This window comes from Chaetodon trifascialis, chromosome 8 (genome assembly GCF_039877785.1).
Source record: "Chaetodon trifascialis isolate fChaTrf1 chromosome 8, fChaTrf1.hap1, whole genome shotgun sequence".
In the NCBI taxonomy this organism is placed as follows: Eukaryota; Metazoa; Chordata; class Actinopteri; order Chaetodontiformes; family Chaetodontidae; genus Chaetodon; species Chaetodon trifascialis.
The window spans coordinates 22,045,379-22,187,862 of record NC_092063.1 but is presented as its reverse complement, the minus strand read 5'-3'; the positions used below and the strand labels follow the sequence as shown (position 1 = coordinate 22,187,862).

Here is a 142,484-nt window from a genome sequence, read left to right as displayed (position 1 = left end):
TGCGCAGATCATGAACACATTAGGTACTGATTTTAATGTTTGTTGCTTTCCTTTAAATCTAGAATGGTGGATTTAAAGGAAATATCCATCCCTGCAAATGAAGACGAATGTGAAGATTTCAAAGCACAGGAAACATGAATTGTACATAAGGTGGTACCACTCAATAATAAGAAGGTGTTGCTGTGACACTGCACACTCGCTGTATAGCTAGCAGGTCTATATGAATGCAGGCTGTGTGGGTGGTGATGCACTGTGGTCGATAGGATTCACACTGGGCCTCCAATATCACAGCATCACACACTCTCTCCAGCTCAAAACTCCATCTTAACAGAGGTAATCATTTATCCTCCATGGATCCACTGAAATGCTACGCACACACCCACACACACACATGCACGCACACAAACATATTAGTCAATCCCCGCTCTCTCTGCTGACACCATCACAGATAGAGTGATGAAATGATTTTCTCCTCCAGTGCTTTTCAATTCGCATTAGTGGGAATATTGTGCTCCCCTTTTAAAACGACTGCAGGTAAATCAAACTATATTGGGTCCACTGAAGGCCAACCCTTGTCTCTTTATCATTGTAATCTAGAGAGGGCCATATATGTGATTGCATATCTAGCTTCTTTAAAGTGCAGAGCAAGTTTTATTATATAAGTGCAGTGAGATTTTTATGTGAAGCCTAAATTTGAATCATTTTGCAAGCCTGACTTCTCTTTTTTGGGCGGGTTTTTATGGCAGAATAATAGAAATGCTTTTGAATATAACTGAGTATGAATGTGGCTGAGAGTCAAACTACATTTGCTACATATAAACTATATATCTAAACCACTATTAAGTCTTACTGGATGCTGGATATTAAGAAAGAAATCTGCAGCCAGTCATGATTTTCTTTCTTTGCCCAGACCTGGAACTGGTACAACTTTGTTAGCAACAACAACTTACATAAACCCCCATCGAGAAACTCACACACGCTCACACACACACACACACACACACACACACGTACGCAAGCTCAAAGAAAACAGAGATTTCTGTTAAAAGTGGCTGCAGAGAAGCTGATGAACAAACAGTTCTCTGAACAAGAACAAAGCACGACAAAGCAAATCAAGACTCGTTGCAAGCATAATGACATCAGGGAATTAAATCACTTTAGAGAGCTTCAGTCAGGTATTACCATCCCAACTCCAAAAAACACACCAGCAAGCTCTGCAATTCAAATTGACGACACAGAGTCAAAAACCTTCTTTCTTTTTCTCTTTCCACCTGACACAGAATTGATGTCATGACAGCTGTTTTTGGTTCTATCATTAGGCAGAAATTTGTTTTATCGTCTCACAGTTTCTAAATGTAACACTGATTGCAAAAAAGTTGGGGCCCTGCTTGAAACATAAAAAAACAGAATGTGATAATTCGCTAATCCTTTTTGACATTTACTCAATTGAAAACAGTACAAAGACAATATATTTAATGTTTTACCTCATCAGCTTCAGTGATTTTTGTAAATATATTTATTCTGATTTGATGCAGCAACATGTTTCAAACACGTTGGGCCAGGAGCAACAAAAGACTTGGAAAGATGTGGAACGCTCCAAAAACACCTGATTGGATCATTCCACAGATAAACAGGTGGTAGTATCATGATTGGATATGAAAGGAGCATCCTGGAAAGGCTCGTTCACATAAAGGATGGAGGAGGTTCACCACTCTGTGAACACGCAATTGTATGGAGGAGATTATTACATGTGCTTAGGAACTTTTTTCCAACTTTTTTTGGATTCTGGGTTTGCATTGACACGCATATGTCGCATACGATAGGCTAAAGTCAGCAGCAAGTGGAGTTTACCTGCCGTTTGAATGATGACAAATCTTACTCAGGTGGTACCTTGGAGGAAGTGGCAACATTTATTGATGATATGGAACAGTGCATATGCACGTTACACAGAACTTGCAAACAGTTTCCAAGCTAAATATGCAAATTTCTTAACATTAAAACCTGGAGACCAACGCATTCATAACAGATAGCCTGCATTATAAACTGGGAGCATGGAGTTTTAAAAACACTGGCTTTTACCAAGCCTGATAAAAAATGCTGTTGAGCTGTATTAAAGACAATAGAGGATCCAGTGTTTTGGGTGATTTTGACGCATAAAATGCATTACTAAAAAGACAGAGAACCTGTTTGACTTCTTCCCTGTGACCCAAAATTCTCAGAATGGTCTAAAAAAGCATGTGGAAGCATACTTAGTATACTAGTTAAGGCAAAGGGGATACTCCACCAATTCCACACATCAAAGTTTGTTTACAGGTCTTGGGGAATACCACTGCACATGTCAAAGAAAAGTTGTATAAAGCCTTTGAGCCTTCCAGAGGGAGCTGCACAGAATTTGATGAGGCTGAAGACTACAAGTTTGAAAACGAAGAAAGCCTGGGGGTTAGGAGTTAGAAAGACGTGAGCTCATCAGACCTTTGTAGCCCGCTCCTCATCTCTGCCTGAGTTGAGCAGCTCAAGGCTACGTTAGCCACTACTAGCATGACACCCCAATCTCCAACTCACCTGACAGCAATTGAGTCGGATTGTGGGTAATGTAGCCATCAGGTTTTGAGAAATGTGTGGAATAAAGAAGGGTATATAAGGGTATATCTCTGGGTCTGCATCAATTTTGATTTTTTAAAAAATGTTCTGTGGTCAGAGGCATGGAAGCAGCTCTGGTTGCATAGAATATTACTCTAATTCATTTGTTGTGATAAAAATATGGATTAATCAGTCCTCTAAATCTCCCATGACACTGCGTGATTATAAATGGACCCCAAATTTGACAAATCGTCTCTTAGCTACAAAAATGTGAATGTACATTTTTATTTTCCTGCCATTCATTTGTGAAGTTTGGCACTAATATTTCTCAAAAGATCTGAGATCTGCTATCTACTGTTTGTAACTGCACTGCAAAAAAAAAGAAGCGATTTTAATATGGTTACCCTCAGATGGGATGGAGCAGAGCTTTGTCAACACTGTCAAAATACCAACCACAGTGGTCCTGCAACATTCCCAAGACAGCTTTTTATTAACAGGAGTTGACAAGGAATCTTAAAACCTAGCCACACCCTCTGCTGTTGTATTACAAATGAATTTGTCACCCACCCTAACTGCTGCAGCACTGACGCTCACCAGGACATACATGACAGTCAGTGATCATCGCTGGAAGAGAGTCACGCTTCAAAACCAACACCTGATCATAGAAATCCCATCAATAATATATTGATAAGTCTGATTAGTTTCACCCCAAACATTAGCAGAACAAGCCATTTTCTCCTGCTCTTTTACTCTAATTTTGGTTCCTTTGTCATCCCAGCTGTTCATCACAGACTGCATCTGCTTGAGCAGCTGACAAAGGAGACGAATCTTCAGTTAATACCGTCAAATCACACTTAGGTTATTATTTGGATTGATTCATGTGTCATAATAAGAGACATTTTCCCAATCCCTCATCGTCCTTTTCATACACAAAAATGGTGTGATAGGAATGATGGGAGTTGTGGGCCCAGCGTAATTACCCATAGTTCTCTGAGGGGCATCTGTTTGTCTGATAAGACTTGGGTTCATCTATCTCTCTTAAAAATCAGTTGGCTCTGAGAAATCGCCTTGGACCTCTGGCATGAAGTGACCTGCTGTGGTCTATGGGGTGAGGTTTGTAAATCTCTTTATTCTATTCTGTTCTCATTTCTCAAGTTTCTATCTGTCTAAAAAGATGTCCGCCTTCACCAAACCCACCAAGTAAAATTAGTGTAGTATTTGCATGTGGAGTCCTCTTCAGGCTGTGAAAATAGCTCAATATCCTAGAAACAAGTCTAAGAATCTATACAGGCATGCCAGCAGCTCTGTGAGGCTCTATTTAGGTACAGTGGTGTTTGGAGCTAATGCTAACATCAGCATACTATGTTTACGATAACAATGCTACAATGCTAATGTCATCATCAATTGAAGTAACTGAAACTGGCGCTAAAACCCAGCAAACTACTGTGTCTCTAGGTTAAAAGACCAGTGTGGTGAAACCAACTGAATAACCCTCCCCTAACCCCTGGCTTTCCAAGGGGTAGCTCTGCCAGTGGTGGCAGCTATATATATTTATACTGTATATACTGGATATATCTCCATTAATGCCATTAGATCCCCCAAATCCTACATGCTGGACTTTTAAGTAACACTGAAAATATTGTTGAAAGAAAATTTTCAAATGGGCATACAGAAGGAGGGGAAAACACTTTCAGAGCCAGTGGCCCTTTCCACATCCTCACATACTACAGCTGAGGCAGATGAGGATGTCATTAGTTTTGTGAGTATTTAGTCGAACAAATCCCCCACAAAACAACAAAATCATTTGTCTGTAACTGCCCACAGAAGCATTTTGGGTTGGGCTAAAACTACTGCTTCATTAAGGTTAGGAGACCTATGGGAAACAAACATTGGTCCCTGTGTAAAAGTCTGTCGTCTTGTTCGACACTTGAAGCTGTAATAAACCCAAATTGTATGTGTTCACAGCTTGTTCTGCCTTTCCCAAGAAGCTGAAACGAAAAGCAATTAAATCAGCACAGATAAAAAATAAATTACATGCGAAAAATCTTAAAATGTTTGATATAAAACTCTGGAGTTCTATACTACTACTACTACTACCACTACTACCACTACTGTGAGTTGAGAATTGAGTCAATGGCCACAGAAACAGGCCTGAAAGAAGCGCTGTGTCTCTGTTTGTTTTAAATATAGGCGCCCACACGCTCCTCATCACAGGGCTTGTTCAGGGCAAATCCAGCACTGCAGTTGCCTGTCTGAAGGCCTGCTGTGTGAGCAGATCAACGTGCTTTGGGTTCTTAATTTTCCTCCAAGTTATGCAAACATACTGAGTCTGTGCGAACACACAGACAACAAAGAGCTGAGAGACTTCAGAAGAAATGGCAGAAATCACATTTCTGCTTCTCAGAACAACACTGAAAAGTAAAACAAAGCCTTCTGGAGAATTTACTCATTTACTTACTGCAGTGAATTTAGTTGTAAAACGACCGTCCTCTGATGTACAATATATGGAGAGTATGTATCCAAAGCGGCATGAACAGTAAATAATTTTATGCTGCAGTATTTTGAGCTGCGGAGTTCATGTGGGAAGAGATTCATCTGCATTTAATGATTCTCTTAAGCATTTTCAAAACAAACTAATTCATATGAACACATCTGTTTTCCATCCAGGGCAGAGGGCTGTGAGTTATGAAGGTGGCGAGAGAATAAAGTGTGAAGAAAAGACAAGGCAAGTTAACAAAAAGAGAAATTGCCACATTCAATTCTCTGCTCGGGGATAAAGAGATCGCTACCCTCCATTTCACAAGTCTGTCCCTGATGAGCTGGTTTAGTCAGTTCTGCTTAGACGTGGGCCAGCCACAATTACTGGCAATCCACTTAACTTGTGACAGCTTCCCTAAACGTGATAAATTACACTGGTAGGGTAGAAATAACATTCTAAACTTTTGTTTGATGAATTTGGTCTCTGTTTTGCTCTGAAACTTTGTAAGGTAATGAGCGAAGTCCCACAACTCCCAAGGTTTTAATTGCTGTGTTTCATCGTGATTGGTTTTTCTGAGGAGTGTTGGGGAGTACTGACACTGATTTCTATCTATCTATCTATCTATCTATCTATCTATCTATCTATCTATCTATCTATCTATCTATCTATCTATCTATCTATCTATCTATCTATCTATCTAATGATAGCTGGGGACATTATTCCATCTGAGAACAGAATGCTTTGGATTCTTCTTTGGGGAAAAAAAGTGAGTAAATATCAGACAGTCTAATCTATCAGTCAACCTAATCAGATCCAAGAATGCCACATTAATATTTGTGCCATTGTGGGAGTGTAATCAAACTGAGTTTATCTCAGAAAGAGCATGTCTACAGTCGCAGTTGGGATGTCATAGTGGCAGTTTAGATGTGTGCGGTTGCAGGGTCTGTATGTGATGCGTCACTTCACATTGAATTGACATTTGTTTTTCTCAGCCAAGTCACCATCCAGTGCTTCAGTTGACGAGGGAACTCCTGGGATCACTCATCCTCCTTGTTCCCTATCATTAGCTTTGGAATCGTGTTTCTGCCATCATGTTGGGCTCAAAATGCACAAGAAACCATTAGTTTGTTGAGTAGAGCGCGAGGGTTAAGCACAATGTGACTGTGACACAACACTGGTATGGTTTCTTTTCTTTTCCTTCCTTTTTTTGCGTACTTTGGTCCGCAAACATTCAATGTATTCCTGATGATTTCAGCGTTTACGATCGCAATTAAAATGTAGGGGAAAAAAGCCAGACCAGTGCTGCTTCATACGATCATGTCCAAACCACACAACACGTCCTTCCATCGTCTAATTCCACAGATGTTCAAATCCTTCTGAAGCTTAACAGCAGGGCAGTCATTGCCACAACTTCCTCGACTGGCTTTGAAAGCTAATGCCAGTCTTGGCTCCTCAGGCTCAGGCACAATGACACGGCAACATGCCAGCTAACATGTTCATGACAGGAGCGAGGAACCAAGAAATGCTTGGAAATATCAGTGAAAAAGCTTTGGTTACAGGGGCCTAGCAAAATGAAAGAGTGTATGCCTTGTTGTTTATGCAGCAGCAGGAGCGGATTTCTCTCTCTGAATCCTAAAGACTCAATACAAGGTTACATCACCAGCAATGGATATGAAATCTGAAATATAGATATCGGTATGAAAGCATTACACACAGTGCTGTATAATATCGGATGTCATTATCTTTCTCTTGCTGTCTGTCTGTCTTCTTCTCTGGGACAATAGATTGGTTCCCATTCATGTTTTCATTCATCCATCCATCTGGCACTGGCACACAGAAACACTGCTGATCAGATTTTGATGTCGCGAGGGAAATGATGCACAGCACCACTGCACTCCACTATTTTCAAAACTGGGTTAGAAATACAGTAGTTCAACATTTTCATGCATCAAAAATGCGCCAATTTGTTTTCTTTACAAAAGTGAGATAAAAAGCTTGATAGTGATCTCATGTCTGTGTGTCAGATAAGGTCTGGAGATGTTTAGCCTAGCTTAGCATAAAAACTGGCATAAAGGGAAAACAGCATGGGTACGCACAAAGTCAAAAACATGTGCAGCAGCATCTTTAATGCCAAACGGACTGAAATGTAAAAACAGCAGTTTGTGATATGGGAAGTACTCTTGATGTTTTCAATCTTTGGAGAAAGACAAGTCAGGTGTTCCTGTTTCCACTCTTTATGCTAAGCTATGCTAACCATGCCCTGATTTCCGACAAGAGACTGATATCAATCTTCTCATCACACACGTGGAAAAAAAGATTTGAAAAAACATTCTCACTGATTGACCCAAAGGAGGATTTGTTCATTAATGGGGTACAACACCATTATCATGCCAAAGAAATTACCAATGCCTTATTTGCCTGTGCTTTGTTTCTTTATGAATGTGTTTCTGCTTCGTTCTCTCAGGCATGCTCAGCTTCTGACTCACCACACACACACACACACACACACACACACACACACACACACACACACACACACACACACAATTGCTTTCATTCTTCACCGTTATTCTTTCTTTTTCTTGCACCCTCCTGTGCATATCTCCTTTCTGACATGCACAGAATCACTGACATTTTCACCCTCCTTTCTCCCTCTCTCTTTCACTCTCTCTCTTCCTCCCTGCACCTTAACGCAGCCTCTCTCAACCCTCCTCTCCCCATCTCATTCTGATGCATGGCTGTATATTTGGCCTTTGTAGAGACAGCCTCGCTCCTGGAGGATTCTCTTGGAATCAATTTACCCTGCCTGTGCCAAGCCACTGATCAACAATTTACAGGCCATCAACTGCTGGGGCTGCTGGGAGGCTGTTTAACCGGTATATTAGGTGTCTGACATGACAGAGCATTTACAGCTGCTATAGTCCCTGCTTTAAACACAAAGAGAGCAACATATCAGGAATGCTTTGGATATTGAATTGTACTGTGTTTGCACAATTGCATATTATCTACAACAGTTTTATTTAACCTGCAGTCCCTCTCCTACCTGCTGACATGCTGCCTTTTGGGACCTGAGTAGATTTAAATCGATGAAGGTTTCGTGTGTTACACAAATGTGCTGCCACAAAGTGCGTTCAGAGCTCTAAGCCTGGATCTTGTAATTCAAATATTTGGAAATGAAGCCGATCAGCCAAGGTCTTTGGCTGCAAGTCAGAATTCCATTTGCAACTTTGAACTGTATTTGTGAAGAAAGCATCACACGGAGGCAGAGTGATCAAGGCAAAATGGCGCGTCGTTTCGAGTAAGAATGTAAAACACGCAACACCAACTCAGCAGCGTAATGAAGAAGCACGTTCCATTGGAGAGAATCACACTGAACACATTTCAGTGTGACGGCAGCGTTGGAGTTGAAGTCTAGATGGATATATTTGCAGCAGACCTGCATGTAAGACCAATTCAGACATGTAAACCCCATTACAAGCCCTCACCGCTTTCTTTTGTTGAGCTGTGCAAAATAACACCATATAATTTAAAAACCCAGCTCTCTAGTGCTGTATCCATGGAGATTAATTAGATTCATTGGGGCTCCCTCGTTCTCTCGCTAGACCCTCTATGCGTGCACAGAAAGGAAAAGAGAAAGAACGAGAGCGAGAAAGAGCATGAACAAACAAGAGAGGAAGTGAGATACAGTCAGGCAGTTCAAACGACAGAAAGGCAGATAGGAACGTAGTGGTTGCCATGCGACGGCCATAGAGTGGTGATGGCCGTTGTAATGCTACCTGGCGTTCTGCTCGGTGATTTAATCAGCTCACCCGGCCAGCCATAAATCATCATCAGGCTGAGTTAAAAAAACTTAAAGGAGAAACACTGACAAACACTCCACTGTGACAAGAAGGACTAAAAACACTAATTGCCATGAGTCAACGCTTTACATGCACAAGTCCACTTTCCTGAGAAAAGGATTTTTAGCATTTATCGGCACTGCATAAGATACACAAGAACACCATGTAGTTGTGTTACAGTGTCAGCACTATAGTAAATATCAAAGTTGGGGGGCATGAGGCTTATAGCAGGTGGGCACCACGTTTCTGGCAAGTGGTAATGAAGTGACAGTGAAACCATTCGCTGGAATGTTCCCGAAAAGTGAAAAGTGTAACAAAATCTGACAAATATAGTTAATTCTCGTTGCTTTCCTAATAATCTGACTAAAACTCAAGGAGAAAACATTCAGGTGTAAATGTAAGGACATGCAAGTTTACATAAACCGAAATGTTTCATGTATGCTGAGGGGGGCTGCAGTGCCCCCTACTGCCCCTCATGGAGATAACACAGCAGCATTGTAATAAATTGTTTTTAACACTTAAATGTCCCAAAGCATTTATTAACTCTTTGTACACTGCATATAAATTCTTACTTGGGGAAGCTAAATAAAGATGTTACCATTTTTCTTCTTCTTCTTTTTTTTTTTGCAAGCTATCAAAAAAAAATGTTTTTGAATCTCACTTTTTTTGCAACCACTCAAGAATATGTTTTAGAAATGTTATTTTTAAAAGCCATTACAAAGTCTTCTCCACACTTCCCTGTGGCAATTATATCCCAAAGATCCCTCCTCTCGATCTATAGGCAATCAGTTCAGCCTGGTGGACCTTTGACTGCACATGCCTGCAATACCCAAGATCTCATCAGCCCTGCGGAGATGCTTGAAATCCCTTGACCAATCATTCAACAGGCAAACAGCATGCAAGCCACCTCTGCCTGTGACACTCAACCACCAAGTCCTCAAATTTGGCACTTTGCATTTCAGTGGCCTCTCCAGTCCTCATGAGGAAGAGTCTGCTACTGTATGCTCAAATGCTTTCGAATTTACAATATTCTACAACAGAAATCTTGTGCTTTTGATAAATGCATTCTGTTCTGTTTGACTGGGTCATATTGGTGAATTTGGCATTGAACGCACTGAAATCCTAAACTATGTCTATAAAGTGGCGCCCTCCAACTCCCCTTTAAGTACAGGACAGATGGCTCCTGTGTCAAGAAAGCTGTTTCAAGTAAGAAGGCAACACACACAAACACCCGCATGCACACAAACACACATGCAGGTCGACTTGAACCGTAGGTCTTATCATGCTGCCCCAGCTGTGTTGCTAGATGCTGGCCTCCACTCTCCGTCTGTCTGCCGGAGTTAAACTGGGGGTGTTTAAAATTAGATTTAACATCGATCATTTCCCCAGCCTCAATGGGGCCCAATGTCAGAGGCTGGCAGGGGCAATCCCTCACCCACCGTCCGTCTGCCTCACCTCAACACACCATCATTCAGACCTGGGAGAGACAGAGGGAGGAAAGGAGAGAAAAAAAGGGAAGGGGAATGAAGAGGTGGAGTAGGTGAATGGGAAGGAAGGAAGAGAGAAAAGGAAAGAGGGAAGAAGGAGTAAGGGGGACAGGAAGAGGCGATGGAGATGAGGGAGAGAGGGGGAATCGATGAGAGAGACAAAGACTAGAGAGGTGAAGGGAGGAGAGATGAGGAAAGGGTGGGAGGAATATGAAGACATATTTACAAATGGTGTTCATGCTTTTATTCTACCCACCAGGTCTGTCAACGCTCTATATTTCATAAAAACAACTTTTATGCATAGAAAAACCCAACACTTTAAGTAAGTGTACTTTCAGACAGAGTTTAAAAGACTTCCTTTAATTTATTACATCATCCCTGCCCCTGAATGGATGGCAGAGATTGGACAGCAGCGATCAGAGACTGCAGCTTCCTACAGTGGTGTCATTTACATGACTTATTTGCATGGTAATTGTATTTTCATGCTACGTTTCCCTTTATGCAGTGTCACCACAGAGCAAGAGGAGGAAGGTGATCTGCATATTAACAGGTTACATGGTGGGTAATGGTGGCACAATGTTAGATAATAGAATGAGTATATAATCTAACTGTTCCTGGATTATTGTCCCAGTGGTGTAGCTGTGTTTAAAGGAGAATTTGAAGTGTTTCAGTTGAGCAGGAGGGGGGAAATGTGGTTAAACACATGTTCAATAACAGTTTACAGGGGGACTATTTTGACCTGTTTCTCATGATGCATCTCCATCCCTGAATCCAAAGACTGCAATTGTAAGGGATAGCTGCTTGTTTGATGGTTGCCATGTTTGTTTAAATTAGTTAAGATTGCTTAACAGTGCAAATAAGGGGAGCCTTCTTTCACTAACATTTTGAAACAGGGTCTCCAAATTAGGGATGTTTGTGTTAAACGGCCTGCTGCATTTCTCAAAGGTTTACTTCTCTTTAGACATGCATTGTGGGACTTTTACATATAAATGAATGTCTGATCCATTCAAGCTCTTGCCAAATGAATTCACACGGTGCTGGTGAAGCCTATCGATACCAGGTAATTCTCTGTATTTTGCAGTATACCAGATTTTTTAAATCTGATGTCAATGGCAACTTTCCTGCACTAGTGATGTGTTTTCCATCAACCAGCAATGATTGGTTTGCCAGAGCTGAAGTGAGGAGGGACCACAGAGACAGTGTATGGTGGAGCCTACAGTGTCATCAGCAAATCCACACAGTTTGTGTAATCGCTGTCACTGCCAGAAGGGGAGCGCGTGAGTTCCACACGACAGGTTTAAATAAGATCATTTTCTGGGACTCAAATGTGGTCTCAAATGAACTCTCAAATATAAAAACAACAATTCCATTAAAGTCATTATGGCTGGGGGATGTTGTCTTTGTATATTTTTTGGCTAGGAGTTGCAGGGACATGCAATCAAAAGCTAAAACACGACTACAAGACTACTTTGCTAACTTCACAGTTAAACTGGTTCAGCAGATATTTGGTTTGGTTTGCCAACCATTCACTAGCTCATTTGATTTGAATTCGATATAGATACAGAATAGTCACAAGGCAGGTCTTTGGCTATTTACACCAGGTGATGTTGTATAAAGAGCGACAATGTCTACATAGGGTGGAGGTCCTGGTGGAGGAATGGGCCAAACACATGACCTTCAGCGTGGAGAGGGGCCAGAACCATGGCTCGACATACATGCTGATGTTGCACTGTGTCAGCATATAACCATATAGCCACTAATTGCAAACAAGTCTGCCATACTAACATCATAAGGTGATAATATGTCAGTAGCTGTTTAGCTTGTTTCCCTGCCCCTGAGTTGTCATTTGTTTTAAAAATCAAATCAAGTCAACTAGAGCTCACAGCCTTCAATAAATTGTGTATAATAACTCTCCACTCTTTCTAACTCTCTCCACTTGATGCATGTAAAATTATTTCTATCCTCGATGTGTACTTTGTGCCTCTGCCATATATTTAGTATTTCATTTATTATTACCCCGAAAATGGTGTCTAGAATAGCAAAATACACAAAGAAATTAAAGGGCTTTGTAGAAAAAATAAGCAGTCAAAAAGAAAGGTTTGTATGGGGCCATTTCAGTCACATCTGTGCTGTAAAAACCTGCCTGATCCTTTGCCAGTCAAGCAGTACATCCTTTTAGGAAACACACAATAAAGTCTCTCCAAGCATGACATTCTCTCTGTAATGTCATCCATCCAACACAGCCCAGTTGAGGCCTTGCAGCTATAATGTCCACTCATTGGACTGTCACTACTACCATCAACATCCTTGTTATGTTTGTGAGGCATGGCCTTACCAAATGTGAGGAACATTGATTTTTATATCCCTGCTCCCCACAAGGTTTGGAGCACCTTTAGTCTTGCAATCTGGCCTTGCTTCTGTGCAGAGACAATATTTTTGAGTGAATACGGTAATTAAGCAGTGAAGGTCTTTCTGATAAACATTTGATGAGCAGTATGATAAATCCCTTCATAGAATAAATCCCCAACTCTGTTCTGTTCAGTTATTTCCTGAAAGTGGCTTTCTTATTACAGTCTTAATGGTTGTTCAATTAGAATTTCCATCACTTTGAATTGAAAGTGAATTAGCCCAATGCTGTAGTCTATGAACTGCAGTCAACTCTTTGTACAAAGGGGCCATTTGGGATGTGAAAATGGGTTTTACCTCAGGGATGAAATCATGAGGCTGTTACAATAATAATAAGAGGCTCGACAGTTTCATCCATGCATGAAGTAAAAGCTGAGGGACTAATGTATATGTGCACCTCTCAATGCTTTACCAGTCAAGAATTTCTACTATCAAGAAGCCTCTCAGTTGATGTGTCGTCACTCTCAAACTCTTCAGGATTAATGGAGATGATTATCTAATTTTGGAACAAAATTCAATCATACAGTTTGCTATTTTAGAAAAATAATGGTTACTGCTTTTACTTAATGTACACTTTTCTTTCTTTACAGTACTATGTAGTGTGAATCTATGGGCTCTCAGTGTGTCTCCACTTTAACAGCACGAAGACAAAGAAACGTTACTGCACTTTCCCCGCAGCTGGATATGATTGAAACCATGATGTGATTGTATTTGCAATTACAATTGTGATTTTGTTATACAGGAGAAAACGTGTCTAATGATGCCAGCAGGAGTCTGAAGCACAGAACAGACCAGAAATTCATTGCTTCTCTCTTTGTCATTTGTTGAATGTTCCATTTCTGGGACACTTTGTTGTTTTGTGTATATTTTATTCCTATTGTCAGCTATTACTGATGGAGAGAGCGTGTTGATGAGAGGGCAGGATTGCTGAAGAATTTGAGAGTATTTCACTAGATATGATAGAATAGATATTAATATGTATATTGGGTTTCACCCACTACTGCAGCATGAGGCCACCACAGAATATGTTCAGTTTTTTTTTAAGTTCAAGTACCCATTTCAAAGTTTACTGTGCAAATACTTCTGTCCAAAGAGTCACCGCTTTACAATGACATTCAACAAACATGGAGAAATCTCTCATGGAGGAGGTACACAGAGCATTTTAACTGTGGCCTCAATGGGCCTGAATGCAACTTTCATCTCTGAGGATCTATCACTGGCAGCGTATGTGGGACACAACATCCTTTTGAGTGGTTTTTGTTGTCATTTCAACAACCAGGCATGTTAACCTTGACACTGCCATCTTTCTTTCTATTCTTTGCAGATCAGACACATCCAACTTGCCTCCTCGCTCACTCCTACCCTTGATTCATACGAACATTTCTCGACAGTGTCCAAACTTCACCTGGTACCATTCCAAATATGGCATCAATGTTAGTGAAATGGAGCTGTCCTGTGTGTTGTTATTTATGCTGGTGATCGGTGTATTTTTAGCCATGTTTGCAGCATGCCTGTAAGTAGGGCAATGTCAGTGAATCAGGCTGTACACCACTTTTGTCCCAGAGAATGAAGCCTATTGACATTGGTGACCCCCTGACTTTTCTCTGCAGCACCATCACGAGCTTGACATTTTAGACTTTTCGTAAAATGTCCTGACAACTATTGTGTGGATAGCCATGAAATTTGTGGTACCCAGAGGAATTATGCAAAGGACTTTGGTAAACCCTTGTTTTTCCATCAGTTCCACCAGCGAGTCAAATTTTCACTTAGCCTGTCAAAATATTTCAACAAACTTTGGTACATTCATGGCGCCCTGACTTTTCCTCTAGCACCTTCATCAGGTTAGAATGTTAGCATGCTAATATAACACTCCAAACTAAGATGAACAAACCTGCTCACAGAGCCTCTAGCATGGCTGTCGACTCTCATCTTGTTATTTAAAATTTTGTCTAGAGCAGGTTTTGGATAAAAGCTCTGTGCTGACAAAAATAACTCAAAGATAAAGCGACAAGAATCATGGCACATCATGCACAGCACTGTACGTCAGAGTACACCCCTGTTTAATCATTAGTAAGGAGTATGAGCTGTCTCTTACAATATCTTTCCTTCACTTCCAAACTATGTTAATTTTCCTTTATCCCCCCCCCATCACTGTCTTCTTCCCTCTCGACCCCTCTGTGATATCCATCAATCCTTAACTGTTGAGGGACACACTCATTTCACAGGTCAATTAATTTTAATCAGAGTGTGTCAATTTAATCTGAGTTCAAACCGCTAGACGGACACTTTGCGAAAATCTCATTAACCTTCCCATTTCCAATCTGCTCACTTCATCAGCAGGGCAGAGCAGTGACTCAGTCATTTTCAAACCTACGCTTTTTTCTGTTAGTCAACAAACTCCTGAATTTGGATAATGTCATGGGAAAGGAGGCGCCTGGGAGGGGAAACACACAACATCCTCTCACACTGAGGCTGACACTGACATTGACTTAGTCTCCTCACGTAGCTGTTTTAATAGCAATAACACTAGCAAGAAAATCAATGTGATCTCAAGATAAGGTTAAGGTTAAATGATTGCCACGAAGATAAGGGATGACTGCAGCAGGAAGACAGTGGAATATAGAAAGCTCAACAAAGAGGACATATAATGTAAGATAATGCAAAAGATGGTGCAGGAGATTAAACAGCCAGAATGGAAGAATAAAGAGTATCTTTTCAATCTGACTTGACACACATCTGATGTCTTTTTTGCTGCTGTGGTGTTTATGTTTATGTTTATGTTTATGTTTATGTTTATTTATTTGGATCCTCCATTAGATAGCACAAATATGCAGTAGCTATTCTTCCTGGGGGTCCTCAGGAATGTTCTCTGATTTCTGAATCTCTGTGTCTATTTGGCAAGAAAAACATGGAGGACAACAAGTCAGTTAGCCAGCAGACAGCATGCTCACAGTTATAATTAGTATTCGTGGAGATGTTTACATTCAACCTAAATTACAAGGGATATTTCTTGGCTTTTAAAAGATAACCAACTACCAAAAGAAGGCCGAGTAAAGCCGCAGCTGATCCTTTCGCTTCAGTGATGACACAAAAACAACAATCTTAAAGCTGCACTATCAAGATTTTTATATTATCAATTAAACAGCTTCAAGTGTTGTGAGAGGTGTCGCTCGCAGTGCCAAATCCACAGACAATTATCCCCTGACTCTGCTGTGCACCCTCAGTTCTATGAAGCAGTTTAGCATCTTTCAGCACGTTGTTTTGCTTTTCTGTTTCCAGCTCTCACAAACCTCATTTCCAGCTGTATCAGATAGCTGTTTCCCGCAAAAGTTATGAGATGAAACAGCACCAAATGTCACACAGACAGATGTATTGACCAACATAGCACAACGGAGCATTTAGCAGCTAAAAATAATTCAATGCATCTTGGACTTATGTTTGTCAGATAGTAACACAAGTCCAAATGAATGTTAATTATAAATAGGCAATTTTCTTTTTGCTCACACATTTGACATAACAATTTTATAGCTAATAATATGACAGATACTGTATTTAGTGCCACAGAGTACCAAAAACCAACTGATGCTGCTTTAAAGCGAAGCTCAAGGAGACAACAGACTCAAGTCTGTAAGCCTGGCTCTATCTATTACATGTGTGTGTTTACTGTTGCTTTTTGTTCTTTATTTCTCGAAGCCATTTCACGGAGGTTCATTCAGACCAATACTGATAGCACTTTCAGTATAGCAAATGCCTGAGGGTAAGTTTATTTCGAGAGCACAGCTTAAGCTCACCAAGGTGCTGACCAAGAACATTAAAATATAAAGTCAAAAGTAAAAGACACAAAGAGAAACAGTTAACAGCCAGGATCAAAATTGGCCCACAGAGTTACAGACGTGACAACAGATGGAAAGATTAATGGGCCACAAAGGCTGGTGAATAAAAACATGTCTTTAGCCTAGACTTAAAAACAGAGATGGCCATTTGTTGTCAGATCTACGAGACCTAGGAGCTGGCAATGAATAAGGTCCCTGATCATTCACAGCCTTGAAAGCAATCAGCAAAAAATAGATTGAATTCTAATATGAACAGGGAGCCAGAGAAGAGAGGCTGGAACTGACGTGGCGTGATCTTGCCGCTAAAATGAACTTCAACAATTTCTGCTATTGTCCCATGACGTCTGTGGCCACAGCGACCGGATTTAATTAAAATAAATTTTGATCACTGATCAGAATAAAGTTCAGCGGAAATCTTTCATTTTTCAAGGTGCAAATGAGGTCCCCTCACATTTAAATGTCTCCAGGCAAATCTGTGTTGTGTTTCCTGCTGCCGAAACATGATGATGAGTGCGGTTTACAAAGCACTATTGTGACAAGCACAGCTCAAATTCCTTTAATATAGAGTGAAGAGAAAAATATGAAGAAAATGTAAATGAGCCTCTGATTATACTGCATGCCAAATTCTCTCGAAGTAAACAAAGAAACAGCACATTATTAAACTGCAAAGTGTTGACAACTGTATTTTTAAAATCTAATTTTTCACCATTTTTAATATTCAAAATAGACAATAGATTATTTTATTAAAAACAACAATATGAGCCATAAGTATGGAAGTAGCAATTTCAGCAGAGCTGGCATGCATCCGTGCATAATTAGCTCTTCATCATGATCACATTTACAGATGAAACAATACAGACTTATATACAGTTAGTCCACTGGTGTGCTGCAGCTTTCACTTAGTGTGCCATTAAATTTACACCAGACTAGAAAGTTAAACTCTAGAGACACTGCTTGAATAATACTGTTGATATACTGTAAGCTGGATCTTATGCACAAATATTACATCTTCAATCGAGGTTACACACTCTTCATTAAGCCTGACTCTCGCTGTGACTATGGCTTAGTGCTTTTCATTCTAGAGGTTTCAATGGTCTTGACAGAGCAAATCAAGTGCACCCGACCGCTATGGCCAAGTGTTCGTTATTTGGACCAGGGTGTCGTGCAGAGCGGATAAGATTTGGGCTCATTTGCATAAGAGGCCAAGACACCCTTCAGAAACCACAGAGCCGTGCAGGCCAGCCGTGATGGTCAACCCTGGCCTTTCATCTCTATCTCCGTCTCCTTTACTCTCCTATTCTCTTTCTTCACATGAGCACACACTCACACTGCCAGGCACAAAAGAATAATAGACACACACTGCAAAAAATGACAAGGTTGGCAAGAGATTTTATGTGCCATCAAAGTTTATCAGCCTCATTTTAAGATCGTTTCAGTCAACTTACTCTACTGGCATGCTGCCAGCATACAGTAATGTAGTGTTTCTGGACATTTGGTTTCAAAAAGAGATCTCAGATTTTTTTTTTAGTCTTGATGTCTTGAGTCTATGATTTTTCTCTGAGAGAGGTCATTTGGGGTGAAACAAGTGGAATTCAAGAGAATGAGCTGCAGCATAGCCACACAAAAACACCCTGAAGAGACTGATAATTCTTGCGACAAAATACAAGCCCTTGCCAAGCTTAGAATTTTTACAGTGCAGTAATATGAGGACATGAACACTCACAAACACACACACACACAAACACACGCACACACACTCTTCCTCTCTCTCCGACTCTCTTTATCTCCCTCTCTCCTCCACATAAAGGCACTCTCTGGCCTCTTTAGTATTCTGATGTGGTTCGTGATTCTCTGTCAACATTTGACTTCACAGGCGGTGGGGATCAGACTCATACAGAGAGAGGCCAACCGCCTGTGGCTCGCCACTGCAGAGGACTGTAGGTAGGGATTACACGGACAGAGAGATGGACTGACAGAATGACATACAGACAGACACCGACTCTGCGCACACCTGGAATGAAGGGCCATTACGTACTCTCCGACCTTAAATGATCGTCGTTGTCAGCTACAACAGTCGAAGAAACTGCGAGAAGTGATCACTTGAACTGTAGCGTAGGTTTTTGACCCTGTCTCCTGTCGCCCTGAGCTGCGGTGGCCTGTAACTGTCACAAAACCATAAAGTCGGATTTTCACAAAATAGACAAATAAGCTTGCTAATTACAGCAGAGGCCTTTATCAAGGCCCTGCAGGTATATTGCGGTCATTTTGTGCTAGCAGGCGGTAACAGTTTTACTTATAGCCCCTTTAACATTCATCTCACACCCAGTTTGCTTCTGGATATGATTCAGCTGGAGTACATTTACGTCTGACATTAAAATGCGACTGCGGTATACACAGTGAAATTGGATTTCTCTTTCCCTCGCCTAAATGCAGATTGTGTCCTCTATGTCCTTCAGAAGTGACAGTAAACATCTCATCTCACTTGTTGTTCACCCACAAGTATTCCATTTTTGACAACTATTGTACGATCTGTGCCACCTGTTGGCAGTTTGATTTGTTTTATTTCTCTCTTTAGTTGGCTTTGTGTAGGTTGGAGTTGCTTTACGTGAACTATTTAAGCCACCTCAGGGTACCTGGGAAGGGAAAGTGACATCCGGCACATGCATGCACACACCTTGCTCAGAGAAACACATTTACACATGCTGGTGCAGTGGTATCCTGATAGTAGTAAAGCTGATAAGTAGCAGGGCTTATGACCCAAATGCTGAATATCTTAACATGCCACATGCTTACTAATGGTTCAAACCTCTTGCAGAGGGTGAGGGGGGCTGAATGGTGAGCGCTCTGCTTCCTCCACATCTGCCGCTGAAGATTCCTGGAGCAAGGCACTTCAGTGTGTCTGATAGAAATACTAATCCCTATTGTGGTTGCGCCCTCGAGGTGGAAGTACCCAAACATTGTGTTTTTCTCACTCACCTCTTACCATCAGCCGCCCAGCTGTTAGCTCAGTGTCCATGGTGACCTCTCACACCTGTTTCCATTCTCCGAACTCACACTTCAATTAACACACAATACAAAGAGAGAAAAGGGGAAAAAACACAGAATTTTGATTTTGTTGTTGGGTATCACCTCCCAGTTGCAGACAAAAAGCTATGAATGTGAAAATATGAAGGGAGCAGGGGATTCATTTATCGTAGCATACAGAGTGGAAACAGTGGGGAGCAGTCACCTCGGCTCTGTCTTAAGTAAAAAAAAAATCCCTTTGTGTTTTATTGATTAACTTTTTTTTCCCATTTGTTTAATCCATACACCAGCAGAACATATTACTAGTAAACATTCGAAGTGCTGGTAGGCAGTGCCAGGCTGGCTGTTTCCAGCTGCTCCAAATCCTCCCAAATGATGAAATCAATTTGTGCAACATATTACATTTGAGCATATTGATGCTCTTGTAATCCAGCAGGCATGAGTTATCGGCCCTGTTTGGACCCCTTTGAGTTGATTCTTTTAAACTTGACTCGTGCTGTGAGTCGAAACGTGACTGGTCAACTGTGACTGTGCCTGGATGGACACTTCTCTTTTCATGATTTCAATGTTTTTGTAATTCATTCGGTGTGTTTTCTTGCTCTAAATTGATCACTGTTGTTCTTGACTGAGCTTTGATACTTTTGGACATCTCATCTCATCCTTTATCTTGTGTCTAACCTTCTCTGGTAGCGGGGATTTCCCAACTGATTTGCACACATTTAAAGGACTTGTGTAAATTGTCCCTGGACTGAGCCAGATGGAAATGTGTCTCTGCACATGTGTCCTCAAACAAAGTCTGCTTTTCTCTAATTGGTAGAAATTAATCTCTGAACCTGCAGCGTAGATTTTATGTTGTAGGGCATGAGCGTGTGTTGCAAAATTTTCTGAACAACTAATCCTGCTATTAGGTCTCTGTATTGTGGAAATTTGATTATGTGTGCGGAAGAATGTGAGTGAGGGAGAGATAAGGAGAAAATGAATGGGAACAACGTTATGTGTCCACTCAGACAATTGTATATGCACGTCAATTTTCATTTGTTTGTGTGAGCAAATGTCATTCAAGGCAAGCAAAGCCTCAGGGATTCGATCCTGTGTTTGAGCACTAAGAAGGAGCTATGGGGGGATTAATCCAAAGGGATTTCTTCAGTGCTGTGAATAATTCATTAAAAATGTGATAATGATTGACTTGATTTTTTAATTAAATATGGAGCTTAATCCCTGATCAAATGTACATTGAAGGGCCTTGAATATTGTCCTCTGTGATAATACTGTTAGGTTAAATGTATATATTCGCTTAATAGTGATAGATTTCTTTCTGTAATGTTACTAATGGAGCGTATCTGACAATAAAGTATCATAATTATCATCATCATCATCATGTTCATCAAGCATCATTGTGACTTGTGATTACCTCTTAAAGAATGGTCTCTCATGTGCACAGTATGAGTATGAGTACTCAGTGCAGTCTGTGAATATTTCAGTTTATTGATCCATTACTTCTACCATCTTGTCCTGCACAGGGTGCTGGAAGCCCACCTGAACCCACTTTGGCCAGGGGGTGGGGTACAGACCGTCCCTTGCACAGACACGGAGAACATGCAGACTCCACACAGAAAGATCCCTGCTGGCTGGTGGACGTACACAAAGGGCCCGCTTGCTGGAAGGGGACAGTGCTAACCACTGCACCACCAGTGACTGTTTCCTGTAGTCTTCATACACCAGCTTTAGCACTATGGGAATGTCGCTCGGTTGATGGGTCGGTCCACTGATTTAACTCCAAATGAAAACTCCTAACAATTGTAAGATGGAATATTCATGTATTATGGATTCAAGCATTCAAGTCCGCCGTGTGAGGCACTGCAATCACTTTGTTTGACGGTCAGAACTGACTGATCAAAGAACCTGAGTGTTCTTGGTGGGGTGCATGGAACTAAAAGGTCACACGGTAAGAGGGAGCCAATCCATGAAGTGCTTTAAAAACAAGCAATAAATGTTACATCAAATCTACAAAACTTTAAAATGTACTTGAAAACTGACAGGAATCCAGTGGAGTAATGGGGGGGATGTAGTCGATATGCTTGCAGGAACCAGGTAAAAACCAAGCAGCAGTGTTCTGCACATACTGCAGACAGGAGAGGGAAACTGACTGATTCCCATAAACCAGTAGTCAAGACAAAAGGTAAAGAAGGTATCCCAAGGTTTTTGCATAGGGTTCATTCCTCATGGCCATTTGAGGAAACATTTCTGGCTCTTTAGCTGCTAAATGCTCCAGTATATCCACCACATAATCTCTCACTGTGTCTGCCTGCAGTTCACTGTTGTGTGCAGTGGGTTTTTAGGGCTGTTTCATGGGCTGGACAGCTAAACAATGAGCTGAAACTCACTGTAACGTCTCTTTAAGCCAACAGAAGCTGCATTTTGTTTCTCTGTTGGTTCATCATTACAAGCGACCCCTTTCACACTGTCACACTGTTTTAATATTCTAAAAATATGGATTATAGTCACTTTTAATTTTCATTTAGTGCTGTCATCAGGACACTTTATGACTACATACCTACAAATCTAATGACACGCCATTTCCCCTGATAGGACTTTGTGATTATTAGTAGTAAGTATAAGTAAATGTTAGCATGACACACTATAGTCCAAGATCGTGAACATGCCGCCTGTTAAACATCAGCATGTTAGCATTGCCATTGAGAGCCTTATAACATGCCTCCAAACTGCACTTATGCTTTGTCTCAATGACGCCATTGTATCATTGTGTCAGTCTGCTGTTTGCAGAATTTCAAAAAATTCTGAGGATGCAGCTGAAATAGAAGCTGCCTGCTCTCAGTGGCTCTGTAACTTTGAATTAGGTTTCCATTTACTATACACAGGGGTGAAGAGATTACTTAATTTTATTAATTTTCAAGCCTTTAAGGAGCTGCTAATCCACAGATAACACTTCTGTCAGTATCAGTTTCATTGGAGAGCCTTGGTATCACATCTTATTTCATAGGCTTTTCCACCCCGCCAAGTATAGAGAGAGAGAGAGAGAGAGAGAGAGAGAGAGAGTGTGTGTGTGTTTCTGTGTGTGTGTTTCATATGTGCAGGGCTACCCCTATTAGCTGCCCTGGTCCACTATTACCCAAAGGCATGGGCCACCACCACAGTGCGCCACAGCCATCATATTCATAATGGAGATAAAATTAATTTGCTTTCGCCTCCTCTCTCTATCTCTGTCCGCCACTCTCCACCTCCTCTATCTCTTGTTCTCCCTCCCTCCCTCTCTCCCCTCCCACACTGTTCCTACATACATTTATCTCTTGAGTCTAGTGTCTGTCCTGCCTCTCTCTCCAGCCTCTGTCTGTCAGGTCTCTGTACCCGACAATGGAGAGGAGAGCTGTTAGACACTTGCTGGTTTCCTTGAAAGCATTTATAGAAAATAGGCTTGAATTTGTTCTTTTTCCTTCTTATCAGGAAAGCACCATGGTATCACAAATCATCTAGTTTTCTCCATTTCCATTCTGTTAGCACAATACAAAACAGTGGCTATGCAACCTATGCAGATGAGTGCTTGCTAATAAACCGTTCTAAGTTACAGGAAGTGTGGTATGAGAATGAGTTTTTCAGCTCTGAGATGGATTGCTAAATTGTCACTCAGGTCCTTACATATTAAGCCTGAGTAAACTTAACCTCTTCTGCTTTTCCACAGCAGGAAGGTCATTAAAAACAGTAGGAGCTTTTTAAGCTGCAGCAGCTAACTAATGATGCACATCAGCTGAAAATATAATGCTGCTTTGACGTCATCAAGGAATTGACCCCAGAGTGACTCAACCAATTAAAGTAACAATGTGGAAGTGCTTATGCTCACACTTAACACATACAGGGAATGAATTCAAGCTTCAGAGCACAGCTAATATTGTAAACACGAATGACAATCACCATCCACCACTGCCCAAGCATGACATAAATAAACACCTAGCCTCTAAACTTAGCCAGGGTTCAAATGCTACACCCAACTGCTGAGAATCCACAGACCACAGGTGGATAATGAAAGCCTTTTTTTTAATACAGTGCAGAAGTAGTGCCAATTAAATATGGTTACACTACCAAATAGAGGAAAACAGAAAAGCAGAAGATAAACTAACTGTGATACTGAGACTGATCATGAAGATGAATAAACACAATCATTAAAACTAAATGTAGATGCAAATATTATTTCACTCATTTTTTAAAGAAAGGCAGAATTCAATGACTGATTTACATATAAAATATGAATTTTCTTAATGAAATGCATTATCCAAATGTATATATTAATCACTTCATGGTCTGTACGACCGGCGCAGTATACCTCAGAGATGTACATCAGCAAACATTAAATCTTGTATTCTGAGCGCCACAATAAAAGAAAAATGAATGAAAATCTAGCGACTAACGCTTTGACCTCTGACAGCTGGTCCACCCACTGTGAAATGAGCAAGTTATTCTTTTAACAGTGTTTGGACCTGCTGCTAACATCAATCCCATCCCAGAGGCCAATGTTATTGCGGCAGTAAACAGCAAACAAGTGCTGTCTCAACTCTCTCCTCTGTTCGCGGAGGGCTTTATCAGTTCCACATAAATGGCCTCTGTAATATGTATATTCTGGTCATCAAACTGTGTTTTCTGGCTGGTTAATGTGTTTACGCTGCTGAGTCTCATCCTCTGATGTGCATTTGCGAAGGGGCAGGGGTTTCGCCAATATACACATTTGTACACTCCCCACTGTATTGGATGGCATGCATAAAATTACTGCGCTTCTGTTCTAGTATCCCGTCTACTGGATAAACAAAACACTGTCTCTCAGTGCTATTTACCAAATTTGTATTGTTACCTAACTTTTATAGTTTTGTTCTTTATTGTTTTTTCAGATTCCCATCAACTTCTACAAAAGGGTTGCTAGTCTGACTGGGGTCTGGACAAAACAAGAACAGCAAAAAGACAGCAATCAAAGTCACAACGTGTCAACAAAAAGCACAGTACAAGCCAAACACAACAAACAAGTGAGCTAATTCACGCATGAAGCTGGAAACAGTCGCAAACTACAGCAGAAACTGTCACACACCCACAGCACCAGAAGATAAACACAAACAAGCAAAGAGATTCCAAAATCAGCAACAATGAAATCAATACGACACGAGCTGAGACTCATCAGTTCCTGATTCAGTGACTTTTTGAATGAAGATCTGTTTTTTTAGTCCATTTGGTTTGCTGGGAGCATATTTCAGGCAGAATAAACTCAATAAAGAACAGTTCTCGTTACCGGTACTCACTTAAGGCATCATAAACCCATGACAAAAACCAGTACATGCTACCATATCACCAAAGAAGCATGATGTGCCGTTTCACACGCCAGTCCACACGATACTGTAGCTGACATGTCCAGATTTTGTAGATTTACGTTTTAAAATATTGGCATTGGATGCTAAAAACTTTCCAGAGTTTCCAACAGAACAAAAACGTTCTGATAAAAAGTTATTTTTTGGTCATAGGAGCGGATGGTGAGGCTTAAAATAGAGCTTTGCTGGTTGTGTTTTCTGGTGTTTCTGTGCATCTCAGTGCTGAGTTTTTTCCCCCTCAGTGAGGAACTTTGCACAGTCAAGAAAAAACTGTTTGTTTGTACCCTTACCACAACAAACTTCCATCCATCCATCCATCCATCCATCCATCCATCCATCCATCCATCCATCCATCCATCCATCCATCCATTCAATGAAAAATGTATACTCACTGCATAGCGAGCCATAAGCTGGGAAAAAATTATGTCATGTGGCTGTAAAATAAACTAATCTAAACTAACTAACTAAAAAATGTCTGTGCAGAAGTACCTCCGCCCTCATCGCCTAAAGAAGTCAATTGCCATTTCTGATTTTAGATGGTCTTTTCTCTGTTGGGGGGGTGACACAGAGTTGATAGCAAGGTTTATTGCTTCCATCCATAGAATATCATTCTACTTCAAAACCCTGACAGCTTGTTGCATCTCAAACAGTCGTGGAAATCTAGATAAGTGCTTTATCTCGCTTTATGTGTTGGTGAGGGAGGTGGCTTTGAAGGACTCAAATCATATCTAAGTGGAGAGAAAATCATTTGATTGCACCACTTGACTTAGGGAGGGAAAATGATAAGGGCAATCGGTCCTCATCATCTCTCTCTCTCACTCTTTTAATAATAGCATTGCCACTCTCAATTTTGAGCACACTTGTGTTGGCCTCCGCAGCGTGATACAATCACACTGACCTCATGTGATTTAATGCAATCAGCCCTCACAGCTTGTGTGAAATTGTATTGTTCTGTTTGAAAGGAAATGGGCTATGATTCTGTGGAAATGATCGTACAGCATCACCCAGGAACAATACTGCAGGGAAATGATGAGGCGATGTCATTAAGCAGACAGTTGTGTATGAAAAGATTTTGGTTCCTTTAGGGACTGTGGCATGTGTTAATCATTGTGTACAACAAAAAAGGATTTGTAATAATGGAGTCGTCAAGGCGGCTGCAGCAGAATTTGTAGGTTGAAGGTTTGCTGCGTTTGACATGTTTATATGAAAATATACATTTTGTGTATCTTCGGTTATAGATTCTTTGATGTCTGTCTGTCTGTCTGTCTGTCTGTCTGTCTGTCTGTCTGTCTGACACATAGAGTATGTGAAATTTGGGAGCATAATGGAATAGTTAGCATTTTGGGAAATGGCTCCACTTTATTGCTGCCAGTTAGATGAGAAGCCAGCAGCGGCTTGGCTCAGCTTAGCAGAAAGACTGCAGGTAGTAAGGCAAACTGCTAGCCTGGCTCTCTCTAAACGCAACAAAGTCCATTGTAAAGTTACAGCATTTACTTGGGGGTGTTTTAGTTGTCTAAGACACTGAAATCCCTGCTCTTGCAATAAGAAAAAAGTTGTTGGGGCTCCCCAATAGCTCAGTTGGTAGGATGTGCGCCCCATGTATTGAGGCTGTCAGTCCTCTGCAGTGGCCACAGGTTCAACTCTCACCTTCAACTCATTTGTTGCGTGTCCCCTCTCTCTGCCCCCTTTCCTATCATACCTTCAGCTGTCTCTATAATAAAGGCTAGAAAAGCCCAAAAGAAGAAAAAAGTTGAAACAACATTACATAATTGTAGTGATTATAGTTTATCGAAATGTTTCACAATTTCAAGGCTGTTTTCTGTCTGTAGTTATCCATGTGATTATTTATTACAAAATGTGGTATTTATTTATGCCGGTTCAGGGTGTACCCCGCATCTTGCCCGTTGATAGGTGGGATAGGCTCCAGCCCCCCCGCAACCCCGAAAAGGGAGAGTCGGGTATAGACAATGGATGGATGGTATTATGAGCACTTCTCCATCTCAGATGTTCTTGGACACCTGGACCATCACGCACTCTGCCTCTGCCGTCACTGTATATGACTGCAGTCTTCACAAGCTGATGTAGCTGTAAAGCTATAGTGAGCATGAATGGCAGAGCAAATGCAGCCCAAAATTTCCCTATGCTAACATGTTTGACAGCTGTGAGTACTAACAATAACCAAGTTCAGTGTTTACAATCATTACCATAATGTTAAGTGTCTTCTTACATACAGTTAGTGATAGTAATGATGTGTGTATTTTAGCACAGTACACACACACCATGAGCTGAAGGACAAGCCGCCGCACAGTGACAGACTGCGGTTCAGCAGCTGACCCAGTAACACAAAGCACACACCCACAGCAGTGAGCCGTAACTGGCAGGCCGGGCAGCAGATTCAGACCTGAAACTGAAGCAGCTAAATGGATTTCAATCATTCATTTTATTTACTCTTTTCCTACTGTGACATGTCAGTGTCCTCTGTGAGAGAAGCCTACTGATATACACATGATTTAGAGTGAATAATACTGTATTTTTATGCTTTATTAGGATCATAAAATGCAGAATTTCCTGTGTGACAGTTTATTACACATTTAATCCAGCAATTACTTTGAAAAAATGAAACTGTGATTAATACATACCACCTTGTAACAGGAACTTAATATTGCTCTGATGTAATTTACCTAATATGCAGAGCATTAAAATTCAATGTATGAGATTCATAAAATGAACGGTGTCTGTAGACTTATTTAAACGTATTATTTTTAATCCAAATTTAGTTGTCAATCTCATAAAAAAAGAGCTCTCTCTAGTTTTCCCAATCACGGCTTTGTATTCGTCTGAAGCTGCCTCCCTCTCTTTAGCCTTGGGATTTCCTCAGAAATTTCTCTTTTCCGCCCTCTTGCTCCCTTTTATTCTTTCTCACTGTTTCTCTTTCTTTCCTTTGATCAAGTGCTTTTTCCCTCGTGTTTGCTGGGACGTCAAGCCTGACTGCTTGGCAGTGGCCTTCCATTTAAATGTTGTTTCTATTGCTCTACTGTCACAGATCACTAACTGGAGACTGGAGTGGCAATGGAGGCTTCTACACCATACACCGCTCACACATTTCTCTATGATGCTCATTGAAAAGGTGATTTTCTGCCTGTCTGGAACAATAAGCCAGCTTGGCATGGAGAGCTCTCCTGGTATGAATACAGCAAAATTGAGCCCTTAAGACCAGGATTTCACATACGAGGTCTGATGAGGAAACACTCATGTCTATTTTTACTTGCACCATTAGCAGGGTTTATCTCAGGATTGACAAATAAGCTGAGAGGATTGTGTTGCAGGAAAAACATATTTTTGTCCTGGTATATTACAATTGAATTCATTTAAAGTGCAGACACATAAAAAGTATGGAAAATATAAATATGCCTGCACAATAGGTCAATGTATAGAGGCAGTGTAACAGCATTTTTTCTGAAACATGGTATCATACAGCTGTAAGTGTTGACCAACACAGAGAGTGAACGCGATAACATGAAACACCTGTATTGTACTGTGCAAAGCAGTTCAATAAGACATCCTGACGAACAGTGGCCTCAAAAGTAACCAAAGCATTGACACACAGAATTTTCCTTTTTAAACTTTACAACAGGGCTATTTATTACACAGCTGTAATTAGATTATATTGTGCATTTATTAATTGTCCTAGTCTATAAACATCCCTTCAACATATATACATAAGTGTGTCACGAATAGTACGAATTCAGATTGCAGCCCTGTGGAGCCATGTTTGCCAAAATAAAAAGCCACACAGTGCCCCCTTGGATGCCCCTATGGCAGATACATAAAACATGATGAAGTGCCCTCTACAGTGGCTCAATAAGCATGAAAACATGATAAAGTGCTCTCTAGGTTGCACTACCAGTGGAGAAAAAGTGATGAACAATTTAAAAGAAGCACAGCAGTGCTAAAGGGCAAGCAAAGCACAAAAGTTCCAGGCCTGCATCACGAAGTCATAGCTAGTTAAAGGCCAAAGTGAAGAGATAGGTTTTTAGCTTTTTTTCAATAACACTCAGTGAGTCGGCTTCCCTGATATCTGTAGGTCGTGTGTTCGACAGCTTTGGGACGTAATGACAAAGGCTGCATCCCCGATTTTCTTCCTGCTGTTGCTGGAAACGTCCAACAGACCAGCAGCAGATGATCGCAGTGCACAGCAGCTGAACCTGGACTAATGTTCTCTCTTCTCTTGGTTCTGGTTCAGAGATGAGCTGCACAGTTTTGAGTGAGCTGAAGTCTCTCAGTGTTTTCGGGAGGCTGAAAAATAGCGAGTTACAGTAATCAAGATGGCTTGAAATAAAAGCATGAAACAGTTTTTCAGCATGTTTTTGATGTAGAAATGGTCGTAATGTAGCTATGTTTCTAAGGCGGAAAAATGAACTTTTTGTCATCTTGTTGATGTGGGACTTAGATCTGAATGTAGGATAACACCAAGATTTATAACCTCAGATTAATCCAGGGAGTTATTTTCCTCAGATTGTTAAACAGCATTTCTTTGTTTGTTTTAGGCCAGAGGAGAAGGATTTCAGTTTTGTCCTCATTTAACTTCAGGAAATTACTGCTCATCCATTTTTTTATTGCCAAAAGAGATTCAGTAATGGAGTCGATAGTTGCAGCATCATTTGGTTTGGCAGAGATGTGCAGTTGTGTATCGCCTGTGTAACTGTGAAAACGTGCTCTCTGATGATGTCACCAAATGGCATGTGTAGTGAGAACAGTAATGGACCAAAGTAGCTCCCTGCAACCCCAAAACAGATGTCATGTTTCTCAGACACATGATCTCTGAAACCAGTTTAACACACAGTCAGAAAGATCAAGCAACTGCTCAAGATGACTGATTAAGATATCGTGGTCAATCGTATCAAATGCTGCACTAACTAATTATTAGTCTCAGTGCTGTGGTTTGTTCTAAAGCCTGAAACTATATTTTCCAGTATCTTACTGATGAATGGAAGGTTGGATATCAGCCTATAGTTGGTGAGTGCATTACCATCGAGGTTGGGTTTCTTTAGTAATGGTTTAACAGCAGCAAATGCATTGGGGCAGATGCCTGTTTGCAGAGATGTATTTATAAATTCAGGACTTGACTTGAAACACTGTTGAATACCCACTTTAAAAATGCTGTAGGTAAAGGATCAACACATGACTTAGAGGAGTTAGACTCAGTAACGGTCTTGCAGAGCTCATTAGAACAGGTGAATTTTCCCATGGTTCCATCTTTTTTACAGGGTTTGTTGAATCATCTGTTTTAATGAAACTGACTTTAAATTAATCAAATCACTTGATATTTTATCACTCCATTTCTCATTTCATATCCAGCTTTACCTTAATTCACATTTTCATCACCTCCATTTTTATCACTTAATTTTTGCTACTTTCTTCACCCTTCATAAAATAGACATTTTTATTTGTTCATGAATATGTTAGGATTAGTTTTTCACATTTGCAATCTTGATTGAAACACCTCAGTGCATATAAGGTTCGAACAAAAGAGATACATTTTCTAAAATTGCAGACATTCAATTCAGTTCAATTCATCCTCACCCTCATCCTCATCTTCAACCGCTTATCTGGGGTCGGGTCGCGGGGCAATTCAATTCAATTCAATTCAATTTTATTTGTATAGCGCCAAATCACAACAAAAGTTGTCTCAGGACACTTTCCATATAGATCTGGTACAGTTCAAGCTGACATGCTGGTGAAAACGTTATTAAACGTTTTAACTCAAAGTTCTGTCCAGTTTTGCAGACGTCAGTTTTTGTTTGTAGCAGCAATCATATGTACAATCGAAGTTTACGACAGTATCTTGCTACGACAGTGCAAAAAATGTTTTACGGCAAGCATGTGTGTACAAAGCTTGTTGTTAGCCGTGTAAATAACTGCAGAAGTGTACACTCTCATTTATTTCCTAAAGCTTAACAAAATATCTTTACGTGAAGGTCTTTAGCCCGGAGAAATGGATGTTGGAGAGCTCCTGAACTATCAGGTAGATATTTTATTTTGCTCATCGGTGTTAGTTAGCTCTAACTTAACAGCTAGCTCATTCATTGGATTGTACGAGCAGCGTTGCTTGCAGTTATGGGTGGACGTTAGCAAGCAGGCTTTAGTTTAGTGTCGTTATTTACTTTCTTCTGTCTATTGACGTTAATTAGTTAGCCGTTAGTGAGCTGCATTAAATTAGTATTGTTTAGCGCTGCATGACAGGGGACCAACTTCACTCTTGTCCTTGTTTATCTGGAAATGACGTTAGCAGTTAGCATGCTAGCTGGACAGGTTGCTAACAATGTGTCGGAAGTAAAAGTCACTTCTGTTTTGTATCCTGTCCTGTTTTGTATCCTGTCTAATAATTTAAGACAATGCAAATTCTCGCAATCGATATAGTGTTGTTTGTTACACAAGACGTACTCATTTAACACCATGTGACGAAATGCATTTTAACAATCGTAAGTTTTCATTTGCCTTATTGTGACAGTGTGAAACATAGTTAGTTTCAAAATCCATATTGTTCTGTCAGATATAACAGTGTATTTTGGTTCGTGTCTTTAATCAGTTCTTATGCACATCATTGCATTTGACCATCTCCTTTCATTTTGCAGCCCGATAGAGGAGCAAAGCGTCCCAGGGAGGAGGATGGAGGAGCAGCAGGAGGAGAGGACGACTCCAGAGGAGGGAAGCAGCTGAAAGGGCTGAGTGCCCGGGAGTTGGCCAGATACAGAGAAGCAGCTGGAATGGGAACTGAAGTAGGTGGTGATATGAGGGAGACTGAGGAGATGGCTGGGGACAAGAACAGGATCCTGGAGAAACTGATGGACCAGGATGAAGAGGAACCTGAGGTGAGTGAAATCTTTCATGTAACTATTACAGAATTGTTACATTTGTTTTTCTGTTAAGTGTACTGTTTATTCAAAACTCATTATATCTAAAGCCTTTATTTGAAAATGATAGCACACTGATTTATTATCCACACCAACCATTCCTCTTAGAAGAACAAATGTGAGCTCAGTGTGGTGCGCTTGAAGTAGCGAAAATCAGAGTGGAGTAGTTTTGTTTACAGGGAAGAGGTGGCAAAGGTGTTGCTTATCACAGTTGTCTCTTGGGGTTTGAAGTTTGTCAAAACCCTAAATGTCCATCAGTGAAATTGCAGGACGTGTTGTTGCAACATTGCAGTCATGTTCCTGTTGCTCCTGTTAATGTGCATCACTTTGTTCCCCTGATGCTTTGCACTCAGTATGCTGTAAACCTCTGCCTTGGTGTTTGAAACCAGACGTTTAAGCCTGCGTGGTGCACATTTAGAAACCTCGCCACACATAACAGTGTGCCTGACTTTTCCTCACAGAATGTCCTTCTTTCTACTGTTGTGTAGTCTAGTCTAGTCTTATGTGTGCATGTGAACTACAAGTGCATTGCCACCCACTGTAGGTGTGTGTGTCTAAATGTAGAGTAGTATAATGTTTGTTTACGCTCATGTGAGAAACCATAGAGACGGTCACGTGAGCTACAAGTTACCGGAAGAATGCCATCGACCAAACATGGCTGCACACTTTTCTTTACAGCGTCTCAATAACTCTATTCAAGGACATACTTAATCACTGTTATGTAATCCCTGTGAAGAAAGAGGTGACATATTTCAAACAACATATTGATCCTAATGAAATGAAGCTTGATCATCCTGCACGCAATTTGATTCTGCTGGCTAAATGTTATTTACTCAAGTGTAGATTTATTTGGATTTCCTGCTGTTTGTGAACCATTTAAGAACAAACTGGCTGGCTTTTTAAAATCTTTGAGACATGCTAATCATAAAAGAGAATTCATTACTTGTTAATTTATTTGCTTTTATCATTACTTTTGGCAGTCATGTTCTCAGTTGTATTGTAATGAACCATTGTCAATCCTGCAGACTGTTTGAAACAAACAAAACACCTTTACTCGTTCATCCTGAAATGAAAATCCCCACTCGCAGTGGGTGCCTAGGCACAAAATTCGGAGCTGCACGGCCATGGGCCATGATGACTTGTGGAGTCTTTGCGCTCCCCTTATGCCGGGGATGCTGTGTCGAGCATAAAACATAGCTCAAGTCATCTGTGAGTCCAGATCTGGAGCACTGCAACACTAGCACAGTGAAAAAACCACGAATGTCGAAAAAAATTCATTGGAGATGTCTGAACCAGGAAAGTTTTGTGTGACTGTTACCTGGAAAAAAAAAGAACCCATTGTCAGTACCAGCGGTTGCATATTACACATGTAGTACCTGAGCAAAGTGTACATCCATTATCCCCTCACTGCAGCGTTTTCAAGTATTCACTGTGCCAAGAGCGACTCAGAGCAAAGTGCTGCACTGCTCCATAATGTGAGACTACTGTAATTTTCTAACCTGTCGTTATCTGTCCCACACTTTACTGTTTTTTAAGCCAGCAGTAGGTCAAACACTCACATTCCTCCTGATTGTAGAAAACAATCAATCTTTTCCTCCCTTCTCCTCCCCTTTATGCACTAATCCAACAGGCAGAACCAGTGGATGAGAGTTCAGTGAAGAAAATGATCCTGACCTTTGAGAAAAGGTCGTACAAAAACCAGGAACTAAGGATTAAGTTTCCAGACAACCCAGAGAAGTAAGTCCCTTACTGATGGTCCAGTCAACCACATTCCTCCACGGCACTTTGACATGAATGGCAACATAGAATGCTAACATGCTAACCAAAATTTCTTGCTCTGTAAACCAGGTTCATGGAGTCTGAGCTGGATCTGAACGACATCATCCAGGAAATGCATGTGATCGCCACGATGCCAGACCTCTACCACTTGCTAGTGGAGCTCAATGCAGTCCACTCACTGCTGGGCCTCCTCAGTCATGAAAACACGGATATCCTTTCACTTATAGATTGTTTCAGAGTGTCTGATCAAAATAATGAATTCCTCCTGCATGTAGAATTTTGCATTGATCTTGAAGTCTGGTGATACTCTGGTGATAAACAAACAATGAATACAAAGCGTGACAGTACAATTTATAATCAGGAGCTAAAAAGAGGGAATTCAAAAGCATATTAGCTAAAATTAATGCAACCTTCAACCAACAAATACAATCAAACTATAAACTATACAGATGAAAAACTACATATACACTATGAATAACAACTAAAACACAAAAATCATTCATGTTGAACAATGACAAAATGAAACAATGAGGACTCCGAGGTGCAATAAAAAAATCCCCAAAACTCATTAAAGGGGATCTTTACACGTCCAAGTCCATTTACAGGTGTTGGGGTACTCTGGACCACTGTATGAGGGAAGGAAGTTATTGAAAGCAATCTGAGGCTCCAGAGGGAGCTGCGCAAAATGTGACCTATTGGCTCAAGTGATGTCAGTTGGGTCAGAAGTCGTGCAGAAGTTCAAAAATGGGAATAATCTGAAGATGGAGAGTTATCTTTCCAAAACTCTGTAGCCCACTCCTCATCTTTGCTTGACCACCAGCTAATGCAGCCCAAGGCTCCATTAGCTGGTGGTCAAGTTGCATTGTGGGTTATGTAGGCGCCAGGCTTTGTGAATGAATTACATCGTTTTTCATCATTCATTCTTTTTTTTTTTTTTAAACTATCCATTGTGAGTCTGGGAGTGTTGTTGGAGTGCACTGCCGAGTGCTCTTAACACAAGCTTATTGTCCTTAGCCTGAACCACATGTTGCCATTGCAGTGGTGGACCTGCTGCAGGAGCTGACGGATATCGACACGCTCCACGAGAGTGAGGAGGGCGCTGAGGTCCTCATCGATGCTCTGGTGAGTTCAGGATTTACATTATTCTTTGATTATATCGACGAAGCAGCACTTCATTATGTCTTTGTAATAGTGTTACAAATTCATCTGCCAAATAACAGGATAATGTTATATTACCCTTTGTTGGAGCTGCTGTTATTTTGCACTAGCTAAGGTTGTGTAGTTATCATGTAATCATAATGCTTTGTCCTGGTCACGCCTCTCCCCACATTTGATATATGGATTGGTATTGATTGTATATAATAATTTCTGCAGAACAGATTATTAAATGTTCAGTTATGTTAACGTAAGAAAAACATCTAGCATTGTACAAATGAGTTTTTAACTGGTGGTGTTATTAAAACAAATTGTCTATTAACTGTTGAAACATACTGTAATTTCACAAACGACCAACTGGTCTTTTGCTTTCTGTCATAGTGAAATTATTATTAATTTAACTAGTTTGCACTTTTTAGCTATATGGCATTGTGAGCTGTTGTGGCAATTAAATACATTTAGGATTTAATTTACAAAGTGACAAAAAGTTAATCAAGGGAGAAACAGAATTCATTTGAAAGTGTAATGTCAACCATGTAATTATAGCATCCCGTCTCCCACCCTTTTGGCTGTCTAAAGCTTTTCTTTGTCACCCGTTGGCATCAGTTCTATGTTTAACATCTTCCCGGTCCGTCTCTGCCTCTCTCACTCCTTTTTGTCACTGAGCCTGTCGTGCTGTCTACGAACCAGGGAAGATTTTTTGATGCCCCATTATGTGTGCTGACATTTAGAGCGACACAGACAAAGGTCAAACTACAATAATGTGCTGGTATACTTATAATGGAGGAAAGAACTGTGTGGCTCGGCTCCTCCGCGGCCGTCACTATGATACTTCATCAAAGAATCTGTTGGCTTGAATGTGCTTTACGCCAGGAACGATCCCAGTGGCATTCAACAGGGATTTTGGCAGTTGTTTCTTACTATAATGAATGAGCTGTTTTATCTGATGTCTCGGGCTGACTGCATATTTCACTCTTTAATTCGGTGCTTCAGTGAAAGAGATATTACAGTGATATATACGAACTTGAAATATTATGACTTCTGTGTTATGGGACACATTATTTAACCAGTAACCAATGGTTGGCTTCTTTTCCGGGCTGGCAGAGCGTTTTCAGAGCTGAGAATATTTCCGCCATTTAGACGCGTTCTCGTGTCCTCGACTGGACAACATAGAAAAGAGCAGGTGCAGCGTAATGTTGTGGAGGTAGTTCTGTTGTTCATAGGAAAAATTATTATGAAACCCTCACCAGTGATCAGTTGTTGGATTGTTTAACCTACATGGATGCAAACACACCAGTATGGCAGCAGCTCAATAGAACCCCTGATATTGTAACAGCAATGACATGTCACATAATTAGATTTTCCATTTTAGCGTAATACTTTGTTGAAATGATGTAACTTTCCACCAAATAATATCTTAAAATATGGTGGTTAGTATCTGACAGGGACAACAGAGCCAACTGGGCAAATGTCAAAGACCCTTGAGTGTGTTTGTGTGTGAATGGGCTTGTGGTGTGACATCTCAGGTGGCTTTGCAGCGCTCTCAGGATTAATGCATTATATAAATGCAGTCCATTTACCATGCAATGGAGCGCCCATAAACCACACTCTTCTTTACAGCGGCTTCCAAGGGAAACAGTTTCAGGGCAGCAAGGGTTGGTTGAATCCATTTGTCTCTTCTCTTTGCTGTAATGCTTCCAGCTCCTTTGTCCTTGTTGCCAGAAGGCCAGGTGGTATCCTTGATAAGATGAATCGAAATGATCCACAGCGGTCTCTGGTGGCTCATAAATCTGTGTCGACTGTCTGTCTTCTTTCATCTGTAATTGTACTTTTATCCAGCCAGGCGGCACCCCGTGAGCTCTGTTTGGTTATGAGTCTCCGATCTCGACTCGACTGATAACACTTGGACATGTTCAGAGAAGCTCAGGCAGAAACCAAGTTTCTTCTGCCAAGACCGAGGCTTGAAAGTGAACATTCAGGTTGTCAGCCCTGCCTCTGCCTTTTCCCTCAGACATGAGTTTGTCAGTCTGCTTCTGAAGCATCGCATCATGTTGCAAGCTATCAAGATAAGGACACAGCTGACAGACTTCCAACACAGTGGAAAATGTTCTGTTCGAAATGATGATGAAATTTGTTCAGAATTGAGTTCTCAAGCACATACCCAGCCCCCGCAGCCTTGCTACATATGAGACAGTAGTCGTGATGATGTGATGAAAGTGTCTTTTTTAATACAAGAACTGTTCTATAACAATTTTGTTGAAAAATGCAGTTCATGTCTGCAACCTGTCTTAGCTGCCCACTGAATAATACACTAAAAAGATATATTTTTGGTAAAATGAAAACCGAGAGAGGAAGACTGACGAGGATTTGTAGCACCTATGTAGGAGAGAAGTGAAGTGTTTCATCCCTGACGGACTTGTGCTAAAAATGTGTCAGAAGTCTGAACTTCATCTGTCTGTGTCTGCAGTTGGAGGGTCAGGTGGTGGCTTTGCTGGTGCAGAATATGGAGCGGCTGGATGAACAGGTGAAGGAGGAGGCTGATGGCATCTATAACACACTGGGTAAGGAGATGTGCACCAACACCTTAACAGTGATGCTTCAGTCGTGTTTTTCCAAAACTGTTACACTGAGATGCAGTAAAGGTATTATGGACTGTACACAGTATAGTTTCAGCTGGTAGACCTACATAAATATCAGCTTATTTGTTTCCCTCACAGAGCTACAGTCATCTATGCAAAATAAATCTGAATCAAACAGCTGAAAACTTGGCATGCTGCGTTCAAGCATTCATCACAATTTGAATTGAAACTGAGACCAGGTCCCCACAAAGCAGGTGCCAGGAATGAAATATGGAACTGTTTCGCTCACAAAGTCTGTTTGCTGTGCTGTTGTTCCATGGTGTAATGGTATCGAGGCTCAGTGGAGCCCAGATAACATTACAAGAAGCATCTCAATGTTTCTTTATGCAGCATCCCGTCCGATTTTATTTACATTCTGGATCAATTTCTCCTTCTTCTCATTCATTGCAGTTGAATTAGTTAGAAGGAACGTTAGGAACATACATCCACATTTTCCAAGGTGACACGACCTGATGCCACCCAGTATCCACAGATATTAGACTGAACAACACGAGCTTTGCTGCAAAGTTACCCACATTGTTATTGATTGAACCTCCTACAGATGTATGAGATGAGCGTTTAAAGGCGTTGGAAAAGATGTGTTTTAATGATTTGACTTATTGTTACGTACAGTCTGCCGGCATCACAGTCACAAAACACCGTAGATTTCTTGTGCGTTGGAGGTTTTAGTGTCTGCTGCGGCTGTGAAGTCCAACCCGTGACAGGCAGACTCAGATGTTACATGTGCATTTAATGATGCGCCGGCGTCCTGTTTTTCTTGCTTCCTCTTCGCTCCCTTTACTTCTCCTTGTTGAGCCAGCGTGGTTTTGTATGTCAGCAGCACGCTGCTGTTGCGTCATCAGTGAGCAGCATGTCCCGGATGATGAATGGTGTGACCTTTGTTTTGGTGTTCAGTCGTTCAATAGATACATACACATAAACATTAGAAAACACCAATTTCAAATCAGTCAATACGCAGTAATATCTGATTGAACTAATTTCATTAGCACCACTCTGTAAATAGCAGTTGATTTTTGTCAGGCTGCTGTGGAAGAGTGCCTTATTTTCCTCCAGCTCTGGTCGTCCATAACGCTGTATGTTATACTGGAGAACTGAAACGAGCAACACCGCAGGCGCATGTTAATCACAGGCAGCAGATGTTAACCAACACAGCCCGACACATTAACTATTGTCGGTGCAGGCAGTAAGTTAAAAGACGAAACCTCCAAGTTGGAGTTGCTGAAACACACGAGGTCAGTTAACAAATCTGCCCGTACATCTCAGCAAAGAAACAAGCCGTCCCTATGAGCAGTATGAGAACTAAAGAAGCCCACAGCAAAGCGCTTTCACTGGCTGCACAGCTTTGTGTGTTCATTTATATTCAAAACATGTGGGACAAATATCTGGGACAGATTTAAGTGCACGCTGTAGGTGCTGCAGAGCCTCTAGACTGCACACGATAAAAAAGAGGCTCAGATAAAGACAGCAGCTCTTTAACTTTTGAATATTCACGGAAAGAATAATTGATCGCCCTCCTCTTGTTTGCTGCTGAAACATGACAAGCTCTTCCAGAGGGAGGTGTGCCTTTAAGGTGTGTACGTTGGAGCGTTGGAGCTCTGGGCGGCACAGTGACAGGAAGTCCTCCTGGACTTGGGTTTGACATTACACAGAGGGCATGGACCAACTTTATTTGTATTCTTTAAGCTTTAACAGTGTGTCCCCCTGCTGCCAAGTGTCCTAGACTTTTTCCACTGACAGCAAAAAGAAGCTGTCAATGCTTTATTTAAATGTTTTGACAAAGAGGACGCACTTTAAAAACACTATTCACAGGTTTTTTTTATGTCTCTCCTCTCACGACAGTCAAAGCTGGAAGCATCATGTTTTCCACATTGGATGACAAAATTTCAAACAGGTGTCTCATGGGATAAAATGATGAAGTGACGGCCTTTTAAATTAAATGGTCAAAGGTCAACTTCACTGTGACATCATAATGGTCTGCAAAAACACTTTTCTGGCCTGTGTTATCCATTATTCTGTTTGTGACCGTATTTCGTGTCAGATGCTGAATTGGTGACAGTAATCTTGGGTTCCAATCTGTGGCTTCTTTGCAGCAACATCCACATTTGAAGCATTGTGGTCCAGCTCAGGCTTCAGGTGATCTGGGTGCGATCTGAGTGTGGACAGGTGTGGGTGTCACTTTCTAGGCTTTTCTTTTTATCAGGGGTGGGAACTTTTTCTCAAAGTCAGCCACGCAAGTGAGTCAGAGTCAACGTTTCTGACATAGATTAAACGGCATTAGACGTGGACAGGAGGTCTTGGAGACGGGCACGGGCCAGCAGATAGTTTGAGACGTCATGGTCTCTGTGTTTGGCCTCATATGAATCAGACTTTTCTGCCTCTCAGCCCTTTTTGTGTTGAATGAATCTACTGAGATCATTTTTTTTCTATGTTGCCAGATTGAGGCCGAGTGTCATGAGAGCTGTTTAGGTGTGTGCAGTTGGCTGTGCGTGTGTGAGTGCGTGTGTGTGCATGAACGCGCGTGTGTGTGTGTTATCAAGGGAGCTCTCCAAGCTTGAATAAGCCTTTTGTCTGCCTTGGATGCTCTCTGCTCTGAGCCTGCTGTCCTCCAGGATGCTGTCTGTCTGCTCTGTTTGAATCACTGATAAAGGCCCTTCCTTCCTCTCTCTCCCTCAGCACCCTTCCTCTCCATCTCCTCTGCTTCTTTCGCTCAATATTTCTCTATCATCTGCAGCCCCTCTCTCCAGAAGTTGCCTCTTTTGTATTTTATTTGTCTTATTTCTTTTTTATTGTATGTTTGTTGCACTCGTCCTCCTCGCTCCTCGTCTCCCTCAGTTTTCCATCCTTCATCTTTGACTTGTCTTCCAACCCATTTGCCTCCCATATGCTTTCCCTCTCCCTTTATTTGCCTCCTCTCAGTCCCCTTAGTTTTCCTCGACTCCGTCCTTTTATCACCAGCCCACAATCTCTTTCTCTCTCTCAGTTCCCTTCTGCGACAGTCTGTTGTGATAGAGATATCATTTGGCAGAGGCAGCTTTGATAATATTAGAAGTAGCTGGGACAGAACCCAAATGAACCCTCTATAAAAAGATAATTGTCATATTTCACAGTTCTGCGCCTCCAAAATGTGTTTGATTAGAGACTGTACTAAAATGTTAGCATGTGCTGAAGCAGACACACCAGCGCTGTCATCTTAACTTTTCCCTCTGTGTCACTGAAGTCAGCGTGTGCAAATGTCCCCAGATTGTCTTCTTCCATCCAGCGGTTTGTGTTTGAGAGGTGTTTGACTTGAGCGTGTCTTGTGTGACGACTTTTGATGAATGTATAGTCTCAGTCTGACACTCGCAGTCGTGTGTGATGCTTATTTGTGTGGATCCATTAATCCGACCTCTTCAACTGTCCTGAGTTTTTAATCACATGCTCGAACCTGAAGGATGAATTCAGAGTTCTGATATCGTTACTGTCTTCCTCAGCTATCATAGAAAATATGGCCGAGTTCAGACCAGGCCTGTGCACCGAGGCAGCTCAGCAGGGACTCATGCAGTGGCTGCTCAAGAGAATCAAGGTAAGAACGTTGGCCAAAGTTAACTTTTGAGGTGCAGACGGAAAATTAATCTGCAACTATTCGTAATCGTTTCATTGTCATTTAAGTACAAAATCTGAATAATCTTTTGTTCAAGCTTCTCAGATGTGACAGTATGCTTCATTTCCTTGTCTTAGTGTCATACTAATTTGAATATTTTTAAGTTTTTGGCTGTTGGTCGGACATTTAATGGCATCACCCATGATTGTTGGACATTGTGATGGCTGGATTCTTTGTGTGAGACATAATCATTTATTCTATTTACCTTTACTGCAAAAACTTCTGTCCCACACCTATTGCATGTCGTATTCAGCCAGACTTTTAAGCAAATGAGAAAAGAATGATGAAAAGAAACAAAAGTTTTATGCTGAGGTAGTTTCATGACTGACAGTGTCAGTCAGTTCCACAAAATTTTAGAAACAAACTGATTTCTCTGGAAAAAAAGTGCAATTGTATTGCTCTTTTCTTTCACTTGCCTCAAATCCAAATTGCTCCAAATCCAGGAGGAGACTTTTGCAAGTTATTTGATGGACATTAATGTAGCATAACTACATCTACTCACTGCACTGTTGGGTTGTTATGAAAGCTGAAATGTGACTGAAATCGATAAGCTGGAGTAATTTAGACTGCAGCTGAAGTAGTTTTAGTTGTAAAAATGTGCCTGTGTATATTCAGAGAACCTGTGCTGTAAACCAGGTGATCCAGAGATGGCAGGATTAGAAAGTCCCTTTACTCCACTGCCAAATATGATGTTACGAGGCACAAACTCTGCTTACCGTGCACGTGTTGGAGAGTACTCGGTGATTGTCTGCTGCTCTGGACTCTGGAGAACAGAGTTTCACAAGATGAATGACTCATTTGAATTTGGTCTCTCTCCCTTCTCTCAGGCGAAGATGCCGTTTGACGCTAACAAGCTGTACTGCAGTGAAATCCTGGCTATCTTGCTGCAAAACAATGACAGTAAGTGTGACTCAGTAAATGGTTTATGGCCTCCAAATGATGTTAATTTATCTCCCGTTTCAGTCACCTCTCAGCTATCTCCACCCGACGGGAATGCACCACTGTCCCCTTGTTCCTTTCCTTCACTTTGTCTTTATTCCATCTGTTTGTTTCCTCACTCAAGTCTTTGTCATCCTTTTCTTCTGCCCATCATTTTCTACCTTTTCTTATTCTCTTCCACCATTCCTTTTCCCTTCTGTCCCTCCTTCCTTCTCCGTCCTTTCCCTCTCTCTCTTTCTGTGATCACTCCTGGCACTGTCTTCTTATTTACTCATGTCCTCTTTCCTCATTTTCCTCCATTACTCTTTGATTTCACGTTGCCTTTCATGTTTCCATTTGTCTCCTTTCCATTTTTCCATTCCTCTTTCTCCAACTCCCTTTTCCCGTCCAATTGCTATTCCTCCTCTCTCCTCGTCTATTGGCCGTCTTCCCCACCCTTTCCCTCCGTCAGTAAAACCCTGTACAGACCCAGATAGCCACAGGACTATCAGGTTCCAGGTTCTCATTAGTGTTACAAGCCATTTTGATATTCAGTGGGAGTCGTGTTTCAATTTCCACTCGCTCTCCGCTTCCTCATCAGAGCTGCCTCATTAATCCTCTCACTCCTGCTCTTCAAATCCAAAATAAAATTTAACAAGAAAGAGTTATTTTTCACAATTTGGGGAAATTCCTTAATGTGCTAATTTGAACATCATTATCTCTTCCTGCTGTCAATTTTGACTTTAACTCTGCTCTGAAGGCTTCATAAGTAAAAAAAATACTTAGTGCTGCCAATGAAAACAGCATATCATCACCACTAATTAAGACCCTTTAGACCCTTTCCACCATATTTTCCAAATGAAATTCTGCTGGTAATGAACCCGCTACCTCGAAAAAATCCAAAGCACAAAGCATTGTTGGTAAACATAGGTGTCAGTTGTGTCACTTCCTGGTGGCCAAATCTTACACGTTACCCTTTTCTCACACTGCTTTGTGTCCTCTGTCCCGGTCCCTTAATGTCTGTTTTCTGCACCCACCTCAATTTAATCTCCTTGTCCGTCCGTCTTACCTGTTCGTCTTCCTCCCTCTTTATTTCTTTTTCCCACAGATACCAGAGAGCTATTGGGAGAGATGGATGGCATTGACGTGTTACTGCAGCAACTATCTGTAAGATTTTTGCCTTTACTCTCTATTTTTAGTTTGCTCTACCACCACCCATATAATTTACCCATCATCCATTTGAGCCTTGCTGTGGTAAAGTACAGTCATTTCTCAAGCAAGAGCATTAATGTATACTGTGTGGTGGTGCTCTAACCTGTGGGTGATTTCTGAACTCCGTATAGCCCTAAGCTGGTTTTTAACCCTGTTTCCAGCCTTACGAAGAACCCGAACCGTATGCTCATCCACGGATGAATTTTCAGGCTGAGCGCCCTGTGACATTTCATGGCTGCTGGCATTTTCCCACCCTGTTTCTTTCTGTTTCTTAATTCTACTCCAAACCTGACTAATATTTCTGTCTTGCCAGGCTTAGTCCCTCTTATCATTAAAGGAGCTCACACCGCCCACATCCCCAAACTACTCTAATAAACCATTTCAGAGACTGTTGCTGTGTTTCAGTGAATTTTCCTCTCATGCCCGCCGAGGTTTCCTTTCTGAGCGCTCCCTTCCTCAGCGCTCTCTCCTCCCGCCTTCCCCCTCAGGTGTTCAAACGTCACAACCCGTCCACAGCCGAGGAGCAGGAGATGATGGAGAACCTCTTCGATGGTCTGTGCTCCTGCCTCATGCTGCCAGCCAATCGGGACCGCTTCCTCAGAGGGGAAGGGCTTCAGCTAATGAATCTCATGCTCAGGTGAGGCTGCAGTACGCCATAAGAAAGGCCAGCAGTGGGTCATTCCTCGGCTTTTTTATTGTGGGAGTTGAACAGTTAGTCTGCTCTTTGTGTACATGCTGAACTGGTCCAGTGCACACACCTGCACGCAGACTACACAGTGTGTAGATTGATGCACGCAATGTGGAAACCGAAGTTTACAAGTGCAAGCTCTTCCTGCAGACTTTTAGCCGTATGCTGTCTGCACAACAAGCCGATTGGCCTGTGAGTCAGTCAGAATATGACAAGAACAAATGAAACCCTGGAGCTGGACGACACAGCTGCATCCTTTATATTGCTTGTTTGGGAACAATTCAGGTACCTGGTCAACAGCGGGAGACTTGCTCCACCATCATGTGTATGTGTGTGTCAGGTGTGTATGTGGATGGAAACATCCATGCTAAAGCACACACGATTGGCATCACCAGATGAAAAGAAACATATCCTCATGCATTTCCCACTGTGCCGAACTCACGCTGAACCGTGACTTCTATGTACCGTTACATCCCTATTATGTTAACGTTCAGTGTAACTCAAATTCGTTCTCTGTATCCCTGAGATCTAACAAACATGTTGAGCTCATTTCCTTCCTCATCACACATTTTGAATTAGATTTTTTAAAGAAGATATTTTAAGTCGATCTGTGTTTGCTAGCTTGCATTCTTCTTAGTCCTTGTTTGCACAGTACTCCATTTTTTTGCACCTTACTACCACCACCTGTCGATCAAAGCAGCAGGATAATACTGGCTGCAGGAATTTGTATTGAATGAGCCATGTACTCTAATACAAACAAACAGGGACCTACTCATAAGAACATTGCTCCATAGTACTCTGAGTGGTCAGAAGCTCCACAGGGTACCTTTAAGGTTGACTTAGTGTTGATGGTGCTCTTTTGCTGTTCAGCCACAGTAGCTATTGCCGCTCATGCTGCCAACCCTGTTTTTATTTGACAAAAGGCTGTCATCACTTATCACAATGATCAGTACCATCACATGCAAAATGTTTTTCAAGAGCACAATGGAGATCAGATGATGGAGCTTTTCTATACTAAAATAACCAACATCCACTCATTATGAACACGACAGAGCGTCCTTGTTTGCGCTGTTGCATGTAGCTGTGAATATATTTGATGCACAGCTAACACGGTTTTGGGAATCAGTCATTATGCCGTCGTCTTTGTTCATAATTTCTTTGTTCAAAAACAGTTTTTACTTAACCACTATCCTTGGTGGACAAATTATTGCAGGCTATTGTTGCAGTTAATGGATTTCTACTCAGCAAGTGTTGATGCTAAATGGGCTACTTTGGCAAAAAAACACTAACAATGCTTGTTAGAGAACAAAATGTAGAAGCAATTGTAGGCTGTATTATCAATATTTGCAAAGCTATCATTTTATTTTTGTTACAAACAGATGAAAATCTTGAGGGAGCTGTGGGGGAGAGCTCCCTTCACGCATTTGTTTTGAAAAGCCCGTGAGCTTGAGAGAAGCTGTGACAACAGACACGTAGGAGTCAGCTGCCAAACAGCAACCTTTGTGTTGCAAGCAGCTTTCAAATTTAAACAAAACTACAAAAGTATGTACACCTTGCAGCGGATTATGTCATTTGAGTGGGTGCATCAATTCAGTTCTGTTGAAGCGGTTCATTCTAAATGAGGCCGTGCGTGCTGTGTCAGATGCAGTGTAAGCGCTGATCGAAGTTGAATAAGCTGAGATTGGTAATACTTTGCAAAGTTTATGGCTTCATTGGAGTTAGAGATGCAAGAGAATGTTTGCTGCAGTACTGCATTAGGTTTAATCAGCGTCACTCAATAAGTGTATTAAATGCTTTTGAATGAAGTTTAATATTAAGCTCATACAACATAATGGAGGGCTACAGTGAGGTGGAATTTACAACAAATGTTGCTTCAGTGCTATAAAAGATATTCTTTTAAAGGGAAATATACAGTGTTGAGCCCAGCACAGAACATGTCTTGATCTACAGCCTTGCCCTCACAGCTTCATTCAGAGCCTTTTTCTTCCACCGTTTTCTGTGCTGTGAAAATGTGAACAGGGTGCAGCGCTGCTCAGGACAGCACGTCTGTTGGCTCTGTTACCTGAGACTGCCGGTCCAATCAATCAACAGTGAGTGACCTTAAAGAGTCATAAAGACACATTATCCGCATTTATGAAACCTTCACAGCTTCTGCACCCCGCGCTGATAATCACATCACTGGAGATGTAGATTTAATGCTTGGATCGATATCTCATTATTGGAATGCAAAAACCCTTTTCTGTTAAATCATCTGCCGGGGAAAAGGGAGGAAGAAGAGGAAGATCACAAGGCAGACAGAGATATAACTTTTAGAAATTAATTGTAAATTTGTAAGAATGCATTCTGCATCAGACTTAGAGTGCACAGAATACAGATCATGAGCTTTGTTTGAAACGACGTGAGCGTTGGTGGGAACAGGTGGAACAGTGAGCCCTGAGTCACAAGTCCTTCAGGCATAATGGATTTAAAGTTCACCTGTTGACACCACACATGACATGGACGTGACCCACATTATAAGGCCATAACCACGCATTAGTCATATACAACATAGTTGGTGTCTTTACGGTCAACTGAGTTGCACTATGGGAAATATGGGATCCATTTTTTGGAGCTTGACCCACGTTAGAGACTAAAAATCAGGATATCTCTACCTCTGCTGAGAGATCAACAGAATACAAGAAAAGTTCTGCATTCACTGAGACACATCTATTGTTTTTTCCATCCAAAACTTCATTGCATTTCCTACCAAGTCTCCTTAGCCTTGTGCTACATACTGATTTCACTCCTGGTGTCTTGATGAATTCCTGGCACAGCCAAACGTTTGTCAGAGATGAGACGTGCTGAAGCCATTTTTACAGACACACGTCCAAGAACCAGATACTTACTCCATGGTGAGTATAACATCAGCAGTTTTTTAAAAAAAGTTTGTACAGCTCTCCTACCTTTTTAAAGGCACTGTGTGTAACAGTTTGCATTCAAATGTCTGAAAATGACTAAACTTATGTTGTATGTTATATACATTTGAGTTGTGTAATGTGTACTTACATTACTCCAAATGTGTCAATGGCATCACATCCCCATTACCTCTTCTAGTTGCCCGAACTTTCAGGGAAACACAGACAACAGATGATACATCAGAGTGAGGAAGGCAGGAAGTTAACAAGCTAACTAGCTAGCACGAGTATTCATTTTCATCTGCAGTGGTGATTGTTTCATCATGAAGACCACATCTCCCATGATCCCACGCTACTTCACGGCAACCTCAAACTCCATTGTTTCTTACTGTTTGGATTGAGAGACCCCATGGCAGCAGAAATTACATACTGTACGTTTAAGGGGATGTTGCCATTTTCTGATCACGTCTAAAAGGTTTTTGAGTGTTTGGGCCTCATCTAGAATTTGAGTTTAATCATACCCCTGCTGCTGCTGTCACGCTGGAGCCCACTAAACATCCACATTTTGGGTTAACAACGGTAGAGTTCACGACACCGGGATGTTGAGTTAAGTCAGCTGTCTGCCAGCTGAGGTTCCCAGTGTCCCCTCAGAAGGTACACTGTGTATCGCCCACCCCACCGCCCGCCCGGCCTCTCCAGCCGTCCATCATATATAATGTGTCTGTCTGGAGAACCTAACTCAACTGCCTGAAATATGTGTCCGTCCTCTGAGATAAACACTGTCATCTGTCATTGGAGGGAATGGAGGAAGTGACACGGTGACAGACTGCTACATTTCCTAAGAGGAGGTGTGGAAGTGTGAAGTGCAGTGTGTGTGTGTGTGTGTGAGTAAGCATTTGGTCCCCCTTATTGTGCGAGTGCTTTGATGTTGGGCTGAACGATATGCAAAATAAAAAAAACCTTTGTGATTATTTGGCAGAAGTTTGTGATTACAATATGAATCATGAGAACGGGAACGGTCTTTTCTTTCATTTCATTTTCAACGAGCATGTTCCCTTACGTCACAGGGTTTGCAGGCCTGCATCTCTGTGGCACCACAATGCTTCATTTCTGATCGTATGTTGTGACACATTTTACCTTTTTTAGAACTGCAGCTCCTGCCATATGGATTTTGCACCTTCGAGCGTTCAGCTATTCTTGTATGATGGAAAACAGGAAATATCCACATTACAGTTTATTTGTAAACATTTTCAGGTTTTTTGTGGTAGCTTATTGTCCGTTTTCAGAATGATTTTTAGATTTGTACTCATATTTGTTATTTTCAGTGCTCAGCTGTGAGTCGCTGAGTAAGAGAACATTTGGGTAATTTTCTTTATTTTTGGGTGCCATGGAAAAAGTTCTGCATGTAATATTAATATTTACTGCATTCACTTAGAGTGTATGTATGTAGTGTAGTGGACTCATACTAATTTAATGAATTGCGTTTTGTGAGTGGAGATGTTTGTAGTTGGCAGAATTTCACTGAATTTTTAGTGAGCTGGATATTGAATTTCAATGGGTTGCATGCGAGAACATTTTCCTATTCTTGAACTGTTCAGTTTGTTTGATCATTCATCATAATCAACACGTCTTTATGTTCCCATATAAGGTTTCATTCAGAAAGGTCTTTCCCACCGTGAAGCTGCTGTACTAAATCAGCAGATGGAAATATAGAAAATGTAGCAGTGTGAGGAGCATCAGGGGGCTGAAAAAAATCTAATGTTTAGAGTACAACGTGCCATTAGAGCAGCGCCGTACTGTGAGTAGATGCTATAAACTAGATGGTATGAAATATCTTGCTTAAGCAAAGTGGTCCCTGACTGAGATGGAGGGTTGTCAAGGGGATGTGACAGTCACAGATTCTGGATGTGAGAATATTTTACTGCAGGTGATGTTAAACTGTCAAATTCACCTGGTGGTAGTCGATTCTTGCCTGCTGTCCATTGTTTTTTGAGTTAAGTTTTAATTGTAGCAGCGTAACTCTTTGTCGCACTATTATTTTTAGTATGAAGGTTAAAATCTGGGCTCCATTTTTATCCATGTTGTAGTTGAATACTGATCAGGCGTGACACTGGTAGAAATGAGAACATACAGCTGATGGATAAATGTTTTGTTTTGTTATTAGTGGTTCATTGCAGCGATCCTCACTGCAGACATACCTTTTCCGGGCACTGCACTGGAAATGTGCATGCTCTTTATATGCATTGAGCCAACATGATTCTGATATCTGCATCATTTCCTCTCTGCTGCAGAGAAAAGAAGATGTCTCGCACCAGTGCTTTGAAGGTCCTGGACCATGGGATGATTGGACCAGAGGGAACAGATAACTGCCATAAGTTTGTGGACATCCTCGGCTTGCGAACCATCTTTCCGCTTTTCATGAAAACCCCCAAGAAGATGAAGAAAACCGGTGCTTCAGAGAAGGAGCATGAAGGTCAGTCACGAGTTAGAGCAACGCAAACATGCCTCCCTGTTGTGACCATGCTAATGGCAAGCAGGCGGCGCCTCCACTGACTGCAAAAAGAAGTCTGATTGTATGGAAAGTTTGAAGAAAATGACCTGACTTCTCACTTAATTTATTAGCTCAGTAAAGTTTGCTAGTGAGTTTATGGTCTTAACCACTTGTTTAAAAATAAAAAAAATAAAATAGTCAATAAAGCAGGGTATGGTTTGTGGCATGGCTACCTTGTAATTGACAATTCGCAATCACAGCGTGTCCTCAGGTACTCAGTCACTGATTATCCAATCAGTGGTTCTGACCGCAGCAGTGAAAGCTGTGTTGAGATATTGAACTATTTCTCAATTTAATTCCATCAGCAGCAAATTAAATGTTATATCAAACAGGTACAGGAAATGGTTTCTGTTGAACCTGTTGAAGGTTATAATTTTCAAGATTTTTATGAAATCAAATCCCATTTTTATACAATTTCTGGGCATTTTTTCCATCAATAGCCATTCAGTGCATCTAGTAATAAAGTAATATTCTCTCTACTTAAAGTTTGTTATTTGCCATGGTGTGGTCTGCCGTTCCCGTGATGGATTCAGATTGCCTACCGAAGCACAGCAGACATAATGCATGTGTGTAAAAATGGGCAGTTTGGTCTCATTGTGATGGAATATGATTTCCAGTAACCCAATAACCCAGAAGGCTACTGGTTTATAGTAACAATAAATGTAATATATTTGCACAGATTTGGAATAACTTTCCCATTCCTCTGAAAAATCTGGTCTACGGTATGCAGTATGTTTCAGCTCTTCCAAGTATTTAGACATTTCACTCATACGTGATCAGCAGAAAATGTAATATGATATTGAAACTTGAGCTGTTGATGGCGTAGATGATGATGGACAGAGTTGGGGCTAATCTTCAATCCTCATATTTTATTATTCAACCAAAAAAAATTATAATTGCTCACTGCGATTATGCCAATCATGATGGGATAATGTCTTCCTTCTCCTGCGTCGAGTTTTCTACAACGTGTAGTCACGCCCGTTTCCTGCAGGCGCACTCAATCCTAATCTGCTCATGTATCACGGTTTGCTGCCTCTTCAGCCTGTCAGTTTACACTATCGATCCAATCTTGATTGATTTTCCTGCCTGCGCTCTCGAACCTTTCTTGTCTCTGAGTGAGAGATAGGAAGTGCAAACAAGAGGCTGGAGAGAGGAAAAGATACCACGTCCATTTGATACAGGGCGAAAGAATAAAATAGAGAAGACCGATAGAAAAAGAGGTAGAAACCCTGTCCATCTCTGCCCTGTGTTTGATTACCTACGTCCAAAATGTGGAACCCCTCCTCTCTCTCTGTCTGTATTAATTAAGTCTGATTCATCCGCTGGGGCTTCCCAGCTCTGCAGAGAAGAACAAATTGTCTTCCATTGTGTCCCGTCTCACCCAGGGACTGGATAAATTAACCTTTGACCTCCGCGAGCAGCAGGAGGAAGAGTGGGGGAGATAACCCGTCCTAGCAGTTAAACCTTTCCCCCTTGTGTGTTGAAGCCTCTGGCAAGGCAGACACATAGTTTAAAGCTGGACTTTAAAAAAGATGTGGAAATCCACCCTGAAGGTTCTTTCTCCCTGTGAGGTTTGGCAAGCGCGGTCCAGACGTGTGTGTATTTCACAGCCAAAGCTGTATGTAGAGATCCACAGTATGATGCCGGCCTTTTAACTCGCAGCTCTGTTTGTTGACACCGGCTGCTTTAGTGCAGTGCACAGACTGAACCTGGTGGAGCCAGTTTAGGATGCTTCAATGGCAACTTTGTAAACAACAATAACCTCTCATCCTTCTACATATGTGAAATTAATAAATAAATAATAAATTTATATAAAATAAAAAAATGGCAAGATATATATGTGTGTGTATATATATCAGATTGTGTATTTTATCTGATAATTATTGGATTGCAAGTTTGTTAAATTATAATCATAAATTAAATCATAAATCAAAAGTTAGAAAATTGTATGAAGTAATGCTTCCCAACCTGTTGATGTCAGATGAAAGGGGTATGTTAATCCTTTTTTTTAAATAATTTTTACCTTAAAGCCAATGTCAGACCACCTCAGCCGTGTGTGTTTTGAGAGTGAATAACATTCACCCTAAGAAGAATAGAAGATTAAAGTCTCGAGGTTCACTGTGTTAACTTCAGCCTGCATCGTGCAGCCTCTGTCTAGCTGTTTCTGCGGGGCTGAACTCCCAGTCTTCTTGTTATCATATCTCATCAGAGCCCCACATGCTTTACATTTTACATAACCAACTGCTTAATCATTATATGCATTGATTACTAAGTAATAGAAATGCCTCCCTGCATCTTTTCCCTGCCTGTGTAGTATGCCTTAAGTAGGCTAGCCCAAGCCATGTGACCAAACCTGACCTGACCCGTCTACCCCGAAGGGTCCTGTCAGGCTCAGATTGCTTATCCATACTCTACAGAGTACATGCAACACAAAATCATGAGTTAATATGAACTGAACAAGACAACATTGTGCCCGGTTTTACAGGAACCTGTGCAAGTAGTATTCATCAGAGAAGGCAATTATGATCATACAAACACACTAATACACACATACACACATGAACAGCCTGTTTTATCTAACATTAATAAAGTGTGATCAGTTCAAACATCTGTGTTTTCATGGTAAGTGGCTTTGCGTTCAGTTGGTCTGCAGTAATGGCAGTGTTGCTAGAGAGGCCAACACATACATCATCTGGAGGATTAGTCTGTTTTCAACCATACAAGTCAACAATTTTAACAATCAAATATGCAAATGCAAATGGGCAGCATTTAATTTTGGCATGAATGCTCTGTATTTAATTCATATTGTTATTCTTTGTGATGGGAGTTGCGGCCTGTATAGGATTTCCCATCATGTCGCCATTGATTTGTCTAACAGTTATAGGCGTAATGAGATGCCTGTCATAAGGCGTATTGAGCGAACCCTCCCTCTCAGTAAGACTGCTAATTGAAATTGCAGTGAATCAAGTGGTTCTCCAGAATAACACAATAAGACTGTACATTAATTAACAATCAGCCGTCTCAAACAAAAGTAATTAGGAGGTAGGGACCTCTCTGTCCTTCCATTCTTAGTGCTCTCTCTTTCACATTCACTCCGTGCCTCTCTCCATCATAAACCTCGGTGCAAAGATTGATCCCCATGAAATCCTTTCTGAAATTGACACAGCCCAAATGACCAGGGATTGCCAGGCCATATTAGCATACAGAACAGCGTAATTAATGGAGACATTGTAAGTGGATTGAAAAAAAAAATGAAAGGAAATGAAAAAAAAAAAAAAAAATCCAAACAGCAAATTACATTCCTCTGCTCATGAATATTCTCATCACAGCACTGCTGTTCACCTTGTTTTTAGGGTCTGAGTTTATTGGTGTATGTACTCTGTCATTACCAGCGAAATGAGATTGTATGATGGAAATTGGTGGCAGCCGGTTGTTATATTTAGGTGGCTAATGATGCGAGCAAGCCTGAGAGGCAACAGAAGTAAACAGCTAATTTACACGGTGAGGCACAATAGTCATAGCTCCGTCTCCAGCTCCAACTCAGACAGAGTGTGTCTCTGTGCTCGCATGCATGGGGGGGTTGTCTGCTGGAGAGAGAGCACACAGGGAGGTAACGGAGGCCTTTGTAGCTGATGTGTTTTCAATGCTACGCAAACACCTTCGATTGTAGCGAATGCCCTCATCATGATCCTTATTTTCTAGAGAATGCCCAAAAATAGGTAATGAGTGAAGCGCACCAGCGGAAAGACCTGCATTCAGAAAATTGTTACATTTTGTGGCTGTAGTTCTGTTGGAAGTGTGCAGTGAAGGGAAAGGATGGAAGGAGAATGCTTTTATTTAACACCCTCCAATTATGGCAGTTTCATTACAGAGATAAAACACAGAATTTTATCAGCCCATTACTTTATCTCTAGTATCTCTCCTCTGATATTAACAAATGGATTTAGAAAGCATGACTACACAGCGGAATATACGAGACTAGATAAGTGCCTGTATTAGAGAGACTTGGTTATCTGGATTTAATGATGAAACTTACATTGCGTCTTTCACTCAAAAGCAGACAATCAAATGGAGCTCTCATTTGATCATCCCGTCTCCCAGCACCGAGCGCCTTTGGCACAGATTGAGATCAGTAACGTTTTACATGATACAAGTTTGATTCTAATCTGTGTTGTCAAGCTGTGTAATCCTATTATTAGTGTATTTCAGAGAGAGAGATTTACTTTTCGATCCCTGTGTGAAGACGCAGCTAATGAACATCTTCACGTTTGGTCTTTCCTCTGGTGGGGATTGATCGTGTTCTATCTGTGTAAACTCGTGCTCTAATGAAGTAGGCTGTGGTATATTTAGATGTATATGAAAGATGTTAGTTCAAATGCTTAATGTACCATTGACTACTGGATATGCTCAACATTTAGAAATATTCAGTCAGTAGTAGTCCAGCTGAAATTCAGTTGCATAGTTTTTTTTTTTATGTCTGGCTACAAATCTTTTGTCCCATGATCTCCTTAGAGAAAACATCTGAAATTATCAGTCTACATAGATGGAGTGCTACTCCAAGGTGCTACTTCTAGTCTTCTCAGAGTTCAACACGTAGGTCCTGTTCACAGCATCAGCAGCACGACACAGTGGTTACACGCAAGAGCAGAACAGTTTTCACCCGTGTCAACTTTGCTCATCTACGCTAGATGGTACATCATGATGAAGAGCATGTACACCATGTACTGCTAATTATTTGTCCTGAATTTCCTGTTCTTTCATACTCTCTGAACGCTCAGAGCCAGATTTCACTCCTGCTCGTTCAGACAGCAAATGCAGACTGTATAACCTCCAGCAGACTCGCCTGTGGTCATGTGAGGCTGAGTGCTCTCCCCAGGGCACAGTTAGTCCAGGTCCAATCTGTCTCCTGGTGGAGAACCGCCTATCTGTCATTCGGAAGTACATTGCACTTCCTTCAGCTGTCAATCAATACATGAATCCAGGCCACTTAGGGTTATTTGCATGTTAACTTAGTGCTGTGGATCCCCTGGGGCCAAGATGAGACAAACGGTGAATGATTAGTGGAGGATGAGTGAGCGCTAGCGTTTGGACATGCATCGTGGTATCTGACTGCAAATATCCCTCCAGCAAAAGTTGACTGAGAACTCGTTTACTGCTGTGAAGTAATTCCAGGTGATGGGTGGGTTTATGGTGGCTTTTGGAGGTTCAACTCCAACAACAGTCGTCGGCCATCATGCAGCTCTGTTGGGGCAGTTTCAGTTTACAGAAAGTGGACATTTGATGTTGAAGTCAATGGAAGTCTGCTCCCGCTCACACTGGTAGGGTCAGCCGTAGAGGACCACACCAGTGCCGCAGTCACTGCAGAGGTTGAACTTGTAAAAGTCATTGATATCATGGCTCTAAGGGAAGTCTGTGTTTATGTGATCGTAGCAGTGTCACATGCAACAAGAGGTTGTGTGCTGTCATGAACAACACGTAGCTGCTGGCCCTGTGGTGTGTCGCTCACTGTCAGTCTCTGAGGCTATTTTCAGATCGTGACAGCGGACCACAGGCCACATGTTGTCATTTGTGGCAGTAATGTGAAAATTGGTCTTGCCTGTGCACATTTTGTAGAATCTTTATTATGCATTTGATCATCACTGTTTTGTCATGGTTCTACATTTTACTAGAATCAAAGAGATATGATGGAAATTTTCCTTGTTTTCTCGTTTCTTCGTTTTTCTACTCAACGTCCAGGTGTGAAGCAAAGCATGTTAATGAGGTATTGATTGGACATCTTTCTTCAGGCTCTTTTATTCAGTCTTGTCCTCCATCTTGTACCCACAATGTAATCCTGCCTCCTCCCCTTCACAAATCTCTACAGAGTGGTCGCTGTTGAGTTTTAAACTCTTTGGAGAGAACATTCCACAGCCAGCGATCAATAGCCTCCCCGGCAGGGCGTGGAGGTGGCGACATCAATTACCGCTCGGATCAAGTTGATAAAGTAGCGTCCTTTCGGAAATGGCAGTTAGCCTCCTTGTCATTGTGAACAGGAAATAAGCTTCTCTGCATTAAAATATGGGAACCTTGGTCTAAATGCTCCTGATGCACAAGCAGAGCACCCAATTTTAGCTACATGTAATAACTGATGTTCCAGCTGACCACCGAGTCAGTCATTAAAACTCAAAGACTGAAGTCTGTCTGCTCCTCTGACATATTCAGGGTTTTTACTGAAATATAGAGAGGGGGTGTCACCGTGACAGACACTATCAAACAAAAATCCTTTAATGAACCCTTGATCTACCCCTGCAAACACACCAAACACTTTAATCCAAATCAAGGAGTTTGGCGTTTTAATGTAAGAAAAAATGAGATATCATACAACTTCATCGATCCCACGACGGGGAAATTCTGTTGTTACAGTCAGAAATAATAGCAAGAATAAAGAATAAAGAAGCAGACATAGAAAATAATAAAAACAAAAATCAATAAGAAATAACGTAATAAAAAATCAATTGTGTGTGTGTGCATTTTAGGATATGGATAATAAAATACAGTGTTTTATACTATGACACAGTAGTAACTATATAACACAGTAGAAATAATATATAAGCACAGTAAAAATTTCCACGGATGTACTGGATATTAGCAAAATGTTAAACATAAATAATGCAGAAGTAGCTAAATGCTAATGACAGTATGCTAACGAACAAGTAATAAGCTGATGTTTAGCAGGCACTGTACATGTTTACCACATTAGCCATCTCACGGTGTGTTAGCATGTTAATATGTGTGAATCAGCACTAAAGCCAAAGTACAGCAAAGGTGGTACTTTGATGGAATGTCATCAGGTATTTGGCCATGAACTAAAGTAAGAAATTTAGACCTGATGATGGCCCTTAAAGAAAAGCTGCAGGAACACCAAAGTTATTACAGTTCATCATCAGAGGAACATGAATATCTCTACAAATTTCGGAACAGTCCGTCTGGTTTTTGTCGAGTTATTTCACTCAAACAAGCATGAAGATCACCAAAGTCAGTAGGATTCATCCTCTGGGGAACATGACATTCTTTGGCAGTCCATGCAACAGCTGTTAAGATATTTCATTCTGGACCAAAGTAGATATTTCCATCCACAGAGCACTAAAAAAGTATCAGATAGCATTTAAGTTTTCACCTAAAGTCAAACATTAAGCTCTCTTTAAGGGATGGCTTTCTTGCTATTTGATCAGCTTTAGGGTTTCAAATCAGCAGTTTCATTGTGACCGACAGATTCAGCGGTAATTTGCACAATAAAAACACAATCCTCTTGGCTTTGTGTTGTGTTTCAGTGCATTTTTCTGCCTTTTTGTGCCGCCGGCCTCTTGGTCCTGCTCTGAAAGGTTTGACATCGGCAGGTGTTCTAGCCTTGAGTTTTCTCAGCCTTCAAGTCCTGTGAGTAAGCACGCCGCGGGTCGTAGGGGAGTCACAGAAAGGGAGCTGACAGCGAACACGACCCCTTTTTCAAAGCAGAAATGGGATTGATTCCTGTGCTCTTGTTGCCTAGCAACTGCAAAGCCTCGCTGAGAGAGAATATTGACCTCTTGTTGATAAAGTCCAATTACATTTTTTCCCCACGCTGTATATCCAGAGATTTTACAATGTCACACTCTCCTCCCCTGTGTGTACAGTTGGTGTTTCTTTCAATTTCACAGACAAATATTATACTATGATTGTCACCTGCTGGTGCAGCGTGTGAGTATGGTCTTTAAATAAAAGAACACATCTTGCGTTGCGTGAATTGGGTTAACGAGGGCACTCAATGAGACTATTTCGTTTTTGTTGCTTATTTAGTCAATTAATATGTTTCAGACCTCTCTCTTAGCAAATGGCCTGCCACAGACAAGTTTCTATTACTGTGAAAAATGTAATTTAGCCACAGCCAAAACTGTTTCGCGTGTTCCAGCAGGCCCTAAAATGAAAATTGATTTCTAAATTTCATTAGCATTTTCTCCTCCTCTTGTGCTGCGCTCTCTCTGGAAGCGTATCCACGCTCAGCTGGGTGTGCGCTTTAATTGTGAATGATCAAGTGCTAACGGATTTGTTCTTTCAGAGGGCCGCGCATGTGGGTGGTAATGAAGTGTGTTTTGAGCATCTGTTGTGCTCCTTGCTTAAGACAATGAACTCTTTGATGAAGTGCTATCATGTACAATAGGAGTCTTATATACTTTGTGTTTGTCTAAGAGAGTTAGTGTGGAGAGGTGCTTGAAATGATCTCAGCTGGAGGTAACAGTCGTGTAAAGGTCTCCTTTGAATAAACATTTAATAAAACTAAAGATATTGAAATGTTGTTTTTAGCCTTACTTCTGACTTTCCTTTCCTAGAACACGTCTGCTCCATCATCGCCTCCATGTTGAGAAATCTCAAGTCCCAACAGAGAAGCAGACTCCTCAACAAGTTCACAGAGAATGACTGTGAGAAGGTTCGTTTTTTTCGTCTTCTTTCCTCTTTCGGGCATCTTTCCATGTACCAATCAGCAACATTTGACTCAAAATGTGTTGACAGTCATGGTTTTCTTTGCTTACGTTGCCAGGACACTGTCAATCAAATCCGATCAGCCCACACCCACACAGTCCTGATGAAGCAGATTAGCTGTATTTTTCAGTTAGACTAAGACTATTTAGGATATTTCTTTCTGAACTTTAAATGTTGCTTGTTTAGTCATTTAAGATTTGAAACCAAATTTTGGTGGCCTTAATAAATGATTCAATTATTTATTAAGGCTATTTGTCTTTTTTTTTAATAAAAACACCAAATATTTGTCAGTTCCAGCTTCTCAAATGTGACGATTTACTGCTTGTTTTCATCATACATGATAGTAAATGCCTTATCTTCAGTTTTTGACTTCTTCGTCCTCTCTTCTCTCCCCCTCACACTCCTCATTTTCTCGTTGCTTTCCTGCGTGCTGCATCTCTTCTCCCTGCCTCTATTTCATTCTCTCTGCAGGTTGATCGACTGATGGAGTTGCATTTTAAGTACCTGGAGGCTGTTCAACAGGCTGACAAGAGGATCGAAGGAGAGAAACATGTAAGCACCTCTGCTTTTCCTCCCACCCTCTCAATCTGTCCCCTCCGTCCTCCTCACCGCGCCATCTCTTTTACACTGGCTTTGTGTTGTGCAGCTTGTTCGATGGATGTGTTCACCTGAAACTTCAACTCTGTGGTAGACAAATGAAATGCCATCCATTAGTTGAGTTCAAGACGTTATTGAAAGTAGTGATGTTCTACGGTGTATATTTAGTATTAAGGTTCACTAAGGTATTGTTTTTGAATTGGTAAAGCACCGTGGTTGTCGTTGTCATGTTATTTTTGTCTGATGGCACATGGGGCAGCGGTGGCTCAAGGGGGTAGAGCAGGTCAGCCACCAATCAGCAGTCCAGTCCACATGTTCCAAGACACTGCAAGATACTGAACCACAAATTGCTCCTGATGCTTTGTCCTTGCTGTGTGAATGCGTGTGTGAATTAGTGAATGTGGCCTGTGTTGTAAAGCGCTTTTAGTCGTAGAAAACTGCTATATAAATGCAGTCCATTTACCAGTCCATCAATAAGCATTATACCTTTACAACTGAGTTAAATCAAACCATCTTTTTGACAAAAAGCATGTTAATTTTGCATCCTGCAGTGAAAAGTACCGTATATATATTATTTACTTTGACAGACTCTGCCCATGTCAGAGTGGGCTCCAGCTAAACAGACCGTGGGGGATATTTATTTGGGCTTTGTGGCCCTTTTTAGGTGCCAAAAGACAAAATGAGTTTGTCCTTTTAAAGGACTGCACTGAGGGGTTTTTTGCGTCTCATTGAAAATTTCTTGTTTGGTCTCTTGCAATGCCTATTTCAGGGCGTTTCTATTTATAGAAGCAAAATATGGCAGGATGGAATGGACATTTATAGATAGTTTCTATTGTGGCTGCGTCACTGCTGGCTGAGGACACTGTGTCTGAAATTTAACGTCTGGGAAAAGCACGTGTAAACTCTGAAGAACTGTTTTATGTGACACACACATTGGCTGAGGGGCGATTGCCAGGTCGAAGTAGTAAATTAAAGGGACGTATTGTAAAGTTTTTTTACTGGAGCTCTCAATTCAGCTTCACGACACAAGACAAAGGAGCGTCACCACAGCAGTCTGTTACTCATCGCTTGACTTTACCTTTCCGTTGCCCGTAGGTCCCTCCTCCCGTGGAAAGCTGGTAATAGTTATTAAGTAGATGATTATATTTTATGTTCACAGAAATAAAGGACTTTTCAAAGTTTTTCCAATAACCTGCAGATTTCTCATAAGGTATTCAATCCCTGATGTTTTTGTTGAGCTGACAGCGTCTTGGTATCCTGCACAGTTGCACTCCTGAAAGGGTTTTCTCCTCAGTCAATATTCAGAGTTCAGCAAGCTGAAAACACTTTTCTTTCTTGCTCTCTCTTGCAGCACAACATGTGTCAAGTCATTTCAGCATCAGATCTTATTTAGCGGCACTTCATGCAAATCAGAAGAACTGCAGCTGAGCTCATTTACATCCGTAGTCTCAGTAAATACTCTAAATGTTAAAGAATTGCGGTGATGCAAAGTTTTACACCCCTGATGGTAATTTGTAGTAAGCTTTGTAAATATCTCTCCATAAGCCTAACGACTGCAGTACCAGCTGTGAGGGCATCAAAACTGCTGCATTTTAATATTCATCAACTTCTCCCAAATCAATGTGTCAATTAATTGTGGGAGATAGATCATGTTTTATTCACCCAATAATAGCGATGTAACGATATCAAAAACTGCTTAATATGGAGAATACCTTGTGATTAAGGCCAAGATACAATATCTTTTGGGATATTTTAAAAAAAGAAAGAAAAATTCCTTAAGAAAGAGCCCTTTATTAATAAAGTAGTGTATACAGCATTTTTTTATTAATTTAAAAGATTCGATACATGGTTACATCTCTAACCGATAACAAGGATCAACCAGTAAAGGGTTAACTATTGTAAGTGGTTCCAACCTGGGAGCCGGTGAACTAGACGTCAAATGAGCCGCAATCTGATTGGACTAAAACCCCTGTGAGCTTTTGTGAGCTGGAGAAACTGACTGCAGTAGCAACATGGCTGCTTACTTGCATGGACAGCAGAAGTCTTTCCTTCTCTAGATACCTTCTGTTTATTTAACATGACCTGGAAATGATTGTTCAAACCAAGCTGTGTCAGCTCTGGTGAAGTATCTCCACACTGTGGATGCTAGTTGAGCGCTGGAGCGTACTGCCATGTTTCTTTCTGCCTCTCGCTCTTGTTGCATGTCTGCTGCATTAGTGCACCACTGCGCAGTGTTAAAGTCACGCATGACAAGCTTGACTTGTCAACAACAACTACTCACAGGGCCCTCAGCTGCATATCTGCCGTCCATGCATTGACTGTTTTATTACTGCGCTGTGCTACAACCACAGATGAGCAATTAGTCTACAACGATGCACAGTGTTGACCAGTGGTTTTGATGGTCACCTATACACCTGATGTTCAGGCCGAAGACAACATTGTGTTAAATAAGAAAATAGCTGACCGGTCTTATTACACAGGTTACTGCTTATCACAAAGTGTGCTCTTTTTTTGCCTCTTAACCTCAGCATGTTTCAGTATGGTGATGTTCCACTCCTCTACAGCTGGAGATTGAGATCGACAGACGCTGGTCAGTGCTGTCATCGTCATAATCTTTATTCATTTTAATGAGTTGTCTTATCACTGGGTGAAAATGTCCATGTCAGTCAGTCTAGCATTGAGACATATGGTCTTGCAAGCAGTCTTTCATTGAAACAAATGAACCGGCACACCAAAGGCGTGATACTGCTCTCACTCGACTCGTAGGACTGTAAACAGAAAATGGCACTCAGAAATGTGTGGTGAAAAAGAAAAAAACCTTTTTAAGTTTCAAGATCTTGTTTTGGTTCTAATCTCTCTTCAAAATACTTTTTGTAACCTCAGGTCATCTCTGAGGAACAAATAGTGCAGGAACAGTAGCCTTCCATTACAATTGTCTCCAGGCAGAAAAATCAGACTCCTGTGCAATCCCATCACATATTCATAGTTTTCTTTATCGCCAGCTAGATATAAAACAAAATCAAATTGCATTATAGATATTCAGATATCCCTCTCATAAAGGGTTGGGGTGTGTGATCAAAATGTCATCTCTCTTTGGTAGATAACATGCACAGTTCTACACAAGTGTCCAAATCCAAAACCATGAGGAAAGAGACCGGAAAAAAAAAGTCACAATCCTGCTGATAACAATATGACAGTTTACAGAGGAACGGAAAGCTTGATAGCTGTGTGTGAGGGCCCTATTGAGCTGTCTGCATGTGCGTGTGTGTGTGTCAGAGTGTTGAGCTGTGGGCTAGATAGACCGATGGAGGGATACAGATAGAAGATAAGTGGCCAGACGGGGGATGATGGCTTCAACAGAGAGAAAGACCATCCTGTTCTCAGAAAGGAAGGAAGAAAAGAGAAAAGGCTGGCAGAGATACAGAGAATAACAGAACACATGGATGGTTCAGGAAATGTGGGGAAACAGAGAAATATTAAAAGAAAAAGAGAGAATATGAATTAAAGAAGGAATGATGAGCAGGAGGGGGGTGTGGGAGGAGACAGATAAACATGTGATTCCTATCTGAAGATAAATTTCTCAGACAGACTCGACGTGGGATTGCTGAGGAAATCCAGACAGTTTGAAATCTTCTCTTCCTCCTTCTCTTTCTGTCCTTTTTTTCTCTCCGTCTTCTTCTCCTCTTGCTCTCTCGTCTCCTCCTCTGGAATGGCGAAAGTATGACTTTGTGATACCCTGGTGATAAGAAACCTTGTCAGCGTGTGCCACTATCTTTGAAGCCACACGGTCAGTCTTCCCCAGTCCAGAGCCGTACAGTGAAGCAGCCGCACATAAGGCAGAAAGTGATAAAATACCTATTTGTGGCATAGCAACAATATTCTAATCATTATAACTAAAAAATAATCCTATTTAAAAAAAGTTGTATTATTTTTTTAACCCTTTAACATCAGCTGCTCTGCACACAGGACTCTCACACCATGTTGAACATCCTCAGACTGCTGGTCTTATGAAAAGTTACATGACTGAACATTTTACAGTATATTCTTTATGTATCAATAAAACAGACTGACATCTCTTCTGTCATTAAAACATGACCTGTCATTAAGATAATGCAGATATAATGCTCATCAGAGCATACAGCAATAACCTTAAGAGTAGTCCACTATGATTTAGCACTGCACTCCCATAACACTGTTAGACACGATGGACAGGAAGAAGTACTAAAATCAATGCATGACCAGAGGTATCGTCTTTTTTTCCCACATTCTTCTTCCCTGTCAAACCCTGGCACGTACCTTACCCACAATCCAGCTCGACTGCTGACAGTTTCAGTCAAAGATTAGCTGCACTGTGCTGGTAGCAACAACGACAGTTACGTATGTAACTACGGTTCTATGAATCCTGGATGACCGCCAGAGGCGGTGCCTTAAGCACTGAATGACTCCGTCTCGCGCATGCGCAGGTCGAGAACCAATACCAACAAAGTCACCTGTGAGTGACCCCCTGACGACCCCGGACAGGCTATAACTTCCGGTGTCGTCAGAGGATCTGTTCCTGCAGAATCTTCTCGCGAAGCCACAAGGATTCTGAGTGACTGAACGCTCTGGCGGTCATCCAGGATTCATAGAACCGTAGTTACATACGTAACTGTCGTTCTATTTCATCCTTCCTGACCGCCAGAGGCGGTGCCTTAAGCACTGGATGACCAATACCAACAAAGTCACGAGGAATCCAAAATGCATACCTCATTGACTGTAAGCAGCAAAAGTGCTTGGTGACGCCCACGAGGCTGCGGCACATATCGCCTGCAGGGGAACCCCTCTCAGGGCAGCCCATGATGTGGAGACACTTCTCACAGAGTGGCATCTCACGCCAGCAGGCAGGGGACGACCACCTGCCTTATATGCGTGGCAAATGACGTCCACAATCCAGTGAGACAGACGGTGTTTTGAGAGAGCGCAACCTTTCTTAGGACCACCAAAACACATAAATAGCTGGTCCGACTGGCGTATGCCCACAGTCCTGTCCACATAGGTTCTCAAAACCCGTACAGGATACAACAGCACCAACTTCTCGTCCCCTTCCCCTACTGGCGGGTCAAACAGAGCCAGCTGGATAGGTTGATTAAGGTGCGAGTTTGACAAAACCTTAGGCAAGAATGCAGGATTCGGCCATAAGGTGACCCCTGAACCGCCTGAGTTCCACCGCAGGCAAGAACTGCTGATTGACAAGGCATGAAGCTCACTAACACGTTCCGCCGAGCTCTTGGCAGTCGTGGGGGACGCAGTCTCAGAGCCCCCTTCAAGAAGATGGACACCAACCTGTGGCATCCCACCGTGTTGTTATCGACTGGAACATGTCGAGATGAAATGGCGGACACGTACACCTTCAGGGCAGAGGGGGACCAACCGCTATCCAGGAGAGACTGCAAGAATTCCAAAATAGTAGGCACAGAGCAGTGCACAGGGTCCTCATGCCTCCCTGACCACCAACCAGAGAACAGTCGCCACCTGTTCTCATACTGCACCCGGGTAGACTGCACCCTGGCGTTCAGAACAGTATTCTGGACGGTGCTTATGCACTCATTCAGCAGTGGATCGGGCCCTGCAGAGGCCAAACCCACAGCTGAAGACGGTGAGGGTTGGGATGCCACACCCGGCCCCCCAGATGAGACAGGAGGTCCTTCCTGTCGGGGAGGCGCCATGGTGGGCCGTGACAGAGCCTGTGCAGGAGAGGAAACCACGTGCGCCCTGGCCAGAAGGGGGCCACCAGCAGCAGTCTGTGGCCCCGCTGAAGAACCCTCTGCAGCGTTGCCATAATCAGAGGGACTGGCGGGAATGCGTACAGGAGAACCTCTGGCCATTCGTGTGCCAGGGCATCCTGCCCGAGAGGGCTGCTCTCCCCCATCCAGGAGAACCAGAGAGGACAGTGGGTAGTCTCTTCCAAGGCAAAGAGATCCATCTCTGCCCTGCCAAAGAGGCCTCAGATGTGGAGTACCACCTCCAGGTGAGGCCTCCACTCCCCTGGGGAAGGCTTGCAGCGGGAAAGGAAGTCCGCTACCTAGTTCCGCTTCCCCGGTAGATACATTGCCCCCAGGCTGGCTAGGCTGGGGGCTGCCCAAGTCAGGAGGCCCCCAGGTCACCTGCAGCAACCGCATTGACCTGGTACTCTCTTGGTGATTTATTTGAGAAACAGTTGAGATGTTGTCTGACGGTACCAGCACATGCTTCCTCCTCAAATATGGGAGAAAGTGCTGGAGCGCCAGGTGCACAGCCCGCAGCTCTAGCACATTGACATGCTCCGTGCGGGCCTGAGCAGACCACCGCCCCTGAGCTGCTCTGTTCTGCCACACTGCACCCCACCCTGAGAGGGAAGCATCTGTTGTGACGGTCTCCCGACGAGCCGGAACAGAACCCATTCGCATGCCCTGTAACATGAAGGCCCTTTTCCTCCATGGAGACAGCGCAAGGAGGCAGTCCCATGACACCCTGATCTTCCTGTGCCTGTGCCACTTGGCATCCAAGTGAAAGCTGTTCAGCCACCGTTGAAGAGGGCGAAGTGACAACAAGCCCAGAGGAACAACGCTCGCGGCAGCTGTCAACTTGCCCAGGAGGCGTACATACTGCACGCAGGGCAACCACCTGCCCTGCCGGAAGAGGGGAAGGAGGCGGAGGATGTCTTCCACCCGCCGCAGTGATGGACAAGCCTTCATGGTTACAGAGTCTAGGGTCACACCGAGGAAGGTGATACTCTGGGAGGGGATCGGACAGCTCTTTTTGATGTTCACCCTGAGACCCAGCCGGGCTAGGTGAGCCAGAAGAGCAGCCGTATCCTGCACCACTTGAGACTGGGAAGGCGCACACACCAACCAGTCGTCTAGATATGGAAGGATCTTCATGCCACTCAACTGCAGGGGAGAGAGGGCTGCTGCCACACAGCGGGTGAACACCCGCGGGGAGAGGGAGAGGCCAAAGGGTAGCACCCTGAACTGAAAATGACGGCCTTGAAAGGCAAACCGAAGGAATTGCCTGTGGTGAGATATGATGGGAACATGAAAATAGGCATCCTTCCGGTCAATGGAAGTGAACCACTCCCCTTTGGCAACCACACGCAGAACCTCTGCCATGGTGAGCATGTGAAATGGCATGACCTTCAGAAATCTGTTGAGGCCCCTGAGATCGAGGATGGGGCGAGATCCGCCATCTTTCTTTTCCACCAGAAAGTACATCGAGTAGTATCCCCCGGGCTGTGACAGGGGATCTACCGGCTTGATGGCACCCTTGACCAGGAGGGCAGACAGCCCTTGGTCCAAGGCTACGGCTTTTGCCGGGTCGCCCATGATGGTCATTTTGACCCGGCTGAAGGCAGGGGGCCGGCGTCGGAACTGCAGTTTGTACCCCTGGGCTAGGGTGGACACCACCCAGGGGTCCGAGGTGTAAGCAGCCCAATAACTGAGCTGCTGCTGGGAAAAGCAGCCGACGACCGGCCCAGGAACTTCAGTTCCTGGCCCCCCGGCCTTTGGAGGCTCTGGGGGGGCGCCAGTTAGCATCCAAGGCCCGAGGCTGACTAGAAGGCTGACAATCAGGGGCCCGAAGAGCCTGAGTTGCCCGCTGAGCGGGCTGCTGCACTGGCCGTTGCACTGGCCGCTGCGGCCTCTGGTAGCCATCAAAATAAGCCTGTGGCTGAGAGCGGCGCTGCGCAGCTGCTGAAGAACTTCTAGGTCGAGCAGGGGGAGGCACGCTCCTGTGGAGACCTGAGAGCTGCTGTCTTGTCTGCCTGGCTTGGACTGTCCGCTCTAGTGCCTCTAAAGCGGCTGACCCTCTGAGAGCAGCGATTGAGCCAGCCAAACCTGGCGGCAAGCCTGAATCAGGGTGGACATCACGCGCCCTAGCTCCCTGGTCATTAGGGCGAAAGCCTGCAGAGACGCATCGCTAAATTATGAGCTGATGTGTCCTGTGTAGTCTCCTGAAGGCAGGCTGAGAGGGCGAGCATGAGGTGTGACATCGAGTTACCGATGCGTCCCATACGAGCCGCTGCATCATACGCTTTGGAGAGCAAATCACCCGTGACACGGCACTGGGGTGAAGGACACCTCGCATTCACCCTCAGGGCCTCATCAGGAAAGACCATGAGTGCAGCCACCGTCGGCTCAACAGCTGGCATGTGGCCAAGGCCAACTTGGCTGCATCCTGCATGGCTGCCAGTGTTCAGCCATCAGATGTTGCATGAGAAAGAGCCTTGAATCTCTCCAACATGCATGCAACTCCTTCAGGTACTCCTCTGAAGGAGGCACAGTGAATGTGGCAGGGGCTGAACTGCGCCTGAAAAATGCGCTCACCCGAGTCGGTTGGGCTTGCGGCACGTCTAGCTGCAGGCGAGCCAAGGCCATGCGAATGATGGCCCCCATGGAGCTACCCTCTGAGCAACCACCTGAACTATGGGCCGAGGAACGAGAGCCCACTTCTGAGGGATGGAAGACGGTGTCATGAGAGACAGCGTCCGTCCCATATTCCCCAAATTCAGTGGCCGAAGCCGCTGTTGAGAGGATGTCATCCTCTGGACCCGACAAGGCCACAGGAGGGATGTTCCACCCCAGCCAGTCTTGCCGCCCTCAGTGCCCGGGGCATGAAGCTGCAGCTCATGCAGGGGTCCTCTGAAAGACCTTCCCTCAGGTGCTCGAGGCCAAGACATGAGGGGCAAAGGTCATTACCGTCCTCAGGCTGCAGAGGAGCCATACAGGCGGTACAGGAGTGAGAAGACATCATAATGGCACTACCAATTATGAAGAACCACTCTCAAAAACAAATTAACACAGCAAGCACCGTTGCTAACTCCAACTCAAGAAGGGACGCTGTCGAAACAGTCCGATTAGCTCGAGCGAAAGCACTGCTGCTAACCATAACAAAACAGAACAACATACCTATGCTGGGAGAGGGAGCGAAAGCACAGCCGTCACCAACAGGTCGTTACTGACAAAGCAGGTACAACAAGGTTGCTACCAAATAATAAAGTTAGCTTAAGCGGACACACTGCTGCTAACTATAAGATAACAGAGCACACCTATGCTGGGAGAGGGAGCGAAAGCACAGCCGTCACCAACAGGTCGTTACTGACAAAGCAGGTACAACAAAGTTGCTACCAAATAATAAAGTTAGCTTAAGCGGACACACTGCTGCTAACTATAAGATAACAGAGCACACCTATGCTGGGAGAGGGAGCGAAAGCACAGCCGTCACCAACAGGTCGTTACTGACAAAGCAGGTACAACAAAGTTGCTACCAAATTATAAAGTTAGCTTAAGCGGACACACTGCTGCTAACTATAAGATAACAGAGCACACCTATGCTGGGAGAGGGAGCGAAAGCACAGCCGTCACCAACAGGTCGGTACAGACAAAGCAGGTACAACAAAGTTGCTACCAAATAATAAAGTTAGCTTAAGCGGACACACTGCTGCTAACTATAAGATAACAGAGCACACCTATACTGGGAGAGGGAGCGAAAGCAAAGCCGTCACCAACAGGTCGGTACAGACAAAGCAGGTACAACAAAGTTGCTACCAAATAATAAAGTTAGCTCAGCGGATACACTGCTGCTAACTGTAAGAAAACAGAGCACACCTATGCTGGGAGAGGGAGCGAAGTCACAGCCGTCACCAACAGGTCGTTACTGACAAAGCAGGTACAACAAAAGTTGCTACCAAATAATAAAGTTAGCTTAAGCGGACACACTGCTGCTAACTGTAAGATAACAAAGCACACCTATGCTGGGAGAGGGAGCGAAAACACTGCCGTCACCAACAGGTCGGTACTGATAAAGCAGGTACAACAAAAGTTGCTGCCAAATAACAAAGTTAGCTCAAGCGGACACACTGCTGCTAACTGTAAGACAACAGATATGCTGGGAGAGGGAGCGAAAACACTGCCGTCACCAACAAAGTACATTATGCGCTGATTAGCGGTACCTTACCGGTCGAGTCCAACCGTGAGATGAGGCTGAAGAAAGGAGCGTCCGCGATGCCGGTGAGACAGCACACACCGCCTCCCGGAGGGACAGCTTGCCGCAGCCCTTGGAGGGCGAGCATCTCGCAGCTCCGACCAGCAAAGAGCGGTCACAAGGCTACCGGCGACAAGCGTCTAACTGTTAAGTACGGTGATAATTAGCTTAAAGCTAATGCTACGACCGTAGTATACCTGCGAAGCGAGAAGAAAAAAGGAACAGATCCTCTGACGACACCGGAAGTTATAGCCTGTCCGGGGTCGTCAGGGGGTCACTCACAGGTGACTTTGTTGGTATTGGTTCTCGACCTGCGCATGCGCGAGACGGAGTCATTCAGTGCTTAAGGCACCGCCTCTGGCGGTCAGGAAGGATGAAATAGAACTACGTGCACAAATGTACAGAAAGAGAATAAAACCCTCCAAGGACATTTTTGTAGAAATAAGATACTAAAGCACTGAAATGTGACAATCGTGAAGAGCAACCAAAGACCACTGAGAGCACGTACGTCTTTTAGCAACACTAGCAGCGGCGAGATTGCTGGTCTGCTTTGGACCAGACTGAAATATTACAGAACAACTAGCAATATATTGAGGTGCAAAGTCTACTAGCTTCAGTGATCCATCATCAGCTCAACATTTTTATTTGTCCAGTACTTTGGTTTTACCTGAAAAAATAATGACTTTCACATTAGCTCAAAGCACAAAGTACAGCCTTACATTACACATTACACTCATACCAAAGTCTTTCAGGAGAAAACATACCCTAGAAAACTGCAAATATGTTAATGTCCTTGACTGTATTATTGAAGACACAGTTGTAAATGCAAATCCTACATGAGCACAGCAATATGTATAAGTGTTTCAAGTCATTCCTGTTTGTTTGTGGATAGTAGTTTGTGCAGTGCAGTGATTTCTATGTTAATGTATTGTGTTGGGCTAAAATGGTGCTGCTGTAACACAGTGAACACAGCTGGGTTTCTTTCCCCATTGGATTGAGCAAAAGGCAGCGGGTTCATTCCTACTGGTGCAATTCTTAATACCGAAAACACCCAGAAGTTGCTGTAAGTCTTTGTGAATCAAAGCTTCCTCCAAATGTCACATGTTATGTTAAATAAGGTGATAAAGACGGCAACCCAATTCTGTCCAGCGCCTCAGCTGAATCGGCTGCCGTCAGCAGGCGTGTTTTATCTCTCTCTGCTGTGCGTTTTGGTTTCCCCAAGTTAAGCCTGTTTTTAAGGGGCGGTAAGCAAAATGTTTTTCCTCTGCAACATATTACCCACAGATTTCTCAGGAGGATAGCAAAGAAAAAGCTGCTGCTGCTGCTCTTTCTGTGTCTCCAGCTCGGTCCCTTTAATAAGCTGCTTATTTTCCTGCTACCTTGGTATCTCTCCTCTCTCCTCTCCTCCTCTCTCCGTTCTTTCCTTCTGATTCTCTCCTCTCTCTTAAAGCTGCTTTTCCTATCCGGCTATATTTCTCATTTTGACCCCCCCATCTTTTTCTTTCATCCCCCTTTTTCTCGCCCCCAACATCCATCAGTCTCCTCCTCCCTCTGAAGTGTCTTGTTTTTCCCTCCCTATGTGGTCTCCTTAATTTTGATATCCTCCTTTGCTATATATTGCACCTTCCCTGCCTCCTTTACTTGCTTGTAATCCACTCAATTACACCTATTTTGCATCTTCTTTCCATGCGTTTTCATTCTCTCTTCATCCTCCATTTCTGTCTTACTTCCACTCTGTCCCCTCCTTCCCACCATCATCCCTCCAGACCTTCTCCCTGTCTCTCCTTCCCTTTTCTTTTAGCTCTTTCTTCTCTCCTCCTTCTCCTCTAATGCACCTACTTTCATCACACTTTCTGCCCCCCATTTCCTTCCAAACCTTCCCTCCGCTCTCAGCTTGTTGGTAACAGCTCTTGGAGATTGATGAAGCTCAGCAAAACATGGCTGAAGCCAACCTCAATACTGTAAAATGCCTGAGTGCACTTTCCTAGCATCTAAGCACCCAGTTGCTCACTGTGTGTGTGTGCGTGTGTGTGTGTTTGCTTTACTGGACTGCAGCAAGAGTATACAGCAGAAATGGGCTGGTTTAGCATTGCTGACAGTAGACATTTTCAAAGAAAGTCTGTGTTAAGTTGGAATTGGTTTTGCACCTAGATGTGATGTATATTGTTTTCTTAAATGCCCTCCAAGAACAAATGCTCTCTCTGTGTCTCCTGATTCACACACAATCCCTCAGTGAACTTTTGGCTGTGTCACAGCTTGTTTTTTTCCCTTCATCATTGCAGTCTCATCCATCATTCACCATTCATTCATACGTTCATTCATTCAGAATGAGGGAGTGGAGCACACAGCAGCACTGAGAAATTTGGTTTGTGATACAGATGCTTCCACTTATTTTCAGTGTTATTTCAGTATTTTTTCAGTGAAATAATAATGCATCCCTTTTTTACATCCAACATACTATACAGCATGCACAACTAAAGTAAGAAATTGCATGAGAAATATGAAAGTTGAAAGTTTTGGACTGTGCTCGTTGCTAATGAAAGAGATGAACAGCACAAGATTTATTAACAGATTTGTGACCATTGGAGCTCTGCAAATCTGTGCATTTTGCCAATCCAGGTACCAGAACCCACATATATGAACCCAGATATTTGCAGCTCTTCTCTTCTCCTAGCGTCTGCCCTCAGGTCGGCTCATAGAACAGAACAGAAGCTTGACAACCTGTGAAAATGACCTATGACAACCTGTGACCGGGACGATTACAGCCAGTCTTATATAACAACCTCCCAATGAGTCCTGCCTTCCTGAAGATTACATTGTTTGCTAAATGTTAGAGACTCGTTTCATTCAGTGGCAGCATTACAAACCACAGTCCAGAAGGTACCTGTCTGAAACTGTTTCAACAAGAACTGAACATGATAGCCTTCACGGACGTATTTATGTGGAGATGTACTTCTAAGTGCTTTCCAAGGGCGCCTGGACTTGTTTGAGGTTCTCGAAAAAGAAGTTCTTGATGATCCTGCAAAGAGATAAATGACTGGGACTCCCCACCAGTCATTTAGAACTCTTGGATGAGAGGCGAAACATCCTCTAGAACCACAAGAAAGTCCAGTTGCCTTTGGAAAGCACTTAGAAGTACCATGACCTGGATGAATGAAAATCTTTAGACATGGAGATGTACTGCATCAACCTAAATCTGTCATTTGTACCAAATGTTCAAGTATGTTTTCTAGTGCCCTCCACCTCTAGGGTGAAAACATGAAACTCAAAAGCTTGTTGGTGAGGGTTGCAGTCAGTGTTCTTTCCCCCAATGGCCACAAGGGGCAACAGTGAACTCATTACACATTTAAAACTAATTTTCACAAAGGGTAAGATTTGTGCTTTACCAGGAGTGTTTTCATACAGTGGTTTTCATTTTGACTAAAGAAGAAAAACTTGAGGATGAACACGAACTGGGTGGCTCAGCAAATGCGTATGAATATGAAGTCTCAGGAGACAAATTACTGATAAAGTGGAGACACATTGCTTGGGACTCAACACAGACAACGTGTTTTCCCCAGCCCAGCAGTTTAATGTTTGGAGTTCAGCACTGACTGGATGATGTGGTGTTCTTGGTTGCAAGTGCCTCCTCCCTCCTGGTTGCGCTGCTGTTTTGCTTTGCCCCACTTTGTGAACAAACTGTAATTGATGTGTGCCCAAAGCACAGCGCTGTTCTTTTTCTGGGAGATTATCATAACTTGAAATCAGCTTGTTGTCTCGCACTTTCACAAACTTCCAGTTTTTTCCTCAAAGTTTACCTCATTATCAACCTTTGTATCTCTGTTTTTTAATGAGGATATCTAACCTCTCTCTTTCTGGTGTTTGCTTAAGCCTCTTAAAGAGCATTACGTCCTACACACACTCACACTTATACACATATAGTCACAGTGGGTTTTTGCAAAGTGCTGACAAAGAAATCACTTAAAGTCTGCATCTAAGTATCCCAGCAGAAAAGAAGGCACAGGAATAACAACTAGCCACACACACATGCACTTATTTTCTCATACACAGTCATACAGAAACCCATTACACGTATATAACGGAACACACAGCCAGGTTCTTGTACAAAGACGCACGCACATTTCTTAATACGCATGTCATACACAGGCACAAACACACCTCCATGGTTTCTAATATGCACAACAACACTCACCCTCCACCCACGTTCTTCCATAAATCATACACTCCATCACACAAGCACACGCACAATGCGGCTGAGTTACAGTAAAGGGACTGCGACTGAAAATCACTGCTTATTACTTTGTCTGTACTGTAGCCAGCCTGCCAGGCTCCCCTGGGGTTGCAGTAATTGACTTGTCCAATCCCTCCTTTCAACACGTTATTCTTTCTCCACTTCCTCTGTCCGGTGTTTGCCAGAGGGACCGAGCTGCCACACAAAAGATATTGGCCGCAATGTCAAAACTCACAAGTGGACAAAACTCTGCCACTGTAATGAATACTGCCGCACTGCCTGCAACAGCTCAGGTTTTAATATCCCAAATGTCCACTTCCACTGCTCACAATAATGAATATTTAATGCACTTGTCATGGTTCAGAACCTTCCACTCCCCATACAGATTTGAAAGTCCGACTTGATTCATCATGTGTGTTGAACATCTTTTCTGCGTTCCATTACAGCGAGGTTCCCTGGAGGGTGCAGCAATTGCTTGACCTTATTTGAAAATGTTTTTCTTTCTTTTTCTCCTTGATAAGTCCACTTGTTGCTATAGAGTACAGAGTTATTGTGGGTGTCAGGGTTACAGAATAATAATAAATGTACCACATAGACAATGTTACCGTTGGAGCATTTTAAGGCTTTGGTGGACATGATAGTCCACATACCAAACGCATAGAAACCATTGCAATTTCTGGAAAACTACGTTGAAATAGATGAAACTGACGGTTATAAAATAAAGCTGCAATATTGTTAAATTATCAAGGAGACCCTTGGGCATTGATGAAAGTTGAGTGCAAATATTTCATGGCAGTCCATCCAATTGTTGTTGGGACATTTCACTCAAAACCATAAATGTCGACCTCATGGTGGCACTAGAGAAAAAGTGAGAGGATCACCAAAGTCGGCTCACCCTTTGCGGAACATGGAAGTCTGTACAGAATTCCATGGCATTCCATCCAATAGTTATAGAGAAGACACATTGTGGACCAGTGTGGTGGATTGACGGACACTGGCATACATAGAGCCACATCACTGCCATGGCTAAAATATGCCATGGCAGATAGATTCACGAGTACAGTCAAGCTGAAATGCTTTGGTACGGACGTCAGTGTGCATTTACGTGGTTGAATGTATTTCAGGACCAGCTCTTAACACCCTACATCTTGTCAGATTCTTTGATTAACTGTCCAATGGACACTTTGGGACAATCTAACACTGCTTGATTCCCGGCCAACCAACATTCACGTGGTTATCATCCTAGCTGTTAGCCCTGGTGCCTTTCAGCCCTTCGAGGTTAGTTAGTGTAACTTTGTTTTCTTTTATCGCCCATTGCTGATGTCATGTGACTTCTCTTGCCTTTCCTTTCCTTGACAATCCATGTTCACCCCCCAAGACAGACAGTGAAAAAATGATACATTACATGTTATCTTTTGGGTCTGTATTTGGGTAGATCCTGTCACCCTTAGAGGTGGGGCTCAAGAAGCACTTAAAGCTATATTAGTCCCTGTCAAGTAAATACTTTAGAGGAGTGTCGCCAGCCTGAGCTTCCTCCTATTCCTCCTCTGTCATTTTGACAACCACACCTTCCTCCAAGGCAGATTCTTTGTGCTGTAAATAAACTAGACAGAGCCTCTGACTGCTTACATCCAAATCTTGTCACACAAAACCATTTTGCATTAGTGCAATATTGGAAGTCAGTAGTTTAAGCGAACAGCAGCAGGATTTAGTGAGGTTTTTACAGCGAGTATGTAAGACGCCAGAAGCACGAATGTTTTTTCTCAATTATGAATGCTGAATGCTAAAAAACTGAACGTTGACCAGGTGAATCCAAGATGAACTGTTAATTTCTTATTGTTCTGTTACTTTGAGCCATCGTACTTTTAGCCAAAGTGCATTTACTAAAGATCAGCATCACACCAATTTGGATGGCTCGATTTGGATAGAGGGGTTTGTTTTTCGTAAGGTAGTTGAGGTCCTCCACAATGATTCCTCCTACCCCACTACAGAAGTGCTTCCTGAGGCCAGTGCACCTCTGTTTGGGAATCCATGTTCTAGATGACGAGTCTCTGTCTTCTTTTACCTTGTCTCGATTGATTTCTGATCGCTGACACACATTACAATCAAGTGTAATGTATTTCTGCTAATTTTGCCAGTACATACATCACGGACCAAACTGTAGTCACATTGTTTCACGTGGACCCATCGCTCTGCAGCTGATTGGCTGTTAAGCAATCTTGTGGATATACAGTAATTGAGTTGTCCTTCTCAGAAAATGCCTCCAGCTGTGCTTTGCAGTGGTGGCCATGAACAGTAATGAGGAAGACAGGAAATAGCTTCCTGGTGAAACAGTGAGAGAAAATATCTATGTGTAGGGCATTTTTGTATGTGCATGCTGCTTTTCACTCTCCCTCACATGCTACATGTATGTATTGTGTCATATCTGTTTGCCATTTAGGCCTACATCCTGTGTATTGTATCTTTGCTGAAGTTGGATTGTGAGATTTGTGTAACTTTGCCGCAAGCTACAGTATCGGCTCAGAATAATGAGCAGAGTTGTCCTGGAAACTGAGATAATCTTTTTTCCTACAGGAAAGAGAGGAAAAACACAGTTTACATTCAAATAGCTCTGTTCCAAGTGTTTTGCATCTTTAATGGGTGCTAGTTGACAGCAACAAGGCCAAGCTTTGGTACTATTTTACAATGTGATAACTCTCTGCTTTGTAATAAAACAAAATTCTGGGCCAGTGTTTTACCCGGAGGACACAGAGGAGGAAAATGCCCTACATTCAATGGCTTTATTAAAAGTTCTCCTGTTAATTATCTGCATTGTTTTGCATCTTTAACAAGCTACAGTTGACACTGTACAGTAGGGCTTTGTTCTGAAGTTGTATCCGCTTGCCTTTTCTTCTATCAGTGTGAAATCTTTAAAGGAGGATGACACCACTTTCAGAACATAATGTCACAAAAATGGGTTTGTTTTGCATCCCAGCTCTGCAACCTGCAGCTCAAATTGTTTTCCTAGAATAGTCCTGTACTGTAGTGTTCAGGAGTTGCCCTTTGATTGAGGCCTGGTAATGAGCTGAACTTCAGCTATAATTGGGTTTTACAGTGTAATTGATCTTTAAGGACAAGGCCTTTTGAAAGTTTTAATTTTCTCTGAGATTAAATCATTGGGATGTAAATGTCATGTGTGGTACCCTTTAGCTCGACACTGAAAGCTATTTGTTTTCATTAGCAACGCTTTGAAAAGTTGCCCTTTTTCTTGATTTACTGTCACATATTGTAGCATGTTGTGCTTTTTTTTAGTGTTGGCCCATACTCTCATAGGCTGAAACAGATACAGATTGAGCCTGCGTGAGTGCATGACTCAATTATATGAAATGTCATGAGGTAGATATGCAGTGTTTAGGTTAAATGTGTCATCGAGTACACTAAGGCTGAATTTTATTGGTAAATGTTAGTGTATGTCCGAAAAGTGCTCTGAAATTCCTTAAATAATTGTGTGAAATACGTGAAGATTCTCATTCATCCAGGTCATGGTACTTCTAAGTGTTTCCAAAGGCAATTGGACTTGTTTGTGGTTCTAGAAGACGTTTTGCCTCTCATCCAAAAGGCTTCTTCAGTTGAAAATTGCATGAAATGTTTTTTAAGGAAGTTGCATCTTAATGTTAGAAATAGTGATATAGCATGATGCTTCCCATTTGACTGGAGTAAAAATTATCGGAGATGACTACGTACATTTTTCCATCCCCCTTTTTAATCAAAATTTATTTATGATGCACCAATCAAAATTTTAGGACTGTACGGCTGATAGCTAGCACTTATGCTACATGTATTTCAGCTTACATCTTTATCATAACAAAGTGTGCAGATTATAAGGATCCAAGAGATAAAGTTTGAATGTAGAGTCAGATGCCATATGCTTTGTTTTCCTTGTATGGCCTTAACTTCCCACTATTCACGCATAGAGGTAAAACTGTTTGACAGCAAAACACTTAACACGCTGTCTGTAATTCTGTACCACTCCAGTGGCTTACACTCCAGACTCCCCTCTCCCTCAGGTCTGCTTCTTAATCTCTAATGATGATTAATGTGGGCTGTGTGCGTATTGGCAGCGCTGTGTTATTGGCATACTGACAGAGTTGTTAAGATGGATAACTATGCAAGAGTGTGTGTGTGTGTGTGTGTGTGCACGCACACACACACACACACACACACACACACACACACACACACATTTTTTTTTTTACCCCAGCTTAGCCGTGAAATCAATTGATTTGTTTGTCTGGTCAAAGGAGAAAATGGATTTGTGGAAAAAGCTGAAAAACAACACCTAAATTAAACTTAGTCTCTGATTTTCTGTGTTTGTTGAATCTTTTATAAGGTGGGCAGAGAATGATAAAAAAAAGGCTTCTCAAAAAACAGCAAATTATGATTTATTCACTTCATAATGCATAAAGAACTTTTTCTTTTTGAGTATGTTTACCTTTGTGTGTGTGTGTGTCCGTGTTTGTGCGTGTGTGTAGGAGATGGTTCGCCGAGGGGAGATCCTAGATGACAGCATGGAGGATGAGTTCTACCTTCGCCGCCTGGACGCCGGACTATTCGTCCTTCAGTTGATCTGCTACATTATGGTGGAGATCAGCAATTCGGGGATATCACAGGTACACACACACATACTGCCTCTGGCTTGCCAAATGAGTTTTCTCTCTGATTAATTATCGTTAAGGCATCTGATCAGACGAGCTGTAAAAGCAGACAGGAGTCAGGCGGCTTTTATGAGCACTGCAGCCAAGTGGCTCATTTACTTGGACTCTTGCAGTTTCAGACACCACAACCTTTACCTGCTGTTTGTACCTGCAGTATGTCCTTGATATGTCACTTCATGGTCTCATACATTGGTGGATGTTTTAATTACCCTTATAGTAAACTAGCAGTTGAGATCTTTGAACTGTGGTGCAGATTTTTCCATTTTTCAAAACAGAAAAAAAAATGTTCTGGACATACTTGTGAAAAGAGTATCTAAGCTTTCGGTCTCCAAGTGGACATTTCTCATGGCAGTGGTTGACTGACAGAGATGGGACTTAGCAATGACTAACAACACCCTGACAGTTAACTGCCTGGGTGGCATTTGGAGTTCAGTTGATATGATTAACTGTTTTTGGTGTCCAGCGACACTGATAAGGCACCAATCAAATAAGAGTAACAGCACATCAGTCGGTACCAAACATTCACACCGCCTCTTGGTAAATACAATTTTGAGCAAATAAAACAAGTCAAAAAAAAAAAAAACTAAGGATATATGTATATACTTATTTCTTAGCAAACATTCATTTTGAGCACAACTTCAGTATGGTCCTGATCCTTTTTTTCTGCATTCAGCTGCAGCAGAGGGTCCATCAAATTCTCAACCTAAGAGGAGGGTCTGTCAAAGTAGTGCGCCACATCATGAGAGGTAAGTAACTTCATATTCTTTAATACTGTCATTTCTCAAAGAAAATCCAGCACACACTTATGGACAGTTTTAGTAACAAACAACTAAAGACAATGTAAAAAAAACTGAGGAGGAGAAATTACCTGCACATGCCCTGTAGTGGCATTGTAGGTCAATTCATCCTAATAATTTGTATGTCTTTCACAGTATTGATTCGCCATTGTCAGGTCAAACTGCACCGTTGTTGCTCTGAGTGTCTCTTTTTAACAGAAATACTCTTCTCAGTCACTGAAATTAATTCCAATCAGTTCTACTTTGCCCTGCTTTCTCTGCATGAATCTGCTGTTATTGCAACACTGCGTTCAGATGTTTCTCAACAAGGGATTACGCCCCCCACACACACTGCTGGAGGCTTTTAATATGAAACATATGGTGGAATTGTGAACAAATTAACATAAAACTTACCGAAATATAATATACTTGTTTAATTGGTCAATTAGAAATAAAGCAATGTCTCGGTTAGTAGCCTGTCTCAAATAAAGGCCTTTTTTTCAGTGAAGGCACATAATATATTTTTTAGAAATTACCTTATGTGTAGTTTTGGTCAAAAACATGTTAAGCACAGTTTTTTATTGCACTTTTTCCCGATTTAAGTTGAATGAATGGATTCTACCCACTAGGTTTGATCCAATTAACAAAAACAAAAATGAACAAAACCAAGTGGCATTGTCCCTCACATGCAAGTGAAATGGGAGAAAATGGAAAAAAACTGTGTCTATTTAGGCAGGGCAAAAATACACATAATAGCAACAGTAGGTGCTCCTCAATGCAAAACAATTCATATTCATTTCAGAGAAGCATTTTATTGACACATTTTTTAAAATCCTGTTTTCAAGTGCTTTTTGTCCTGGCAAGGAAGCAGCATTTCAGGGGGAAATGTTGCTATAATCACTGCTCTTGGACTATAGTTGTTGTTTGATAGCAAGCCATTGCTGTTTGCCTGCCAAAGTGCTCATGTTGGAATATAATAAAATATACGAATAATGTCATTCTTCCTCGTTCCATTGAACAAATGAAAAATGGCTTATATAAACTTTCAAACTGTGGTGTCAAAATGCCTCTCTAACTAACGTTTTATGTATGTGTGTATATATACACACACACACACACACACACACACACACACACACACACACACATATACATAAAACAGCTTTAAAGTAAACTGGTCATACAATCTCCTACTTGTGGGAGATCCACCAAACAGATGAGGAGGTGATGGAGGTGATAATATATGACAGTCCTGAAGGCCATTAGATATAAAATGCAGTTGGGAAAATAATCTTAAGTTATGGCAGCAATAAATGCACACAAAGTAAAATCCAGCATCTGAGACATCCAGATAGAAGTGTATATACAAGTGCTTATTGCTTTTTGTTCAAGTGACTTGTGTACAGCTGGTAAAACAATATGCAGAAATGCATCCTGTCGTGCAAATATGAATGATAATTATATCATATTGTCATTTTGAGAGGAGCAGAGACTGTTTGTCTGTCATTCTTTGTTTTTGTTCCCTCCGTCCCAAAGATTTCCTGTCCTGCTGTATTTGTTTTCTGTTTGGTTTTCAAAGACCTGGCAGGTGTGTTATTTTCTTTCCGGCGTGACATCCATCCTTCCTGTATCATTGTCGGGTAAAGCTCAAGGACGAGCCTCCGTGCACACACCCTCTGACTCTGGATGGCATGTAGCACTGTAGATAGAGCCATCCGTCACACATGGCGGTGCCAGCGAACGTGGCAATTCTCCAGTCCTCGCTGTGTGTATGCGTGCATGCGTGTGAGCGCATGAGAATGTGTTCCCCTCATCTGTATGTTTGCATACATGTGTGTTTACATATCTTGCTTGTCCGGGTCGTTTCACAGTACTTTTTTTTTTGCTTACTCTGACTTTGTTATTTGTCACAAATTGTGTTGCACTGTATAATACCATTACGCCGTTGCTCTATAGGTGTGTGTGTGCATATGTGTGTGTGTGTATGTGTGCGTGCATGCGTGCGTGTGTGTGCCTGTGCCTGTGCCCTCACCCTTTCCGTTAGGCCGCACAGTGGAGCCTTCTCCCATTTCAGTTGCCCGTCTGGCCAATGTGAAACTGCAGAAAAAGGTTAAGCACATGCAGAGTGTGACTCCGGCTCTGCCGCCTTGACCTTAATGGCTTCAACTCACTGAGAAGCCGCTCTGCAGGAAGGAAGGCTTAGCATGCTGGAAGGAAGAACATTGATTTCACTAATGTTGTTAAAACCTGCTGTGAGGTTTTCCACTCCAGAAACTTTAGGTAGGTGTTGTCACAGGTAGTTAGACTTTGACATAGTCGTTAAAGACTCGGACTGATTGTAATTGACAACACGATGTCAAGCCTTTTAGATAACTCTGGAAACTGCTGTGTAAGACAAATGTAGGAAAAGAGGACATTCAGGTGATGTAAAATGTACTCTCTGGTGGACTGGTTGCAGTCCACAGCTCTGGCCAACACCACAAGAACATATTAGGGATCTGCCCCAGTGACAAGCTAGCTTTCTCCTTTGTCTTCGCTTCAGGTTACGCTCAAACAGAACTAGTTCGTACGGTGTTTGCCTGACCTTGACGGATGGCAGAAGTAGGTGAAATGGGTGTGAAAGTCAGATTGTTGTTTGTTTTGGAAAAAACAGAAATAGTTTGACAAAATAGGTTGATAGTAATGAAGCACTATGTTGCATCAGTACAGGTTATTGGTTACATGTGCTGCATTAGCCTTGGAAACAATTATTTTCGCAATTTTTCTCAAGATGTCCTGTGGATGTTTTTCAGATGTCTTTGCAATACGCATTATGTCAGGCCTTGTGCTTCTGTATTTTCCCTCGAATCTTCACATCTAAACACTCGGCGTACCTTCACGCTAGAGATGCAAAATACGACTTGGCTTTGGTTTGTTTTCTGTCAATCGGCGGGTTTGCATCAGTGTTGACCTCTGCTTCACTTTAAAACATTCCGGGGGTTAAATTAAACCGCTGCAGGATCGTCTGTGTCAGCTGTCATTTGCGCAGCTAGATCAGACCAGTTTCAGTCTGGTTTAAGAGTGTTTTGAATGAGTGAATGAGAGTCCCAGCTGCAGCTGTAATGGCACTATAAGTCCTACCCTGTGTCCCTGTCCTTGGCTGCTGCTGCAGAGACTGCTCCTGGAAATGATTCTCCTTGTACTCATGGCGAATCAGTCCCAGTCACTGACCTGAGTAATGGCGATGCTCAGTACTGTATTGTCCTCTGCCACGTTGCCGTGGTGACAGAAGGAGAAAGTACTAGCATGCCAAAAGAAAAGGTTCTGCAGAGAGTTGAAGAGTCACCCAATCTCTGACCTTTCTGCCTGTGTGGCTGACTGCGCCTCCATTTATAGAAATTGAGACACACACACGGACACAGTGACAGGCTGGCGATGAAAGCGGCTGTAGGTTTTCATGTTTTTGTTGAGTCGCTCTCTCTCCACGTCCCCTCACCTGCCTTTCTCGGTCAACCTTAAAATTCTGCCATTTTTTAGTTCAGTAACATCACACACCTCTGCGGATCAATTTCAGATCCCCACTGCTGCCATTGAAGGCTGCTCCATGCCTCCAAACTGCGGTTCAACCTTGCACTGTTATAACTTTCCTCCCAGCTTCGTCGTCTTTCTTAGCCCAACTCTCCTGAAAATACCCAGCGATGGAGTGACCTCTGGACTCCAGAGCTGGACTACTGTTGCACTGAAAACTTACATCTCAAGAAACTGTTCACGTACTCTGTTCTGCCCTCTGACTCTGCTGTTATGTGATGTTGCTCTTGACTGAAACACAAACCTGCTTGGTTTATTCTTTACTCCTCTGTCATGCAGTGGTGGAAAGCAACTAAGTACATTTAATTAAGGGTATAACTAGAGTAGTTCCATTTCATGCTACTTTATTTTTGTTAAGGATGAAACCAGTCGCTCCCAACCTTTTTGGACTGTGTGCCTTTCTAAAAAAGCAGTGTCTGGTTGTGACCCTTGACGTTTCCAATTATAATGTGCTCGTTGTGGTTCCACCGAAGAGTCATTTATACAATTTCTCACGAAGAAATTTGAGCGGCGTGTAGAGAGTTGGAGAAAAATTCAAAGAATTAATTAATATTAACTGTCAGAACTTTGTTTCTTGTAACTGGGAGACGGGTATCTGTTCACCGTGGATTATCTGTGCATGTCTGAATAATGTATTTGTGTTTGGTTACATCCCTAATATGAACAAACACATTTACTATTAAATTACCATTAAGTGCCACACAGTGAACCTGAGTGCAGCTGCCTCGTTAATCCTTTTGGTAATCCAGCCTTATTCGTCAGTGGGCACACTGAGCAATGCTCGCTCCCTCCTCCATTTAAAACACTGAATACTAAGAAAGAAGCAAAGAGATGCTCTAACTTCAAGGAAGAGAGAACCCTTTCCCGTCAATCTCACTGTACCGGCGAAATTAAGCTATTCTTTGCATTTCTGAGAACAAAGCAGACAGACGCCGTGCATTAAAGAGCGACCATTATTCAGCAGCCTTTCACTCTAGAGGGTTTCGAGTCTGTCCATCATTTTGTGACAAAAAGTCAAATTACAAGATCTGTCTTTGAAAAGATGCTTGTATGTTGAGAGGCTCCATAACACCAACTGCACTGAAACCCAGCCCGCGTCCTCTGGCTGTGAACGGTAGCCGGTCCAGGTGTACTGTGTGCTGCTCGTACTTCACTGTGTGCTCCTGAGCGTTCGACTGTTTTCTACGATTCTTGCGTCTGCCTCCCACACAAGGCCTTCAAGACCGTCAGACGGTCGATTTGTGAGTCTAATGTGCAGAAAGAGAAAGTTGCAGCTGCCGCAGCCCCGGTGGAGCCCGTGCGTTCGCTCTGTCTCTCAGCCAGCCTCCGAGGCAGGGATTACACATTAAACCCAGGGATGTCGAGACAGAAAGATGAAAAAGACTACTTTTCTCTCTGAGACAATGCAGAATGAAGGGGGTTTCCTGACAAGGGCCCACAGGGTTTAGAAGGACAAAATGTGGCTGTCAAAGACACAGAGGAGATGTTGATTTTTGAGGGGGGGAGGAATATTTTTTTGTTATTAGATATTACATCAAGGATAGTGACAAATGTAATGGAACTAAGGAGGGATCTCAATGTCTCTCCCAGTACAACTCAGTTCTGTTTTCATGATATTAACAGATACAGATTGTAGCTATGTGTTAAAAAGCAAACTGTTTGTACAAAACACAAGGCAGAGGCAGAGGTGATTGATAGAAGATTAATTGACAACTGTTTTGATTAGAAATCAATAGTTTGTGTCAGTTTTCAAGCAAAGAGGCCAAATATTTGCTGGTTCCAGCTGTAAGGATTTGCTTCTTTTCTGTGTTTTATGTCATCTAACATGTACTTGTATTTTGAGAGTGTTGGTCTTGTGCAGCTGTTGTTCATATTCTTCCCTGTTTCTACATGATGTCACACATAAAAACACTCACCTTTCACTTCTTACTTTTGGCCATGAAACAACGCTGAACTCATTCTGCTGTCAGGCAGATTCCTGAGCATGTGCTATTTTCCTATTTAAATGTTCCTCCATTCGGGGCTTTGGGTTGATCATGCGAATTTCTGTCTCAGAACAGGTTCTCTGTAACCTCAGTGGTCAAACAGCTGCCACGTCCGTGCTGTCAAGTCAACTAATCCTCTGACTGTTCTTTGTCTTTTTTGCAGAGTACGCTGAGAGCATCGGAGATGGGAAGAGTGACGAGTTCAAAGAGGCTGAGCGGAAGAGGATCATGGACCTTGTAGACAACTTCTAATTTCACTCCCTCCCTCCCTCCCTCCCTCTCTCTCTAAGAACTGAAAGACAGTGGTGTGTTTATCTGTAACTGAAGTCATTGGGTATGTTTACATGTGCAGTAATACTGTGATGACCTGCTCAATCTGCTCAAACAATCTCATGTTATTTCCTCATTGTCATGGTTTAAAGAAATTCTTCAAATAACCTGGTTAACCAGCCATTTGACATGCAACATGGAGGAAAAAGACACTCAAGTTGTCAGAAATGCTCATTTATAGATTGTGTTTTTAATGAATCTAAAACGCCCAACCGTCAGTAATTTCTGTGCATGTAAACCTACTCACTGTAGTTTTCTGCAGTTTGGAGAGCAGAGGTATTGTAGCGCGGCTGAAACCCAGCGCTACATGAGATGAACTCGGAGCTGCTGTGTTGAGCGCTGAAGAATAGTTCTGGACAGACTTCGCAGAAATCCGCAAATTTAATATCTCCCCCTCCGATCTCCCAGTTTACCTGGTTTGTTTGTTTATGATTTACGTGTAAAATATTTTCTAATAAAACAGTTGGTAATAAAATCCTGATTGCATGTTTGGTTTGTTCGATTAACGTCACGGTTTAGTGAGAGAGACTGGCACATAACTGCCTCTGCCTACACACAGTTACTGATGCACACAGGCACATTCAGACAACAAACCAACATCTGCAGCTTCCTTTGCAGAGAGTCCTGACAGACAGGCAGACCTGCTTCTTCTTTACTTGTCTGAACCCACCCACTGCTGGATCTCAGCAGCCTCCCGGAGCTCTCAGCCCACTGCTGTTTTTCTTTGTGACGCTGTTCACACGTCAGTGTGGAGGAGTATTGTGCTAGAGCTGTGTACACAAACCTACTGTATTATTCTCCCCGGTCCTGTGAATCATACCTCACTGTACCTTTGCTTTGTTTATGCTTATGAGCAAAAAAAAAAAAAAAACCCATTCCCAATTACTAGTGCATTTTAAGTGAGTGACAGAGACTATTGATCAGCGCATAGAGAAAATGGAAGAGGATGTTTTGCAGCGACATGTAGTGAAGAGCTTAAAGGCTATTCTTAGTCTGTCTGGCACAAAATGACAAAAACACATCAAGTTATACTTTAGGACAAAATATGGGACACCTCTAATACTATGATGTTCATGAAACAAAATCAGTGACTGTATAGGGAGTCAGAGGTTATGGAGACTTTCCCTTCCTTGTCTCTTGAGTTGGATGTCTCCTGTTTTCCAATTTCAAGCCAAGTGAGAATAAGCTTCAAAGCGTCATGTGAATTTAGTTTCTCATATTTACATCTGAAAGCTAACGTGAGAACCTTTTTTGAATAGGAACCTCTTAACAGTATCACATGAACCAAACACAGCACCTACTTGTATCAGTGTCTTTAGTATATTTCTGTATTATTAATCACTCGTGTAGTGTACCACGCCCTCTCTGGATCCTTGACCACAATCCTGGCAGGAAGCAGCAGGGAGGGAACGGGGGGGCAGCTCACTGACAGCTGTCACATCTGTTCCCTTTCCTAAGTGTCTTTACGAACTCTAATGTCGCTCAGTAACAAGATGGGTAGACCGGCAGGGCGTCGTTTGCATATTGTATTGGCAGAGGAGGCCGGGCCCCATGCATCTCTTATCAGTGATTATGACTGCGGCGTGTTTAACAGCGGTTGTACAGCAATTTCACAGCCGAGGGGAAGGAGAATAATTGTATTTTCCGAATGACTGAGTGCAAACACTGTTCAGTGCTGTGCTTTTGGGCTCCTCTCTTTTAGGAGAGACTGTGGGGAGAAGGTATTCTGTTATTGAGAATAAGCACAGGGGCTGATAAAGTGTATAAAGCTTTAAGTTGCATTGCAACTTAAACCTTTTGGGGTAAACAGGCCTCCAGGACCTGAAAATTTAACTGAACAGTAACATCTTTATCTAGGTGTCAGTCACCGTGGAGCTAAGAGATACATTTCTTGTTTTTAACCATACTAGCAGCATGGCTCTATGAATGGCAATTTCTGTCTCTGTCTGTCTGTCTGTCTGTCTGTCTGTCTGTCTGTCTGTCTGTCTGTCTGTCTGTCTGTCTGTCTGTGTCATCCACTTTGGTCCAGACGGACCACCAGCTTGGATGGATTGCCCTGAAACGTGCTACAGACTTTCATGTCACTGTCAGAATAAGTTGTCATGACTTTAGTGATCCTTATCATTTCCTCTACTGCCATCATCAGGTCAGAATTAAAGCACTAATGACTGGTACCAGTGCAGTGGAGTCAAGCTGAGCATGTTGTTGTGCTAATGTCCATTTAGCTCAAGCACAGCCTCACAGAGCCATGAGCGTGGCTACACTGGAGATTGATTGCTGATCCATTGCAATAAAGGGGACTTAAATCTTGCTGTTATAAAAGCTGGTGGGACTAACACAATAAAACTTAATGCAAGAACAAACAAGTGTGAAGAACCTCAGGAAGAATCAAGTCAGTGGGCATCGGCCGTCAGCGCAACCAAAAGCTGCATGATCGCCCACATGTGTCTACTGCCAAGTGAGATTACTGCATGTGACAGGTGTCTGTGCTCAACTCAACCAGCAGACTTGGAGCTGACATACTGGGCTATGAACATGCTCATACAGACCACAGACAGTCAGGGTAATGATGCTGACAGGGTAAGACTGGCATCCAACACCTTTTCCCATATTAATGGCTGCTTAAAGTACAGGAAGAGATCGTGAAAGACCTGAACGGACATGTTGGTCAAATGACAGCAGCAATTTATGGGATTGGAATTCTGATTGCGAAGTCTTCTTTAATTGCAGTAGGAGGTTGATTGTAGAGGGAAAAGCAGATGGAGATGTGGCTGATTTCTTTGTTTCTTGGAACAGCAGAATCTCCTGAAACAATGAAATCTGATTGTAATGGTTGGTCAAACAGTGCCTGTGTACATGCAGTGTTCAGAGCTGAAGTTGATTAAGAATTTTCTTTTATTCCTCAACATCATCAACTTTGCCTTGCAGCCATAAAGCTGTCATCACTCAAACCCATGGGCTGCAAACAAAGCTGTTAATTGCTTCTGTATTCCAACTGTCAGGCTGCAGCAGCGGTCAGCACAGGCCCTGAGCTCAGCTGCTGAAAAAGTTATTTCCACCAAATTGTCTACTGTCCCTCCCTACGTGCTGTTCAACACTGCCAAAATTCATTCCATTTACCATGATTGTTCTATTGGCGCATGGCAAAATATGACTAAGACACATGCCCCAGTAAATGGTTCCTAATGACGCCCCAGAGGTAAACTGACCACCAATTTGTGATCATCATAAAGGCATCACCCACACTAGAAATGAAATGTCAACTATATAATCCCCTTTTCCATTCCACTCTTATTACCGTTGACTGTTATGTGGATTTGTAGGAAGGAATTGTAAGAAAGCACATGAACATCTGGCTTTTATTAAAGAGGGTCATTTGAGTCAGGTTGTGCAATCAGTGTACGAACAGTCAGATATGGGTTACAGCTAGTTTCCTGGCTCTGTTTGATGAAAATCCACAAACTTTGCTCAAACCTGTCTTTGCTCTTCAGAGCCCAGGTCCAGTGAGGTGAAACATGCCTCTATCAAAAGATTTCAGAGGATCTGGCAGGCTGTGCAAAAGTGGTGAGGATCGGTGCCGTGTGTATGTCTGAAAGGCTTTAGATGAATGAACTACATATGAGTGATTAGAAGAGTGTGGCATGGCTCAAGTTTTCTAAAGAGCATGTTCCACAAGGCTACTGGAACAAAAGACTGTGTCCAAATTAGGCAATGCTTATCATTTCTGATAGGGGGTACAATATGTTTGGAAGGAAAAGGAACACTGCATACTGGGCTGAACAGGGTTTGCTGACTTAGGGTCTGGATAGCATGCATTTAAAGACAATGAGCATCAACTTGTAAAATCCTAATTCCAAAAAAATTGGGACACTGTGAAAGCATGAATAAAACAGAATGTGATAATTTGCTAATCCTGTTTGACTTAAAGTCAACTGAAACCAGTACAAAGACAATATCTTTAATGTTTTCCTCATTGACTTCATTGATTTTTGCTTATTCTGAATGCAGCAACACGTTTCAAACATGTTGGGACAGGAGCAACTAAAGAATGAGAAAGATGTGGAATGCTCCAAAAACACCTGTTTGGAACATTCCACAGGTAAACAGGTGATAGTATCATGATTGGTTATGAAAGGAACATCTTCAAAAGGCGCAGTCATTCACAGAAAGGATGGAGCGAGGTCCACCACTTTGTGAACACATGATCGTACAAAGGACATTTACATTTTACATAACATCCCTGACTGTGTGTTAATCCTGCCCACACACAAACAGAATTATAAAACCCATCTCCTTCTTTTGGTCTGTAACAAACATCATATAAATGAAGCTTACTGCATGTTTTAGATTCTTATGAATATACTGGCATATTGTCCACAACACCATCTATTGAGACAGAAATGATCACAAGAAGCCAACCTCAGATTTAATATCCTGTATGAAGAAAATCATGGCTAATTTATCTGTGTGGCTATTGTAAATCACAGACCCCCCAAGATGTAAGCATTTCATTTAGAAATCCTGTCAGCAGAGGTAATGAGCAGGCTTTCTCTGGGATGTTTCCTTGAAAATGAAGGGGACCAGCAGTTTATCATTTTGCCTAACAAGGTGGACAAAATACCCCCCAGCTGTGCTGCCCAGTTGTGGAAAAAGTGCTTAAGATCAATGGAGACTATACAAACACTTACATAAAGCTCAATAGCCCATAACATAGTGTAGCTCGTCACTGGAAATTTTATCTTCTACTGATCAATAAGCAACACTGAGGCTGCACTTCAGCACCTTGGACAGCAACACAGCAAACAGTACACTGTGTCCTCTCCACACCAGTCTGAACACCCACTGCAGCTCCAAACCAGAATGATCTTTACTACAGAACTTTCTTAATACTGTGCTCCAAACAGTCTGTCCTGAATGAATATCTAGGACTTCAGGCTATTTGCTAATTGCCTCCATTCAAACCAGACTTCCCACTCTGAAGAGAAGTAGTCACTGTACTTCAGATGGGTTGTGGCAGTCCATTGGATACAGCAGGGGTTCGCTGTGCTGCAAGGCACTAAAAGCTGGAGCAAAATTATGTGCACAGAAGACTCTGAAGACTAGCCATCTACAGACATGCCAGGAAAAAAGAAGTTATCATATGTAAATTTGGTTGTGGACTACTGCTGTTTCTGAGTGTGGCTTGTGACAAAAATCAAGTAGCTTCATCGCTGTAACATCATGACAGATGGGCTAAAGTAGCTAAAGGGTGCGCCTGTGATCAGTTGGCCTTTTTTTAAAAGCCCCTGAAAACTTTCTTTCTCTGAATTTTTTGTCGTTGAGAGTTAAACAGTCAGAAACTGTGGCTGAATGCACCTGACATCACATTTTATTGACTGAGCCAAACCACTTTGAACCGGCTAGAGGAGCACAGAGAAAAGAGGAAAAACAAAAGTCTTGCATGTGACAGAAGTGAGATTGTTCTGACTTTGGCAGGAAAAGTGTGGTCATTTCAAATTTTGAGGGTTTTCCTCAGAAACAGACTGAGAAAAAGAGGTTTTCAAGACCTTTCAGCAAAACAAAGCCCTTTCGGGAGCTACCACCTGGGAGCAAAAGGCAATTTCCCATCTATATATATATGTGTGTGTGTGTGTGTGTGTGTGTGTGTGTGTGTGTGTGTGTGTGTGTGTGTGTGTGTGTGTGTGTGTGTGTGTGTTTCATTTGTCATCAAATTTTTATTTCAAATATTTATTTTTCTATAAATATATGATACAACCTCATCCTGTTAGCAAATTTGTTAAGCTTATGTTGGAGCACCCTCATGTATGCTTGATTGTTTATCCGTTTCTTATTTACGTAGCATTAATAATAATAATAATAATAATAATAATAATAATAATAATAATAATAATAATAATGAATCGTCGTGAAGTTTAAGGTCGCTGAACGTGTGGTTTGTATCCCTCCTCTCATAACTGATATTCCCCGATGCCGCGGCACTTCCCATTTGGGAGAAGTCTCCCTCCGCCGCATGTAGAGCCGACTGAAGGGAAGCAGAGTCTCAGTCAGTCTGCTGGCGTACAGGGAGGCTGCAGCGACTTCTTCGTTTCTTTATTTCTCACAGGTATCTCACTCGCCTCCTCGCCAGAACAAGTCAAAAAAGAACCGAAAAAAAGAAAAAAGAAAGAAAGAAAAGAAAAAGAAGGAAAAAGAAAGCTTTTCCGGCGTGCACTCCGCCCGATGTGAAAAAGACAGAGAGGGGAAGGACAGCAGATAAAACAGAAGAGAGATGGGAGCGTTCAGGGTGCTGCTGGGGAGTTTACATTACATGGGACTCTACATGCAACTTAGTGTCTCCGCAAGACAAGCTGGACACGGCGAGATAGAGAACCGCATCTCTGGGAACGGTAGGTGTGAGATCCGCTTCAGATTCCTCTCATTCATTTTCTTTTCTTCTCTTTTTCATGAGAGGACAGCAGAGGGGCTGTGGAGAGGAGAGGACGGCATAGGTGATACCATCTGCTCACATGCAGAGGATTCAACAAAGAGCCGCGCGCGCGCAGGCTGAGCGGCTGCTGCCGACGACATGCCAACTATTGCAAATGTGCGTTTTCTTTGTGCGCGAGGAGCCAGAGAGCTTGTGGTTTCCTGCTGTCAGGCGTTAAATGAAAAAGAGTTTCGCTCTGTGCAGTGAATAAATCAACCTGTCATTCAGCCACTGTGTCTCTATCCATCTTATTAGACCAACAAGGTTTGTGGTCTTATTTAAATTTGGCCGTTGAGACCATTTGCAGCTGAGCCTCTGGAGGGCTGGGAGCTCATGTGGCAGCTCTTCCTAATGAGTGCACGGATTCTTTGGATAATGACGGTGTAACAGTCTGTGATGAATGGTGAGCCTGCACTCATGACTGACAGCATTTTGTTTTCTTTGAGAGCTGCCGCTCTTCATCGGTGCTTGTCCTCCTCCTCCTCTCCTCCTGATCAGTGGGTGATTCATCCAGAGTAGCAGAGGTGATGTCAGCTGACAGGTGGAAGTTGATAATCTCTTTTAATATCCCCGTGAAATAACCTGAACAATCCTCCCTCAGACCCGCCTCCTCCTCTCTCATCAGGAGCTTCCCTAAATGGCCTCCAGTGTTTACACTTTGTTACGTCATACAGGCTGACACACACTGTGTGTCACGGCTCTCTGGTCTGTTTCGGTGACTTTGGCTCGGCCTGCCAGTCTCCACAGGTGTCACGCTGTGCCATCGGCCCAGTGTTTGCGTGGGGTGAAAAATAAAGTAAGGAGGAGACGGAGAATGAGCAGAGGCGATAGCCAGCAAGTGTCCTTGATGCTCTGACTCTCAGAATCCATTATCAACTTTCCTTCTGCATAACATATTCTTATTTATATAGCTCAGCATCACAGTTCACAATTTGCCTCAAGGAGCTTTACATTATGTAAATGTGCACACTGAGCTTTATTTTCCTGAGTAACTTTGCACATTCAACTTTGATTTGCACTGTGAGAGCTCTGTATTATCTGAGCTCTAATCTATTTTTTCTTCTGTCCATCTATTACAGTGGTTTCTGTGCACATGTGTATATATTATTAAAGCAGTGTTTTTCTTACCTACCTCAGGTCAGATCAGTGGAAGTTATGTGTGTTTTGTGATATGTGAATTGCTGTTGCAGCTCTTATCAGATGGTTCCCAACAGCTTAACCTTGCTCGCTCAAACACCCACACCTCGGTTTGCATCCCACACACTGAGCTGCACTCTGCACAATTAGCATCCAGAATAACCTGAAAGCAGGCTTACAACATGGATGAGAGTTTTATTTCCTTTAACTGAGACAATGATTTGCACTTATGAAATTATGATGTCAGGTAGGTCATGTCTGCACCCACTGAAAACAATAAATTGAAACTTTAGAAGAGTGAGTTAAGTTGCACGTTCGTGTGTCATCCACAGAAAGCAGAACTCAGAAACCTTAGAGAAAACTTAAAGGAACTTTTTGGGAATACGCCTCCTTGCAGAGAGTTAGATACAGTAATAAGGTCGATACAACTCCCATATCTGTCTGTTAAATATGAAACTGGAGACTGTTAGCTTAGCTCAGCACAAAGGCTGGAGGCTGAGGGTAAAGTCCTGTCCAAATGTAAAGAAATAATCTGCCTACCAGCACCTCTGAAGCTCACTGATTAACACATTTTATCAGTTTTGTTCAATTTGAAAACAGAAGTTGTGGTTTTGAGAGGATGTTGTGGGATGTGGGATGTTCATGTTCTTTAAATACATGTATGATGCACTGAAATAACAGGTGGAGCCTGATTAATGTGGGACACCTTATTTTTCATGAGCTTTTTGCTGTGCTAAGCTAACCCCTGGTCCCATCTTTATTTTTATGGATAAGTATGAGTGATATTGACCTTCTCATCTAACTCTTGGCAAAAAAGCAAACAAGTAAGTTTCCCAAAATGTGGAATTTGTCAAGTTCCACTTCCTTGTTTTTTGAGCTTTCAGCCACATTTCACCATCTTCACTAGTAGATAGAGTTTGCTGTGTGGTCATGGAGTTAGCTCCGTTGTCATAAGGTGACCTTACAATGGAACTTTGCTCACAGCTGGTCATCTATTGGAGGGAGCGTAACCTCTGTCTCTGCTTAAAGAGAGTTTCTGGCATAAGACGAATGTCCTCCTTGGTCTTTCTGCAGCTGTTCACTGACTCCTGGTTGATGATCTTTGGCTTGTCCTCAGTCGACGACGCTGTGACCAGTTATAGTCTGGCGTTCACAGACAGCTGATGTCTGCTCCCAGTGTTCATTCAGTCTCTTGTCATCTTCGCCGTGTAGTGGTCCTCACAGCTGTCACATGTGCTGTCATATACGACTCCAGTCTCTCTCTCTGGGGCGGTCCTGTCTTCAGGCTTTGTTGAATGGTTTGTGGTAACTGACTTTACTCCTTGTGACTTAAAAACTCTGGTTAGAGTTGTTGTGACAGCCCGGGCCATGTAAGGGAGTCCCACTGGGATGCTTCCGGTTGTCACTGTTGATTTAGCAGTGTCCATCCTGGTCTTCAGATTCTTATCATCCATTCTATCATCATTCACACATTATTAAACCTCCATACTTTACATGCCATCCATGAAATCTCTCTATGATGGCATGTTAAAGACTTCTCTTTACTTAAGGTTCAAATATTTTTCATTTCTCCTTTTGTGGCCATTTGGATCAATATGAGTAATATATTGGTGCATCCATAACATAATGCATCAGAATCTGTTATTCCGACTGAATAATGTGCTTGTGTGAACAGCGGGTCTGTGGGACTTTTATGGAAATGAGTGTGTGCAGATACGGTACACTTGTTTTTGTTTTGTCCTGAGGGTAGAATGAAAGAAAAGGCAGCAAGAGATTTAAAACTCTTGCAGATGCAAGTGCATTAACAGTTTCATGTACTGTAATTCCTAATTGAAGTATTGAGTGGCTATGCAATGTAATAATTAGGAAAATATTCAGAACACAGTGAAAACTGAAGTATAGAGTTAAGTCTAATAGCACTGACAGATGGATTGTAGGCAGAATGATTGGCAGGATGGGAGTGATGAGAGTTCAAGGATGTGGAAGAGGATAAATCCACCTTTATATTTGCGGAATACATTTGACCACTTTTTTTAATCATCCATAGTGATAAGGTGAATCCCAGCGTAGGCCACACGGCAGTGACTGTTATCAAATGAATAGCAAGAGGACAGAGATGGAGAAGCCTTCATTTGCTTTTCTGCTTTAAGTTTGGCTTTTATTGGTGGTTTCTGAGCCCGATGGGGGGTCATAATCCTCCTTCTTCTTCTCTGGCACTCCACCAGCTGCAAAAGAGAACAGTGAGGGAAAATGAAAGAAAGTCAGAGACATGGAAGAAAAACGGTCTGGATTTGCTCAATTTTCCTAATGTTCCCGGTCTACATCTGCCCAGGCGCTGCTTTAGTCATTGATACTTTTCAATTAACTCCTAATTAGGGCATGGTTATCCAGCGATGCCATTATTCCAGCCAATCAATTGCCTTAATTAATCAGTGAAGGGTAAATGAGCCGCTGGGCCAATGAGATGCTAAAACTTTACAAAGGAAAACAGATTGAATGAGACAACAGAAGCAATGCTAACAGACGTTTGGAGACCAGGTTTCTCTCCCCATTCTCATCATTTATCAGCTTCCGTCACGCCCTGAACAACTGGCATTTCTGTCTGCTCAGCATGAATTTGAGTGAAAAGATATTTTCCACTTTAATGTAAGGGGACAAAAATGTATTCTCGGCTCTACTGACTATCAGAGATATCAGTGTGTGAGCCAGTCTTATATCTTCACCCTGTTTTGACCTCCATCACCAGAGGAGCCAGCCCCATTCTGACTCCCATTATCAGATTGGATTTGGACCATTTTTTGCCAATTCAACAGGTGAATCATTTGCCATTCAGTGGAGACAGAATCCTTTATGGCTGCTGCACCACCTTAAAAGGCTTCAGGCATGGCTGCTCCTCTACACTATGACAGTATTTGAGAGGAATATAGTGGATGGATGTATGAGTAAAAACCCAGGTCTGGCACAGATGCAATCACAGCCTGCTATGATTAAGCCTCCTTCAGAGCCCCTTCTTTACCACCGTGAATGCCCTTTTCTAATGATGGGTTTTGTTGTATGATAAATACAGTTGGGGAGGGAACAGGAGCAAGCAAACTGGAGCACTGTGGCAATGACATCACAGTACTGTTAGACTATTAAAGATTTAACAGTAGCCAATGCAGTATCACTGGCAAACATTCAGCAGCAGCTTGTGGGGTTTATTCGTGTCTTCTGCAGAATCAGACACCAAATGTCCCTGTCTGCTCCTCGCCGCCCACTCACTCACACTGACGGGGGGGTCGATATGACAGTGGGGCTCCATACGACATCACATGCAGCGAGTATAGACGAGCAATCATCATGAAAAACTGAAAGGTGCCGGAGTTTCATATCTGTTACAATAGTACACCATTATGTAAATCAGATCATGTGGGCACAGATCCAAGTAGCACTGGATAAACATTGCATAGTGTTGGGTTTCTCTAACATAATTACATGAACAGCTGCTTCATCTCATCAGAGAGATTGTGTGACAATATTCTGTTTAAATATATGCGTTTCAGCATATGTGTCGAGTCTTTGTAGCAGATATATATAAACTTGTCTTAACTAAGAGAATACAGTGGATACTGTCTATTGTATACATTATGACTTTACTTGTTCCTTCCTTCAGAAGGGACAACAGATTTCATTTTAAAGGTACAATGGTCCCACTCCAGGTATTATTCAGTTGCTGGTTGGTTGGTCAAGAAACAAAAAATTCATTTGTAAACAGAAATCTCCATTTTGTCATTGTTTTTGTTCATTTCAGGGAATGTGAAGATTGTTTCAGTACGATTTCTCAAATATTTCGTTTGCCTACATTGTGTTTTTTTCAAATCAAATAAATTTTTACTTCATTCATTTTAAGGATGGCTTTTATCTGCTTTTGCAAATGAACCCTACAAATCAGTAAAACTGCAATGTTTACACTTTGTACAGATTAAACTATGTAAATTAATGAGGTTTAGACATTTTTGCCTTTGGACAGAGCCAGGCTCAGCGTTCCCTTGTTTTCAGTCTTTGTGCTAAGGAAGTCTGGTTACTGACTGTAGTTTCTTATTTAGCTTTAGAAATGAATCTAAATCTAATCTAAAGAATTAATCTATTCAACCAAACAGTCCATTATATGTAAAGTTTGGAAATGTTTTGTTAACTGCTCCAAGCAGCAACTAGTACAGCTGATAGAAAATGATGCCAGAAGGACAGCAATGTCACTGATTGGTTAGCATGCAACTGGATGCGTTCACTTTTACAATATTTAACTAAAACCGTAATCTGATGTGTGTGTGTGTGTGTGTGTGTGTGTGTGTGTGTGTGCGTGTGTGTGTGTGTGTGTGTGTGTGTGTGTGTGTGTTAACAAAAACAACAACACAGGAAGCACAGCCTGGTATCAAATTCCTGCACATTGTACCACCATCATCCACCCCGATCTCCTTCCTTCATACAGCATTTGTGAACACAGTTGACCAGAAGAACTTTGCAAACTGTTGGCCTACACCGAAAATCAGGCCAAAAACAAACTGGATCGATAAATTATTAAATGATATTGGTACTAGCTACCAGCTGTCACCTCACCTACCATAGCCAAACACCACAGCTGCCATAAGTTTTCATAAAATCCATTCTGACATGCTGCCGTAAGAAAAGCATAGCAGCCTTTAGGATAATGAATAAAGTTAATGATGACATACTAGGACACTTATGGAGCCGTTGCTAATGTTCTCAGTAACACCTGTGACTTTCCTATTTCAACAAGTCAAAATGTCAGCTGTGAAAAAGGCCTATGTATGTTAACACCTTATAACAAAACATAATAACAGCAGTCTTTCTGGAAGTTTCTCACTGTATTTTATTTTTTTTTATGTACGTAAGGGTTAGGCAGTTATTGACAAGCAATTAAAATAACTGACAAATAATTAGTCATTAAAGTAATTTCTCAAGCAAAAGTGCAAGCTTTTCTATGTTTTCTACTGTTGTAAGTTGAACATCTTTGGGTTTTGAATAATTGGTCGCACAAATCAAACAACTCTGGGAAACTGTGATGAACACTGAACCTGTTTTCTTACAGACTTAACACCTATGTATACAACTACATTCTGTGCAAAGTCAATAAATACCCAATTTGCCTGGATATTCATTCCAAGAAGTGATGTAGCTTAAATTTGTTTCTGACTTAAGATACTTTGGGCTCTTCTACTCCCTCCCTCCCTCCCTCCCTCCCTCCCTCCCTCTCTGTCTGTCTGTCAGTAAACACAAAGAGACATAAAGTAGAAGAAGAAGGAAAGTGTCAGAGCAAACAGGAAGGATGGGTGAGGGAGCAGAGGAGAGAGGGACAGGCTGACAGTTTTTTATAGCTTGTCGGCACTCAGTGGTAGGTAGAGCCGATGTATTTAGGTCCTGACCTCCGTCTATACTCCTCACTGTGCAGACAAGTGCTGGAGGGCAGCCTGGGATAAACTACGGAGAGGAGAGGAATTATTACTGTAGCTGCACTTTCCTTCCACAAAGTGTACAGCTCGGTTGTCTCAGGAGTTAAAAATCAATCTTGTGCGTCTCCTGGCTTTGTCTGCATATCCTGTCATGAGCAAAGTGGACTCGAAGTAATAATTTGTGCCATTTTCATATTAATAGGTGTTGATTTTGCTGCTGTCCAACAGGGATTCAGGTTCCATCCACTTCATGGTGATTGTTAGATTTTGAGTCATGACAGTGGGAAATCAAGTAGAATTTTTGGTATTTTTGGAAGGATTCACCTGGATTCAAATAATATTTCAAAACAGTATTTTACAGAAAGAAAATGCCTTCTTAATACAGTATTTTGTCAGGCCTTTAATATATTCCCCTTCTGAAACTCACAGCTCGATTGAGTCAAAAGAAGGAAATATGGCGTAAACAAAAACATACATACATACAAACATAGTATAATTTGCGCCACAATTTTCATGTTGAATCAACTTCTGCCACTACCCTCCCTTCCAGCAGACAGCATCTCAAAAAGCCTTGCCTGGAGACTTCCTTGCTGGTGCCAACGACTTGACAAAACAGCTCACTCAAAACCTCATTAAATAAGCTTCATAGTACAGAAAACAGGCAGAAAATATACCAGTCTGTTGACCAAAAAGTCCAAAAAGATGTTTAAAAAGAGAGAAAAAAGACAAAGTTTTGCAAAAAAAAAAAAGAAGCATAAGATTGTGGAGAACAAGAGGCTGCAATCCTGGCTGAAACACACAAGCTGAAACAGGCACACACACGGAGGTGGCTCATGACACCAAAACCTTGTTGGGCTGACTGGAAGCTAATATAGAGGACTTTATGGAGAGGACAGTTTTGCTGGAGCAAGGGACAACATGCTAGGAGACGTGGAGGACAGAACAACCATGTTGGAGAGATCATTCACCTCTCTGCGACACCCAGATGCTGAACTACTACGCTGACTCAGAGTCGCAGTCAATACACAACAACATACAGATAGTCCCGGCAGGCTCATAATAAAAAAACAACAGTACCATTTGTGACTGACTTTATCTGCTCATCACTTCCACTCAGAGAGGACTTTAACATCCACAGCGAGGGATCGCATTGCTCATTGAATGCTAAACTGAAAGATAACACATCACCCCCGAGATTGTCCGCTTCTTTGACTGTCAAGAAGAAAAACAAGCACTGCAACAAGCGTGGAAGCGAGGCAGGACTGAGTACCAAGGACTGAAAATTTACTTCAACCAAGACCACACAAGTGAGCTACAGAGGAAATGGAGATTGGTGTGGGATGTGTGAAGGCACAGTGTCCATATTCTGCCCAGCTGAAACTATTTTTGGAGTAACAGACTCATGGATGTGCGCAAGGACTTGAGAAAGCCCTGTGATGGGCAGGACTGAGACGAGAGGCCGCCGAGAAAGACAGACACAGACATACAGACTCTCATCTGAGTGAGTTCATCCAAATGAACTGCATGGGGAGCATCTTAACAAGGACACCGCAATAAGGAAGATGTCTGGTGACTGACTGAATGAATGAATGCTTAACAGCATATGAATAATCTAATTATAGTCACTTCTTGACAGCTAGTTCACACTTCATTCCTTTGCCTTTTTTTAATGATGGAGGATTTACATGAGTAAGTAAACAGAGGCTTAGGCCACTCAAAGCCTGTTGATTTGAACAAGAGGCAACTTAGTTTAACATCGGGTTAGCTGCAGGTGCTCTTAGTGCTGCTCACGGAGAACATCTCTCTGTTCTTGTGCAGGGAGGATCTTTATATACATTATTCTATTTTAATTCTGTTTATTCCATTAGGAGAAGATACACTTCACGAATACATGAGTAATGAATACTTGTTGATATTTCCAAGAGCAGGAAAGGATGAGTACGTTTACTTTGGTAGAATCAGCCAGAGAACCTCTAACTCTTTATACAGGAAAATTATCTAATTGAAGAAGAATCTAAAAAGCTGAAAATAGATTAAGCCAATTAGGTGATTCATGCCTCCTATGGGAATAAAAGAGGAGCAGCCATATCAGTCAATAAATCAGTACCATTTCTTTCCCAGAAGGTTGTTAAAGATAATAAGTGATATACTGTATGTTATGGTTCTATAGGAGAAATGTTTATTTCTGTTTTGAATGTCTATGTCCCAAAGATGATGATTTGCTCTTTAAATAGTTTGCAACTGCATTTCCTAGCAACAGAAAAGGTATGGCTACCACCACATTGAGGCCCAGGCTCCAAAAAATCTACAGGCAGACAGAGAAGACTACTTTCTATCAATACTACTTTCCATTTTCTTGGCAGGTACTCCACGATAGATTTCTGTTGTGTGCCACAGCTACATTTACATTTGTTAACCATAAGAAATCATGCTGCTCATATTACAGTCAATATTAATGTGGGGAAGGGATCTTTAAAAAAAAAGGGGTATTTAATGTTTGGATCCAGTCTGTGAAGGTAAATCAATTAAAACAGCAATTGAAAGAATACTGAATACTGAAATATTGAAATAACAACCAGATTGAAAAATTAACGTATATCAAAGCAAAAAAGAGTTTAGAAAGCAATGTTAGGAAATAAGAGCTGGAACATTAAAAAAAGGAAAAAAAAAGCCTCCTCGCTGAGCTGAAAGAGACTTTCCAGAAGCTGGATAAACTCTAAACCCATAAAGCAGAGGGATGCCCTACGGTCTACAATGCGATGAAATGTCCCTCACTGGCATTTCAGCCAAACAGGCCTGAAACAAGCAGGCTCATTTCCAGGATAATAGACCCAGTCTGAGGAAATGAAGGTCCACCCAAAAGATACAGAAATGGCATATGCAATGATGATTCGGACTCAGCTCCAACAGATGGTAATAGATTGAAATGAATTTAAAACATAACCCTGCCATCAGTAACTGAAGAAGAGCCGCCTGAAATTATAAAATCCATAATACAACAGGAAATAAGACCTGAGGAATAATAAACAGCCGGGTTGATGGGAGGGTTTCTAAGTGTCCTGCAGAGGAGATTCTCCAGCTCTGTCTATAGGTTAGGCTATAGGCTATAGGCTCTGTCAGCAGGGGACCCACCAAATCCATGCTTCAGAGGCTCATCTCTGTTCTGTGTAATGGGTGTAGATCAATAATAATCAGAAACATGACACAAAGAACGCAGAAGAAGATAGTTGATGAAACCAGACCAAACTGGTTTTATACCATTAAAGGCATTGAGCTAACAACATTAGGAGCATGTTGTGTAAGTTAAAAAAAAAAACAACCCTTCAACCAACCACAGTGCTTATCTTTGACTGGATGAAAATTATATACAATGAGCCAAAGTCACATATCAGGGTTAATGCGTGTTAAGAATTAGGCAGGAGGATTAATGGAACCTCATTTTTGAGCTGAGCGTCCTTGTCCATCCCAGCATTGTTTGCCAGTCTGCATGAGCATGGAGACATATCAGGCTGTTTCACAATGAAACTAAATCTATGGCCATCATTTCTGGTGAATGTCTGTCACGTCTAGAAGGAAAGGTTGGATTCAAGTGTGGCGTTTAAACAACTTTAAACAAGAATTTAGTTTATCATTTTTTTTGCAATTCCGACATTAACTTCAGACGCACAAACAGGAGAACATATAGTATCTCAGTTTTTCTTATTGATGTTTTCCTTTTAAAATCTAGGTTTGTGAGTTGTTCTGCCATATGCTACCAATTGAAAGAAAGTTAAACAACAAAACAAAGCATGCCAGATAAAGCCTTGGCCACACCTTCGCTAATCTGCTTTTACTATAAACATATTGTGTTTTTTTTTTTTCCTCAAATGACAAAACTTTGTACAACTGCAAAGCTGAAAATGAATCCCTTCTGATCATTTCAATTACTGGATGATGCAAATTAAAATAAATAAGCCTATTCAGGTGAAAACTGTAGAATAAAATCTATATTAAGTAACAAACAGGATAGTATAGTAACAGCTTTGCAGTTTGTCAGGTGTGTAGATGTCTGTTGAACTTCACTCCAGCTGACAGCTGTACTGTAGCTGCAGTCAGTGAGGAAGTCACTGACTGCCCGTGTCTGATACAAACAGCCCATTTATCAGTCCAACCCTTAAAAAACAAAGCATGGCACAAGTTCAGGTGTTGAAGTCATTGCTTGACAATGTGGACTCAGACCTTCGGTGTCCTCCATCATTTCTCTCCTCGCCTGTCACCGCTCGCTGTGTTGTGTGTAATAAACTCTGAATCCTCTCCTCTCCCTTCCCCCTCGATCAGAACGCTCTCTACAATATCGGCACAAACAAGCTGCGGGGTCAGCCGGCAGTCAAGGACTCTCCCTCTTTCTTTCTCTTTAAGTGCCTGCTGCTGCGCTCGTCCTCCCTCGCAAAGCACTTCACTGGTGTGTGTGTGTGTGTGTGTGTGTGTGTGTGTGTGTGTGTGTGTGTGTGTGTGTGTGTGTGTGTGTGTGTGTGGGGGGACGTACTTTGGAGGAGAAATGATTGCAGGCAGCTTTGAGCATGGCGATCCAAAGCTATACTTTCTCTGAGGTGTCCGTCTATGACTGAAACTCATCTCCAGGACTCATCATCCAGCTCGCAGGTGTGTGTGTGTGTGTGTGTGTGTGTGTGTGTGTGTGTGTGTGTGTGTGTGTGTGTGTGTGTGTGCGTGCGTGCATTTGCATTCATGTGTGTTTGAGGCTCTGTGGACTTTGTGTGAGATGATAAAGGCAACTTTGAGACAGATGATCCAAACCGTCACTCTCTGTATGTGTGTGTGTGTGTGTGTGTGTGTGTGTGTGTCTGCATGGATATACACTGAGCTGTGTGTGTATGTGTTCAAAGAGATGGAGGGGGGATAGAGTACTCCCTCTATTGCACTCAGCATGATGATGTTGGGGGAAGTGCTTGGCTGTGAAGGCTTGTCTGAGAGAGTGTTGCTTATCTTCCATTAGACACATTACTGCCAACGTTGCCATCAAAGTGGAAAGACACACACACGCACACACACACACACATGCATGCGCACACACACTTCTCCTGGGGAGGCACTTGGCAGGATTCATCTGTTGGCAGTCTCGCTGAGGGAGGAAAGAGGAGGAGGAGGAGGAGGAGGAGGAGGAGGAAGACAGGCGAATAGGGGAACGTGATGTGTCCGTGGTCCAGGATCAGTCATTTGCAGCCTGAACAAGCTCCTCAGCCTCCCGCAGGCCACCATGCAATTTAGCAAAGTAGCAAAGTTCCCTGGAGAGTCTCTCTGATTTGTCTTTTTTTATATACTATTCAAGATAAAATAAGATCAAACTTTATTTATTGTGATGAAAATTGTTGTGCGGAAGGAAAGAGTGTAAATTTAAACAACATATATAAAAATCAGTGTACACAATGGCAGTAATGTACACATGTTTATGGTGATGATGATAAAAATAAGTTAGCAGTGAGTATCTCAAAGTCACATGCCGGTTTGATAGTGATTGTTCTATTTTTTCTGCTCACCATGTCATGACAGTTCTGAAATTATCTGCATTTATTTGACTCACATTCAGAAAATAGAACAGTTTTCAGACTGTAGGATGCTGCTATATATAGTGAATATCAAAAACAAGAGCGATGTTGCACAAGTGCTGGCGTTGTATTTCAGTCTGACATCACATGATTCCTCAGCTCCCCAGAGGGGATCTGAGAAATGTAAATTAATCATGAAACATGAAAAAGACAGTATTGCATATTTGTTGCATTTTAAAAGAATGAAGCACATAGTGAAAATGCTGCCTTCGTGCTTTTTAATCACATTTAATGTTGCAATGCAATTACAGCGCTGCCTTGTCAGTCCATTGCAGTTAATTTATAACTGCTGACTTTAATGATGAAATGAAAATGACCATCTAAATCTATTATGCACTGAGTAACAAACACATTACACATATCATAGGCTACCATGTAACATCCATCCTACGAGCTACAGTGAAGACTAGAAAACGCTTCATATAACAATCTCTATGTTACTGCAATGCACATCTTCACACATACACACACATCCTGGCAGAGATGCCATATGAAGGGTTTCAGTTTGCCACAACAAGCACCATTTATTTAAACATTCATTAAAAAAAAAAAAAATAGGTTGTCTCCAAACTTACTTGTCCAGTAGCAGACAGACTCTTATGTTTGGTGAGAAAAAAACAAAACAGATATATTACTCACACTCAGTTAATATGACAGAAGATTTCAAAGTACAGAAACTCACCTTAAGATGCTGCATCATGTGTTTTGCAACCGTGCAGGAGATATTCAGTATAAACAGTGTTTGGATGCATAGATGGATGGAATTCTCTCCTGCTCTCTAACATGTCTAAATAATCTGAACTCAAAGGTCCGCTCAGCAGCTTTTCCTCCCCCTGAGCATGATATCATGTAAACATCATATTTAAGTCCCCTGTTAAAAGCTGGAAGCATTAAAAAGTCATCCAGAGCCAACCAACTAAACGCCTAACATTAGCTTAATTAGGCACCTAACTACAACTGATGAAATCTGCTGTGGACAGATTCATCATTTCCTCCAGCAAAATCAGCCGTTACCGGGTAGAAATGTGAAACCTGCTTTTATGTACCGTTATCTGAAAACAGGGTCTCATTGTTCTAAAAATGGCTGAGAATTTAGAGAAGTAAATCAGCCACCATTGTCACTGTAAAACCCATGATGTGCCATGCCAGAGTGAAAAGCTTAACAGGCTGAAAGTGACAGTAATAGACTAGTCCAGTTAATAATTTCACTGACAAATCACATTGATGCAGTCCACCATTCCCATAAAGTAACACGGTCCTAATTCTAGCAGAGAATATTAAAAGGAAAGCTATCATGGTATCACTGAGGAGGGAGAATTGCCTGATGTTAAAACCTAGAATCAAAGTTTTTGCTCCCCGCACATCATGGTTTTCCCATGACATTTTAAAGTTAATTATTCTGGCATTAGCTTCCTTTCTATGTGCGATTCTCTAACTTCTATTTTCAGGTTACAGGTAGTACTGTCATTGTTTTGTACACCCACCCAATCTGTCCTCACCCACCAGTTCCTCACCATAGAAACTGTATGGAAAGTATATCCTGCTATGTGCAGTGATGTTATGGCCCAGTGTCAGTCCTTTGAAATCAATCCATCACATAATCAGCAGGCAGCATCCCATGACTTGAAGCATGTTGGGGAAATTGACTTTGAAGATTACTTTAATGTGCTTGCTTCTTGTACTGCCTTTCATGTGGCTGATACTGAAGCAAACATTTCCATTTTGATGATTTTCTGAAGCACTGTTTCAGAGCTAGCATGGAAATGTTGCATTACTGTATATCTAATGCACATTGTTATGTAAATGCTTTGTCAATTTTACATGTTGGTTTCATGTCTGAATAAGCATTGAAGGCAATCTTACTGAGACTTGGGAACATTTCCGTAACACTTCCAACATGGCACATTATCATAAAGGCCACAGCAGCACAAGGATAAATAAACACACACAGAGATAAATGCACGCCTTGTTCTGTGTTATTAACAGCACAGTCAGTCAGCTGTCATCTCTTACGCCCCCAAAAATAAAATCAGTTTGCTAAACCTGGACACAACCTTGAAAGGATTCTCCTCATGGCTATATACATTTTTTTTCCCCCTCACGGTGCACTATAAATCCATAATGCATGTCAATGACACGGATGAAATAATGAATATCCATACTGGTTTCCATACTGTACCATATATGAGCAAGTGGAAATTAAGTGAGAGCGAACTTAATGTCTTGATATTGTATGTATGTGCGCAGTGGGACAACAGAATTCCGTCTAATAAATGATGGAAAATGTATAAAGGGATTTTTCTATTTATTTATATGTGAAACAGCTAGTTTTAAAATCCATCTTAGCCTGAGAGAGAACAGAAAACAATCCTCTCCCTTGATATTACTTTGGAACTCATGGCTGTTAACTCTAACGTCACTCTGCCTCTCATGCACCAGGTTCCAAATACCACACCTTTGCCACTTCCTCAAACATGGCTGAAAGGCTGCTGGATGTGCTTGTGCTATATAAGAAGAAAGCTTTTTTCAGTTCTGCGAATGTACACGAAGCCTACAGACCTGAAAGTTTACGCTTTTGATGATAAATGTCTGACACAGGCGCTTGTGGTCTCAAACCCCCGGACCACCAATTCCACTGTCATTGGTTCTGCTGCACACATAATCCAATGAGTAGAAACAAAACAAAGCAAGCAGCAAGAAATGGCATTTGTGTAGCCCTCCCTTGTGAAGCACGCTCACACACACACACACACACACACACACACACATGCATGCACATTGATGCAGGATGCTCAATTATGTGTGCTGCCCCTGGTCATTTCCAGACAGGGTTATCCATTACGACTCTGCAGTGACCAGGCCTAATTACACCGCTGTGGAGAGCCTCTTTCCTACACAGTGGGTGTGTGTGTATACGGACACAGACATGGTGTGTGTATTTGTGTTCGACTGTAGCCTGTGAGTGACTCTACAGCCACTGGTCGGTTTTGCAATTACCCAAACTCGAGCCAAATTAACTGGCACACACATGTGTAGTCGTTCAAAGTATTGTTCGGGGGTTCTCTCTCTCTCTCTCACACACACACACACACACACACACACACACACACACACACACACACACACACACACACACACGCACAAACACACACACACACACACACACACACATACACACACACACACACACACACACACACACACGCACACAATCCAATCATGCTCTTTCCCTCCTTTAGCCGGCTGCCAGTGATTCACATATTCTGTCTTTCATGTCCAACTAATAGGCCCTTGGCCATCTTTGAGGCCCTGCATGGTATTTACGAAGGTCTGCAGAGTTGGAAAGCTTGATACCTGTGGGCAGTGAATGAAACATGTAAACACTCACATATACAAACACATGCTAATGTGCAGCTTGGTATGGTAGCACAGCATTTTCTGTATTTGCTTTTGGGATCTAAGGTATCTGTTCTGTTTTTCTGTTTATTGTGGGGAAAAAATGAAAAATCAATCAATATATTCCACACAATAATTACTCATTATTATTTCTTCACTTAGTCTAATCTTTTTTTTTTTTCCAATTAATGAGTTAATTCAGTCGTAAAAAAGTGTGAAATGCTGATTGTAATTGCCTAGATTCTAAGGTAACAGTCATTTTGTCTTCAAAAACAAAGATGTTCAGTTTCCAATGATATAAAACAGAGAAAGGCAGTGAGTCTGGATGTTTGCCGTTTTTGCTTCATAAGCAACTTTCAGAATTGTAGATTAATGTACCGTCGCTCGACTAATCTTTTCAGCTCTAATCATTGTAATATAACAGAGCTTGATCACTGAAATGTGAAATGCAGTCTCCTCTGAAACAAATTCTTTAATATGCCAACATCTCAACTCCCAATAAAATCTGAAAATAAAACCTCTGGTGCAAATGTGCAAAAGTATCATAATCTGACATTTTGGGAATTACACTTATTTGCATTCTTGCAAAGAGTCAGATGAACAAATCCAGTAGTAGCAGATTGCTGCATTAATTGTGCAAGAAAGAACACTACCACAGGTCCCTCATCCCAACAGCTGTCAGACTGTTTAACGCCAGCACCTCATGATGTAGCACTGTGTTGATGTTGTCTTTCCCAATTCCACATCATAAACCCACTTTTGTTTTGCACTACTGTTATCAATGCTAATCTGCTCACCATCCATTTCATCTGATGCAATACCTTTATACCTTTATACATCTGGTGCAATTTTTCTAAGGTGTAGATTTTTTTTCCTCAACTGTGCAATAACACTATTTCTAATCCATACTGGCAACAGTAATTTTATAAACTGTACATATTGTGCATATGTATAGACTTTGTTTTTCTGAAGTGCAATTTGACAGTAGTGGTTTTTCTCATAAGAATTTTGGAAATAGTACTTTTTATGAACAGTAGGATTTTTATGACATTCAGTATTTATATTATCTGTGCATAATGTACATATACAGTGTTGTTTTTCTATTCTGTATCCTGTACACTTTTTTTATCTTGACTCTTTTGTGTCACTGTTTTTGTGTTTTATCTTTTATCTTATCTCTAACTGCCATTGTATCTGTGAGTTAATTATGCATGTTAAGTATGTTGTTAGCTGAGCTTAGTATACAGACAAGGAAGAAAGGGGAAACAGCTAGCCTGGCTCTCACCAGCCCATAAAAATCTTGATAGAACATTTTCTGTCTGATTTGTGGGCATTAGAGGTGGCAGTAGGCTCATTTGTGAACTTTGGAGAGAGGCAGGCTAGTTATTTGCCCTGCTTCCAGTCTTTGTGCTAAGCTAAGCTAATTACCTCCTTGTGAGAGTGAGTGGGATTGATGTTCTCTTCTAAAGCCCTGCAGCAAGAAAGCCAATATATGTCTTTTCCTATTGGTTCCCCCAAAAAATTCTAATTATTTTCTGTGTGTTAAAATTTAAATTGAAGCGGATATTTTCTGTACAAAGCTTCTGCAGGATACTGATAGTTCAGGGAGCAGCAAAGCACGTTAATGCTGAAGGGAGTCCCAGCCATTTCATAGCTGAGACATGCTGAGGACATTCAGCGGTGACAGAGAGGCCATGGATGAGGCCTGTGCTTAACTGTCCCCCGGGTGGATTTCTGTCTGCATCTGGCTGTGCTGCTCAGAGAGGAACAGTTTGGCCAGAAAGGATGCAGCTCAATATTGGAACTACATAGCCCTAAACATGACACGGTATCAGTGATGAGCGCATGCTGCATATCCAGCTGAATTGCTACTAGAGGGATGCTTTAACCATGAAACCGCTCCGTGCTGAAGCTGTAACTCCAGACAAGGGATTAGTGATGAGGTTATGATGCATATCAAATCACCTTTTGACTGGAGGGATGCTTTACCCAGCAGTACATGTAGACTCAGACATTTCCTCGTTTCTTCTCTTGGGATTCTTGGCTTTTCTGATTTTCACCGCAGCTCTGCTGCAGTGGCCATTTTGCCTTATTTCCAGTGCGTTTTCAGTTAAGTGTCTTCAGGAGCTCAAAATGGTGCAGGAGCAAACATGCATGAAAGAACTGGATTGAACAAAAATGGCATCATCATCATCATCATCATCATCATCATCATCATCATCATCATAGGCCAGAAAATCAAATTTGTCCTCCTGTTGCAGCATCCTCCAACATCCCCTGTAGCTTCTGTAGAGCCATTGCCCATGACTGTACACAGTGGTACTGTATGGATTGGTTACACTTATTTACTACTGCTGCCTCACCAGGAATATCACAGGTGTAAATAATAAAATGAATGATGATCGAATTCCATTTAGCTGCTTCAGTTTCAGGGTGCTGGCTCACTGTCATGGTTTCTGGGACACTGGAATACAATAGAGCAATCGTAACACGTGCTTTTCCTGCTATGACAAGTCACAATGTCTGTTAACTCTTTCATTGTCCCACCTGACAGCAGCAACCTGAGCATCCCTCCTCCTCCTTGTCATGGTTCCCTGACTCCGCTCTGGAGAGAGCACCTGATTGGTAAATGCTCGACTTTTCATCAGGGCGTCGTGGACCGTCGCAGATGCTGCACGACAGGTCATGCTCATATTTGACACTGGTAATTGGTCAGCCTCGACAAAATCGTCTCAAAATCAGGCTAAATCTGTAGTCTGATCCAGGCATAAGTGGACCTTGAGCTGTTTCCAAGGTCAAGAATGAGCTGCAAAGCTTAAATTAGATCCATTGCTGTGACAAAGTTTGAGTGAAATCATTTCCAAACATTTTTGCTGCAGCCCAATCAGAAAAGCCTTTGATTAAACACATTATTGCAGCTTTTTCTGACTAACTCCTGGCACACTTGATCATCATTCTACAGGTGTTAGTTTCCAGGAAAGTCCAAATGGACAAAAATAAAAAAAAGTATTTCACTGGAATTCACATGTAACCCACGCCATGACACTTTGATTAGATATGTAACACTGATGTAAACAGTCCATTTGAAAATGTCATACTCTCCAGACTGTTAATATTATTGTGCTCGTAACAGTGAGCCCTGATAAGCTCTGATGTCTCGCCTTTGTCCTGAGCTGTACAATATGTCAAGCTCATTAGTTCAACCAAATTGTAGTTGCAGGAAGACAAACAGAACTGCAAATGAAATCTACAAATCAGGCTTCACGAGGCTCCTGCAAATAGATTACAACCGTGGAGCTGTATTCCCAACGTCGGCTCTGATTAGCGCCACTAAGACGCAGCTCGTTCTGTTTTTGGAGAGAGTTGTTCCCGTGTGACAGCTCGGCGTCTCGGTGGAGGCTTGACGTGTCGTGTCCCTATTAGATGTGACACTTTTTCGCGCCTGTTATTCTTTTTTAATCTGCTTTGTCAAAGTCATGCTCTCGCTTTGTTTTTTTTTTTTGTCTTTTCCTCAATCTTTCCTGTCTGCCTCGCTCTTCTCACGCTCTCCTCTGTTCACCCTTCCCTTTCCCTTTCTTTCACTCATTCCACACGTGTTAATGTGGCAGAGGTGTCACAGAGAAGATGAAAAGATCCAGTGCTGATGCAGGCAGGGCAGACACTCCCCTATCACAGAGGGGTTTTTTTCACCTCTGATTAATCAAATGTGATTTACTTTAAAATTCTGGGTAAGTTTTGCAAAGTAGGCCAGGTGCCTCTTTTTCCCCGTCAGCTCCTCGTGCTGCTGTCTGGAGTCCTGAGGTGCTTTTTGGTGCAGTTTTTTTTTTTTTTCTTAATGTAATGAGCTGTACTGAACTGAGGCAGCACACTTATTTGAAAATGATGCTCCTCTCTTCCCAGTTCGTACAACTGGTTTATCACATATCTACTAAGCAAAATGCATTATTTGGTGTTTATACTGAATCAAGAGCAGTTCAGGCTGTGTTCAGCTTTGCTATAAGGATGTTGAAAAAATTCAGTTTTGCTTTGTGGCTTTTACTCAGTGAGCAGCGATAAATGGCTGCCATGCCAGACTAACAAGCTGCAGTGTGGTGTTCACAGCCATAGCACAAAGTCAGGGTTCTCTGTCCACCTATTCCTACACTAAGCCACATTCATTTTGTATAGTGCGATCAGACACTAACAATCCAGTCCCAAATGATGTGTAAGTGTGAATCTTATCACAATTGTTTCTTCAAGTGTAATAAGGCACTGGTTAAAAACATGCAGCTCCCTCATCCATTTGAATGGCGCCGCTTTGTTGACACAGTGAGTGTCCCCACACAGATGGCTCCACACATTGTCGGTCGTCCGGCAAAAACGTTGAGCGTCTTCCACAAAGCAATTTGACATCATCCAGCAAGCCTCTGCCAGATTGTTATATTTGGCCAGTCAATTTTGTGTAAGCACACATTTCTGGTAGATTACTTTGTGATGAGAGCAACATATTTCTGCTATTTACCTGGCGGTCTAAGTGAGCAAGAAAAAAATGATGAATCTTTCCAGAGCTGTAAAATCCTGTGCAGTGTTTCGGCTCTGATAAGCCTCGAAAGTCATGAATCTATGACTGTCAGCCTGTAGTGGCCTGGGAGAATGACCATAAGAGCCCTGCACTGAAAATCCTCAAATCTGCATTGGTAGGGAAGCAGTAATTGATTGTTACCTCTCCTGATCATCCACTTTCAGCTATTGAAAAGCTGAATGAAACACAGAGACTTCATCCTACCCAGAGCAGCACACTGGCCTTATAGTTGCCATTTGCTTGCATTGTATTGAGGCAAAAATTGAGCCTGACGCTTTGTTGCAGTGATGGAACAATTTTGGTGAATGATGGTGAATTCACAACAACCGTCTGAATTTGAATACCTTTTTGAAAAACCCTCATAAAACGTCTCACACTGAAGTCTTTTACAATGAATTCTGAACAACTGCTTCAGGTTTTTTTTATTTTTTATTTTTTCTGAAGCTCGGCTGCTTTGTGGCTGCCTGCTTGATAATTTGTTTTGGTTTTTCAAATGCCATTTCTTAAGAGTCACTGCCTTGCTCCAAAACATGGACGGCTTTTCATGTTTATTGGATGCTATAACTTGGAGAACAAGAGCAAACACAGCACAGAATGGGGGATGGCATTTAGCAAAGGGCTGATTTGAAGTCAGTGCATAATGAGCTCATGGTGCAGGACTGTATGTGTCTGTATGAGTCCAAATTAGTCTTAGCTTCTGTTTGGACAACTGTAATGAGCTTAAGTTAAAGATCCACTAACTTTTTCCAGACTGTTCACAGCACCAGCATCATTATGCTGAAACACTTTCTTCCACGGGATAAGAAGGCTCGATGTCATCGCATCACCCAAAACTAGATCTAAATACAGTCTAGTGGTTACGTCTATACTGACAAAAGAAGTCAGCCAACGGGATGAAACAAAACAGCTTTCTTCAAGGATTTCTTCTTTTTTTGTGAAATAACTTCAGATGACATGAAAATACAAGTAAAGTTAACAATTCAAGTAAATTCATCTCAGCATTATCAGAATTTGTTTTAGCAAAAGTAAGATAAGTGCGAACTGCATTATCTCCATCCTTTTATCTTGCAGTCGATAGCTTCAGACCGCAGCCCTGCTTTATGTTACTTCACCATATCAGAACAAGAAAGCCATATTTGCAGTTCATTTTCCTGATTTTACACTGGGAGGAATCCTTTCTATACTGCAGGTCAACGATCTCAGTGATCCGTCCAACACAGTCGTTTTTTCTGCTCCTGTGTCTGTGTTTAACATCCTAATTAAAAATGTTTGCTCAGTTATCCAAATCCTGGGCCATTTGTTGTCTGTCCTTGATGAAGATTAGACTCATTTGGAAATGAATCACTTTTCTAAATCACTGATTATTTGGATAACTGACATGCTAATTCACACTTGAAATGTTAATCGTCTCCTTTTTAGTTTACCTGAGGTGTTGTTTACAGATTTGCTGATGTGATAAACATAAATAAGACAACGGCAGGTTTCTTATCAGGCAATCTGAGCACAGCTCATCAGCCAGCATGTGTTCAACTTAAGAATCACACTGAATTGTGAAATGTACACTCCTATCATTATAGGCAATGATATAATACCTAAATCAATAAATAATATGACATTTACCAATGTAAAATACTGTAGAGTGTCATAATTGCCATTGTCTGATTCTTCCAGTGGGATAGCATCTTGCAATTGCGCTTTAATATTCCACACACAGCTAATAACGTCGACACATCTTCTCCTCCACTCTTCAGTTTTTCATTTAACTAGACCTGCTACCTACAGTGTGAGACTTCACAGGAGGGAAACATTAAGGTATTTCAATAAAGAACCAGTCTTAGGAAACACACCAAAGCCTCTAAGAATATGAACATATTATAAAATATTACAGCCCTGCCTTCAGTAATTGGAAGTAATAAAGAGTTTAGCTTGAAAGGAGCTTGGTTGTCCATGACTTTAAACTGAGAGGGGGAATAAAATAGTTTGCACATTACCCAAGGTGACGGAAGAGGAATCAAGTTTAAATAATTATTGACAAAATTGTCTGAATAATTATTATTGCAAAGCTGCATTTGCTGGCAAAAAGACCTTTCTGCATGGGCAGCGTGTGTTGTTGACAGAGGGAATGCATCGTGCACAGGCCACAGCAATGACGCCACAAAGTGGTATCTTCTAATAAGCTTATTGTCATCGTGTTCCAATACGTATCTCCCCGACTGCCATCCCCTGGCAGCTTCTAACAGGCTGGGACATCTCTAGAGTTCAGTGGAGACAGAAGTAAAGTCTGCTGAAAGTTGAGAAAACTTGTATTAATAAGCCTAAAAGTAAACCCTCCCTGTACACACACTCTCGGTTCCGGTACCTCTCCCTCCATCGTGTAGAGTGTGAAGTTCCCCTGATGCTCTCTGTGTGTCTGTGTTTGATTACATTCATTCTGTGATGAAGCTAAGCTGCAGTCTGTCCTGTAATCTCTGTCATTCATCAACGTCAGCCTTAATAGAGGCAGAAAAGGAAAACAATGTACAGGAGCCCTGTTGGTAAACCTCCTGTGACTGCATATACATCTGCCAGTGTGTGTGTGTGTGTGTGTGTGTGTGTGTGTGTGTGTGTGTGTGTGTGTGGGTGTGTGTGTGTGGGTGGGTGTGGGTGGGTGTGGGTATGGGTGTGTGTGTGTGTGTGTGTGCAGATCTAACCTCCCCTGACTATATGCGTCCTCTCATAAAGCCCATTTTGTGTTGCGTGTGTGCAGGAACATGTACTTGAATTTAGTCCGTGTTGGAAAGATAATGTAAGAGTGTGCTTTTCTGTGCTCAAAGGTGTGTGTGCATGCATCCAACAAGCAGGTTCACTTGTTTATCCGTGCTGTCAGCTCGCCCCATGAGAGCCTCGCACGCACAACAGTAACCTACAGGGAAGGAGGAGGAGGGAAGAGGAAGAGTGAGAGAAAAGCAGGAAAGGAGGAGAAGGAGGAGGGGAAGAAAGAGGTGTGATTTGTGTGGAGGGGAATTTCACCACTCCCTGCCAGACAGGGAGGCTCTGTTCCAGCTGTCCTGTCTACCAACAAGGCCCACCGCCCTCTCCTCCTCCACCTCCTCCTCTTCTCCCCGTCGCTGCCTGTAAGCCTCCAGCATTGGACACAAAGGCTTTCTCAGCTCTGGCTTTTAACAGTGTGGAGATAATGGGAAGCTCTCCTGGCTCTCTACGAGCAGCTCCATAACTACCAGTACTGTGTTTTCAGTCGAGCCAAACAGAGCACCCATCATTCTCCCTATCAAAGGAAGATATAAAGTCCATCTGTGACGTGGTGCGCAATTCATCACATTTCAGAATCCATGAGTGTCCCCTTTGCAACCACTGCTGAATATGGTGATTGAAGGTGTAACTTCTAAAAAGCTTTTTTAATTTGCAGTTTGAAGCATTCACTGTCCTGTAGCTCTTTCTTGGGATGAAAATAAACAGTGCACTCCATGAAACAGGGTTGCCTCAAAACTCAGCCTTTATTATCAGAGTCAGAATCAACTTTGTGAGCCAAGCATGCAAGGATTTTGACTGCACTATCTCGTCAATGGGCCTCATGCAAGAACATTCTCCTAATCTTCTCTCTTTCTGCCTGAGGTTTGCTTGTACAAGTGTTCCAAACCAGATAATTAGCATTGGTGCCTCTGCTATACGAGCCCACGGGTTCCACTTTGTTTATTCACAAGTTTCACTCACAAAAACCCAAGAGTGAAAAGAAGAACTTCACTCCGCAGATCTTCCTGTCTTGCTGTTTGAAATCAGCAAACAAAACCATAATAAATTTAGCAGTGCCAGTAAAAGCAATAAGAAATTACTAATGAAACTGGTGATGTGGGCAATGATATGCTGTTTCAGTGGGTGACTACAGCCAAATCAAGGAATTCAGTGCAAATAAGGATCTTACATAGGGTTTGAAATGATAGACATAATAAATGGCCTCAATATAAATATGTATCGCCCAACTATGAGTATAGATACCCAAAATATGAATATAGATGGCTTAAATATAGATTGCATGAATATGAATAGAGATATTTAGAAAGATAGATATAGTAAATGGCCTTTTTTGGAGGACGCCTGCACATACTGTCAGAAAACATAACGTAAAATATTCAGTTTTTATTGAAGTTGGACTCGGGTAAAGCTTTGTGCTGTGGTCCTGTTGTGTTTTCCAGCTAATAAGGCACAGATATAGTCATCTATTTGCAAAAAATATATATATAAAAATATTCAGGCAGAAATAAAAACCTTCTACTTCAGTGTGTTTGAACTTCTATTACTCAAAGGCAGAAGCACTTACAGTGATTCAGACTGCTGGGGATAAAACTTCAGAGTGTAACCTTTCAAACGAGACCAGAAACATGCATGTGCAACTGGATAAGCTTCTGTATAAACTTTCTGTATAAAAGTTGTTGAATCTCTCGATAAATTGATGAATTCATGATCTGTTGAACAGATTTGCATTAAGTCAGACAAGTTTTTTGCTCTTTGTACATGACTCGCAAACCAGCACTTATTTCCTTGGTTTATTATTTCACTTAACTTACATTTCACTTTTTGCAGTGTGATATGTTTCATTCTTCAAGTCTGTGCATTTCAGTCATCCCCCTGAACATAGCAGAATTATCTGTTAACCTGTGGGGATTTGCCTTATTCAAAGATGTGGACATTTTCCTTTAAAAATTCCTGAAAAAAGTGTCAACTGTACTGGAAGAAAATGTCTTTGTCTCACCCGATTGACAGAATGTTTGTTTAGAGGAAATAAGGTATAAAGTGGGGCTGCACGGTGGAGTAGCAGGTAGTGTGCGTGCCTCACAGCAAGGAGGTCACGGGTTTGATTCCCGGGTCAGGCCTTTCTGTGTGAAGTTTGCATGTATTTCCTGTGCATGCACGGGTTCTCTCCAAGCACTCCGGCTTCCTCCCACAGACCAAAAACATGCTCATTATGTTAATTGGTGACTGTAAAATTGCCCCTAGGTGTGAGTGTGAATGGTTGTACGTCTGTATATATTGCCCTGCGATCGGCTGGCGACCCCGCCTCCCGCCCGTTGACAGCCGAGATAGGCTCCAGCCCCCCCGTGACCCCGAAAGGGATAAGCAGCATAGAAAATGGATGGATGGAAGATATAAAGTGTTGAAATTTGCATCATTTCTTGTGATGTTTGACAGTTGTTGTAATGTTGACTGAAAAGCTCCTGGGAAAAAAGTGATTGATGAACAAGACATTAAACAAACCGTACTGATTCAGCCTTTTCAGGCCCCCTCAAACCACCCCCTCCTCCTCTGCTCCCAGTCTGGCCCAGCAGGGAAAGATTACCTTTAACTGTAAAGCTCGGGTGCTGAGTTTTAGCCTGTGCAGCTGTCTACTCCTATCTATCTGCCTGTGTCGGTGCTGGAGAGGATACTCCAGGGTGCATTAGAGAGGGTATAGGGAGATTAGATACTGAGTGCTGATATCTCCCATCTCTCTCTCACACACGTCTCCTCTCTGCCGCCGATGCCTGGCCCAGGAGAATAGGCTGGTGGAGGCAGCTTTTAAAGCGGCAGAGGAAGAGAGATGCTCCCTGTTGTGATTTCTGCAGGCCTGTTTCTTTCATTCTGCCTCTTCCTCCCTCTGACTTCATCTGCTCCTCTTCTGCTTTCTTCTCTGAAACTAGTACTCCTCCCATGGCTGCACTGCTGCAGAAAATACGAATACTGCAATCAGCGAAAAAAAGAACAGAAAAGCCTGTTCTTTATTTTCTGAATAGAAAGCAATGATTTTGTTAATTTGTAGACGCTTGCCTGGGCGCTGGTGTTTTGTTGTGTTGCTGAAAACATGGCTGTGTCTTTACACTTTGCACAGCAGTTCTCTGTGTCTGTTGGGAGCTGCTATAGATTCACCTTGGAGATGGCTTTATTGATCGCCCCTGTCTCTCACGGTGAGCTTTACACCTCAAAAATGCATCGACTGAATGTTTGGTGAGGTGTTTTAATTGCTGTGTGCTGCTACACGGTAATGGTGGAAACTGGAAATTGAGCCACTGGGGAAAAGCAGACGTGTGAGGAAAAATACCTCAGCACACATAATAACAGAGACATTGGAGGCTGAAAGAAACAACTCAACGTGCATGCATGTGTATATGTAGCTATGTATAGTTGCATCTATTAGTGCATGTATATGTTTGATATGAGTAATGCAACACATTTTTCTCATCCATCAGCCTACAGTATGTTGACTTGAGGGATGTTGGTCAGTCAGGCTGTCGACACTTTCCTGACTGACATGTCTCAACAGCTATTTGATGGATTGCCATGGAATTTGGTACAATTATCCAAATCATCAATCTTATCAGGGTGCATCTGAACATCTAGATGACCAAGAGTCCTGGACTCCATCTGATGTAGCCAGGGTGAATTGCCTGTTAAATGGGTTTCTATGAGCTGTATTGAGGCTGCTCTTGTGCTTTCATCTGTGCTGCATTGTGAGTTTCAATTGGCATTAGTTTCAATTGCCGAGTTAGCACAGAGCAGTATTGTGAATTGGTACATAGCCCTCGTAGCTTGGCTAGCTATTTATTTTTTGTATAATTGCTTTCACTTGCTTTCATGCCTTCTACCACGGAGTTCTTCTTTCAGTCTCTTACTGCCAAAGGAAGCAATGTCACAATGCCTTAGTACATAAGACCACATATGCATCATAAAACAATGCATCCATCACATTTCATCTTACTATCACACTTACCCATACACAATAAACCCATTTCCCCACACCCCCACCCTCTACAAGACAAATGCTATACCTACACCTACACACCTACACACACACACACACACACACACACACACACACACACACACACACACACACACACACACACACACACACACACACACACACACACACACACACCACGTGGAGTCCCCCCTCCCCACCTCTGCCACAAGTGTCAGTGTGAATAATTTGTTCTGTGTTTTTATGTAGCTATACCAAGCTAAGACTTCACACTGGTGACTTAATACCTGCAAAACTAATAACACTGACATTGCTAAACTAAGATGGGAACGTTGTAAACATCATTCTGTACCTGCTAAATATCACTTTAATATTAACATTGCTGATGTTGGCGTGCCGACATTGAGCTCAAAGCATTTATTTCAGAGCGAAGTAGAAATATTCTTCTCTCACTTATACCACAGCACTTTGACAGAACTGCAACATCAGATAAATTAATATGAATAATTCTAACTCTGATTGCACAAATGTTGGGACGCTGTGTAAAGGAGTTTGAAGGATATTATTACATGGACTCAGGAACACCTCAGCAACATAAAACTGTTGTCAATTAACACAGCTCATTTATAAGTGATTGTATTCTGTTGTTCTTTCTGCAGTATTCATACTTTTAGGGAATCAGGGAGGTAAAAACAAACAAACAAACAAACAAAAAACCACTATTCCCTTGTACTGTAGGTCTGTACTTACTCTGAGATACATTTAAAAGACATCTAGTGTTTTTATGGAGGCTGGATGCACTTAAAGCAAGTCACTTTGGATAAAAGTGCCTGCTAAATGAACGTACAGTCACAGCCAAAGAAGTTCATTCTTCTTCCATATATCTTACAAAGTAATGTCAACTAGATCTTCATCTGGCCAGCCACAGACTCCTGCCTTTTGATATGGCTGAAAGCGCCATGTGGGCATCACGGATAGTCAAGGAGGGTAGAGGTCATGCAATGTTTAACACAACAGAAGTTTTCAGTTTGAATGAATGAATGAACTATGCAGTTCCTGATAATCTAGGTATCTTTTATGAAGTTACAGACTCAGTATGCAAGTAGTGTACCTTTTACACACCCTCGGGAACAGCGAGGAACGGCTCATAAACACAGTGGCATTTACACATGGCTGTTTAAACCTTCATATCATCCATCACTGTTTTATGGCTAGTTAGCTCAGCTCCTGCTGTACAGACCATACACACCCCGCAGGGCATTTTCATTGAGGCTTGTAAAAATCATTATGCACCTCACCGTGATGCGTGAATGTCCTTTTCAGTAACTTCTAAAGGCTTATTTTTGACAATATGTTGTTACTTGGTGTGATTTCCAACACACTACATTTCTGAGTGCATATATTGGGGGTTTCATGGTGAAGCACGCACAGCAGGAGATTTATGATGATGTTTGACAGGTGGAGGTTACATCACTGTTGCCGCTATGCTTCAAAACAGAAACATTATAGCACATGAAGGGTTAATCCTTCAACATTGAGAATAGATTTTCTATATTTACATAGAATGTTCACTGATCTTCTCAAATTTGTCTGTCAAACTGGTCAGATTATCTCCACCGCTTTGAAAACCATGTTAAATCCATGACAAATAGCAGAATAGGTGGGATTAAGTGACTTTCCATAAGTGTCAGAGGGGCTGTGAAGCTGGTGTCTTGTCAAAGAGATCTTTTTTTTGAAGCGACATTTCTCAATCTCCCAGCCCCCGAACTATTTTCCATTTATTCTGCTGTGAAAGTACATGATTTCATTCAGTTGTTTGGACTGCTGATTAAAGTTGTGAAGTATTGTAGGCTTATGAATAGGCAATAGGCGCAGCAAATTCCGACTGTAACGTCCTGAATTCATTTGTGGTTTCTCATTTGCGAATCTTCAAAAAAAAAAAAAAAAAAAAAGCAAAAAAGCAAATGTGTTCCAAAGAGACAAAACAATCTCTGTGTAACTGATGACAGCTGTTTACCACAGAAGTGTGTAGAGGCTCATTATTAGAGCGTGAAGCTTGTTATGAGGCCGTGTGAGAGACTCGTTAGTCGCTAATTATTTCTGAGGAGCTCCCTGGCAAGTCTGGATGGGAATGAGTGAAGAGAGAGGCAGAGAGACAGTGCGGTACAGTAGGAAGATGGATGTGGTGCTGCAGAGACGGAGGTCAAATGTGTCTTAACTGCTGGGAGTTCCAGCTTGGTGGAGTTTATTCAGATCAAAGTTCAGCTCGTGGCGACGTGGCTATTGTGTGATGTGTTTTTTTTTTAAGCACAGCACATTAGTTGTTGTTTTGTTTTGATTTTTCAGCTAAGACACGCACTTCCCTAACTAGGGGGTCAGGACTCCCCCAGGGGTCCCAAGATAAATCTGAGCCATCAAAAGATGATTAAATGGATAAAACCAAATACTGAAAAGCATATATTTCTGTTGTGAAAATATGTTATGTAACTTTTCGCTGATTTGTGCTGTTTTTCTTGTGAGATATTGGATGCTTTTATCTTTGCTGGTCTCTAACAATCCTTCAAATGAAGCAATCTGAGAGCAAACAGAATGCTGTTTGGTTTAAGCTGCACACAGCTACACAGTCAGGGGACGATGGGTTGCAATAAGGCAGTGTCTCATGTAAGGGGTCCAATCCAAAAAAGGCTCATGTTTCAAGATTCAGTGTATTAACCACCATCAATTCAGATAATCCATTCCTTGGAAACAACCATATGAGGATTCTATACCTATCAAAGCGGTAGGCATACAGTAAATATATGATGTATGTGATGATTAGTTCCTCTTTATGAACATCATGTCCCCTTCTAATGCAGTTTCACAGGGGAATAAGAGTAAGAGCATGACAATCTGTGACAGTACTATGGCTGAATGGCTACTTAATGATATGTCCAAACCTGACAGGCTCATTAAAAACATTGGTTTAGGAGACAGAATGAGCTGTCTCTCTCCTGTGAGACCGAGAGTTTGACTTGTTTGACAGTACACAGCTATTTTTACAGAGTTGATTCTGTTGCCAATTAACCCTCTTGTCATGTGTTTGGTAGTTGACCAGTCGGCTAAAAGCCTTGTATAGTCCTTTAATCTATCTACAGTAAGAACAACAATAACAGGACAAAGTAAATTACATTACACAGAATATTATGGATTGATATTATTCTAGAGGACTCCATGTATGTTTAGAATAATCATTTTTGCTACCATACAGGTGGAAAGAAAATTGCTTTTATTTTTGTTGCTGCTACAGATTTGCAAGAATTTATATCTGGGGCGTTAATGGTATAATGGTCTATTTTGCTGGAGGATAACACCTAGTAATGATGCTTCAGCACAGCCACATTATGGGTAATTGCTATTTGGCTCACACCCATTTTAAACAAATGAAAAGTTGTATAATAAGTATTTTTAATTACTTCATTTATTTCTGGTTGAAAGGATTACTTGTATTTTTCCATTCATATTATTATCATTACTACAGCGGGCAGCTTGTGTACAGTTCATCAGTGTCCTCACTGAACAGTGAGTGGAACAGCTTTGTGAAGCTTTTATCTACAGGGAATGAGACTGAAAGGTATATTTTTGCATGGTTGTACTCCTTCAATTCAAAGGTGCATGACTGGATTCTTACAGCAACTTGCGGCTGGCGGAGCGAGCTGAGAACTCAAGTCGTTGTGGTGAACAGATTAGCAAACAACTGCCTGTTTACACATCCAGCAGACACAGAGCAACATTAGCAGTCGTTTGGAGTCGTGTTTCTGGCCACCTGGTGAATTTAATTACAATATCCACCAACTTCTGAGGAAAATATCAGGTCCTCAAGCTGCTGGATACGACACTGTACTTGCCCAGAACCGAACTGCAGACAGAAAGCGTAAAGTGGGTTTATTAGAGCTTTTTAGCTCAAAACAGATGTCTGCTACATCTGGAAGCCAGCAGAGATGTGGACCATAAAATGAAAACTGCAGAATGGTGTGGTAATTCTCTATGGTTTTGTTAGTGGCCACTTTTGCTACACGGTCATTTGTTCATTTTCAGTGTGAAAACACTGATTAGCACAGCCTTAAATTGCTATTGTCTATGTCTTTGTTGTTGATGCATTCACATGCATGGTGATATTTAGCACACTTGATATGTATCTCACACCATAGGATACACTGCAGCTGCAGGTGAAGGAAGCTATAGGTGTGTGCTTTTGTCCCAAGAGTGTCTCTCCACCTCAGCAGTGTTGATGCTGAAGCTACCGGCTGGCTGTCATTAGCATATTAGCAATCTAAATGTCAGCTCCTCCACCAACCCAACGTCCGTCCTCTTTTACCGGCTCTTGTTCTTCCCACACTGTTTTCTTCCCTTGTCTTTTCTCTTCATATTGTTTTTCCTCCTCTCGTCAGATTTATTTTACAACCTACACATTTCATCCAGTCCAAACAGCCTGTTAAAGAGATTGGAAGCACCGTATGTCTGCAGTATGGTCCATTAATGCATGCCAGTGTTTGAGTCTGTGTGCATGTAAGAGCAATGTGTCTACATGGGCATTAGCAAAGGTTTATAGGTTTGTTCAGAGCGCATTGCACATGAAAATACTCTGCAAATAGATGAATTTTCCAACAATTATATGAGATGGCATTTGAATAAACCCAGTGGGGATTTAAGTCGTGGCAGAAGCAGAAAATATGGTAAAGATAAAAATGCAATACAGAATGAAGATAAAGGCAAACAGAGCACATGTTGAGGGTTGTAAAGCAGAGACAAATAGGCCATCTTTCTTTGCTCTGGGTGGACGTGTAGGTCTACATGTAAGTATTGTGGAAATAAAGGGACCACAATCAATTACTGATGGAGATTTGTACCCCATTATTACCCATCTCCACTGGTTCAAAAAAGTTGATCATTTATATGTGACCTGAAGGTGGTCTGTTTCAGTCAAGCTTCTCAACGTCTCTAATGAGGAGAGGGGGGAATTTACAGCACCTCACACATGTTTTTTTTATGCACAGCACAGAGGACAGAAATAGCCCCGGCTCTAGTCCTGAATTTGTTATTATTGTTCCAATGGGGAGCTCTGAGCCAGACAACTGATGTGGTCCTACTGAGCAAAATAAGGCCCCTGCTGGATGAGAAACCGGATATGTGTGCCTGCATTAATCCTGATCATGATGGAGAGGAAATACTGGAGTTGGAGAGCTGATGCATTTCTTACATACTGCATGGAGAAATGCTTCTTTTAGATCTATATGGTAAAAGTATGTGATGTTTTGCTGTCAAAGATTCAGGCAGTATTCAAGTGTTCTCTGATTACAAATACCCCATGATAATCCAATCCTTTAATGTCACTAATTACCATCCAGGTTATTAAGAACATTGTTATTCAGATATTGTTTGCAATCTCTTGAATGATCAAGCGAGCCTCTTCACTTGTCTCTCTCTCAGACAAGTGTGGTGAAACACGAGACACTTAAAGCACCTCTAGCTGCTTTGTACTACAAAGGCATCCTTGTTATTCTGAACTCTCTGCACCCATTGTGTTTTTGTTGGGAAGTAATCGTCGAGTGTTGATGTGGTAATAATTTCTTGTGCAGAGGTGGCACCTTTGTTGTGTTGAATCACAGGAAAAAAATGACTCGTCCTTGGTGTTCTGGCTGAACCCTCTGGCTCAGGAAGCCATGTTCTCCTTTTAACCTTTTTCATTTGATTAAGAGGGAAAACAGTGTTTGACCTGCGCTGTGGGGAGGCAGGCCAGCAGCTGGGATTTGGGCCAAAACAGCAGGAAATGGAGCTCAAGTGGAGGAGCTGGCAAAGCCAAGGGTGGTGAAGGTCCACGCATACACATATACAAGTATAACCACATCCGCATGTACACATGTCCTTGTGGATGCGTACACAGAAAAATATATGGATGCATACAGGTGATATTGTGTGGAACCTTTCTTGCACATAGAATACAGAAATGCTCATTTTTACATTAGAGAGATAAACGCTAAGAGTATGCTGATACATACTGAAAATGCCTGAAAGCTCCATTAATCATTTCTCTTACATCAGATGTGCAATGTAAAAGAGATTATCTTCAGTCATTAGCCCACAGATAATTATGATACACACACACACACACACACACACACACACACACACACACACTGTTAACATGTACATGTATAGTACTTGCCAGGAGCGAAAATGACAGACAAAGATAACAGCTAACTGGTGAACAAAGTCAAAACTTCCAACAACTGAGAAGCCAGGTACTTTACCTGGGAATTGTAATGAAAAGCAAAGCTAAAGGTAGAATGAATATGTTCATCGGGTGGCTAAAAATATGAATGTAACGGGATGATAGCATCGCTCCGTATCTGATGGATGTGTTATTAATATATCTCTCATGCTGTGTCAGCTGAGTTGTTCTGCCCTCAAGTGACCAAACATTTGATTAATTCAGCTTAAAGCAGAAAAGCAGTAGTAGTCAAATAATAACTGTGCGCACAGTCACCACAAACAAAAAAAGGCTGGTTGGTTATTGAAATACACTCTAATTTCAGTTGTTTCGTCTGTGCCGTACTCTTGATCCATATCAGGCTACCCTCAACAAAATTCAACATTCCTGATGTTTTTTCACATTAAAAGCCTTCTTATGAAGCGAGGCTGCAAACCTTTAATGTGAAAACAATGTCACATGTCTTTCACAGTATCTTAATGTGACTCGGGGATGGTGCAACACATGACCTGACTTATGCTGTACTGATATAACTAATGCTGTGGAAATGGACATTATAATGAATTTGACAAGAAACCATGCGCACAAACACACACAGGTGGATAAAATAACTGATGATATACTGTGGTATAAATAGCCCTCAAATCATTCTTGAGGGCATAGTTTATTCCCATCAGTGATCTACTTATGGTTGCTCTTCTCCTTTGCTCATGTAGACTTCCAGCAATCCATCTGGATAATTGAGTTTTTCTTTGAAATTTGCTTAGTTTGAGTACATGAATGCATTTGATCACTATAGGCACCAATTATCTTTGGCACCCCTTAAGTTGTTTAATCCTGTCTTTCAAACTCTGTATGGAAATGTTGTTCGTCAGGCCTCCATTAAAGTGATCAGTGTCTAATCACTGCCTAAAAACCTTTTAGCTGACCTTCAGTCACTGTTTCAGTGTGGTTAAAGGTGTAAGAGAGCACACTGCTGACCACACCTAAGCCAAACAGCAAACAGACTTGAGACTTTGGACCTGAAAGGGCAGTAAACCGCTGTTTTTCAGCTTTTTACTTCAGGTCAGAAGTTGTTGTTTAAAGCTTACTCATTATATCACTCAGTATTGACAATGATGTGGCTGAATTGCATAGCTGCATTTGTAAATGCGATTTACTGTAGATGCTACATGAATTGCTGTTACATCAGCTGCAAAGATAATTCTGTTTTGTATCAAAGGGATGAGTCTCAAAATGACAACATATGCCAAATCAAAGCCCATATTGCTGAAAACTCCAGAGCACACACAGTTCCCATCTGCTTATCTCAGATAAGCCCATACACATAGGATACAAGCTGTGTACCTTCTTATTTACTTCCAAGAAGGATTTCCGAAACTTTATTTTAAAGCTAAAAGAATAAATGACATGGCATTAAGTAACAGGAGTGATTAGGGAAACAATCTTGTAAGCGCGTGGCTGCAGATTTGATTATACCCTCTGTCTGAAGAGTCCTTGAAAAGGATTAACCTCCCACCTGCTCTTCCTGGGCCTGACCTCTGACCTCACAGTGGAGAAGAGCAAGGGGAAAGTGAAAGGCCCAGTATAACACGTGTTTGTTTTTTTATCATGCACCATTGATCCTACCTGGGGGATTTTCATGCCCTCGGTTTTCTGAAGCCACTTGAGGTTTTAAATGGGCTCCCAGTGTAATCAAGCTGTTCTAAAAATCAATCATCTGGCTCCATTGTTATCCAGTCTTCTTCTAATGTATACACATGATATAACTACTGTGCACCACATAATGAGCACCATTGCGATTCAGAGGCTGATGCCACTGTTTAGTTTCCTTATAGCCATTCAGCAGACTGATAGCTGCAAAAAAACAAATAGATTTTTACCATCGACTGTTTGAGTCAAGCAGTTAGTACATATATACAGTACATATATATAGATATATAGATAAATAGACATATATAGATTTATACCAATAGATTGATATCTATATCTATATATAAGCTATCTACTAGGGAATATGAGCTAAATTCACATTGTGATGAAAATACAGTTCTATTTAGCACAAGTGTAATTGAACAACACAACAATATATATATATATATATATATATATATATATATATATATATATATATATATATATATATATATATATATATATATATATATATCCTCTTTCTCACTGTGCAAGGAGGCACACACATCAGCCTAATTACCATTATAATAGCCTGTGAGTCACACTACACTGTAGCCACTTCCTCGGCTGTTATGAAGCCATTTCAAGGAGCTGAAAAGCTCTTGAGAGTACTGTATGCAGCCCGATGCACCACCAGCCATCTCACACACACACACATATACACACTGAGCAGCATTGACATTCAGAGGCTGATGCCGCCGGCTGCCCGATCATGCAGCTGGTGGCATCTATTTTGCAACAAATGCAGAAAGTCGAAGTAAGCATAATTTTCCCTAACTTGTCTCATTCCCATGATCTGGGTGCCAGCGCTGTGTCAGATGGAGTAAGAAGGGTGAATTATGTCCTGGCCTCAAATCAGTGACTATGATTTGGCCAATAAACAACATGTGAGGAAGATGTGCCTATGGTGCTATCTTTGTATGGATTATATCAGTTTGATATTTCTTACTCTGGATTTGTGTCAGAAAGATTTAATTTGTGTCAGTGTCGAATAGGTTTGATCTTTTCCATCAACAAACAATTCTCCAACTGCCATTGCAAGAAAGAAGCTGTGCAGAGGTAGTTTTGCGGCATGCCTTAAAAAAAGCTTTTACAGGTTGTTTATTTATCAGCATCATAATACAGGACATCCCCTCGCAATAATGGAAGTGTCGCTGCCGACCACAGAAACTGTGACACCTGAACATGTTTATTTTCTTTCAGTCATGTCGTTTTGTAAATCAGTTCTTCCTGTATGCATGTCTTCAGTGTTTTTTTTTTGTTGTTGTTGGTTTTTTTTTTTTTTTTGGATAGCTTTTGTATCCAGCAGTTGTATAAATGCTATTTTTTTGGATATGTATGAGATTACAGAAAACCAATTTTGGGCTGTTCTTTATGAATACAATCTGCTAACATTACTAATAACAACATAACATTAATCATGTCTCCGTTCCATTTAGGCATGCCAGTAAAACAACAATGCAAAACACTGGGACATCTACATGGAATTCAACCAATGATAAAGCTGAATTAATTTGAACCAGAGACTCCAAAACAATCTGGCAGACATGCAGATTTAACACAGAGAAACATTATCTTTCATTTGGAGTCGTGTTTATGTCCAACCGGTGAAAGTAAGTCCAATATTAACTCTCATTTTAGTTCTGCTTTGGTTTCTAACAAGTCCAGAGAAAAGCATCTTGCTCTTTATCTGATAGATGTTCCTGTTCCTCCACCAGCTCGCTGCTAACACTGTCTGGTGTTTGGTGCTGCGCAGGTAGCACACAGTGGATTAATCAGTCATTTGGCTGAATACAGCTCCCTCCCTTGTTGGAAACGAGGTTAATGACACTGATTCATGCAGAAAATTAGCTTCCATTAAATCAAAACTGTGAGCTAAAAGAGGCTAAAAAGGTGAGCAGGGCTGTGAGGACGGGTAATTATTATTTGTGGGTTCATCTCTACGATTGCTCCCTTTCTTATTACACAGAATAATGTGAGTGTTGCAATGAAAATAGTGATTAGTGGAGCCTTAAAGTTATGAGTTACACTGTTGTTTAATGAGACAAAATGATCAGTCTATAGTGCATCGATTTGTACGTCTGCTGCCACAAATAGTTCACATCCACTCATTAAACTGAACTTGGATCCTGTGATTTTTATTTGAAATGATCATTCTGAAATACTGTCATTTTGGAGACAGCGTCATCCATAAGTAGAGCTCTTTCTGTGTATAAACAAGGTATTAAAGGCGTAAGGTGGGACTTTAGGCTGGAATAAGACGACGCCACAAAGAAACATCTCCTGCTCCTTTCATCACAGCTGTAATTACCACATTCCATTTCTCAAAGAAATAAATGATAACGGGCGTCCCTGCAGCACCTGCCCACAGCTATCTGCTACCTCACACATTGTGTCCCCCTCTCTCTGTCACACACACACTCTCATATTAATTCCTCCCTTTATTCTTGCGATATATTAGTCTCTCACAAGCACACAGAGCCTCGCCCTCATAAACACCGACCTGCTCATTAATTCAATCTCCGGTGATGATTTATTTCTCGTTCATCTCACAAACACACATAGAGCCTCTTTTCCTCAGTGTCTCTCATATTCCTTCCTCCGTCCATCTCCCCCTCCCCCCGTGCTAAATGGGTTGACGTGGAGTCTGACTTGGCCGCCGCGCTGTAGCTTTCGAGCACTGCTTTGTAGCAATCGGCGGAGAGCCTTCCACTGTTTATCTTGGCGATAATGATAATGCTTCAGGGTGAGCAGACCCAACTCATCGCAGCCTTTTACGGCCTCAACAATGACAGCGTAGAGATTAGAGATGACTATTACAAAGAGATACAGCGGTAGATAGCCACGTTTTTGAATCACTGTCACACCAGAACCAATGGAATATAGATTTGCAGAGCAGCAGAAGATAATAATTACTTTTAATGTGGTAATCTGTGAGATTTTCTTTCAATTTGTAGCACTTTTTTACAGTAACAGCACTTTTATAAGTATCAAACGTTTGCTGAAGTTATTAAAATGAAGGAGAGGAAGTTTTCTTGAAAGAGACAGACTGAGAAACAGCATGTTATATGATCAGATTAGCATCTGCTGTGTGGATTTTGTAAATTGCGCAGTGATAATTATCTCCTTTACATTTTAATGGACTGCTGATGACTATCACATTTTCCTGTGGTCTCCAAATGTATGAGGCATTGCATAGCTATTAGGTTAGAAATGTGCATGGATTTTGTATTGTGGGCTTCACAGCTAAGTGGGAAAAGATAGATTATCATTGCTGAGAGCAACTTCAGAGGCTCTATGTCTTAAACAGCAGATTCTTTATGTCCCATCTTTGAATATTATCAACAAGCAGGGGACTTCGGGCATTGTTGCTGGCTCTGGCTGCATAATGTCAAATCAATACCTGGTGCGTTTCAGGTTTCACAAATGAAAAATACAAGCAGATGTGATCAATGTACAAGAGGGATGTATGACTCCGGGCTTGTACCGCTCTCGTAATACAAGACAGATCCATAGCGCAGCCTCAGTCGAGGTTAATCTATGAACCCAGATGAAAATCGGCACTTAACTGGCGCAAGTTTGACTCACTCTTATTGACTGAATAAGCCAGACAAATCTATGAGCAGGGGGCCTTTGGCAAAAGTTGAGGAATTTTAAAGTTTGTCGAAGGACTTGCTTTTGAGTAGCTCAGTAATTAAAAACACACACAATCCTCAGAAGTGTCAATCTTCTGTGTGGGAAAGCAGATCGACTTCAGCGACATTAAACAGTAGATTTTACTTAAAGGAACCAGGAAATCATGAGGTCCTGAGTTCAGTTTGAAATAAACCTCTTTATCTGTGACACAGGATTTCCCTGGGGAGAAAACACATCTGATCTGCTTGTTTCAGGTGGAAGTCCCATGAGTGGAAATATTGTGATAGTCACAGCATTGGAAGTGCAGTTCCTATTATTTTCATGAGGTGATTTATGGAGTTTGCCTTTCATTATAAAACAAATATTGGTCAATGTCATCCACCTTATATGAGAAAGGTCCAGCGCTGCATTTGATTTTCATTCCACATTTTAATAATTGGGCTGCACGGTGGCGCAGCAGGTAGTGCGCGTGCCTCACAGCAAGAAGGTTGCCGGTTCGATCCCCGGGTCAGGCGGGGCCTTTCTGTGTGAAGTTTGCATGTTCTTCCCGTGCATGCGTGGGTTCTCTCCGGGTACTCCGGCTTCCTCCCACAGACCAAAAACATGCTCATTAGGTTAATTGATGACTCTAAATTGTCCGTAGGTGTGAGTGAGTGTGAATGTTTGTTTGTCCTTGTATGTGGCCCTGCAATCGGCTGGCGACCAGTTCAGGGTGTACCCCGCCTCTCGCCCATTGTAGCTGGGATAGGCTCCAGCCCCCCGCAACCGGTATAGATGATGGATGGATGGATTTTAATAATTCATTAAAATTCAGTAGTGTTCTTCGGAAATCAATCCTTCATGTGTTACATCCACTGTATTTTATCCCAGAGCTGCCTCTACTTGTGCGGTGGATCACGAGCCACCAGCCTTAAAAGAACTTTAGTCTGAGTGTATCAGTGGAGAGCTCACAATGAAAGGCAGGAGAGGATGGCTACAGATGACTTAAACATAGCAGCTGATGTCAGAACATTATCTCCATTTTCTCTTGTTTTTGTCCATTTTGATGGTTTATGAGTATATATTAGTTTCTAGCAAAGTTGCAAGCGATTCACTTCAACAACTGATAGACGACCAACAAATTGTGCTGTGGTAACAGTGAGTGTTGCGCAAGTTCACACTTCACAAGAGCTAGTTCAAAGCAAAGTCATGCTCTGTCTCTGATTGGCTAGCACTCATTGTCTTTGTTGGTTGTGTTTAGGCATGAGGAGTGAGATTGCTTCGCGTTAGGGTAAGAATATCAGGGTAAGCCAATCAGTTGCAGAGTAGGGCGGGTCGTGCTCTCACCATTTGGCATACCATAAAAGACATAAAACACAGTGCACGAGCATCATTATCTCTCTCGCAGTAGTTAAGGACATTCACGTTCATTAGTTGCAAGCATATGCATCCAGTTCACTAAAAACATGAGCACATTCAGTGCCATTACCCTTTGATAGTAAAGGCCTGTGATGAACATACTGTATTTCTGCCTGGCTTCCACTATTTGTACCTGCTGTGGTTTTTCAGTGGTTGAATTCAGATGGATTTACCAGTGCTCGCAGAAACTTGACAAAAATGCGAGTTCAATGCCAGGAATTCACAACTTTGTTCTTCAGTTTGATTTTTTTCCTTTTTCATTTTGAAAAATTCTCTTACAGTACTCTCTTGTCTCCCTTGTCTTTCTAAATCTTGCAGATAATTCTATAATCAGTTCAATTGAGACAATAAACCACTAAAAGGCGAAGAAAAACAGCATACAAACCAAACAGTACTGCAGATAGACACAGTACAAAGTGCTGGTGTCTCTTTTTACCTGTATTGCGTAATATGAATAGATTTAACTCTCCCTCGTTACAAATGCAACTGAATATTCATGAGTAAAGGAAATTTATGGCTCTCTTTAAACTAATATCCCTGCTTCCCTGGTGCATTGTGGGGATGACAGTTGGTCTGTTGGGTCTTGTTTTAATGGTATTCTGCAGCTTGGTGGAGACCAAAGTGTTGAAAATGTGGGTTTAAATTTAGCTCCTGCTGCATCTGGATACACTGTTCAGGTTTTGTATCTGCATCAAATTATAGAGTGCAAAGACGCAAAGTGGATTTTGACAGCCCCAACACTACAGTCCAGAAGTTGCTTGTGAGCATACAGTCAGAGTAACAGCATGCAGTCCGACACGGTTAAAGTATTTCTTAAGGGGTCAGTGAATATGAAGCCCTAATATTTGCTGTGTGGGGTCACTAGTGTTATCCAGCTTGCTGGCTAAAATGACTTCATTATCAGTTTCATGATTTCCTGTTCAAGGCTCTACTGAGGATATGAGTCCAGGGATCCTTTTTTGCTGCCTCTTTATTACCTCTGCTTTTGTAGGCTTTGTTATTGGCCTTTTGTGGCCACCAAATTAAGGTGTGTGCCAAACCTTGCATCCGATAAAAAATATACAATAATATTAAAAATAAACAGTTTCCCTGCTGCTGGATCATTGCTTGTCAGTGAGGGACACTTTTCTAGCCAAAGCAGAATCAGTGGGAACTTTTTGTTTATTTTGTTTACCCAGACCCAGTGTGAAATGAAAGTGACAAGTTGCCACTGAAGCCACGTCCCTTTAAGGTCCCTGTACCCTGTGGATCTCACCACACTTGAGCAGCAGTGTCTTGCATTGATCAATAACTCTTTCAAACCATCACTAATATGATACGATGATATGCAACAGTGCAGACTGTTCCTGTCATTCAAGTCAAGCTCCACAACTTTACAGTCCCAGCCTTGGAAACATGGACCAGTCCTTTTGCTCTATACTAAGTTAGCCTTCATATATTAACTCAGCACTGATTAGGGCTCTTTATGAATGCTGATGCACTGTTAGTGCTCCTAACCTCGGTGCAGTATTTGATACTATACTGCCTCTTTATATACAGACTGAGAAACACTATTTAGTGACTTGACTAAAAACACACAGAACAGCTTCACTGTTCTCTGAATGCTGCACCAAGGCGTTAACATAGAGGATGAAAGCCCTCCTCACCGGTTGTCATATATATCATTTTATTTTCCTGTAGTTTAAGAGCCTCATACATAGGTTTCTTTTTTCCGAGCAAGGTTAGCTGTTATGCCCTTATTCCAGACTTTAGGCTGAGCTAAGCTAAACTTCTCCTGAATGTAGCATCATATTCAGAATACAGACGTGAGAGTGGCATCAAGATTCAAGATTCAAGATTCTTTTATTGTCATATGCTTGTCACAATGTAACATCATCACCAGCAATGAATTTTTTTGTGCTTGGTGCCAACTCAACTTCACGGTGAAAAATATTCAAGAATAAAATATATAGATATAAAAATAAATATGAACAAAATAGAGGTAACAGCTTTATAAAAATAGAATAGAATAGAAAAAAATAGAATAAAAACACTAGAAATAGGATAAAAACAATAGAGGCACAGAGTGTGTGTGTGTGTGTGTGTGTGTGTGTGTGTGTGTGTGTGTGTGTGTGTGTGTGTGTGTGTGTGTGTGTGTGTGTGTGTGTGTGTGTGTGTGTGTGTGTGTGTGTGTGTGAATTCCACTGGAATGGAAAGGGGAATGCTTTGGGAATGCTTCATAAACATTACAGCTTACATATCAACCACAATTGTTTTTATCCTGGCTGGGCTTCAGGCAAAATTACAGTTGTTAAAAAACACTCCTTGACTTCTAACATTTTAATTTGACATTTTTACTTTACTTTAATTCATCACACTTTATCTTCTCCTCTGACTCACTCTCTCTAACACACATAACTCCCCTATCCCCTTTTCATCAGTCGCACCATCACACACTCCTACTGTATAATGTGGCTGAGTGTCTTGAAGATGCAGCAGGGAAGAACTCAGGTGTTAGGCTGCTGGAATATCTTGAATACTCAGTGATTACACACAGTCACACTCTGATTAATCAACAATACCAAAGCTAATTAAGGCTTTCGCCCAAAAATGATTGAAGTGTTATATGATACATTTCTGGTATTCATCACCAGATGATACACATTTATGCTGTGAATCCTCCCTTATTTTGAGTAAGAGCTGCGAAAACAATTTTCACAGGTTCAAGTGCAAAACACACAGAAGCCAAACCAACAGTCTGATCTATAATGTTGCTTTAGAGGATTTCCCACCTTAGCAAACACCATTTTTTCTCACAACATTTGCTGAAATTAAAGGTTTTGGAGATCTATTTTTACTAGGCTGAACCTAAAAACATTTATATCAGCTTTCAAAAATGTTCTGGTGAGAGCACATCATGTTAAGACTCTCTCTTACATGCACTGAACAATAATGACTGGCCAACATTTGTTAAGCGTGTGTCATTCTGTGTCTGTCCAGCCATGTTCACAGAGGTGCCTCATGATATGACCGCTCAGAGAGGTCAGGATGTGGAGATGGCCTGCTCCTTCAGAGGCGCGGGGACACCCTCGTATTCACTGGAGATTCAGTGGTGGTACATCAGAAACCATCTGGACTGGACGGACAGGCAGCCCTGGACCACCAATGAAGTAGGTTCCTCACAGGAGCTGCCTTTTGAATAGTGCAACATCTGTAAATTAACTCTTTGGCTTTATCCTAAAGGATGATTACAAAATTAACTTTTTCTTTATAGTTTTTGCATTCATTACAACTCTCTGCAATAATATGACTGCACTCAAAATGTAACTTCTAAAATCTGGGAACATGGCAACATTATTACCCAAACTGTCAACACCATCACAGGTTACAGAGCGACTTCCTGGTTCAAAAAAAGTTCTAATAGACCAGAATAAACCATTCGATGGTGTCTATTTGGTAAACAACCCCTGCATATCTCCTGTAATTTCATCCTTACACTTGTAACTATATCTTTAAAGCTACATTAATGATTTTTTGGCCACTTCGTTATCTGTAAGGCAAATAACAAACACCATTCTCTGATTAAGTGTTTATTGCTAACATGTTTGCAAACTATTGCTGTCATATGTAGCCACCAAAGAGCAACATTAGTGTTCATTTTTGGTCAGGTTTCTTGTCATCAGAGGAATATAACTTGAATATAAACTCTTGTCAATATTAAGAATATGAATAAGAGAAAGATCTGCTGTAACCATATACAGTAAATGTATGTGAAACTAAACTAAATGAAGCAAAAAAAGCTGCTTAGAGTGAACATATGTCCGCCAGCGTGTCCAAGTGCCTACATTCCCATTTTATGTTGATAACCCCAATTGACTGTGATCTAACCTTAATAATGAATTAGTAAAAGTATGAAGATGAAACCTTGTCACTCATGTTTGCTTGTTTTCCAGGTGGCTCCTGAGGAGGAGATGCCAAAGGATGCTACAAAGATAAGTGTGAGTTCACCACTATCTGCTGTCATTCTCTGAGAAAAGCCTTATGTTTGCCTCGGTGTTATTTGATGAAATGAGGCACAAAGCCCCCACGATTACATTTCAATTCCTTGTTCTGGGTGATTTGCAGATGTTGTACTTATGCTACATGACACACAAGGATGTGACTTTGTTTCGCTCGGCGCGGCTCCAGACGACACATGAACACGTTCACTTCATTCTTGATAGGTTTGTAGAATCACAGTGTCAGCCAAAGAGCCGGCAGCACTGATGCTGGTGGGTGGTTAAGTGTTCTCCTCAAGGGTGCACGGCCCGCACTACATCATCTTCAGATTCTCATAAACGCCCCTGCATCTTTATGGCTCCAACACCAAATCCAAATAATAAACAGTGAAGGGGACAGGCTGGGAAGTCAGCAGAACATTTTATATCTCCTCTGGCATCCATAGCGAGCTACTCGCTCAGGCTAACAGTTTCCCACAACAAGCAGGGAGGACCTTGCACTTAGGAAGATAGCACCATCATATAGTGGCTCAAAATTTGGACTCAATCCACTCTAATTAACTGCACAAGTGAGCAGAATGTAGGAACTACTGCACATGACCTCAGCACCAGCCTATTCCCCTGGTGAGAGCTCTCTGCCGACTTGCTGACACTGCATTGCATGTAAAAGCAGTGATAGAAGTAAACAGAATGGCAGGTAAAGTTAAAAATATCAAATGTGCAAAGATACAAATGCATAAAGATATATTTACATTGTTGTTTGAAGCCTCTCTCCTTCCTCCCAAGAGGCTAGCTGCTGCTGATTCCTTGTAATAAAGCACCAGCTGTGGTTCGGGTGACTGAGTGCACGTGTGTGTGTGTGTGTGTGTGTGTGTGTGTGTGTGTGTGTGTGTGTGTGTGTGTGTGTGTGTGTGTGTGTGTGTGTGTGTTCGTGTGGTTGGAGCTGAACACTGCAGGCTCTGCAGCTGGAAAGTCATTATGAGATTCTGTTCATAATGGATGTTGAAAAACATGCTAGATGTTGCAGACATGTAAGCACAAACTGATGAATTAGATGAGCAAGTGTTAACTTTTTACATGCAGTCAGGGACGGACATACCTCTGCTGGCGTCACAGGGAGGAAGGTGGATTATAAACAAAGTCATATTTATACCTTGATGCGTCACATCTCATAATGTACCCAGACTCTCATCATCTCAGCGGTGCTGCTCTGTGAACTTGCAAAGCTTTTACCTCCAAGAAGACGTCTCTTCAGACTTTCAAGGCCACAAACAGAAGTTTTTAAGCAGCACCTTTGTCTGAGTGTGTGTGAGTGGGCTGGTGGAGTTGGCTGGGTGGAGGTGTGAAGTGCATCCAGGCAACATTACACAAGTGATTTCAGACATCTATGCTGAAGCTCTCATATTCTTTCTGTCAGTTCATATGTCTGTTTATCTACATAGAGTTCATGCTCATAAGCTTGTTTCCTTATTAAACACAGCAAAGCCTCATTTATGATAGGCACCCATAAACCTTTTATATGTGTTTAAACAGATAATCACTGTAAAATTGTTCAGTGGGTGGTAACTGGCACATGGGTGTTGCACGGAATTTATATGCAAGCAGGATATTAATACCATTAAAGGAAAAGACATTTTCGGAAATATAGCTACTTATTTGCTTTCTTGCCAAGAGTTAGAGAAGATACAGTACCACTCAGTTAGCTTAGCTTAGCTTAGCATAAGTACTGTAAAGAGAGGGGCAAATAATAAGCTTGGCTCTGTCCAAAGTTTTAAAAATCAGCCACTGAGCACGTCTAAAGCTCAAAAATTAACATCTTAAACCTCATTTGGTTAATACGTAGGAAGATGGGGGGGGGACTCACGCTGTGGAAGCATATTTCCAAAAATGTTGTAGGGGTTTATAGACCATTTACTTCTGTTTGCATCACAGTTACATATAACAATGTATGTTGTATGCTTCCATCTCTTGTCTTGGTTCACTGTGATGGCTAATGTCTATCTAAAACTGTTTTTTTCAAAGAAGACAGCCAGAAAAAGAGTAAAAGGAGCCATGATACGTTCAGAAATGTCCACATTCACTGCAAGTGAGCCTGTGGCAGCTGGTAGATGCATGTGATATTAAGTGCACCCACTCCACCACTCGCCCAGTTTCACTGCCAGACAGCTCGACTGGCTGAGCATCTGTGAGGTAGTACCAGGAAGTGTTTGTGTGTGTTACGGGGTAAAAGGCTGCTCTCTTTTTAGATTTGTGCATCTGCTGTGATGCTGCAGGTATTTCATTTTGAAGGCTCATCTTCAGCTACAATATGGGGCAAAGACTATGAGGGGCAAGCTGGCAAAGATAAGCTGATAGGCAGATGGGGAGAAACACAAGAAAAGGCATTGAAGGACATTGTGAATAAAAGGCAGAAAGAAGAAAGAAAGAAGAAAGCCAAAGGACAATGACAAAAAGACGAAGCCAGCTGAAACAAAGCAGACCTTCTGAGGATACCATTAGTGATGTTTTGCTCATTATACTTTGACAAGCAGCAGCCCAACAACATTTAGATGTTAAACCAATGTTGATGTGACAGTTCTGGGAATCACTGGCTTAACAGTAATTCAATTGATGATTCAATGGTTAGCATGAGTGTGACTGATGTCCCTGCAGTAATTGCACACTCAGTCATGTTTGTTAGTGAGGTGCAGCATTAGTGGTATTAGATTGCGTGTTGATGAAAAAACATACCTGATGACAAATACTGAACTATGTTTGAGAAAAATATGATCTAATTGCAATGAATGATTTCCTTCCACTGCCATTATGCACCTGCATTGAAAATCCTTCAGCTGGGGCCATTGGAAACTTTCTTTTGGATACCACTCTCATTTTCCAAGGCTTTTGCTGCATTAACTAGTGAAAGAAGAATTAACACATTAACACATTTCACCATAATTTCTCGTGCGTATCTTTCTGTCTACCTTTGCCAGGTCGTGAAGGTTGTAGGGAGCAATATCTCCCATAAACTCCGCCTCTCCCGGGTCAAGCCATCTGACGAGGGCACCTACGAATGCCGTGTCATCGACTTCAGCGATGACGCAGGCGCCCGCCACCACCGCGTCAGAGCCTACCTGCAGGTGGTGCCAGACAGCGACGCTGCCAACAGTAACCACAACAGCAACTTCGAGGCCCTTGATGATACCAAGGGAGGAGTGGCATTCGCAGATGGGGATGACGTGGAGCCTCATGACGGCACCAAAGAGCATGCTCACGGCCATCACCAGAATCACGGGCACCACCAGGAGCATGGGAAGCCGCCTTTGTCACCAGCCCACCATGGCCACAGTCACAGCGGCAGCAGTCAGCAGCACAAGGCAGGCAGAGAGCTGAGGAAGAGGGACGTGGACACTAACCACAGCCACAATGACTGCACCAACGAGCCAAGCTGCACACTGTAGATGCCGGCTTATTACACCCGAGTGATAGATTACACAAGGATTGCATAACATGATGTGTGTCACAGCATAAAAAGCTATTCTTTCCACACAGTGCAAGCCTGTGCACAAATCCAGAATCTGTAGAAATGTACAGTATGGCTCATTCAGAGCACAGTGCTGTAAACTGTGGTGGGAATGTAGCTTTTTCTGGCTGTGCATTGGTTTGGGCTGCCCACTGTCTGTAAGGCCTGGCCTCACATCATTCAGCAAGGGAGGCTAATGTGTAGATCTAAGCAGCTCCACTGTTTCTGTTCTCAGCACCGACAAAAGAGGACTCCTGTCTTACTATATCCCATGCTCCTCTTGTACTTTATATAGTGTAAGTGACACAACCCTGCTTTCACGCTCATACTTCTTGCACTGCCTTACTCTCTCATTTGATACACCCTCAGAAAAAGGGATAATGTCATACCTTAAAAGAAAATGTTCCTTTTATTCTGAGAGTGCACTGAATAAAACCATCAGTAATTCTCTCCTGCAAATCTTGTCCAGCCTGATTCCTTAGCTTTTTACCTAGAGCACTAGCTTCATTGAATCTTTTTGTGCATTCAAACATTGCACATGGACATGATGCAAAATCTGTATACACCTGAAATTCTGCAAGCTATTCTGTCTTGAGTCGCAGGGGAAGAGAAAAATGCTTCCTTGAACAGGAATTCATCAAGGTCCCAGAGCAACAGTGCTCATCAAGGACAGATAGGGCCTCACTTCATTTGAGTTGGAGTAAAAGCAGTGGCAGTGTGCAAAGTCTGGGGTTGTGCACAATTCAAACAAAGCATCTCACAGCCTGTATTTTTCCCACAGCGCTTCTCAGCTAATGAATTTGCAGCACAACAGAAAATATGATTTTTCTCCCTCCCCCTCGCTCCCCTTTGTGCTGCAGATTCGATCCGTTCATGACTGTTGAGGCTGAGAGAAATCAATCAAGTTGTTCCATGTCGACCCCACCTGTTTGGAAAGCTATGAAAAGATCAAAATCTGTGCCACTAAATTAAAAATCTTATTTCACGTGCCTCTAAATCCATTCAGTGACTATAAATCAGTGGGAAGAAGTGTGATCTTGGTTCAAGATACTTTTTGGGAAGAGCAGTGCTGTACCTATCCAATCTTAGCTCTCTTATTCCGATGCTCTGGCCCAGTGCTCATTAATCATATAAAAAGCCTCAATCCTCTCCACTACAAGCCTCTAATCCACTCTGTATATATGACTGTATAATATGAAATAAAGTGAGTGCATGTTCAGTAATTTTCTTAAACACTTTTTAAACCAACCATACACAAAGACAGTGTGTTAGTTAAGGATATGTTTGTCATTTATTAGTTTGGTTTAAAAAAAAAAAAAAAAAAAAAAAGTCCATTCAGCTCTAAATCTCCTTTTTCTACTTTAGGAGTCATGTCAAATAGAGATGTTTTTTTTATTTCAAAGCAGTTTTCTGTTGCTTTACTGCTCTCCAGAAGTGCTGTACAGACAGATGAATGACACATTCTCTCCATAGCTGCTCAGAAAGGGTTTTCCCTAATGTATCTTAGTACTTAAGCAGTGTTTCTTAAACTACTGTACCGTATGTGCAGGGCCGCTAACATGAGTGTTGCCGTGTTTTAATGGGCTTGAACATGGGATTCGTTTCATGCAGTTTGGGACTTGGTCTGAAAAGGTTTGAGAGGCCATTTTGTTTCTGCCAATTTTGTAACTCGATGATAATCTCTTTGCTTAGATGCTTGTGTGAAGCGCAGGGCAATACTTCACCCCGAAGGGATCAAATGGGACAAAGTGAATGTGGCTAACATACACGATAAAGCCTTGAGCGGTGAGGAAGAGAAGACGAAACTGTTGTTAGTGAAACACTGAAATTGGCTGTTTGTACTGCCTCAAAATATAGTCTGTGTCTCGAGGCCACGAGGGGCTTTACTTTACTACTGGCTCTATTATCCATCAGAAGAACTACAGCGCTGCTGTGATCGTTAGTCCCTGTAGACTGATAGGGTGCGACAGTGGAAGGAGGAGTGACCGGCAGGATTGTTTTGCTTTTTTTCAACAAGTATGATTTGACATTTTGTAAAGAAGAGATCACGGTTAAAGAAGAGGGAAAATGTACATTTCTTCTAGAATGTTTGGTCTCACACTAAGTGTATGGCTTTATCAACTGAAATAAATTGTATATGAAACAACAGTGACTGTATGGTCATGTTCTTTATTCAGAGGCACGAAAAGATAAAAGCCGCAACAGGCTTCAATTTCATTTCGACCCTCGTGAGCAGTCACTGGACATTTATATCGAAAGGGTTATTGTGGGTGTTTGTTCAGTTCTACATCAGCTGTGGTTTAGCTTTTGGCCCCTGCTCTGTGTGTGTGTCTGTCCATGTGCATTAAGGAGAAACGATATTAGGCAGTTGCCTGTGTGTAATAGGTGCTGCCAAAGCCCCCCTTCCATTGCTGCTGATGACTAATGGTGCTATTGTCAGCACTGGCAGCAGGATAAATAGCAACAGCACAGGATGAGATAAAGAGGCGCTGTGCTGCGCTCACCAGCTCTAAGCCAGGCCAGCTAAATACAAAACACGTGGCGATCTTGTTTCCCATTCTGAAAGGCTCATACATTCATTATGGAGCGATGAGGTCCAGGTCCTCCCATCAGCGAGGTGATGTGATAATGGAGAAGGCTTCCTGTTTCCTTCACTTTAAACATCCCTTCAACTCTGCAGGCCTCTTAGTGATATCAGGTACAATGACAGATTGGCCAGTATGCCTGTCATGAGGCATACAATTCCCCCATACGTACACGACCTGGTGCCCCCTGTTCCTTTCAAGCTGACACATCTTCTGCTGACAGCACGTGATGTGGGAGGCAGTGTAGCTGAAAGGTTAGTGAGGATATCCTTCAGTAACAGAGCTCCTCCACCCTTCATGTAGCGACACCTGCAGTAGTACTCTTAAATGGTTTTATTCTGCTTTCCTAATTGAAAGAGAATTTCATTAAAAGACCAAAATAGCTGTGTGCCAAATCGTATTGGTACTGTATGGCTTTTAAAACTGTTTGAAAAAAAGATATATATTATGATAATGTCACTATTCGTACTTGCTGAATTGTCGGTTCCAAAAAGGCGACTTCAGTAGTTTGGAAGTGGTTCGATTACAAAAGATCAGAGATCACAAAGATCACAAATCATGGTAATACTATAGGTAGAAAGTACAAGAAGAGTGCAACAACAAGAGGGGGCAGCACAGCAAACTTATTTCACCACCTCAAGCAGAAGCATCCGCTCGAGTCTGAGGAGAGCCAAGACTCCTGTGAGGAGAGCTCAACAGCTGCTGTGAGCTCTAAACCAAGCAGACAAACTACATTGTCTAAGCATAGCATCACTGAAACTCTGGCAAGTTGTACTTCGTATTTTGTCATATCATCAAGAATGTCACTATCAGGGTGCACATAACTGGTATGCAGGTACACATGCGTGACAAAAATCAAAAACGTCAAAGCGTACCTTAACAAAGTAACAAACCAAACATGAGCAGAAGACTTTTCTCTGGAAAGTGGCTCCAAGATGTGCCGCGACTTGAAGCTAACGATGAGTGCACCGAAATGTGGTGTAAGGTGGTGAGATGGGATTCTCACAGATCTCGTCTGTCACGTACTCGTCTCTCAGGCCTGCAGCACACTCACCTGTTAGAGAGGACCACAGAGACATGTGACCAAAAGCCATCTGTTGTCCTGTGGATGGAGACAGCTCATCTGATGCTCTATCAGGTGCATCTTCATGCAGGATGCTGAAGCAAAGGACAGTGAGGGAGACACGGTTGAGGACAGGGAGGAAGACTGTGCTTATTAAGACCAGGCTATATGTGCAGTGAATACCAAACACCATCTGCTGGTGCTCACCTGAGTACCTGACTAAGAAAGTAGGGCTGTATGATCTCTGCAATGCAGAAAACATGGACAGAATTGCAATATTTGCTAACAACAGAATCAACTGTAAAAGGCAAAATGTGGGTGCAATTTATAAAAATCAGGGTTTTTCCCCCCATTACAAGTGTCATTTTCACAGCACCAAAGCTGAATGAGCAGAAAAACTATGCTGCCATTTTTTTGTCTCTCTCTCTCTCTCTCTCTCTCACTTACACTGCTAGCAAGAGCTCATCAGACTTCAACAAGCTGTCAGAAGTGCAGCCATATGAGCAGATGTTCATTGACGACTTTGTGGCTGTATGCATGGAGTCAAATATTCTGCTGGAAAAAATGGGAAAACTGCACTGCAAATAAGGAGGAGCGCTGAGGGACGGAGCAGCCTCCGTCAGACCCACTTACCCGGTGTGTTCCCGCTGCATGTGGAGGCTGTCCTGCAGAGAATTTATTCGATAAAAAGTACTGCAGTGTTGTGTTACATCAAACTCAAAGTTATTCAGTGAATTTTGAATCTTTTCTTATTGAATTGTTGAAACTGTATTTATCCAACAGATGATTTGCCCCTCTTTCTGAGGGTTGTGTGGTTAAATGTGGTTAAATTGTGCAACACAGAATTCAGAAAAATTTCAGCAAAACTCTGAATTTGGGAAAATATATAACAGAATCTGGAAAAAATTTAAAACAGATTTCATAGGGCCCTAAAAAGTTATGTGCATCCCTGATCATTATCACAGAAA

General features: G+C 41.9%; 2 protein-coding genes across 2 annotated transcripts; both read left to right on the top strand.

Annotated features, from left to right (window-relative positions):
* The first annotated feature begins 30,861 nt into the window (after positions 1 to 30,861).
* Positions 30,862 to 84,541, top strand: ctnnbl1 (catenin, beta like 1). Its single transcript, XM_070968258.1, has 16 exons — positions 30,862 to 31,036; positions 31,647 to 31,883; positions 33,556 to 33,662; positions 33,774 to 33,913; positions 34,729 to 34,826; positions 37,327 to 37,420; positions 40,969 to 41,060; positions 41,966 to 42,038; positions 43,165 to 43,223; positions 43,757 to 43,905; positions 49,142 to 49,323; positions 57,744 to 57,841; positions 58,366 to 58,446; positions 77,230 to 77,367; positions 78,086 to 78,158; positions 83,904 to 84,541. Exons 1-16 carry the CDS (start codon positions 31,007 to 31,009, stop codon positions 83,990 to 83,992), a joined length of 1,740 nt encoding a protein of 579 aa, XP_070824359.1. The 5' UTR covers positions 30,862 to 31,006; the 3' UTR covers positions 83,993 to 84,541.
* A 5,517-nt stretch (positions 84,542 to 90,058) lies between these two features.
* On the top strand, positions 90,059 to 140,020 carry vstm2l (V-set and transmembrane domain containing 2 like). Its single transcript, XM_070968730.1, has 4 exons — positions 90,059 to 90,456; positions 133,369 to 133,538; positions 134,322 to 134,366; positions 137,339 to 140,020. The coding sequence occupies exons 1-4, from the start codon at positions 90,339 to 90,341 to the stop codon at positions 137,804 to 137,806; spliced, it is 801 nt and encodes a 266-aa protein (XP_070824831.1). The 5' UTR covers positions 90,059 to 90,338; the 3' UTR covers positions 137,807 to 140,020.
* Positions 140,021 to 142,484: the final 2,464 nt, after the last annotated feature.

Bases quoted from the DNA above. Each gene is read 5' to 3' on its own strand.
- ctnnbl1 (XM_070968258.1), top strand. From the start codon at position 31,007: ATGGATGTTGGAGAGCTCCTGAACTATCAG. The intron at 33,914-34,728 runs ATATCCTTTCAC...AGCCTGAACCAC, and splicing joins CCTCAGTCATGAAAACACGG to ATGTTGCCATTGCAGTGGTG. The intron at 43,224-43,756 runs GTAAGATTTTTG...CTTCCCCCTCAG, and splicing joins TGTTACTGCAGCAACTATCT to GTGTTCAAACGTCACAACCC.
- vstm2l (XM_070968730.1), top strand. From the start codon at position 90,339: ATGGGAGCGTTCAGGGTGCTGCTGGGGAGTTTACATTACATGGGACTC. The intron at 133,539-134,321 runs GTAGGTTCCTCA...CTTGTTTTCCAG, and splicing joins AGCCCTGGACCACCAATGAA to GTGGCTCCTGAGGAGGAGAT. The intron at 134,367-137,338 runs GTGAGTTCACCA...TACCTTTGCCAG, and splicing joins AGGATGCTACAAAGATAAGT to GTCGTGAAGGTTGTAGGGAG.